This window comes from Lemur catta, chromosome 18 (assembly GCF_020740605.2).
Source record: "Lemur catta isolate mLemCat1 chromosome 18, mLemCat1.pri, whole genome shotgun sequence".
NCBI lineage: Eukaryota > Metazoa > Chordata > Mammalia > Primates > Lemuridae > Lemur > Lemur catta.
This window is the reverse complement of record NC_059145.1, coordinates 39,603,827-39,705,354: the sequence shown is the minus strand read 5'-3', so window position 1 is coordinate 39,705,354 and position 101,528 is coordinate 39,603,827. Positions and strand designations below refer to the sequence as shown.

Sequence of the window (101,528 nt, the reverse complement as noted above, 5' to 3'; positions counted from 1 at the left end):
GAAGTTGGTCACCCTACCAGATGGATGGACAGAGGACTGGATGTGAATAGAGGGAAAGATGGACAAAAAGAGTGGCTGAGACAGTGGACAGAAGAGGAACTGTGGACGGTGGACAAAGGAATAGTTATATACACAGAAGGACAGATGGTTGCATGTGGATGGGTGGACAAATGACTAGATATAGAGGGATGGACAGAGGAGTGGCTGTATAGAGTCATCTGTGGACTGGTGAATGATCCAGTGCCCAACCCAGGTTCCACCAAGCTCTCCACCACGGAGCTTGTCTAAGACTCATTTGTCTTGGGGCCTGTGTTGGCCAGAAAGGCTCTCACATGGATGAATGTCAGTGTAGCTGGTAGAGGCAAGGGAGGGGGCAGGGGCCAGTGAGAGTGGCCAGAGCCTCCTACCTGATATCCGCTCTTTCTGCAAAGGAGGCCAATGTTGCAGCCCTGTGTACTCAGTATTTGCAGAGGTGTGCATTCACCCATACACTCTTTAATTCAACAAGTATTTATTAAACACACTCTGTGATGAAAATATAGCAGTGAACAAAATCAGTAAATAAATAAATATTCCTGCCTTTATGAGAGTGGGCAGCACAGACTTCCTGTGACGGACGGATGTCTCCTCTCTTGGAAGCACCTTTCTTCCCTGTGTGGCTTTGAAGGCTTCATGCCCCTTGGGTTTCCTATGATCTCACTGGTTTCTCATCTTTGCCTCTTTTGTCTCTGTCTATACTCACTCCCTCATAATCTCATCCAGGCTTGTGACTTCAAATGCCACCTACATATCAATCACTCCCAAAGGTGTCTGTCCAGTTGAGACCTTCTTTGAGTGCTAGATTCAATGTCTAGCTGTCGACTAGGCATCTGCACTCTGCCTTCCAGTTATTGGCATCTCATACTCAACTTGTGTCACCCTAGCTCTAGCTCATCCCCTAAACCTGCCCCACCCTACTTCCCTCAGACTGGGTAATAGCAGCTTGGTGCTACTTATTGCTCAAGCCAAACACCTCAGAGCACCCCTAATTTTTTTTCTTTTCTTCTTTTCTTTTTGTGACAAAGGAAAGTCACAAACCCCTAATTTTTTTCACACGTATATCCAACATGCCAAGAAGTTCTGCTGCCTCCATCAGCATTATCTGTCCAGAATGAGATCACTTCGTGACATATCCATGGCTTCCACTGAGTCTAAACCAGCACCACCTCTCCAGGGCAATGTCAGAGCTGCCTCCCAGTCTCCTGCTGCTATCTTTGATACCTTCAGTTTGTTCTCCACACATCAGTCTGTGATGTCAGATCCCTTCATCCCTGCTCAGGACACTGCAGTAGCTCCTCCCCAAGAACGGCCAGAGCCAGCAGGACCCAGGACCCCCATAATTCCCCATTACCCCTCCAACTGCATCTCCTCTGCTAGCCTCCAGCCCTGCTGCTCAGCCTCCTAAAGTTCCTCACACGTTGCACACTCCGTGCATCCTCTAGTTGTTCTCCATGCCTGGAATGCACAGATTTCCACAGGGTTGCACCCTAGCACTCTCAACCTTTCATTTCAGACTGTAACTTGCCCCTCTCTGCCCCTAGTACTAGGGATCATCTTTATCCCCTTACCCAGCTCAGTTTTTTTCCATAGCAGTTACCACCTTCTCATACACTGTTTGGTTTTTTTGTTTTGTTTTGTGGCGTTTTGTTTGTTTGTTTGTTTGTTTTTGAGATAGGGTCTTGCTCTGTTGTCCTGGCTGGAGTGCAGTGGCATCATCATAGCTCACTGGGTAACCTCAAACTCCTGGACTCAAGTGATCCTCCTGCCTCAGGCTCCAGAGTAGCTGGGACTACAGGCATGCACCACTACGCCCAGATAATTTTCTAATTTTTTGTAGAGATGGGGTCTTGCTCCTGCTCAAGCTAGTCTCAAACTCCTGGCCTCAAGCAATTCTCCTCCCTCGGCCTTCCAGAGTGCTAAGATTACAGGCCTGAGTCACCACCATGCCTAGCCTCATATACTTTTTAAAGTAAATGTTAATTATCCTTATATGGCATTGCCTGGCTTTCCCACTAGAAAGAGAGGTCTGTGAGGTGGGAGTCTCTGTTTTGTTCATGAATGTATCCTGAGCACCTCAAACACCAAGTAAGCTCCAGATATACCTGTTGACTGACTGACTAAAAAGAATGCCACATGCTATTAAGTGGTGATTGCCGTGGAGAAAAATAAAATGGGGCAGTGAGAGCCTGAGGCAGGGTGAGAATACCCCAGGTTGAGGTTAGGCCTGGGTCAGGCCCAGAAGGCCCCTCACACCTAGCAGTATCACTGGGCAGCCTGCCCCAGTCCCAGTTCTGTGGGTTCAGGACCTGCATGGGCTGCTGAATGAAGGCCCAAAAGGCATCAGTCATTCAGATCCTTACAGATTGGCCACTGCTCCACTTCTTCGCCTCACCCAATCTCTCATTCCAGTGCACCTATGTGTGGGATGCAAGGCTGGACAAGGCAAGGCCTCTTGGGCAGCCCTAGCATTAATTTAGTTTTCCATTCTCTCCACAAGCACTTACCAAGGGCTGACCTGGACTAGACACTGGAATGTGGCAAGAATGAACATGGCAAGAATTCAACTGATTTATGGAGTTTCTGGTCTCTGGTGGTGCAGGGAGGGGGCAACAGACAATGAAAGAACCAATAACATAATTATGTGCAGATTGACTACAGTGGAGAAAAGGAACCAGGCTGAAGTGCAAAGTACAGTATTTATGTCCAAGGCAGCAGGAAAGATGGACCTAAGAAGGGGACATCTGAGCTAAGATCAACCCAAAGGCATCAGCTGAGCACAAAAAGATGTAGGGGAAGCCATTCCTGGCAGAAATCACAGCAAATGCAAAGGTCCCAAAGAAAGAACAAGTTTGACATTTGGAAGGAATATGAAGAAAGTGCTTGGGTCTAATGGAAGAAATAGCTCAGGGCTCAAGGAAAAGATGCACAGAGTTGAAAGGTATGAGGGAACAGACCAGAGATCTGGAGGGCAAGTCCAGGAATCCTGATGTGTAAACAACAGGAATCCCAAAAGGAGTAAAAGGGACAGCTGAAATAGAGGCACTGACTAGCCAAGTTACAGAAGAAAAATTTCATGACATGAAAAAAAAGATGTATCTAGTGATGGGGACGCTGACCACTTTCCCATGTGGGATGGAAGGGAAAGACTACAGTAAAACTCTTTTTCTTTATTTTTTTTTCCAAACACCAACCTGAACCCGATACGGTAAAACTCTTAAACTTTAAGGAAAAAGAAACCATTATACAAGCTCCTAGATAGATAAAACAAGTTATATACCAAGGAAGAAGGGCCAGCTGGTTTTAAACTCTTCCCTATGACACAAGTACACTATCTGCCCACCTATGCCCAGCCAAGGGACAGTCATCATGCTGGGAGAGGGACAGTAACCAATAATGGAATGAGGAAAAAACAGAATTTCCAAATCACCAAGGGGAAAAATAATAAATGAATAACAGCTTAATTAAAAGAAAGAGAGAGAGAGGGCCAGGTGTGGTGGCTCATGCCGGTAATCCCAGTGCTCTGGGAGGCCAAGGCAGGAGAATAGCTTGAGGCCAGAAGTTGGAGACAAGCCTGGGTAACATAATGAGACCACCCCCCCACCCCACCCCACCCCACTTCCCATCTCTACACACACACACACACACACAAATTTAGCTGGGTGTGGTGGCATGTGCCTGTAGTCCCAGCTACTCAGGAGGCTGAGGTAGGAAGATGACTTGAGCCCAGGAGTTCGAGGTTACAGTGAGCCATGATTGTGCCACTGGGCTCCAGCCCAAGCATCAGAGTAAGACTCTGTCTTTATTGAAAAAAAGAGAGAGAGAGAGAGGCAGAGAGAGAGGGAGGGAGAGAAGAGGAAAATTATAGATTGGCCCTATGAAATTGCTAATATTCAACTATTTTGACCTAGTTTCATATAGGTCAATTGAATAGAAAGGTAAAACTACAAAGTAATAAACAAGGTAATTACAGAATGAGCAAAACCAGACATCTTTATCACAGTAAATAAGGATACCTGAACCCTCTTTAAAGGCCTAGACACTGAGTTAGAAAAACAAAACTCAGCCACAAGCTATTTATAAGATACGTGAGACCACAAGAACAAGAAAGACTAAAGAGTAAGGGAGTGGGCAGAGAGATCAGGCTAGCACAGACAAGAAGAGAGCAGCAGTAGCTAAATGACATGTGAAAAGATAGGATTTAAGGTGATAGGCATCGAGCAAAATAAAAAGGGCCCTTATCTAACAGAGAAAGGGACAATTTATGAAAAAGATGTAAAATATAAAATAATCCTAAGTCCATGTACACCAGAAACAAAAAACTACTATTTAAAAAATCGGAAACTATATCAGACTCCTCTGGGTGCTGAAATTTTTTTTTTTTTTGAGACAGAGTCTCGCTCTGTTGCCCGGACTAGAGTGAGTGCCGTGGCGTCAGCCTGGCTCACAGCAACCTCAAATTCCTGGGCTTAAGCGATCCTGCTGCCTCAGCCTCCCGGGTAGCTGGGACTACAGGCATGCGCCACCATGCCCGGCTAATTTTTTCTCTATATATTTTAGTTGGCCAGATAATTTCTTTCTATTTTTTTTAGTAGAGACAGGGTCTCGCTCTTGCTCAGGCTGGTCTCGAACTCCTGACCTCTAGCGATCCACCCGCCTCGGCCTCCCAGAGTGCTAGGATTACAGGCGTGAACCACCTGGCCCGGCTTACCAATAGTTTTGTAGTAGATTCTACCATCTAGGTTTATGTAAGTACACTCTATAATGTCCACGTGACAATGAAATAGCCTAATGATGCATTTCTCAGAATGAAGTGACACATGACTGCAACTAAGCACTTTTGTTTTTTTGAGCCATCCAATATTTTTAAAGTAAAATTATAATTAGAGGAGTTTGCTTTATGCTGTCAATAGACATGTAAGCCACCACCAACACCCAGCCTGAAAAAAATTTTTTAATTACAAAATAAAAAATCAGGAACTAGACAGAGATGGCACCAACACTGTTATCATTACAGATTGACTTAGAATTCTAGCAAATGTAATAAGATGAGAAAATGACATGTTATGACTATTGCAAGAAAGACATTACACAATCTCTATGGTTAATGCCATGCTTGTAAAATCTAGAAAGCTCAAAGGACTTTCTTGAGTAATAAGATAATAATAAGATAAAATGTTAAGGTAATAAATGCAAAAAAAACCTAAAAAACAATAGCATTTGCTACAAATAAGCCCCTAGAAATAAATAAAAATGAGAAAAATATTTAATTACCAACAAAAATTATAAAATATTAAGAAAAGTATAGGAACTTTACCAGATGGGAAACTTATAAAATCTTATTAAAGGATATGAAACCTACAGAATATTATTAAAGGAGAAGAAAAGAGCAAATGGAAAGACACACCAAATTCATGGTGGGGTGTGTGGCCCAGATCTCAACTCTCAGCTGCATCTCTTTATGAGAAAGGCCCTCAGCAGATACTGAATCTGCCAGCACCTTGATCTTGGACTTCCCAGCCTCCAGAACTTGGGAGGCTGAGGCAGGAGGACTGCTGGAGCCCAGGAGTTTGAAGTTGCAATGAGCTATGATGATGCCACTGCACTCTAGCCCAGGTGACACAGTGAGACCCTGTCTCAAAAATAAAAAAAGAGAAAGAAACGTGTGTACAAAATGATCTAAATGTGTACAGCAAAGACAAACCACCCTGTGTGAACATGTATATATATATTTTTATGATTATATAAGCAAGGAGAAAAATAGGGAACATATATGTTGTAAACATGGGCTGCAGAGAGTGATGGTGATAGAAGGGAAAGGAGAGGAAGCAAAAGAGGAAAAGATAAAAGACTGAGCTAAAGAACAGCAGTTAGGATGGGTTTTTCCTTATGCATCCAATTATAGGTATGTATTTAACTATATTAAGAAAGAGATTCTTTAGGTGATAGATCAAAAAAATCAGGTAAATGATGACCACCTTACCTTAAAACTCAAGACAGGATAGGGAGGGCCATGAGGGGGGCCCTGCGAATGTTCTTCATTTGGGTTGGGCTTTGTTTTGGGTCTGTGACAAATTATTGAGCAGAATGTCTTTGTTTTATGCACTTTTCTGTATTTGTTACATTCCATACTTTAAAAAATTAAATTATACAAAACAAAAACAAAAACAAAAAGAAGGCAAAATTTGCATTTCAAAAATAACACTCCTGCTGTTGATCCAAGGGAGTAATTAAGGCTGGGACTAGGGCCAAGTATTCAGGCCAAGGAGAGGAGAGCAGCAGAGGGATTTTAAAGACCAGTTGATGGGATCTAATAGTGGACTGGTTAGAGGTGCTGGCTGGAGGGAGGTGTAGGAGATGCTGCCAGGACAGGAAGAGTAGTACAACTGGAGAAGGAGTACTGATGTAAAAAAAGAGGATATTTGGGGTAGCTTCAGCACAGCCTAGTGGAAATGTGAAGTCTTCAGTGGGACAGTTGGTTCAGGGAAGTGTCCCAACTGGAGGTATAAACCCAGAGTGAGCAGCATGGTGATAACACCCAAAGCCACACTGTTGCTGATATAATTCCCCAGGAAGGGATGGAAGAGAGCCCAGAGCGGAGCCTTGGGCCACATTTGACTATATACAGTCAGAGCTGGCAACAGAGGTGAGAAGAAAGTCAGAAGGGCTGAATGAGTCCTGAGAAGGCAGTCCTGGAAGCAGAGGGAAGGAGTCTTCTGCTGAGATTTCAGAGAGCCAGCCTGTGCACTCGTTCTGTCAGTGGAAGTCACTGGGGACTGCACAATGGGCTGTGGCAAGAATGGGAGGTGAGGAAGGTGAATGGCAACCACAGGCAAGTTTCAAACTGGGGCAGAGCTAGAGGAGGATGATGGAGGGCAAAGGTGGAGTTTCTGACCCATGGCAAGTCATTGCTGAAGGGAGCAGGGGTACCAGAGGTTAGGGGAGGCCCTAGGACAAGGTGGCAAGCACTGTGAGGGTCCTGGAGATGGAGGATGGAGGGGAGGTGTTGAGTAGAGACCTCACCTCCTGGATGAGGTCCCCAGGCCCTTGGCAGGGATGGGCCGCTGATCCTCAAAGAGGACGTCCAAAGGTGGAGGGGGCAAGAGTTTGATGAGGAGGTCAAGGGGCACTTCTGTGCTCGAGATCATACTTGGGGAGAGACAGGGCGAGTAGTGAGTGGGCAGCTGCTGCTGATCTCCTGCTCCTTTCTGTCCGTCCCAGGTAGGCTCAGGGCCCAGCCTTGGGGGCAGGTAGAGTTATTCTGGGATTGGATATCAATCAGAACCCCCTTCCCTGTCTGTTCCTTAAACCCAGCTGGCTGTGTCCTTGCCCAACCCACCCCCCTTCAGCTTGGAGTCCACCCAGGGCTCCTAGCGTGGGAGAACTGGACAAGCAGCTTGCAGGTGGGAACACAATGTTTCCACCCGGGTAGGGGCGGGACTCAGGTTCCCGATGACCCCCACCCACACCCACAGTCCCGGGAAGTGGGCCACATGGGGAGGGGCTGGCTGCACTCATTCCTAGGGTTTTTTTTATCCAGAACAAAAGGCAGGAAGATTACCAAGAAAAGGATCCCACAGGGTCAGGGTGGAGGCCGTTGGACATGAACACCCTGTCCCCAGCACGTCCAGGCAGGGCAGAGCCCAGAGGGGCCAGCTGAGAAATTTCCATTGTGCTGGAAGGCTGCCCAGTCTCAGCAGGCCCCACCCCCACACTCTTAATATGCCCTTGCCTGCACGTTGTGAACCTGGCCCTTGAATTATTTAGGTCAACAAATTTGTTTTTATTTTGTTTTTTTTTTGTTTTTTTTTTGAGACAGAGTCTCACTCTGTTGCCTGGGCTAGAGTGCCATGGCATCAGCCTAGCTCACAGCAACCTCAAACTCCTGGGCTCAAGCGATCCTTCTGCCTCAGCCTCCCAAGTAGCTGGGACTACAGGCATGCGCCACCATGCCTGGCTAATTTTTTCTATATATATTTTAGTTGTCCATATAATTTCTTTCTATTTTTTTTTTTTTTTAGTAGAGACGGGGTCTCACTCTTGCTCAGGCTGGTCTTGAACTCCTGAGCTCAAACAATCCACCGGCCTTGGCCTCCCAGAGTGCTAGGATTACAGGTGTGAGCCACTGCACCCGGCCTAGGTCATTAAATTTGAAATGTCCTATTTTGAATCAAAACTGTAGTTTGTTATATAGCAAACAAGAAGCAGTACAATTAATCAAAGTATGTGACTAAGCTATCGATAACAGTTTTGCCATCTTAACAATTGCTTGTTTATGCCAGCAGTGAAGAAACCTGGAGAGCCAGTGGCAATGAAATCGAGAAAGGCATTTTTCACAGCTTGTTGAAAATTGAATATTTTTCCTTACAAGAAGTGGTCCAAAGCCTAGAAGAAGTGGTAGTCAGTTGGTGCAAGGTCTGGTGAATACAGTGGATGACAGAGAATTTCCAAGTCCAGCTGTTGTAGTTTGAGCAGTGTTGTTTGTGCAACTTGTGGTTGAGCACTGTCTTGCAAGAGGATTGGCCTGTTTCTAATGACCAATCTCGGCTGCTTAATTGCAAGCATCCTCATCATTTCGTCCAACTGGTTGCAGTACACATATGCTGTAATCGATCGACCAGGTTTCATGAAGCTGTAGTGGATAATACCAGCACTGGACCACCAAACACACACCATTTAGCTTTTTCTGATGAATATTCGGGTTTGGACTGTATTTTGGCACTTCTTCTTTATCCAGCCATTGTGCTGAATGCTTGTGATTGTCAAAAAGAATCCATTTTTCATCACACATAACAATACGGTGTAGAAATGGTTCACCTTTATGTTGTGACAGCAAAGACAGGCAAGCTCTTTAATTCATGTGGTACCTACCCATCTATCCAGCTTCTTTACTTTGCCCATTTGTTTCAAATAGTCCAATATTTCTGGAATAGTAACATCAAACTTGCTGCTAATTTACATGTTAGGTTGAGATGGCTTCGCTTCCACTACAGCTTTCAGCTCATCATTATCCGCCTTGGTCTCAGGTGGCCCATGTGGCTCATTTTCAAGATTAAAATCACCAGAATGGAACTTCTCAAACCATTGACAGTACTGTGAATTCATTAGCCACATTCTTCCCAGAACACTTTGTTGATATTTTGAGCTGTCTGTGCTGCATTGGTTCCATGAAGGAACTCATATTAAAAAATAACACGAATTTTTGACTTATTGATGGTTTCACAAAAATTGCTCTAAAAAAAATTTGAAAGATAATCACACGCCAAAACGTGTGTTTGAAAGACTGAGGATGTATCTTCACAATCATAATAAAAAAAGGACGTGTCAAAGTTAAATGTCAGAGTTATCAACTGTCAAACTTAGTACTTAAGGAAATTGGACATTTCCTGCTTAGTAACCTAATAGTTCCCCTGTGCAAAGGAAACTCTTCTTGGTTTTCAGTTGTGAGGCCGGCTCTGTGTCAGGGAGCCGGGGGTGGGGGGTGGGGGGTTTGCTGTAAGGCGGAGAAGTGAGCACAAGAGCAGAGGCCACACCAGCGACGGGACCCCAGTCACCCTACTGTAGCTGGGTGTTGGCCCAGCCCAGGTAGGCGAAGGCCTTCCGGCAAAAGCTAGGAGCAGCGGGAAGGGACGCCTTCCTATAAGCCCGCCGCCTTCTTAGACTGGAAAGCCTAAAGGCAGGAGTAGGGCACCAACCTGTCCTCCGCTGGCCGGCCTCAGCCGGGAGCTGCCAGCCGAGTGGAACCATCTCAGGTTCTGAGGCAGGGGCTGTGCCCCCACCCAGCTCGGGGTCTGAGGGTTACACGCTTTTCCACCCAGCCACGCCATGGTTGGGAAAGAGCTCTGGGCTCCAGCGCTGCCACGGCTGCAGCTGCCTGCGGAATAGCCCCTCAATCTGGGATCCTTGCCGAGGCTTGGGGCGTCAGCGGGGTCCCTGAGACCGCGCAGCCTCATTTCTCACTCCAGTTAAGGTGCTGGCTGCACGGTCCAGGGAAAGGACGCCAGAAGCCGGAGGCAGCGCGGGGACAGCGCGGCCCCTGCTGGCCGAGGTGGCAAGTTGCAGCGCCGCTGCTCACGTGCTGACTGGGCACTGATGCCTATCTGTTTCAAAGACCTCTTCCCGCCAGCTTCAGGTCTCCCTTCAGTTGCAGGTGCTGAGCTCCCAGCAGACCTGGGAGTGTTTGTACTGTAGGCGTCCCTCATGCCCACGCCAGCAGTTTCAGAATGCAAATGTCCGGTATGACCATGATTGGATGTTATACAGTAAAATGTAGTTTGCTTCTCTGATGGGTCTGGACTTCAGCTCTTCCCCATTTTTACCAGTTTACTAAACAAAAAACAACTGCACACCCCTCAGCCCTTCTTCTGGGGGTTGGAGGGCATAGCCAGAAAGGGGATGCTGGATCCTAGTTTCTCGCAGAGTATACAGTGACTTTTGCCTCTGGGCTCAGTGTAGTTCTGCAGAGGGAGGAAGGAGTGGGTTCATGGACAAGAAGGCTATGGGAATTTGGCTAGTACCTTGTTTCAACTGCCTTCCCCAAGAGCTAAATAGCAAATGTCTGTTCTCCTGCCTATTAGGATAGACTGGTGAAGAGTTGTGCTGGCTTTCCTAGTGTCGGGGGTAGCTCCCAGTCCTCCTCTGGTTTTACACTCTGACCTGGGTAGCCTATGGTGTATAAATGGGCTGGGCACTGCTTAACTTTGTGTATTGAAGAATAAGCCAGACAACTGGTTTTATAGAATAGAAAGAAGTACCCACGGGATCAAGAATTCTGGTTGGGAAGGAAACGTCATACAACAGAGACACCTTCAGAAAAATTTTGATTCTTAGCACTTGTCATCACAGAAGGCAAATGAGGTCAGAAAGGCATCACTGCCAACCTTTCTCATGATGTATAAAGATAACAATTTCTGGCCAGGTGCAGTGGCTCACACCTGTAATCTCAGCACTTTGGGAGGATAAGGTGGGAAGATAGCTTGAGCTCAAGAGTTCAAAACCAGCCCGGGGAACAAAGCAAGACCCCATCTTTACAAAAAAATACAACAATTAGCCGAGCATGGTGGCAAACACCTGTAGTCCCAGCTATTTGGGAGGCTGAGGCAGGAGGATCACCTGAGCCCAGGAGTTCAAGGCTGCAGTGAGCTATGATAAAGCCTGGGTGAAGAGTGAGACCCTGTCTCTTAAAAAAAAAAAAAATGACAATTACAGAGAAGTACCCACCTGGGAGGAGTCCTTCACATCTTAAATCTAGCCTTTCTCCTTTCACAGCTTTCAGGATGTTTCTGCAACCAGAATTACATGATGTAAGGTAGAGCAGTGAGGGAAATCACATGCTTGTCCCTAGACCATGCATTTTATGAAGAGGCGATGACACCCCAGAGAAAGAAAAGCCCCATGACCAAGGACAGCAGATACTGGTTTTAATCATCCTTGAAGTGAGAGACTGGGGCTGCTGAGTCCAGAAATGTGAAGGATGAACTCCATCAGGCCAGAAGGAAAGGTCCAGGAAGCCCCTGGTGGACCTCAGTACCATTTCATTACTGTTGCTAATTCCTGGGGTTTAAACACAGTGTCAGGAATGTCCATGGCTGGTCATAGGGATTTATTCAATGAAAAAATGAACTTAGTCAGACCTAACTTCTGACATTCCAATTCAGAACTTGGTAATATTTATCTGAATTCACAACTGGTTCCTGGTTGACACTCTGCATTTTATTTGCATATCCCAAAACAAACAGGTAACAAATAGTATGTATCACTGGCCATAATCTGTGATGGGACATTTGTCTTTAGAGAGGATGCGTAAAGGAAGCAAAATTTATACTTAACATGATACCTTATTAAATGACCCTAATTTCATTCCATATTGTAAGTAACACTGTTTTAATTCTGTTGTTATAAAATTAAGTGATTCGCTAAGATTACTGAGGATAAAATAAGGTAACTTTGATGGGACAAATTTCTAGCTTCCTGTTAGAACATACTAATGTAGAAAGCAAAGTCCTAGCATGGGCAACATAGTGAGACCCTGTCTCCACAAAAAAAAAAAATCATGCCACTGGCACAATCTCAGCTACTCAGGAGGCTGAGGCAAGAGGATTGCTTGAGCCCAGGAGCTTGAGGCTGCAGTAAGCTATGATCGCATTACTGCACTCCAGCCTGAGCAAGAGAGAGAGATCCTGTCTCTTAAAAAGAAAAAAAAAAATCCTCATGTAATGCTGAGACCATGGATGATATTATCTTGACATTATCCTGTAACATTTTTTTTAAATTTCAGAATATTACGGGGGTACAAATGTTTTGGTTACATAGATTGATTTTGTACAGCTTGAGTCAAAGTTTAAATGTACTCGTCACCCAGTTAGGTGTGATTTCACCTATCCCCTCCTCTGCACTCCCACCTGCTTGATTTCTGTTGAGTTTTACTTCCCCAAGTGTTCATGAGTGCTGATTGGTTAGTTCCAATTTAATAGTGAATACATGTGGTATTTTTTTTTCCATTCTTTTGATACTTCACTGGTCTCCAGTTTCATCCAGGTTGTTACAAAAGGTATTAATTCATTTTTTATGGCTCAGTAGTACTCCATGGTATACATATATCACATTTTATTAATTCACTTATGAATTGATGGGCACTTGGGTCGATTCCCCATCTTTGTGATTATATATTGTGCTGCAATAAAAATTCAAGTGCAAAGTGTCTTTTTTTGGCAAAATGGCTTTTTTTCCTTTGGGTAAATATCCAGTAGTGGGATTGCTGCATCAAATGGTAGGTCTACTTTTAGTTCTTTGAGCAATCTCCATCCTGTTTTCCATACTAGAACTTCTTGAGTCATAGCAATACCACCACCAAAACCAAACCACATTTTTTTTTTTGAGATAGAGTCTCTGTCACCCCGTTTAGAGTGCAGTGGTGTCATCATAGCTCACCGCCACCTCAAACTCCTGGGCTCAAGTGATCCTCCTGCCTCAGCCTCCTGAGTAGCTGGACTATAGGCACACATCACCATGGTCGGCTAATTTTTCTATTTTTTTCTTATAGAGACAGGGTCTCGCTCTTGCTCAGGCTAGTCTCAAACTCCTGACCTCTCGCCTTGGCAGTCTTCCTGCCTCAGCCTCCCAGAGTGCTAGGATTACAGGTGTTAGCCACTGCGTCTGGCCACTTTTGAAAGAAGACCAGTTTGGCTTTGAGAGCATTGTTACCAGTTTCTTGGGCCCTAGGTGGTTATTTCATATGTTCCCACCACTTGGCCCTTTGGTATAGGCAGGTGTCTCTGTCTAAATGAGGGCAAGATAAAATGGAACATAGCTTTACTACAGAATGAGCTTCCTTTGGCCACCTGGAAAGAAATTATAGGTACAATGGGCTGGCACATCATTCTTGCTAGTTCTGGTTATAGCCATGTTACATAGAATGAAATAAGTAATACTGTTAGAAAGGAGATGTTTTCTGCTGGATTTCATTGGTGAGTTCATCTTCTTAGCAAGGGGTATATTGGATACCCTTGCACATCATACCCACAGTTCAAGTACCATGTGGTGGTTAATTTTATGTGTCAACTTTACTGGGCCATGAGAGGCCCCAGATATTTGGTCAAACATTATTCTAGGTGTTTCTGTGAGGATGCTTTTGGATGAGACTAACATTTAAGTTGGTCAACTGAGTAAAGCAGACTTCCCTCCCCAGTGTGGGTGGGCCCCATCCAATCAGTTGAAGGCCTGAATAGAACAAAAAGGCTGACCCTTCCCCAAGTAAAAGAGAATTCTCCTTCCTGACTGCCTTTGATCTGGGACATTGGCTTTTTCCTGCCTTTGGACTCTACCTGAAACATCAACTCCTCCTGGGTCTTGGCCTGCTGGTCTTTGGACAAGAACTACATCAGCTCTCCTGGATCTCAGGTCTTTGGACTTGCACTGGAACTAAACCATCAGCTCTCCTGGGTTGTTAGCTTGTAGATTCACCCTGCAGATCTTGGGACTTGCCTGCCTCCATAACTGTGTGACCCAATTCCTTATAATCTCTTTCTTTACACACACACACACCCTATTGACTGACCGCTTCTCTGGAGAACCCTGACTAGTACATATGCTCAGGTCTCCTCCCTGATTTCCAAGGGCTGATACCCGATTCCCAACAGTGTATCTGCCAGGTTAGTGCTGTGATGGCCTGGAGCCCTGAAACGACAGGGCAAACACATGTCTGCACCAGAAAGTCAGACATGATTTGTCAGCCTTTATTAATCAAGAGTGAAGCTGAATCCTAGAGTTTCCTTTTTAAAAAACCCAACCTTGTTTATGGCAAAAAATGATTTAATTCTCAATGACTTTAATTATATCTTTAAAACTACAGAGCAAGAATCAATCACTTTCCAATTACTTGAGATTAAAATACAAGTGTAAAACAGGTTAAAATAAGATTCACCACAGTGATTTAAAAAATAATTCCAATTGAGAGACATTTCAAACACTATGTGTAGAACTCAGGAACAAAAAGACCTTAAAACATTTTTACCTTTGAGGTAGCACAATAATGCTGAATTAGAGTTCTTTTTATTACAATGAGCTTAAAAAAACAATGAGGAATCTACTCTTTGCACAAGGTGGGCTAAATGGTTTTATGCAAATCCCCCATGAGGTTAGTGAGAGTTTTTGTCCTTTTTTTTTTTTAATGTATAAAGATAGCCCTGCAGTATGTAAAGGAAACCCATGGGACAACTGCTTCCCATAAAATAGACATTAGAATCATTGAGGAACATCAGCAGTCAAGACAGGAGGAACAAGAGGTAATCATAGTGAAAAACCAAAACAACTCGTATCTTGGCAAGATTGGTTTACAAGTGCATGTCAAGAACAAAAATTCCAACATCAGCCAACTGAAAACAAAAGATAAAAGATGACATTCATGGGTCTTTTTCCTTTTTCTCTGTGCAAAATGCTCTTTCACTTTTTCTAAATGAGAGGATTGTTTGTACACTATGACACGACATACAAAGCACTGAGTGCCCAGGGTGCTGTGGGGCACCAGTGGCACCTCTCGCTGACTACTCCACCACTGTGAGCAGAGAATCCAAGCAATCGGAGGATGAACATAACCTTTCCTGGCTGGAGAACCATTTGTTGCCACTTTGCTGTTGAATTCACTCATTAAACTGATCAAAGTAAAGCTCTACTCTGATTTCTGAGAATCTATACCAATTATATATAACACAATTATACATAAAGACCATTGACTAAGAGGACAAAAGCACATGAACACTTCCTTCAGAGAATTCAACCAAGAGAAGAGAAAGGGTGGGATGAGCTGGGGGCCAAAAGGAAGGACAATACTGCAGGTTGGAATTCAAGGCTCTCAGGAATATTCTCTACCATCTAAAATCAACAGCAAAGCCAGAAAAGAGGGCAGGAAGCTCTAACCATAGAAGAGAATAACATAAAACAGTTAAAAAAGGGATCTCTTCCTAACACATGCTCCTTTCCTGTGAGGCTCAACCATCAGTGCAGGGCTTGCCTGATGTGGACAATGTGGACACCACAGCCCTGAGTCAAACTTGGTCTGCCACCTTTGATTCCCCATGCTGCAGAAAAAATTGGAACGCTGTCATGTCCTGGCACTGTGGTAATGGCTATGTCCTATTTCACTCACACTGGTCCCTTTAAAGTCTCCCTTCTTCAATATAAATGCTCCCAGGGACCCTATATGCAGTGAGGGTCTGGATGGACAATCCATGTCAACTAGTAGTTAAAGCAGGAGGTCTTAAACCTGATCAATTCTGTTCTGTAAAACAGCAACCATCAGTGAGTCAGAGGTGTCAAGGAGGGCTCTGCGAAGAGAAAGACTAGACTGGGATGTGTGAGAGGGCGGGATGAGAAGTCCCATCCCTAGCAGCCTGCAGGAGTGACCCTGGCACAGAATTCACAGCCAGCCCTAAATAATGCTGGCATGGGGTTGAGGAGGAGGTATCTGCTTGGTGTTCAAACAAAGTCCTCAGAAGGTCTGGGGCTGGACCTCTGTGTCACTCCTGAAGCCCAATGTACCTTTGCAAGAAACAGGTATGGTTCTTGTCTGTTAAAGTGCAAGAACTGCTTTCTGAATTTATTTGATAATAAAGCAACATCATAGAAAAGAAGAACCTTAAGAAAACAGGGGATCACCACATGGGCTTTACCAGTGCTAGCTGCCTGTTTTGGAGTATTAGTTATAACCTTTCCTAATTCTGAGAGTTACAATGTAGGCTACCTAGGGCAGTCTGAAAAGAGTCCTTTTGCTGTCAGTTCATGGAGCATAAGAGAAAATGGAGGAATTACCAAGATTGTGATGGGTTATCCATTCTGGAAATTTCTCAACCACACCGTCCAAGAGCAGAAAGCCTAGCTTATGTGGACAGTGGAAGGTGACTGTGTGGGCTCCATCACTATCCACAACAGGAATGACTCAAGCCCCAGCACATATCTCTTAGGGATTTATTGAGTTATACAAATAAAAAGAAACAAAAAAGCATATTGGAAAGGGCCTCTTCATTTAATATAAACTTGGCCATGGCACTCAAATTTATTTTTATGCAAATTTCACACTGCTCCTAGTAGCCCTTATAGCATCTGATTCTAAGTCATTCTGAAGGAAAAGAAAATTCATTCTGAAATAGAGATAATTAGGATAATTCACCAGAATTCTACTTGATATAATTAAAAGGTTAAAAAAGTTTTAAATACAAGCCAAATTACCTTCTTCTGGGATTAACAATTGGAACCCCAAATATCCCAACAACTTAACAAGAAAGGCCTTTACAGTAATTCTATGAAATTGTAAATGATGCCAGTTTTTTAAAACAGAGTTGTTGATCTTTAGGATGAATGCCTGAATTGGCTGACAGATGCCATATATACATATGAATATGTCCAAGTAGAATTCCCTAAATAGAGAAATAATTTTCTCTAATTTCAAAAAAACCAGCTTCTCCTTTAGAGTTTAAAAACTGATGGGTTCAACGACAAAACTATGTAACAACTCTGGAGTAGAAGGAAAGGGCTCTCTTTGTAGTATAACCTCTTGCCAGTATACTGCCAATACCAGCTAGGGACAACTGGAAACAAATGGCAGGAGTTGCTCAAGAAAGTATCTGGGTTGGATAAAGTTATGTCAACCTTCCAGACCCTGGTTCCTTCTAAATGGGTAATAGTTCATTCATGCAAACTGCACAGAGGTTAAACAAACCAAAACCTACTAAAGAAATTAAAAAACAAAACCCCCAACCCAGAAAACCTTTCCTGGATCTCTACTACAGGTAAAATGTGCCAAACCCAAAGTTTCTGCTCTAACATGGGTCTCGTCGCTCTTTCAGTCTGCTCTAGGGTGCTGACTTACTGGTCCTGGGTAGGGCCTTTGCCTAAGTATCCTGGGCAGGGCCTTTTCCTAAGCATCACTGTGGGTGTGAAGACAGCTATAATGTGTGCAGCTGTCAGTAGGCAGTACAATGCCACTGGACAACAGACGTCCATCTCACTGCCTCCATTTTTCACTGTAAAACCAAAGGCTGCAATCGTGAACAAATGTAGACTTCCTCAAAGGACAAATGAAGAGACTGAAGGCTACAACATTTCTTCCTTTGAGAAAGACTGGAAGAGGTGTCCACAGTTATATAGATTTCTGCAGACCTTGTGGTAACTTCCAAAAGCAATAGTAGCAGCAAGAGAGGAAAGGAGGATGTTTATACTTTGGACTTTGTATCAGGCACTTAAATTGTTGGAGAGACATGCCATTCTGAACCAAAGATGTAAAAACTGGGTTGGAGTAATCATTACAAGTGGTCTAATAATGGGCTTTCAGAAGCAAAGTGGAGGTGTGGGTCGAACCTCTGCCCATCCTTTAGTGCTGACTTTCAAGTTTTCTAAATGCCCATAACCACAGCAATGGCAGCAGCGGTGGCAACAGCAGGAACGGTTCTGTCGTGTCTGTTTTCTGTGTTCTGTGGCTGACCGGAAGGTTTTGGTGTCACACTGAGTAGGCTCTGGGGTGTGGCACACCTACTGCCCGGGGTCAATTAGATCCATGCTGGAGCCAAACATCTTCACCAGTTGTTCCTCGTAGTGTGAGATGTTCCTCTTCATGATGTCCATGCAGGGCCCCAGAAGCCTCTCAAATGCTTGTACATCCATAACTGCATTGTTAAAAAGAGGTTAGGGAGAGAATGAATTCCCTAAAAATTTAAGTCATTTCCATCATGCAAACCATTTCCTAAATATACCCATTCATGTAGATTAGACTTTGGGACACTGGGCACTTGGAAAAGAGGTGTTTCTATATGAACTCAGTAGGAGTGGGTCATGTAAGTTTGAGACTTCACACAGTCAAGCAGCACCTTATCTCCCTGTTCCCCCACAGGAACATCTGCCTCCATTACTATTCTTTTCCTATGGCCAGAGGGCCTGTATGCCTGTCTTGCTCATAAGCTGTAGTCAGTGCTCAGAAATGTTTGCTAAAAGAATACATTCACCCATCTCTGACTGGTCACATAAATGGTCCAGGCTGAGATGTGAGTTAAGAGCTGATAGAATAAATTAAGGCTTGCTGATGGGAGAAAATAATACTGCAAGTTAGAAAAAAATATTAATGCATAAAGAATTTTTCTTACCTAAGCATTTGACATCTCCAACTGCATAAGCTGAAGCAGCTCTGGGTTTGTTTGTGACCAGTGCAAGCTCTCCAAAGTACTGCCCCTTATGGCAGCGGGCAATCTCGACCTCCTGGTTCCCACCATCCTTGTTTGTTTTAGTCTACAGCAAGTAAAGAACATGACCTGGGTTGACTTCACGATCACAGCTGGGCATGGTCAGGGGCACACTCTTGTATTCCCTTCTCAGAATAATCAACACAACTAACTACTGAGGAATTCACTTTGCAAAAACTCTAATGTACCATGTAAACTCCATAGACTGATTTCAGTGGTCTTGCTTAATTAGAGGAGTTGGCTTTTACCTGGGGCTTCATTTAAGTCCTAACATGTTTTAGGTAATGGCTAAATATCAAGAGGTAATGTGCATATCATTTTCTGTGGAAGATTATATATTCTTCTGGGAGACGCTGACTTTTGAGGCACAGTTGAAAAGACAAGGTCTTTGGCTAATTCTTTCTAAATAATGACAATGCTTCTCTTAGGTAATAAGCCACAACCCTGGGCTACTTCTCTCTGATTTGAGATTGTGCCTTTCTTAGACAACACTTTACAGTGACAAAATTTCTTATTAAGTACTATCTGTACCTTAAGTTAGTGGTTCCCCCTCCCATTTTTTAGAAGAAGACTTAAGTAAATAATTTTTTAAAATAATATACTATATTGTATTTAATATCTACAGTTTCCTAATTTTTTAAAAAACATCCATCTTCTAAACAATAAGTAAAAATTATTTAGAATTTATTAGTAAGAATTAGAATTAGTCTCAATCTCGAAGAACCATTTTATGTTATAGGCAGAAAGAGAATTATTTTTTAAGGTTAATTTTTAAAATAAATAAAACTGCTACACTAGCAGTGGACCTTCGTTCCACACTTCTGCACTGACCTGTTTGTTCTGAAACCTAAGCCAACTTTCTCTTTCCAATTTTTGTAGCATTTTCTGGGACTGCAGACATTCATGCCACTTAGTCCCTTCTCCAGAGTAGCACTTATCACACTGTCACACACTCACCAGCTCCCTTACAATGCAGGTTTTCTTACAATGCAGATTCTGACTCAGTAGATCTGGGGCACAGCCCAAGCCTCTGCATTTCTGGCAGCACCCCTCAATTCCCCAGTGCCATACTGTTGCTGACCCTACACACCTAGCACTCTCTATGCTGTGATCATAGTAGATTTCAATGAATATCTGAGAAATGTATAAACATACACCCAAAACTAGTAAAACAACACAGAAGTTTCAAACTATTACTTCATGTGAAACAAGAGATCTATTTTAATTAACAATCAAGCTATCTTATAGACAGTTATCATATTTTTTTTTCTTTCTCCATATTAGGAAGGAAGGAAGGGATGAAAGAAAGGATGGAGGAGAAAGAAAGAGAGGAAGGGAAATCTGGTGATGATGAATTTACTGGCAAGAACCACTCCTACTTACAGGTTATCAGTTTTCTAGGACACCTCATCCATCAAATGACCATAATAATAATTGTCCTTGGAGGCCTCCTCAGCAGTGCTCTAAAAAGGAAGCTTTCTTCGTATTTACCCCATATGTATTTTTTTATTATATAACTTCCCCACTTTCTATTAAGGTTTTTATCTTTTTCTTATTTACTTGTAGGCCAATATTCCTCATATCATTAATTACATAACAGAGGCAAAGGCAGTAGGAACAAGAAGAAATATACTAAATCTATATCAATGGATATAGATGAGTCTTTGCCAGTTACATATTTCATATAACAATGATGGTCTGGTGCACTAAACACACTTCACATTATTTCAAGTAAATAGTTACTTTCTGTGTATACATCTGGCTCTTTACTGCATAAGTCACACCATCACACATAAACTCACCTTGCTTCTAATCAAAATGCTCACTTCACCGGACTCTATGATGTAAAAGCTGTCAGCCTTTTCACCCTGAAAGAAGAGAGGAAGTCAGGTCAGAGCCATACAAAGTGTTTAAGGGGAATACAGAAATAGGTTGTCTTCTTACTCTTTGAGCTCTGATTTGTATTTATTTTCCAACTCCATAAATGAATCAATAGCTAACAAATTCAGAACAAAACACAAGAATACTGGTCACTGGGGACATCAATCCAACTAATATATCTCCCACCTGTTAACATGGAATATTCAGATTTATCTCCATTAATATACCAGGTTGCCAAATGCACAGAGCATTGCTTTTCTGATTGTGCACACTGGTCTGCTACTAAAACCTCTAACAGGGACCAGTAGCCAAGATTGCTGAGGACAGTGTCAAGGTGACTCCTGTCTACCTCCTGGTATATGGGGTCCAGAGATAATCTTGACCACCAAACACAGCCCTCAACAGGACAGCATAGATCTAGAAGGCTCTGCCTTGGTGAGGGAGGTGCTATAATATTACCCTTATGAGCCTCAGGCTTTTCCTTTGCTTATTTTGATTTTAAACGTGGCTGAAACAGTCATTCAGGTAATTCAACAGATAATTTACTAAGTACTTATTATGTGCCAGGCACTGTTCTAGGCATGTGAGATATATAGATCAGTGGGCAAAACAAATATCCCTGTACTGCCCTTGTAGAACTTACAGTCTGGCAGGGTAAACAAACTACAATCAACATATTCAATCAGTAAATTATAATGTTGACTTGCAAGGTGATGAGTGCTACAGGAGAAGAGTAGAGCAGGGAATATGAATGCTAGGGAAGGGATGGCTACCACATACAACAGTGCTTCACTGAGAAGGTGAGATATGAACAAAGGCTAGAAGAAGGTGCAAATTAGGCAAGCAGGTACAGGAGAAGAGTCTTTTAGGCACACTTCAGTTTCTGACCCCTCACTATTAACTTCTAAAGCAATGACCATCTACACTAGATAATTCAATACTAATCATGTGTTCTCTTATTCCATGTAGGTCTTATGTCTTCAGTGAGAATCTATATTCTCCTAAGTACTCATAAGACTTCATGTCCTTTGACAACCACACAGAGCCCCAAGTGGGTTGGATATTTAGCTCTTTATATTTCAGTCTTTTCTATTGTGGGCATTTTAAAGTTGGAAATTTCCCTATATCCCTCAAGTTTGGGAATATAATTGTTTCAATCTTATCTATAAACTTTGATCCTCAGCATTTGGAGACTCCCATCTTAAGTCTCCTTGGACAGCTGTGCTCTTACTGCTGTGACTCTGCAGCATCATCATACTATTAGCTTCTTTCTGCAGCCTGTTTTTTACTTGTGAGTTGTGCTTGAGGGTAGATGCATTGCCCCACGTTGGTTTAATCTTCTCTCAGCAATGCAAGGTTGCTTTACCATTTAAAAATCAAATTAATCAATGTAATTACCCAAGATAGTTATGAATCACCTTGTTTATAATAGCTAAAAATCAGAAACACTCCAAATGTCTAATAGCAAAGGAAAGGTAAATAGTTTATATTCACACATTAGAATACTATATAGCAATGAAAACCAACACACTATGGCTATAGTAAAAATATGGATGAGCAATTGAAGTAAGACACAAATAAAAGAATACATACACTATATGTAATTCTAATTGTCCTTGGCAATTTTTAAAAACCCCTAAGACTTAGCCATATTGTTTAGTGTTAAAAACTATAAAGAAGGCCAGGCACGGTGGCTCACGTCTGTAATCCTAGCACTCTGGGAGGCCAAGGCGGGTGGATCGTTTGAGCTCAGGAGTTCAAGATCAGCCTGAGCAAGAACGAGACCCCGTCTCTACTAAAAATAGAAAGAAATTAGCCGGACAACTAAAAATATATAGAAAAAATTAGCTGGGCATGGTGATGCATGCCTGTAGTCCCAGCTACTCAGGAGGCTGAGGCAGGAGGATTGCTTGAGCCCAGGAGTTTGAGGTTGCTGTGAGCTAGGCTGACACCACAGCACTCTAGCCTGGGTAACAGAGTGAGACTCTGTCTCAAAAAAAAAAAAAAAAAAAAAAAAAAAAAACTATAAAGAAAAGCAAATACATGACTATCATAAAAGTTAGGATAGGGAGGTAGGAGGGGCTGTGACTGGGAAGGAACTCATAGGAGTGGGGTGATTTTTAGGGTGTGAGAGTTTTTCTCTGAAAATATTAAAGAAAGAAACTTCTGAGTTATGGAATAAAAGAAACTTTATAGGATAAGCTCCAATTTCTCTTCAAAGGGCTTCAGCTAAGTTATTCTATTAACAGCAAATAAAGTTCCTGCTATATCACTTGGAATTCTCAGATTCCTACTTTTTGTTAAGGAAATGGGTATTAAAATGGCTCCTCATTGTGGTTTTTCATTTTCATTTCCTTGATTACTTAATAAACTAAAGCCGATTTATTTTTAACTGATGTTAGAACTATGCTTTGGAAATACAATTATCATTGTGTCATTCTTCCTCTCAAAAGCTTCTGAAAGTACTTCTCAAACTTTCCCATTAAGCATTCTTAATATGAAGGCATTATCAAGTCTTAGAATGATCTAGAGCTGTGGTTCTCAAAACTTACCTAACATTGAAATCACTTGGCAGTCTTGTTGATACCAAAACCAGACAAAGACAAGGAGAGAAAACTACAGATCAATATCCCTCATGAGCAAACACAAAAATCTTTACCAAAATTTTAGCAAGTCAAACCCAGTAACAAATAAAAGGGATAATACACCATGACCAAATAGGATTCATGCTAGGATGTGGGTTTGGTTTAATATTCAAAAATCAATAAAAGTAATTCACCACATTAATAAATTAAAAATGAAAAACCAGGTGAACATCTCAATAATGCACCAAAAGCATTTCAGAAAACTCAACACCTTTTCATGACAAACATTTTCAGCAAACTAGGAATAGAAGGGACCTCTCCCAACCCAATTACAAGTGTTTATTAAAAAAACCTACAGCAAGCCAGGTGCAGTGGTAAGCACCTGCAGTCCTAGCTCCTAAGGAGGCTGAGACAGAGGATCACTTGAGCCCAGGAGTTTGGGGTTGTAGGGCAGTATGATTATACCTGTGAATAGCCACTGCATTTCAACAGTCTGCACAAAATACTGAGACCCCATCTCTAACATAACAAAATTAAACAACCCAAACCTGTAGCTAACATCCTACTTAACAGTTAAAGACTGAATGCTTCCCCCAAGACTGAGAACAAGCTAAGGATGTCAGCTCTCATCATTTCCTATTCAATTTTGTACTGAAGGTCCTAGTCAATGGAATAAGACAAAATATAAAAATATAAAGGTATACAGATTGCCTGTAATTCCAGCACTTTGGGAGGCTGAGGTGGGAGGATCACTTGAGGCCAGGAGTTTGAGACCAGTCTGAGCAACATAGCAAGACCCCATCTCCACAAAAAAGAGAAAAATTAGCTGGGTGTGGTGGCATGCACCTGTTCTCCCAGCTACTTGGAAGTCTGAGGCAGGAGGATTGTCTGAGCCCAGGAGTTTGAGGTTGCAGGGAGCTATGATGACACCACTGCACTCTAGTCCAGGAAACAGAGTGAGATCCTGTCTCCAAAAAAAAAAAAAAAAAGAAAAGAAAAAAAATTCCAAGGAAGCTCCAAAAAAAGCTACTAGAATAAGTGAGTTTAGCAAGATTATAGAATACCACATGCTCGATATACAAATTCAGTCGTATTTCTATATATTAGCAACAAGCAATTGGAAACTGAAAAACAAAACGACTTACAATAGTGTCAAAAATATTAAATATCCGGGGATAAATTTAAGAAAGATGGCCAAGACCTGAACACCACACCTGAAAACTACAAATCATTATAGAGAAATTAAAGAAGACCTAAATAAATGGAGATATGCTCATGAATCAGACTTAACTATTGTTAAGATGTCAATTCTTCCCAAATTGATCTACATATTCAACATAATCTCAATAAAAAAAATCTTAGCAAGCTTTTTTTGGTAAAAATTCAAAAACTGATTCTAAAATTTATACAGAATAGCAAAAACTATGAAAAATAATAAACTTGGAGGGTTTAAATGATCTGATTTCAAGACTTACTATATAAAGCTATTATAATCAAGACAGTGTACTGTTGGCATACAGACAGAGATCAATGCAACAGAAGAGACCAGAAATAGACCCAAACATATATGGCCAATTGATTTTTCAACAATGGTATCAAGGCAACAGGATAGGATAATCTCTTTTACAAATGGTGCTGGCACAACTAGATATCCACATGCAAACCCTAACCTCACACCATATATACAAATTAACTCAAAATGGATCATAGACTAAAAACTATGAAAGTTTAGAACTAAACTGCTCAATACGGTACCCACTAGTCAAAAGGTGGCTGAGCACTTAAAGTGTGGCCAGTATAAATTTAGATGTGCTATTAAATGTATAATACACATTAGATTTTAAAGATTTAGTACAAAAATGTAAAAGATCTCATTAATATAATTTTACATTACTTAAGATATTGAAATAATAATATTATAGATACACTGGGGCTTTAATAAAATAGACAAACTCAAATTTAAAAAGGGCAAAGCCAGGTGTGGTGCCTCACGCTTATAATCCCAGCATTATGGCAAGCTAGGGTAGGATTGCTTGAGGTCAGGAGTTGGAAACCAGCCTGGGAAACATAGTGAGACCCCATTTTAACAAAAAATTTAAAAATCAGCTGGCACAGGTGGCTTGTCCCTGTAGTCCCTGCTACTCAGGAGGCTGAGATAGGAGGATTGCATGAGCCCAGGAGTTCAAGGTTGTAGTGAGCTGTGATCGTGCCACCGTACTCCAGCCTAGGTGATAGACCAAGACCCTGTCTCTAAGAAAAAAAATAAAAATAAAAAAAAAAATAGGCAAAAGATATGCTTAGATATTCCACCAAAGAAAACATACGGATGGCAAGAAACCAGAGGAAAAGATGCTCAACATCATTAGACATTCAGTAAATGCATACTAAAACCAAAATGAGGTAGAGCTTGATAATCCTAGCATGCTGGGAGGCCGAGGTGGGAGAGTTCATTTGAATATTATTTAAAGCACCTCAGGTTTAGAAGCTAGTGTAGCTAGTCAACATCTCCCATTTCTGTAACTCAGGACTACATTTTTACCATACCAGGATACCTGCCCTGAAACACAGCTCACATCACTGCCCTTTGCTCATATTGTTTTCTTGCCTTGAAAGACCTTTCCCTGTCCCCAATTGCTGAAATTGCACTTGTCCTTTAAGCCCTCCTCAAATGGCATATCCTCCATGAAACCATATGTATTACTTCGTTTTCTATGTTCTTACTGTCATTTACATGTTCCTTCAATTATAGTGCTTATCACATCTGGTCCTACTTATCTATCTTAATAAATGTTTACAGAATCAAACCAATTTCTAATTAAAAGAATTATTGCCAGTAAGGGCTCCTAGAAAACAAAGACATTCAGCAATGTCACTTAGAGTAGACATCATATTTTTGTTAGTCTTTTATCTCTTCCAGTGGGAGTGTCTTTCTCCCCTTTAATGGAAAGTTTGATTAATCCTTGTGGTTCGGGTGGGGCCAGCTCCATCCAGAGGACCCAGGCCTGTCCAATCTGAGTCCTTCCTCCTCCTAGTCCCAGCACTGGGTTCAAGGATAGGCATATCATCCAACCTAGACCAACCAGTTATCTTTCCAGTGCTCTTAACAGAACCATAGGCAAAGAAGCTTATGCCAGGAAAAGCCTCTAATACTATTTACATATAATTAAAAATGCAAACACAGTGGACAAAGAAAATTATTACACAGTACTTGTTACAATGATAGGACCTTACATTATCCAAAAATAACATGAGAAAAAGGAACTAAGGAAATACTAGACATCTTACAAATCTGATTAATCACTGAAGACTGAGTATTCCAATTTGTGTTGGATTAGCCAAAAGGATGACTTTGTGTCAAATATAGAGAAAGTAGAGGGTACAACCATCCAACATTCTTCAGGATTTAACAGCAATGGATGAAGCTTACTTATGGTCAAAAGAAAATGACATTTAAAAGAACAAACACTAAAAGCCACGGAAAAGTGAATGGAAGCAAGAGATCTGCGTATGTCAGTGAGATGGACATCAACAGCCTTCAGAGGACTCTGCAGGAAGTATGACCTATTACCTCCCAACATGAGCTCCCAACATGAGCTCTCAACAGTGGAAGGACACAGAAGTTTTATGAGACAAGTGATGTTACTCCTTCAGGTGGTGACTGCCAGGAAAGTAGCTGTGCAAGACCCATGCTCACCTGAGTGATTATGCGGTCTCCATCCTTATAAATCTTTTCTCCTATTACATCGACAATCTTCATTCGTTCTGATACCTGTAACAATGGACATACTGACAAATTATAAGGAAAAGACCTTAACTGAAAGTCACAATATCTATGCAACATAGAACTCGGTTAGAATGGTATGATTTGAAAACCTAATAATAAAATAGTTTCAATAGCTTTTCCCAATCCCCAGAAACACTCTTATTCAAACAGACTTTTTACCTCTAGTGACTTAAGGAGAGGCACAGATTCAATAAATGATTCAAACATCTTCCTCTTTTTTGCATTGTTTTTCACTATGATTCTTCTAAAAGTCACCCGGTCCTACAAGAAATAATATGAAAATACTAGTAAATGCCTGTGTAAAAGAACTCCTATGGTTTAATTAACTGGCCACAGGAAATACTAGAGGACTATGTGAGTTCCTGTGTCAACTGAATGTTTAATGATACTTCAATCTCAGAGTTATCAATGGAAGAAAAAGATCCTGGGGAGCTTCCAAGGGAGCAATGAAGAGGAAACTCCCACAGGCAGCAAGCGCTCAGAGGTAAGCAAACAGCTTTGAAGCTCAAGAAAGAAAAGGAGTGCTACCCACTTTTGTAGACTGAGCCAGACACGTGACCCACATGCTATTGCTTGCTGTCTAGTGCTCAATGGGTGCCACCTATGGGTCATAAATAGAACATAAAACAAAAAACTCCCAATCAAACATTAGTGAGTTGACTGTCACTGTACAATGTCAAAAGAAATGACACCCTACCAAAAAAAGGAGAAAATAAAACAACCAGATGATTCCTGCCCTCAAGGAGATAATAGAGGCTGGGCACAGTGCCTCAAGCCTGTAATCCTAGCAATCTGGGAGGCCAAGGCGGAAAGATTGCTTGAACTCAGGAGTTTCAGATCAGCCTGAGCAAGAACAAGACCCTGTCTCTACTGAAAAAAAAATACAGAAAAAATTAGGTGGGCAACTAAAATAATAGAAAAAATTAGCTGGGCATGGTGGCGAATGCCTGTAGTCCCAGCTACTCGGAAGGCTGAGGCAGGAGGATTGCCTGAGCCCACGAGTTTGAGGTTGCTGTGAACTAGGCTGACACCATGGCACTCTAGCCTGGGCAACAGACCAAGACTCTGTCTTAAAAAAAAAAAAAAAGGAGACAGTAGACAATATATAAGAATAAAAAGCCTACAGTTCAAGACAGTATATGGAATGTGCTAGGTAAAACTGCAAAAGACAAGTTTGAAAGGAATTTTGAGGTGAGAGAGGGAGATCACAATAGGCAGGAATGATCAAAGACAATTTTGTAGTAAAAATATAAATTTGTCTGGGACCTGAAGGATGGGTAGGATTTAAGTTAATAAAGAGATATGGGAGGTTACTCAAGATAGAAGGTAGGAATATAAAAGGTACTTTGACTCCAGCAAGTCATGGATTCTGATCAGGAGACACAAGACCAAAGCTATGGCCAGGCACCTCTCAGATATGTGTACACGTGTGTGGGGAGGGACATGCAGCCAGGAGAATGTTAATTGCTTAATCTTAGGCTCCTGAATGGGTAAGCATTTATTTGTACCTAAGTTAACTGTACTTTCCTTCTATCTCAGGCTGTCAGGAATGAAGATTTCTTTTTTGAAAGTATACTAATGACATATTAAAGGCTGGCAGAATCAAAAACAGCAACAAGGGGGTAAGGGTATATTCAGCTGTAGGTTAGGTATTTTAACATTCTTGATGATGGGGCCAGAGTAGGGTGGAGAAATCACAAAGACAACTGAGTTGAGGTGTCTAAATGGGTTTCACATGCTCATATTCCATTGCCTGAAGAATTCCCAGGCCCTACCCTGTGCCACGTTCATCTGCTTAACAAGAGAAGTCACTCACACTCCTAATGTGAGTGATGGTAAACCCCTACTCTCCTTCCCTCAACTGCTGTACAAATAATGTCTGCTCTCTGGCACTTAGCCAGTTTCTGCCCCATTTTCTTCTCTCTGCTTGAAAAGAGCCATTTAATCTCTGATTGTTCTAATGGGCTGCATTATCTGCCACTGCTTTTTGAAGCCCAAGGTTAAGCATGTATCATTTTAAATGTTATTTTCATACTTTGGAATATTATGCCATTGTCTTTATAATTCAGTTTCTATGTGTTTTCAGGGCCAATCTAGGCCAAGAGTGTTGTGGAAACAGGACAATTAAGATCGAGAAAATAGGAATTATAAAGTTCTCTCCCTTATGTTTGAGTAGGTATTGTCAAAAAAATAATATTTTATAAATCCACCTATAGTGTTACAAAGATTATTACAATAGCAAGCAATAGTTCTAGCTGAAGAGAAAACAACAGGTATCTCTTAAAGTGACTTATTTATTTGGGTTCCAACCCTTTCTATGCATGCTTTCACACTTCCCAGAACTCTCTTTTCATGCTTTGCAAGGTTAGTTACTGTGGTTGTGGAGGGTATAAAAAAAAGCACCAGACACCAACACAGCCTTTGGGGAGCTTCCAATGGACCAATGAAGAGGAAACTCCCACAGGCAGCAAGTGTTCAGAGGCAAGCAAACAGCTATGAAGTTCAAAAGAGAAAAGGAATGCTACCCTCTCCTGTGACTACAGTTCCCTAGGAAATCTTCTATTGATTTTTCATTCAAGCAAGAGAGAGCAGGAGCAGAGACAGAGTGTAGAGGCCATGTGGCAGCTGCCTCCTGTAAAAGCAGGAATGTAGGATCCAACTTGAAAAACCCAGTGACAATACCAGGTCCTCCATGCTTCAGCCTCAGAAGGCATTTCCAAGGCCTTGCAAGGCATAAGTAAGAAGTCAGGCTGGAGAGGACCCTCTGGGAGTTACTTTCCTGGAGGTGGTACTAAAGCTTTGGGTGATTTAGGGTCTGCAAACCAAGTGAATGAAGCAGAAGAGCAAAGGCATCTTAATGGGCCATTGACCTCACTTAAGAAAGCAGAAAGAGGAAGAAAAGACTGCAAAAGACAAGGCTAGGAAGTAAAAAAGGCAAGACAGGGGTCTAAGGAAAGGAAGCCTCAGGAAGGAGGGGTGTTGAGCAGCAACCATGGCCTTGGGGAGCTGGTGCCACCATTCTGTGAGCACCTACCTTGTGACAGGCACTAAGGGAGTTGCTTCTCTTATGGCCATCTACTTATACCCCATATCCCAGCCACAAGGCAGGTAGTTTTACAGTTCAACATATTTTTTTCAATTTCCATTGAGTTATTCAAGAATGTGTTTTTAACGTCCAAGTGTTTGGACATCTCTGTTATTAATTTCTAGTTTCTTTCCATTGTAGTTAGAAAAGACACTCAGTCTGATTTCAATTCTTTTAAATTTAAGTTTTGTTTTATATCCCAGGATATGGTCTATTTTGGTGAATGTTCTGTGAGCTTGAAAGAATGTGTATTCTGTTGTTGTGTGCAGTGTTCTACTTCAGTTAGCTTCTGTTGATTAGTGGCATTAAGTTCTTCTCTATCCTTGCTGCTTTTCTGTCGAGCAGTTCTATCAATTTGTTGAGAGATGGATATTAAAGTCTGCATCATCTGTAATTATGAATTTGTCTATTCCTCCTTTCAGTTTCATCAGTTTTTGCTTTACATATCCTCAAACTGTTGTTTGGTGTATACATATGTAGGGTTGCTATATCTTCTTGGTAGATTGACGCATTATTATGTAATATTCCTCTTTGTCCTTGTAATTTTCTTTGCTCTGAAATCTAATCTGTCTGATATTAATATAATCACACCTGCTTTCTTTTCTTTTTAAATCCTTGCCCCAGTAGGGACAGTCCTGTTTTCTTTTGATTGATATTTGCAAAGTGTATCTATTAGTATTTCTACCCTATACTTTCAACATCATTATATTTGAGTATATAGAGAGCATATAGTTGGGTCATTTAAAAAACTCCATTCTACCAGTCTATCTTTTAATTGGTATATTTAGACCATCTATTAATATATTTATACTAACTATTCATCTACTAAGGCTTAAGTCTATCATTTTATTGTATGTTTTCTGTTATTCCCTCTGTTTTTTGATCCTCTGTTTCACTTTTCCTGCCTCCCTGTGTGTTATTTGAACCCTTTTTAGAATTGTTTGATTTAGAGAGTTTTTGATCTTGAACTCCTGGCCTCAAGCAATCCTCCAGCCTTGGTTTCCCAAAGTGCTAGGATTACAGGCGTGAACCACTGTGCCTGGCCAAATTTAGAGAGCTTTTGAGTACATCTCTTTGTACAGATTTTTTAAGTGGTTTCTCTAGGTATCATATTATACACATGTAACTTAATCACTGTCTACTGGTGTCAACACCTTACTACTTTGAGTGAAGTATAGCACCTTTACTTCCATTTAGGTCCCTTGACCCTCTCCCCTTTATAGTATAATTATCTTAAATAATTCTTCTTTGGCCAGGTGTGGTGGCTCACGCCTGTAATCCTGGCACTCTGGGAGGCTGCGGCAGGAGGATCGCTTGAGGTCAGGAGTTCGAGATCAGCCTGAGCAAGAGAGAGACCCCATCTCTACTAAAAATAGAAAGAAAGTAGCTAGACAACTAGGAGTGGTGGTGAACGCCTGTAGTCCCAGCTACTCAGGAGGCTGAGGCAGGAGGATTGCTTAAGCCCAGGAGTTTGAGGTTGCTGTGAGCTAGGCTGACACCACGGCACTCTCACTTGGGCAACAGAGCGAGACTGTCTTCAAAAAAAAAAAAAAAAAAATTCTTCTACACACATTGAGAATCACATCAGAGATGTCGTTAATTCCATAATTCTTGCTTCAACCATCTAAAATAATTTAGAAAATTCAAGGGAGGGATAGTCTTTGATATTTACCCATATTTACTCTTTCTGTTGTTTTCTTTATTCTTGATGTTCCAGATTTCCTTCTTTTATAATTTTTCTGTTTGAAGAAATTCTGTTAGCCATTCTTTTAGAGTAAGCCTGCTGGTGACAAAGTCTCTTAGTTTTCTTTCATCTGAGAATGTCTTTATTCCATGAAGTATATAAGTGTGGTTGACAGCTCTTTTCTTTCAGCACTTGAAGAATGCTGTGCCACTTTTAGCATCTATAAATAGGCAATTCCCTGCCATTCAAATTGTTGTTCCCTTTTAGGTAATGCATTGCTTCTCTCTAGCTCCTTTCAAGATTATTTCTGTCTTTAGTTTTCTGAAGTTTGATTATGATGTATCTTGGAACAGATTTCTTTGGGTTTAATTAGCTTTTTGAATCTGTAGGTTTATATCTTTCACCAAATTTGGGAATTTTGAGTCATTATTTCTCCAAATAATTTTTTAGCTCCAATTCATTCTCCTGTCCTACAACTCTGATGATATAAATGCTAGATCTTTCATTATTGTCCCACAGGCTCCATTCATTTCATTTCAGTTTATATTCTCTCTGTTCAGATTTAGTAATTTTATTGGTCTATCTTCAAGTTCACTGATTCTTTTCTCCGTCATATTCATTCTGCTACTGAACATATTCAATGAGTTTTTTTTTTTTTCCTAAGAGACAGGATTTTGCTCTGTCACCCACACTGAAATGCAGTGGTGTGATCATAGCTCCCTTTAACCTCAAACTCCTGCGCTCAAGGGGTTCTCTTGCCTCAGCCTCGCAAACTACCTAGCACTACAGGTGCACACCACCACACATGCCTGGGATTTTTTTTTTTTTCTTTTCTCTGTAAAGACAGGGTCTTGCTATGTTGCCAGGCTGGTCTTGAACTTCTGGCTTCAAGTGATCCTCTCACCTCAGTCTCCCAAAGTGCTAAGATTACAGGCATGAGCCACTGTGCCCAGCTTCAGTGAGTTTTTATTTTGGCTATCATATTTTCCAGTTCTAAAGTTTCCATTTGGCTATTCTTTCTATCTTCTATTTCTCTGATGATACCTTTTATTTTAATGTTTTAAGTGTATTCACAATTGCTTGTTGAAGCATCTTTATGATGGTTGCCTTAAAATCTTTGTCAGCTAATTCCAATACTGTGTCATCTTGATATTGGTATCTGTTGATTGTCTTTTCTTATTCAAATTGAGAATTTCCTTGTTCGTGGTATGATAAATGATTTTTGATTATACCTTAGACATTCTGGATATGTTGCAAAATGATTTTTGTAGGCACTCACCCTGTTTAGGTATAGTGAGTATGTACAGGGTGCATGTTCAGCTCCCTTCTGGGCCCCACTGACACTATCCTGGCAGGGAAAACAGGGTGCTAACTAGTAATACCATGTACACCTCATTTTGCCTCTTTGCTGCCGGGTAGGGTTGGAAGTCCAGCTTCCTGCTTAGCCCAATGATACTATGGGGAGGTAGAAGCAGTTTCTCCTTTGGTATTTGGTTAAAGTAGAACGGATATTATCAAAAAAGGTTTTTGGTTCTGCTAGGCTGCTATTTTCCTAGTCCTTTGGCTAGAAAGAGCCAGCTTTTCTTGGGGCTGTTTTTATATGTGCCTATTGGCAGATCTTGGTTGCAGGCTTTTCTAGCACCCCATCTGGGATATATGGAAAGCAATAAGGAAACCCAGGGAACTCACTGTCATGTCCTTCCTCAAATTCCAATATCCCTAGACAGTCTGCCTGCCTTCTTTTTTCTATCTTTCAGGGTCTTCCTGTTTACTTGCTGTATAATGTCCATAGGTTTTTTTTAGTTTTAAGAGAGAAGACTAGTGAGAAATGGTGATATTCCATCTTGCCTGAATCAGTAATTGGCACCAATGTGGCTTTTTTTTTTTTTTTTGACACAGAGTCTTGCTCAGTCACCTGGGCCAGAGTGTAGTGGTGTCATTATAGCTCACTGCAACCTCAAACTCCTAGGCTCAAGCAATTATCCTGCCTTGGCCTCCTGAGTAGCTGGGACTACAGGCACGTACAACTATGCCCAACTAATTTTTCTATTTTTGGTAGAGACAGGGCCTCACTCTTGCTAAGGATGGTCTCAAAATCCTGGCCTCAAGTGATCCTCCCACCTCGGCCTCCCAGAGTGCTATGATTACAGGTGTGAGCCACTGTGCCTGGCCATATTCTTTTCTTTTTTTTTTTGAGACAGAGTCTCACTCTGTTGCCTGGGCTAGAGTGCCGTGGCGTCAGCCTAGCTCACAGCAACCTCAAACACCTGGGCTCAAGCAATCCTACTGCCTCAGCCTCCCGAGTAGCTGGGACTACAGGCATGCACCACCATGCCCGGCTAATTTGTTCTATATATTTTTTCAGTTGTCCATATAATTTCTTTCTATTTTTAGTAGAGACGGGGTCTCACTCTTGCTCAGGCTGGTCTCAAACTCCTGAGCTCAAACAATCCACCCACCTCGGCCTCCCAGAGTGCTAGGATTACAGGTGTGAGCCACCATGTCCAGCCCTGACCATATTCTTAAGCCACTGTATGCCTCATCTTTTAGGAGCACTCTTAATTTAAATTAAGTATGTCATCAATATGTGACAGTAAAGGGCCTTTTCATGGAAATTGGCATAGATCAATGAACAAGTGAATAGCTGAACACAGACAAAAGTTGGTCCTGGGATATCTAGAGATGGAAAACACTGTTGGCAGAGCTTTCAGTGATAACTTGTTTTTCTGGGCTGCTTCTTTTTATCACCTCTCTCTTCACTTGTCTGAGAAAAACACAAACAGAAAATGTAGTAAGCTGTATACTACAGTAAGGGCAGAAGACCGAGCCCTTGTAACTTGGAGTAAATGGTTCACTGACAAATTTTAGGGAAATGGAAAAATACATTTGCACAAGATCTTCCACAATGTCTTTCAGATAACTGGCTATTAAATATATTGTGAAACAAAAGCCCAAAGACAGAGACCCAGAAATAAGTGGAATTCGAACTGTGCCACACAAGGGGAACTGTTTCTCTCACTCACCAGTCCCCAAAGAGAGCCTTCTGAGGTGGTAACGATGGTAGCAGCTCTTGGGGTGTTGTACATCAGAGCTAGTTCTCCAAAACTGCCACGGTTGTCATACTGACCAACACAGCGGGTTTGATTATCTTTTGTTACTAAAATGTCATAGGTTCCCCTGGAAGAATGACAAGAAACAATTTCATTAATTACAACTGATAATTAATATAAGAACTGGCAGGTACATATAAAATGTTGTCATAGGAGATTTCCAACAGAATTTTGCTAGTATATAAAAATGTCCTCAATTTGGGAGGCGAAGGTGGAAGGATCGCTTGAGTTCAGGAGTTCGAGACCTGAGCAACAGAGTGAGACCCCATCTCCTAAAAAATTTTTTTAGCCAGGCATGGTGTTGTGCAGCTGTAGTCCCAGCTACTTGGGATGCTGAGGTGGGAGGATCGCTTGAGCCCAGGAGCTCGAGGCTGCAGTGAGCTATGATTGTACCATTGCGCTCTGGCCCGGGCAATGGAGGGAGACCCTGTGTTTAAAAAAAAAAACAAACAAAAAAAACCAAAGCAACAGATTTTTGTACATTGACTTTCTATGCTATGACCTTGCCTTTCCTTTGTTCTTTCTTTCCCTGCCTCCCTCTCTTTTTCTCATCTTTCCCTTCCTCCCTTCCATTTCTTTGCCTTACTGCATTAAATAGAACCCCCAGTACAATATTGAGTACAAGTAGTGAGTACAGACATCCTTGTCTTATTCTTCATCTTAAGGGGAAAACATTCAGTCTTTCACCATTGAGTACAATATCAGATGTAGATTTTGTTTTTTTGAGACACAGTCTCACACTGTCACCCAGGCTAGCGTGTAGTGGTATGATTATAGCTCACTGTAACCTCGAATTCCTTGGCTCAAGTGATCCTCCTGCCTCAGCCTCCTGAGTAGCTAGAACTACAGGCGTGTGCCACTATATGCAGCTAATTTTTAAAAATTTTTTTGTAGAGATGAGGTCTCACTCTGATGTTGCCCAGGCTAGTCTTGAACTCCTGACCTCAAGTAATCCTACTGCTTTAGCCCTGCAACGTGCTGGGATTACAGGTGTGAACCATTGTACCCAGCCTATAGGTTTTTTATAAATGTCTTTGGTCAAGATGGGGACAGTCCCTTTTCTTGCTCGTTTGCTAAGCATTTTTATTGCAAAAATGCAATAAAAAGCATTTTTATTGCAAAATTCAAATCCCAGCATTTGAATTTTGTCAAATGCTTTTCTGTAGGTATTGAAATGACTGTATGGGTTTTCTTTCATATTCTGTTGAAAATTAGGACATAAATAATTAAAATAAAGCACATAATATACTTTTCTACCTATTGATTGGTAATGATTGCTAAGAAAAAATATTCAGAAATGACAAGCATTTGGAGAAATAGGCACTCAACACATCACTGAGGTAAACAAACTTCAAAGTTTCCACAAGATAATTAAAAACATAGCAAATGCCTTAAAAAGACCCTTTGACACAGCAATTCCATTTCTAGTCATTCCTAAAAAGATAATATAATCAAAGATAGTGCAAAAGATTTAACTGCAGGGATGGTTAACAGGAGTATTTTATTTGCCAAAGGACTGTTTTTATTTATACAGAGTCCTAACCACTTCACAGCAGTAGGAGGAGTGGGAGACGTTCCTTTCTTAATCCAGGGGCCTCCATAATGTTGGTTTGCTGCTGCCAAACATGCAGGAAAGTGGTGTCATGGATTTGGTAAACTAACAACAACGTTTAATCTCTCTCTGCTAGAGAACAAGGTAAGCATCAATCTCTGCTTCCGTAAGAATCCTGAATATAGGATTTCCAAGTGTAACTACTCCAACTTCTATTTCTGAAAGTTTGAAATCAATCGATTAAACAGTAGACAGGCATGTAATCATAGTTTCCACTGTCTGCTCAAATGTCCAATCAAATTTCTTCACTTTTTTTTCAAGGAAGCTGGTTGACTCAGTTTGTTTCACTCCTGCTGCAGTGGCTTTAAACCCACAGTAGTAACCTACAGGATCACACTTGTACACTTGAGGGTCTTGTTCTTCATCTATACCAATTGAAATCATACAACAACCAAGAGGCCTCATTTCAGTATTCTGTGTGTAGACCTGAGAAATGTCAGCAATTACTTCACACAGCATGTCCACAGGAATCTCATAGCCATACTTGTATTTCTAATTAGCTGCCTAATAGTGTGCCCTCTATACCTGGGATCTGCTATCAACTGTCATTCCTGTCATCATACAGCCAGTGTTTTTGGTTATCTTGAATAAGTGAGTCACTGTGCTAGAATCCAATAACTTATCAGGTACTTTCTTCTGTGTGACAATTACTGCAGTCTTTCCCTCTGATAGCAACTGATGTAAGGCCATCCTGGTTAATAGCTTTAAAAGCATATTCGACTTGGTAGAGCCAATCCTCGGGTAAAAAAATGGTAATGTGGCAGTCAAAACCAGCACTGGAACCATAGGACACGTTGGTGCACCCACTACTTCAAGCACAGTATCTGGGCTCCACAGGTCCCACACCAGGTGTACAAGCTCCTCCTGGAAGTTGCAGCAACCATATTTTATTTAAAAAAATTTTTACCTTTTAAAAGACAGGGTCTCACTGTGTCACCCAGAGTAGAGTGCAGTGATGCAAACACTGCAGCCTAGGACTCCTGGCATCAAGCAATCCTCTTGCCTTAGCCTCCTGAATAGCTCTGCTATTTTTTAAATTTTTTGTAGAGATGGAGTCTCACTATGTTTCCCAGGCTGTTCTCCAACTCCTGGTCTCAAGTGACCCTCCTGCCTCAGCCTCCCAAAGTGCTAGGATTACAGGTATGAGCCACATTGCCTGGTCTCAACTCCATTTTTGATTTTTGATTACTGACAGCTTGAAAGCTACCAATAATCAAACATCAAACCCTATCACTCCACTCACCCTTCCTCTTTTGCCCCACACATCTGGGCAAGCTGATAAGAAAGCCTGGGTGTTCCCTCCTTAGATGCTGATGGGGAATTCAAACAACACACATGCTAGCTCATGTGTAACAGTACTCTGATTCAGCCCCACCTTCTAACCACCCTAAAATCACAAGCCAGTCACCTTTCCCCACTGTCTCAAGTCATTTTTGGACCTGCTTGGGATACTTCCCTGCTCTCCCTAAAAGCCTCATTATGTGAGTAATAAACCATTTCATACCCTTTTAAGTGAATATGTAGTATCATCAGTCTTGACATCTGAACCAAATTTTGGGAGAGGAGTCTGACTTCAACAGTAAAGCATGGAAAAAAAAATAACAGAAGGATACCCTAATAGAAATGAGATTATGGCTAAATTGCTTTCTGTCCTGTTTTTAATTTTTTTATATTCTAAATTTCCTATAAAGATCCTCCACTTGTCTGATAAAAATCACTAAGTATCATATATTAAAAGAAAAGCAGAGAATAAAACCAACCATTCAAGTATCAGATATGTGGCATCAATCCTGCTCTTAGGGGAGCTCACCACTCAATAGGGAGGCCAACCTGTACTAGGTCTGGTAGACAAAGCAGAAGTAATAAAGTCATGAGTGGGAAACACGGAATTCAGAGTAAGTATGCTGAAGTGTTTTTAGTCTCTCCTCCAGGTCACACTAGCTACTTAACTTTGGGAGTGATACAAACCATTTCAGGTAGCAGCACTGCAGAGAACCTCTTTTGACCTGTCCCATTTAGGTCCTCCTTTAAATAGTGGGAGAATTTTTTAAAAAATCATTGTTGTTACCACCATATTATGTAATAATTATCTATTTAAGCATTTGTTTCCCCAACTAGACAATGAGCTTTTTGAAGTCAGGAACTATTCCTTTTTACTTGATATGACAGTCTTTCCTATTTGTTAATCACTCCTTTCACTGTACAAAAAATAAGCCCTTTCATTTACACATGTAACAGATCATTCCCTTTATAGATAGGCATTTCAATCTTTAAGTTGTGAACACATGAAGGTGGATGCTAATTTCCAAGACCATAAGTCCCCTTTGGGACCTCTGTTTTGGTGGAGGAGTACACAGCAGGACAAAGGGGAAAGTTGGCTGCTAGAGACAGTGATGTAACTTAAAAAATTATTCTGTCATTACTTACAGAATTTCTAGGTAGGAAGTATTAGCATAAAAGATAAAGATGAAAAGTCTTTTCTTTGAGAAGACATTTATATCATCTTTACTCTTTAAATAAAACGTTACCTTTAATTGTAATAATTTGTCACAGGTATCAAGGGCCCAAAGGTTACCCAGGGAGTTGGAGAGTTTTCTATTCAACAACCTAAATAAGCAAAGGCTCAACAAGAAAGGGGACCAATTGAATCTACTACAGCTACTTGATGGATATTAAAAGAACCTCAAAAATCAGGGGAACATGGCCAGGTGTGGTGGCACACATTTAATCCCAGTACTTTGGGAGGTTGAAGGCGGAGGATCACTTGAGGCCAGGAGTTCAAGACCAGCCTAGGCAACAAAGCAAGGCCCCATCTCCACAAAAAATAAAAAAATTAGCTGGGTGTGGTGGGAGGCACCTATAGCCCTGGCTACTCTGGAGGCTGAGGCAAGAGGATCACCTGAGCCCAGGAGTTCAAAGCTGCAATGATCTATAATTGTACCACTGCATTCCAGTCTGGGCAGCAGAGTGAGAGCAAGACTCTGTCTCTAAAAACAAAATAAAACAAACAAACAAACAAAAAAACCCCCAGAACAATTGGAAAAATCTGAATAAGGTCTGTATATTGGATATAATATTGTATAAATATTAATTTGTGATTTTTATAATTGTTCTGTATATAAGTGAGAGAATGTTCTTACTTTTAGGCAAAGCATACTGAGGTATTCAGAGATAAAGGGTTTTTTTGTGTTGTTTTTTTTTTTTTTGAGACAGGGTCTTGCTCTGTTGCCCTGGCTAGAGTGCAGTGGCATCATTCAAGCTCACTGAAACCTCAAATTCCTGGGTTCAAGTGATCCTCCTGCCTCAGCCTCCCGAGTAGCTGGGACTACAGGCATGCACCACCATGACCAGCTAATGTTTCTATTTTTTGTAGAGATGGGGGTCTCACTCTTGCTCAGGCTGGTCTCAAACTCCTAACTTCAAGCAATCCTCCCACCTCGGCCTCCCAGAGTGCTAGGATTACAGGCATGAGCCACTGTGCCTGGCCCGATTAAGGGGCATTATATCTGCAACTTACTCTCAAACAACTTGATAAGGCAAAGGAGAACATTAAGCTGGGAAACCTGTGATGATGAGAAGTTTTTGTACTATTTGTACCACTTTTCTATAACTCTGAAATTACTTCAAAAGAAAAAATTTTTAAAAATTAATGGAAGATAATTGGTAAAGCAACACCTTAAACTCTGGTAAAGGTGTTCCTGTCAGGACTGAGGGGGATCAGAAGGACCCATCCCAAGCTAAAGAGGATATTAATAGCTCAAGAGGTTAGGACTCAGTAGGGCAAGAAGATCAAACCCAAATATTTCATTTTTCCCAACACGGCTTATACCTGGAACAGAGCCAGAGGGGACTAGGGGATTGGAGGTCAGGACACTGTATTTATGTGTAAAACCAGGCTGGAGTTCAAAGATCCAAACAACAATATAGTGCTATGGCTATTCTTCAGGGAATCAATTTACTTGAACACTGGCAAATAACATCATGTTTATAGAGCACATCTTGTACTCCTTCTCTAACTGTAAAGGAGATTTTCTACTGTAGATGGTGGTTCCTCAAATATGAGTTGTCTTGAGGACTCAGGAAAGCAACAGGTAGAGGGGACAGTCTGTGGACCCTCACAAGGCTTAGAGAAGCTTGTTCACCTGGCTTAGGCCTCTCTGGGCTGAACACAGCATAGGTGAAAGCATCTCCCCTGAATCATGAATCCAATTAAGTACAGCCACAAAATTGCAAAGCTCCATCTCCTCCTACCGTTCTATGACATAAAAGTTGTCTCCATCATCTCCTTGGTCAATGACATGCTCGTCAACTTTGACTATCCTTTCAAACATGGCATCGAGGACTTGAGAAAGCTGTTCCTGCAGGGTATACATAAGGAGAAAAGATTGCTTTTACATTTTCTAAAAAAAGGCAATGACCGTGCTTATGTTAATTTGTCACTATATAACAGAAGTCCTCACACTAGACCGTTCCCACACCAGACTATTCAGAAAGTTACAGGCTATCTGAAACAAATGCTTTCCTGGGACCATTCAGCTTTGTACCTATGTGTACCCCAGCAGACAGCACAACTGCCAAGTGTTCTGAGGCAGTACTGTTTTGAAAAACCTTTTCACAATTTACAAAAAAAAAAAAAAAATACATTATTTAAATCATGGTCCATATTCTCTCAGCCATGCCCACATAATTGTCACCTGCCTTGATGGCTCCAGTATGTCATGTGTAAAGTCATGTGCTGCCATCTTGCTACTTCCTATAGGTGTTGACCTTAACAGGATCATCAAATCTAAAGGGCTGTGATGGCCTTGGAGGTTATCTCATAGAGGTGCACAACTGCCTCTGGCTAGCCAAACACATCATTTAACCTCACTGAGCTTCTGTTCCTTCACATGTAAGAAGGGCTAAATGCAATGGCACATGCCTATAATCGCAGCTACTTGGGAGGTTTGCTTGAGGCCAGGAGTTCTAGACTAGCTTGGGGAACACAGCAAGATCTCATCTCAAAAAAAAATTTTTTTTAAGGGTATAATAAAGTTTCTAGCTCCTTAATTTTTATGACCAAAGAAAAAAAATCGGCCAGGCACGGTGGCTCATGCCTGTAATCCTAGCACTCTGGGAGGCCGAGGCAGTAGGATCGCTTGAGGTCAGGAGTTCGAGACCAGCCTGAGCAAGAGCGAGACCCCCGTCTCTACTAAAAAAATAGAAAGAAATTATCTGGACAACTAAAAACATATATAGAAAAAATTAGCTGGGCATGGTGGTGCATGCCTGTAGTCCCAGCTACTTGGGAGGCTGAGGTAGAAGTATTGCTTAAGCCCAGGAGTTTGAAGTTGTTGTGAGCTAGGCTGACGCCATGGCACTCTAGCCAGGGCAACAGAGCGAGACTCTATCTCAAAAAAAAAAAAATAGAAAAATCTAAGGGAAATATTTATTAAACAACAGGTACTCAATTAATTAGAGCTATTATTAGATAGCTAATATTGTTTTATTTATATATAACACATACAATTACTTACCAACATTACCTGCCATAACCAGAAGATATTAATAATTGTACTGATAAGAAAACAACACTATTAAATTCTAACAAAACAGTGGTCTCAGCCAGGGGCCAGTAACCCCCTATCAGATGGGGAGATCAGCGACTGTTAGGGGGGCAATAAAGAATGCCAGCTTTATCTCAGAAAGAGACTTTCTCTTTGGAGGAATCTAGAGTGAAGACTTGACAAGGGAATAATTTTATTGCTGCACAATTCCATGTGATTCAATATTCTGTCAGAGTGACTGCGTTACTTAACTGAATATCACCAAAAAGCATTTTAGTTCCATGTGTATTCAATACTGTACAAGCTGACAAATACTAAAAGGGATGGCTTGCCACTCACATGCCATCCACAGTCATGTGGAATGTGAGCCTAGTGTTGCCAGAAATCTATCTGAACACTGGCAATAAAATAAAATTTTCACATACAATACAGAACACACACACACAAGTGTACCTGGCCTATGGGGTGACTGTTGGAACCCTCTTGTTCTGAGTAACTTTTCTTCTTCTAGCTTGCACTCTTCAAAAACATGTATCATGAGATATAAAATACGGTAGGGGGAAGGGGAGCATTCTAGGTTGGGGGGACTAAAATAACACCATGACAACCAAATGAAATACATTACCACTTACCCTGGTCTATAAGTTCTCAGAAACTGTCCTCAAGTAACATCATTTTATTATAACATTGATGAGAAAAAACAAGTTAGTTTGTTACAGGTTGTTTTGTTTAAAGTCAGTTTCCAAGCCTATCAACAACATTAAGTGAGGACTTACTATATGTGATTCAGTATTAAAAAACAGAACAAAAAGCTACAGAACTTTACCGGGAAAACTAGAAAAATTTAAATATGGAATGTTTTTAGATGATATTATTACACCAATGTTAAATTTCTTGGGTTTATTAATAATCTTGTGTTAAAATAAGAGAATATCCTTGTTCTTAGAAAATACACCCTCAAGTATTTAGTGGTGAAGAGATATGATATCTTAAACATATTCATAAATGGCTCAGAATAAAAAGCAGTTTTTATATACTTCTTTCTCTTCTCTCTCTCTTCTCTCTGTACACAAACTTACACGCACAAGAAAAAGTAAATGTGGCAAAATGTTAACAACTGATCAGTATAGGCAAAGGATATAAGAAGTGTTCATGGTACTATTCTTTTCAATGTTCTGTAAATTTGAAAACTTAAACATGGTGGCTCATGCCTGTAATCCTAGCACTCTGGGAGGTGGAGGTGGGAGGATCACTTGAGCTCAGTCAGGAGTGTGAGGCCAGCCTGAGCAAGAGTGAGACTCCATCTCTACTAAAAATAGAAAAAATTAGCCGGGCATGGTGGCTTGTCCCTGAGTCCCAGCTACTTGGGAGGCTGAGGCAGGAGGATCACCTGAGCCCAGGAGTTTGAGGCTGCAATGAGCCATGATGATGCCACTGCACTCTAGCTGGGATGACAGAGTGAGACCCTGTCTCAAAAAAAGAAAAAAAGAAAAGAAATTTTAAAATTTGAAACAAATACACTAACCAGATTGGCTAAAATTTAAAAAGACTGACATGTTGGTAAAAATGTGGATAACTGGAAATCTCACACATTATTGGTAGGAATGAAAACTGGTACAACTAGCTGGGTGCGGTGGCTCATGCCTGTCATCCTAGCACTCTGGGAGGTCAAAGTGGGAGGATCACTTAAACTCAGGAGTTGGAGACCAGCCTGAGCAACAGTGACCCTGTCTCTACTAAAAATAGAAAAATTAGCTGGGTTTTGTGGTGCGTGCCTATAGTCCCAGCTACCTGGGGGGCTGAGGCAAGAGGATCGTTTGAGCCCAGGAGTTTGAGGTTGCAATGAGCTATGACGACACCACTGCACTCTACCCAGTGCGACAGAGCAAGACTCTGTCTCAAAAAAAAAAAAAGAAAGAAGAAAGAAAAACAAAAAGAAAAAAGAAAAATGGTACAACCACATTGAAAAAGATCTGATAGATTTTTTGTAAAATCAAACATATACCTATAACTCAGCAATTTTGCCCCAGGTATTTCACCCAAGAAAAATGGGAAAAAACATTCACAAAAAGACTTGTATAAAATAGTCATAGTATTATTCATAATAGTTAAAAACTAGCAGACCAGGTATTTATTAACAGAAAGATGAATAAATTGGTATTTTTGTACAATGAAATACTGCTAAGCAATAAAAGGGAATGAACTAACACCACTGGCAATAAGACATACTGACATCATGAACCCCTTGATGTGATGCTCTGAAAAGGACTCACTATAATTTCTGTAGTAGTCTGGCCAAAAATGTATAACCATATTCCAAAATCACAAAGAAACATCAGACAATATCAAATTGAGGGACATTCTACAGAATAAAGAGTACTCCTCAGTATGAAGATCATGAAAGATAAGGAAGAACTGAAAACTACATAGATCAGAGGAAACTAAGAAATAACAATGTGGGATCATAGCTGCAGTGACCTATGATTGTGCTACTGCACTCAAGCCTGGCTGAAATAGTAAGATCGCATCTTCAAAAATAAATTAAATAAATAATAAAATTTGTCCAAAATAAAATGTAAAAAGAAAAAGGAATGAACTGGTAACATGCAACAACATGGATGAACTTCAAAAACATTGTGCTGAGTGAAAGTAGCCTCACACAAGAGTATATATTGTACAATTTCATTTATATTAATGGGAAATTCTAGAACAGGCAAAACTAATCTATTATAGAATAAATCAAAACAGTAGTTGCCTCTGGAGGGAGAAGGGCGATAATTGATCAGGAAGAAGTATTAGGGGTATATCTTTGGGGTGGTGCGAATGTTCTCTATTTTGGTATGGTTTTGGGTTACTTAAGTGTATTCATTTCTCAAATCTCAGCTAACACACACTTAAAACTTATGCATTTAGTCAGGTGAGGTGGTGCATGCCTGTAGTCTCAGCTGCTCGGAAGGATTAGCTTGAGCCTAGAAGTTCAAAGTCAGCCTGGGCAACACAGGAAGACTCTTTCTCCAAAAAATTTTTTAAAAGACTTACACATTTCACAATATGTATGCTTTACACTGAAAAACTATAAACAAATATTGAACTCTAGTTCATGATATGCATGTCAAAGTATTTAGGGGAAAATATACTGATACCTGAAATTTACTCTGAAAAGCACTCCTAAAGTAAGATGGATTAATGCAGAGGCCAGCAAACTGCTGCCTATTTTTATAAAGAATATTTTACTGGAACACAGCCACACTCTGTTTTTTGTTTTGTTTGTTTTCTTGTTTGAGACAGGATCTCACACTGTTGTCCAGACTGGAGTGCAGTGCGGCATCATCATGGCCCACTGTGACCTCAAACTCCTAGGCTCAAGTGATCCTCCTGCTTCAGCCTTTGAAGTAGCTGGGATAATAGGTATATGGCACCATGTCCACATGTCCAGCTAAATTTTCTTTTTTTTTTTTGTAGCAACAGGATCTTGCTGTGTTGCCCAGACTGGTTTCAAACTTCTGGACTTAAGCAATCCTTTTGCCTTGGCCTCTCAAAGTGCTACGATTACAGGTGTGGAGCCACCATGCGCAGCCATCCTTTCATTGATGTATTATTTATGTCTAGTTTCCTGCTACAAAGGCAGAATTGAGTAGTTGTGTGAGAAATATTTATTATTTGGCTCTTTGGAGAAAAGTTTGCTGACCCCTTTGCTAAGGGATGCATAAATGGTACGTGATACAGCAAGCATAGTAAAATGTTGAAAGGCAATAGATATATACACATCCTGTAAAATTCTTTTGACTTGACTGGGCAAGGTGGCTCACGCCTGTAATCCTAGCACTCTGGATTGCTTGAGGTCAGGAGTTCGAGACTAGCCTGAAAAAGAGTGAGACCTCATCTCTACTAAAAATAAAAAACTTAGCTGAGTATGGTGGCGCATGCCTGTAGTCCCAGCTGCTCTGGAGGCTGAGGCAGAGGATCACTTGAGCTCAGGAGTTCGAGGTTGCTGTGAGCTAGGCTAATGCCACGGCACTCTAGCCCTGGGTGACAGAGCAAGACTGTCTCAAAAAAGATAAAAAAAATTCTTTTGACTTTGCTGTATGTTTGAATATTTTCAGGATAAACTGTCATAATTGAATTTGAAAATTCAGTTATTTTTTAATATTAAAATGATAAAATTATTCTCTATTGCTAAGAAAACTCCAAATATCAGAGCTGACATAGAAACTTCCCTTACAACAACTCTGAAGGTAAAAATTTACAAGAGGCTGCCGGGCCCAGTGGCTCACACATGTTGTCCCAGCTACTTGAGAGGCTGAGACAGGAGGATTGCTTGAGGCCAGGAGTTCGTTCGAGAACAGCCTGGACAACATACCAAGACCCTGGCTGAAAAAAAAATTTACAGGTTTTATTCACAGTAGATAAAAAAGCAAGTCCCCTTTCCATTTACATAGATGGTTCTTCTAGGGAAAACACCTGACACAGACCAGTGTTTCTCACAGGCAGCCTTTCCTTGAGCTCATGGTCCTTGTTTTATTCAGTCTCAGACTAACAAACTCTAAGTAAAGTTAAAGCTATTCCTGTAAACCACACAACTACCAAACAGTAGTTTACAGACACCAGAGTTGGTTGATTCCCTTGACTGACATATCACAAGCTCATGTCTAACCAGCCAAATTCCCAGGGAGGACTGTGGAAATGTCTTTCGGAGACTTTTTTTGGTAGGAGCTGGGTAGGGGAAATCTAATCCCAACCTTTCTGTCTGCACATTCTGGGATTCCTCAATAGGCCTAGCACGTCAGCCACTCATGTGGTTTTAGTGTGCGGGCTTCAAGAGGAGAAACAGGAAATCTGAAGGTTCACTATTGCTATAGACCGAATGTTCATGTCACCTCACAATTTGTACGTTAAAACCTAATTCCCAGTGTGATGGTATCAGGAGGTAAGGCCTTTGGAGGGTTATTAGATCATGAATGGGATTAGTGCCCTTATGAAAGAGACCCCAGAGAGCTCCTTCTCTCCTTCTACCATGTGAGGAAACACAAAGAAGACAGCCACATATGAACCAGGAAGTGGGCCTCTCACCAGACACCAAATCTGCTGGTACATCTTGATCATGGTTCCCAGACTCCAGAACTATGAGAAATTTCCATTGTTTATAAGCCACTCAGTTTATGGTATTTTGATATAGCAGTCCAAACGCACTAGGATACCCACCCTTGATATGCAGCCATTGCTCTCTATTTCCACCATGAAGAGAAGGCCCAGGGTATAGAGCCTATGCCAGGCCTTGCAAACACATACAATTCACAAGAAGTGCTCAACACCTGAGGTCTTCACTGAGAAACAGTCACAAGAGATGTCCCATATCTGAGATGTGGGAAGTAATCACACATTTCCAGTGGTTTAACTGCTACGGATGAAAAGAACTACACACCAGCATCTACTGAGAAATCTATTTCTTTGTAGTGTAAATTCAGTCCCTCCAAACTAAGCCAGGGTCACACAAATGTAAGCATTTCCTTGCAACATGATGAAACTGCATGGTCCTCAAATTACCAGTACTGTCTTGGAGAAAGTGCCAAAATAGTGCAGAAAAATACAGTAGTCTCCCCTTATCTGTAGGGAATATGTTCCAAGATCCTCAGTGGATGCCTGAAACCATGGATAGTACTGAATCCAATTTCTGTCAATCAGAGTACATTTCTGTTCATGTCTTACACTCACAAATATAATGCCTTCTCCGTCTTAACCAAGCACTTATGCACTGTGGCTGTAGTTTTTGCAGTCTGAGATGCGACAGCAAAACTAGCAACGAATTTCTTTTTGCTTCTTTACAATTTCACAGATAGAAGATACATTCTTACTGTAGATCTTTGCAACTTCAGCATATGATTGTTTTCTTTCCTTACTAAGTCAAGAACTTTCACCTTTTCATTTCAAGGAACCATTTTATGGCTTCTCTTTGGAATACCCAAATTATATCACTTCTCTGATGCTCTGGGGCTGTTATTAAGTAAAATAAGGGCTACTTTAACATGATGACTGCTAGATGGCTACTAAGTGACTGGGTGGGTAGTGTAGCGTATATAACAAGGATATGCTGAACAATGTGATGATTCACATCCCAGGTGGGACAGAGCAGGATGGCACAAGATTTGATCACACTGCTCAGAAGAGTATACCATTTAAAACTTATGAGTTATTTCTAGAATTTTCCATTTAATATTTTTGGACTGTGAAAAGGGAAACTGTGGATTATGGGGGGACTATTGCACTAAAAGGCATCGGAAAGATCATGTCTGGGTTAAAATGGCCAACACGAAACATTTGTAAATAAGGTGAATCTAAAGTTTATGCCTCCTACAACTGTGGCTAAGATGCTAAAAACTGTTTAAGTGATAAATAGGAAAAAAGCCAAAAGACCATTATAACAAAAATATTTTTAAAATCAATGTTACCTGATCAAGATTTTTGAAAAGAAGAATATCTTTGCAAGATTCCTGAAGTCTGCATCTCTGTTCATCAGTTTTAGGATGAATCACCTGTCAATCCAAATAAAACCGTGGAGATTTTTAAAAATTCCATTTGAAAAGCACCCACTTAAAAACTGTAATATTTCTTTCTCCACGAAGTGGGAAAAATTAAGAGCATATTTTCTATAATTTTAATTCTACAGAAATATCAAGCTGTACACTGAATGTGGAAGGGCAATGTGATGTAGGGGTCAAGAGCACCAACTCTGGAGTGACCTGCTAGCTCTGTGGCTGGCAGCAAGTCAGCTGTCTCCTGGAAGCCTCAGAGTCTTCATCTGTAAAGTGAAGTGTTATAAATTTGTTCATTCAACAAATATTGAGTACATACTCAGTGCCAGGCAGAATCCTTGCTCTGGGGACACAGGACTGAACACACAGACAAAAACACCTGTCCTCACATTCAATAAATACATGAAATATGGGCCAGGTGTGGTGGCTCACGCCTGTAATCCTAGCACTCTGGGAGGCCAAGGCGGGAGGATAGCTTGAGGTCAGGAGTTCGAGACCAGCCTGAGCAAGAGTGAGACCCTGTTTCTACTAAAAATAGAAAGAAATTAGCAAGACAACTAAAAATATACGCAAAAAATTAGCCGGGCATGGTGGTGCATGCCTATAGTCCCAGCTACTCGGGAGACTGAGGCAGGATTGCTTGAGCCCAGGAGTTTGAGGTTGCTGTGAGCTAGGCTGACGCCACAGCACTCTAGCCCAGGCAACAGAGCAAGACTCTGTCTCAAAATAAAAAAAAAACAAAACATGAAATATGTTAAAGTGTTAAGGCTAAGGAGAAAAAAAAGGTAGGGAAAGGAGGTAAGAAGTGTGAGTGTGCATGTGTGTGTGCATGTGTGGCCAGATGAGGCCTCACTGAGGTGACATTTGTGTAAAGAGCTCAAGGAGGTGAGTACAACCTGAGGGAATGAGTCATATGCATATTTCTGTGGGAAGTGCACCCTAAGCAGAGGGAACAGCAAGTGAAAACAAGACTTTATGGTGCAAGTGTGACTAGTAAGTTTGAAAAATAACCAGGAAGCAGGTGTAGCTGATGCAGAGTGAGGGAGAAAGATCAGGAAACTGGGTTGGGGGAGAGAGGCACAAATCACAGAGGGCACTTATAGGTCACATAAGAAATGGAACTTTCTCTAGGAACATGGGAGCGATTTGAGGGTTCTGACTGAGGAAGGAGAGATCTGACTAACGTTTTTAAAAGATCACACTGGCCACTGAGTAAAAAACAGCCTGGAGGAAAGCAAGAGTAGAAGCCAGGAACCTACAGTGACTATCCCAGTGCCAGATGGTGGTGGTTTGGACCAGGATGGTAGCCATGGAGGTGTTGAGAAGTAGTAGAATTCTGAATATGTTTTGAAGACAGCGCCCATCCAATTTACTGTATGAAAAAAATGAGAGGAATTGAGATTGACCCCAGAGTTTTGAGAATGAGCAACTGGAACAATGGAGCTGCGATAAATTAAGCTGGCGAAGATGAATATTTAAGAAGAAATAATCAGGAGTTCATGTTAAGTCTGAGTTGCCTATTGATATCTAAGTGGAGATGATAAGTAAACAATGGCTATAAAAGCTAGAATTCAAGTATCAACAACTTAGTAGTAGTAGTAGTAGTAGTAGTAGTAGTGGTTTCTATTATGCAAATGAAAGCTGTTATAAGGATTATTAAATAAGTTAATACATGTAGTGTTTCACACAGTATCTTCCATTTACTAGGTGCTCAAAAACTATTATAGAAAATAAATGCTTACTGAACAGAAATAATTATTACCTAATATTGGTATTATATTTGAGACCTATGAAACTCCTTCCTAAGTACTTTTGTCACTCTAAAAAAGGTACATCATTTAATCTGACCAGAAATAACACATGTGAAGTATTTTAGGCCATTCGTGGTGGCTCACACCTGTCATCCTAGCACTCTGGGAAGCTGAGGTGGGAGGATCCCTTGAGGTCAGGAGTTCGAGACCAGCCTCAGCAAGAGTGAGACTCTGTCTCTACTAAAAATAGAAAGAAATTATTTGGGCAACTAAAAATAGAAAAAAAATTAGCCAGGCCTGATGGCACATTCCTGTAGTCCTAGCTACTCCAGAGGATGAGGCAGGAGGATCACTTAAGCCCAGGAGTTTGAGATTGCTGTGAGCTAGGCTGATGCCACGGCACTCTAGCCCAGGTAACAGAGCAAGACTCTGTCTCAAAAAAAACAAAAAAAAAACAAAAACCCCAAAGTATGAGGTATTTTAAATTCCTGATATTAAGTTAGAAAAAAACTGTTTTAAAAGTCATTAAGAATTTTACAATTTCTAGAATGAAAATTTTTTATTATAGTCACATAATGGTAGCTTTTGTTTTTTGAGACAAAGTCTCACTCTGTCACCCTGGGTAGAGTGCCATAGAATCATCATAGCTCACTGCAACCTCAAACTCCTGGGCTCAAGCAACCCTCTTGCTTCAGCCTCCCAGGTAGCTGGGACTACAGGTGCATGCTACAACGCCCGGCTAATTTTTCTATTTTTATTAGAAACTAAGTTTTCTATTTTTAGTAGAGACGGGGTCTCACTCTTGCTCAGGCTGGACTCGAAATTCCTGAGCTCAAGTGATCCTCCCGCCTCCACCTCCCAGAGTGCTAGGATTACAGGCATGAGCCACCACACCCGGTGAATGGTAGCATTTTATTATTAGAATACTTCAGAAATCCCTCATAGGTTACTAATTTTAAGGTATACATGATAGATCAATAGTTTCTTTTATAACATCAATTTTTTAAAATGATAGTTCACATTCACTTTCATAAAAGTAACTTATACTAATTGTACAAAAGTTTAAAAAACTGAGTTGTAAAAAAACAGCACCCAAAAATCAACCATAGTCTTACCACAACCATTGTTAACATCTGGGGTATATTCTTCCATAGATATAATTCTATGTACATACATACAAATAAATAAATAGGTAAATACATTAAATTTTTTTTATTTTACAAAATGCTCTATAAAATGCATCTTATACAAACATACATTCCATGCCATCAAATCCAGTCCTGTATAATCATTTTCAATGGCCACAGATTCTCTTGATTTGAATGTACCATAATTTAGCCCCTGGAAATCCTATATTTGGGGTCATTTAGGTTGTTCCCATTTTTCTATCTATCACAACACTATCACATTACTAAAAGGTTTATAGATGTCAATTTTTATTAATACATCCTCAAGAAGGCTCCAACTGCTCATTACGAATGTTCATTAGTTAACCTTTAGGTTAACTGCTGAGTCAGTTGGTTTGACTATATTTAAGACTTCTGACAGCTACAGCTAGGCTCCCCCTTCTCACCAGTGCTGCTCTCAATCTGTTAGATTAGAAAATGGCATCTTGTTGAGATTTTAATTTGTATTTATTTTAATTATCAGCATGACTAGATTTAGGTGGGTAGAGGAGGGGAGTCAGTGTGAAATACATTCTACCTAATACCTTTACTTTGGTTCTTACCCTTGGATCAGTATCTTCCTCTTCTTCATCAGGGTTGTAGGTCTCAGCACAGACTAAAATCGGAAAGAAAAAACAAAGAGAAAAATTAATTTAACAGATATGTGATTTTAGAGAAAATAAAATAGTAAGTCAACTATTTATTCACTTTTTATTCACCGTTTTCTAAAGTTGCAGTGATCTTTTAAAATTCCTTCTTTAAATTAATAGATACATTAAGTACCTACCAGCGTCAGGCATTCTCAGGTGCTGAAGACCCAGCTCTCTAGAGATTGGTGGTCCCAAATAGGAGAGAGATGATGAAATATACCACCTACTAAATCCTATGGTACTGTAGTGGCTAGAGCAAACAAGGAGGTGTTGTCTGCTGAGTTATGAGGCAGGGGTAAAAAAACCATGAGGTACAATATATGCAGTATAAATACAAAGATATGGAAGTAATTACTAAAAGAATCAATTAACATAGTTCAAAGTCATTATGTGCATGTATAACTTAAAAATAAGAATAAATTTTAAAACAAAACAAATACTATGTGTCAGATTCTGTTCTAGGTATAATATTATATAAACCTAAAGCCAACCTGATTTTCTTTGTAGGTAACTTGTGTTTGTGCCAGTTGCCTATAGGCCTGCTCTTTGTCACTGTAATTCAAAGATTTAAAAAATATTCATTCCAACATTATAATACCAAAATATCAGAAATGATGTAAGTATACATTTGAATAATGCAGCTATAAGAAAGTAAGAAAGAATGAAGAAAGTTTCATGGGCTAATAGAGAGTGAGTTCTAAGGAACAAAAAGCAAAAAAAAAAAAAAAAAAAGGCAAAGTGAAGAAGAGTATATACAGTATACTATGCCTTCCATAAGAAAGGACTTCCATTAGAAAGAAGGAAGGCTACGCCTGTAATCCTAGCACTCTGGGAGGCCGAGGTGGGTGGACTGCTTGAGCTCAGGAGTTCGAGACCAGCCTGAGCAAGAGCGAGACCCCATCTCTACTAAAAATAGAAAGAAATTAGTTGGCCAACTAAAATATATATATAGAAAAAATTAGCCGGGCATGGTGGCGCATGCCTGTAGTTCCAGCTACTCGGGAGGCTGAGGCAGTAGGATCGCTTAAGCCCAGGAGTTTGAGGTAGCTGTGAGCTAGGCTGACGCCACGGCACTCACTCTAGCCCGGGCAACAAAGCGAGACTCTGTCTCAAAAAAAAAAAAAAAGAAAGAAGGAAAGCTAAGAATGGAGGGAAAATAAATATATATATTTTTTACTTGTTAATTTTCCAAAAGGAAACAATTTGAGAACAATAAACCAGAAAGTAAGGAAATTGTTTTCCTAGAGCGTAGGTAGAAACAAGAAGGAAAGGATAGGAAAGGGAATTAAACTTCTCTGAGGAAATTATTATTATTATGACTATTATTATTATTTTTATTTTTTTACTTTTTTTGAGACAGAGTGTCACTTTGTTGCCCTGGCTAGAGTGAGTGCCGTGGCGTCAGCCCAGCTCACAGCAACCTCAAACTCCTGGGCTCAAGCGAGCCTACTGCCTCAGCCTCCCGAGTAGCTGGGACTACAGGCATGTGCCACCATGCCCGGCTAATTTTTTCTCTATATATTTTAGTTGGCCAGATAATTTCTTTCTATTTTTAGTAGAGACGGGGTCTCGCTCTTGCTCAAGCTGGTCTTGAACTCCTGACCTCGAGCGATCCACCTGCCTCGGCCTCCCAGAGTGCTAGGATTACAGGTGAGCCACCGTGCCCGGCCAGAGGAAATTATTTTATATAAAAAGTTTTTTGACATGTAAGCCATGTTAATGTTTCACATTTTTAAAAAATTAAATTAAACTGATAAGGAGGACCCTAAAACCAAATACAAGAAACAAATAAACCTAACCATGTAACAGACTGATAATATAACCACAGGGAACCCTAACCCTAACCCTTTTTAAAATTTTTTTTTGCAGAACATTTCAGGGGTATAAATGCTTTGGTCACATATATTGCCTTTGCACCACCCGAGTCAAAACTACAAGGGTGCCCATCCCCCAGACAGCATGTACCACACCCACCAGGCGTGAATTTATCCATCCCCTCTATCCCCCTCCCACCTGCCAGATTCCCAATGAATGTTACTTCCATGTGTGCACATAAGTGTTGATTGATTAGTACCAATTTAATGGTGAGTATATGTGGTGTTTGTTTCTCCATTCTTGTGATGGAAAGAAGAATTATTCTAAGTAGCTTCTGAACATAGTAAGTGGGGTCTATGTATCCTAACAACTAAAAAGAACTGCTGTTGGTGATCAATAGCTATTCCAAACTCCTCTGTGTGTATTACCGTAGTGAGTACATAAATAAACCTACATTTTTTCACTGGAAAGGGGATACAAATACAGAATGGAGGAAAAAATACAACTGGAAATATCAATACAAATCATGATTTTAAAATCTTACCCTTAGGTGTTAGCGGCAAAGTCAATGAATTATCTAGTGAATAAAAAGAGTTTTGTGTTCACTAACAAAATTTTTTTACCAAGAATGAACTAAAAGCGATCACTGGTTTCTCAGAATGCAGCAAATCTGTTTCCTCTTCACAACACAGGCCATTACAGCTGGAGTAAGTTTTCTTCTAATAAATTCTCAAATATCTGTAATAGCTGTGTGACCAGTGGTGATTTACTGCAAATTTCCACCCTCTCCTCTGTATATTGGAGCTAACAATTTCTCACTGTCAGAAGGATTCAAGTAGGCAAGTGCCAGGCACACAATAAGGATGTGGTAAATGCCAATTCTTTGAACTATTACTATCATTACTACTTTTCCATTTGTTCTGATGTTCAGGAATAATTATTGTTGCCTTGGTTCTGTTCTCTATCTCAGCTCTTTCAACAATTGTCCTTTCTTCAAGGCTGCCCTCCATCACAGATTTTTGACCCTACTCTCATTTGTGTGTTGGCTAAAAGAACCCATACATCTACAACTAGCAGACAAGCTGATACATACCACTCCCAATTTAATTTTCAGTTTCTTGGAGACATTTACCCATTACAGCCCAATTTCCCCTTCCTGACTGATTTTCTGAAATAATAAAGTACCTGAGAATGGTGGCTAAGGCAGGGAAGGGTGAATCCTGTATACAGGACATGCCACGAGCATGAGTCCAGAAAGTAACACTGGGATGTAGGTAATGACTCACTAACTTTCTCCATGCATTCCTCTTTCCTGGAGATGAGGTCAGGGTGCATTTATCTCAGTTCTGCCCTAAAGATTAAGGCAGACATCTACCTCAGTTTGTAGCCATTTTTATTGCCACTTTTTGCATCTTCATAGGTATTTTGGTAGGTGATTGGGGAAGCTGCATCAAGGGCATCTAACCAGACACTATGTTAAAACTGCAAGCTTCTTGGTTCTCTGTGCTCTTGAGTAAGGTCATTATCAGACCAGTTTTCTAACTAGAAATTTGGAATTCATCATGACTTCTTTCACCTCTTATTCAATGAATACATCACATTCTGCTTCAGAAATATTTTTCATACGTGACCTTTGTTCAGTCTATTCCAATTGCTACTCCTTGGTCTAAGACTTCAAAACAACTACTTAATAAATTTTTTAAAAAATCTTTACTTCAGGAGATAGATGGGTACCCAGATATTACACTAAGTTTCTCTACTTTTGTGTACAAAATCTTTCATTTAAAAGGTTAAAAAATATTGAATATGATGAATCTGATCAATATTAAAAAAGGTTTAAGAAAGCCTTTAATGATGAGACTGATATGATTTTACTGATAATGACACTTAATCTTGGGCTAGCCTATTTCTAGGTTTGCTTTTCCTCCAATTTTGGAGGAAAGTCCTTTAGCAATTTAGCTCATTTTTATATTTTTAGACATTAATATAACTCACGTAGAAAATGTTAATTATAATTTTCAAGTCTTAACATACAGAACTGTGATATAAATAAAAGTAGTTATTTTCATTATAGTTATGAATATGTTTCTATTTGTGGAAAAACATTATGCCTCAATTTTCCAAAACTGGTTTTAAATTTTCTTCCGTTTTTTTCTTTTATCTTTTTTTTTCCCCCAGACACCAGGTCTCATTCTGTCACCCAGGCTGGAGTGCAGTGGACCGATCATAGCTCACTGTAACCTACACCTCCTGGACTCAAGCAATCCTCCTGCATCAGCCTCCCAAGTAGCTAGGACTATAGGCACATGCAAATATGCCCAGTTAATTTTTTTTTTTTTAAGAGATGAGGTCTGGCCATGTTGCCCAGGCTGGTCTTGAACTCCTAGCCTCCAGCAATCTTCCCAACTCAGCCTCCCGAAGTGCTGGGATTACAGGCATGAGCCAAAATACCTAGCCCCCTTTTCTATCTTTTTATTTCTTTATTATGGTAAGAACACTTAACATGGGAATTAACTTCATAATAAAATTTTAAGTACACAACACAGTATTGTTAACTAATAAGCACAATGTTGTATAGCAAATCTCTAGAATTTATTCATCCTGTATAACAAAAACTTTATACCCACTGAACAGCAACTCCATGTTTCTTCCTCCTACCAGTTCCTCCCAACTACCATTCTACTCTGTTTCTATGAATTTGACTTTTTAGATACCTCAGTATTTGTCCTTTTATCACTGGCTTACTTAGCATAATGTTCTTTTTCCCCCCCTTTTCCCTTTTGAACTCTTGACTCACCTTCCTTTGCCTTCTTCCTCTGTTCCCACCTAATCTCTCTATTTCCTGGTCCCAAATTACTTTCCTCACTTTCTATGTAAAAACCCATTTTTAAGTGCCTACTTATTGTTGCTGCCCCTATGGTTCTGTGTATCAGGGAGCTTGTCTCAGTGTACAAGTTACCTGGAGAAGGCCCATAGTTTGTGTGATCCTCTATACAGCCTCAAGGACTACACGGTGTCTCATGAGATGCTCAAGACCTATTGAAAACGAAGATTAAAACAGCAGCACAGCCCCTTGTTTAAGGGAATTTATTTTGCTGTAGGTCTCCAGAAGATGTCACTACTCAGTATTGTGATACTACACAAAGTGATGACAAACATTATCCAGCACAATTTCTTCCAAATTTTAACTGGTGCCTCCTTCATCCAGAAATGTGAATCATTAAACTGTACTTGTTTCTGCTGAGAAATCCTCTACTAAATAATAACAATAATAAAATAAAAATAAAATGTACTTGTGAGAGAAAACCCTTTCATTTCTATAAAGAAATGAGCACTGGCCGGATACAGTGGCTCATGCCTGTAATCCTAGCACTCTGGGAGGTGGAAGAATTGTCTGAGGTCAGGAGTTTGAGACCAGCCTGAAAAAGAGTGAGACTCCCATCTCTACTAAAACAAAACAAAACAAAACAAAAAACGCAAAACCACAAAAAACTGTGTTTAAGATTAAAAAATAAAAAAAGAAATGAGCACAGATCCTGGTCACAAGCCTTAGGCCCTGTGCTGCCCTGCCATAACAAAATACCACAGACTCAGTGGTTTAAACAACAGAAATTTGCTTTTTCACAGTTCTGGAGGTTGGAAGTCCAAGATCAAGGTATTGGCACATTTGGTTTCTCCTGAGGCCTCCCTACTTGGCTTGCAGATGGCTGCCTTCTTGCTGTGGCCTCATATAGCCTTTTCTCTGTAAGTATACACTCCTGGTATCTCATCCTCTTCTTCCTTTTTTTTTTTTTTTTTTTTTTTGAGACAGTCTTACTCTGTCACCCTGGGTAGAATGCAGTGGCATCATCATAGCTCACTGCAACCTCAAACTCCTGGGCTCCAGCAATCCTCCTGCCTCAGCCTCCAGAGTAGCTGGGACTACAGGCACAGGCCACCATATCTGGCTAATTTTTTCTATTTTTAGTAGAGATGAGGTCTCACTCTTGCTCAGGCTGGTCTCAAACTCCTGCGTTCAGGTGATCCTTCCACCTTGGGAGTGCTAGGTTTACAGGTGTGAGCCCTGTGCCCTGCCTCTTCCTCTTCTTATAAGGACATTATTCCTATTGGATTAGGGCTCTGCCCTTATGACCTCATTTAACCTTAATTACCTCTTTAAAGGCCCTATCTAGACATACAACCACATTGGGGTTAGGGCTTCAATCTATGAATTTGGGGGGTACACAATTCATAACACTGGGTTTCTAAATTATTTTAAGCAATGCTTAGTAATATTTCAGCTGAAGATAGCTATGGATGGAAAAAATACTGCATACTGTGAAAGGATATAAAGACAAATATCAGTATTTCAGTATATTGTAAGCATGCAGCCTTAAAGGGGCAAGGATGTTTGGTGAAGAGCATCTGCCTTGCAGAAATGAGTGACCAACATGGCACCAGATTCTCACTGGCCTGTTCTGTTGACTGTCACAGTCATCACTAGAGTCAGGATATTCCCTGCCTATATGTGGCAGGATGCAAATACACAAATTTCTGATTAATGTGTTTTGAGGTTTCAATGAATATTTAATAAATGAAAACTGTTTTTTTTTTATGAAGGAGGTTTTGAAATTAATAGAATCACACTAACATTTCAAACTCAAAGACAGTTAACACTAATTTGGGACTATATCAAGAAAGCCATGAACTGTCTTCATTTAGTGGATTTATCGTTTGATGTAAAGGAGCAGTCACCAACTTTTTTGGCACCAGGGACCAGTTTCATGGAAGACAATTCTTCCAAACTCCAGGATTCAGTGGGTGGGCTGGGGTGAGGAAAGGTTTCAGGATGATTCAAGCACATTACATTTATTGTGTACTTTATTTCTATTATCATTATATTGTAATATATAATAAAATTATTATACAACTCACCATAATGCAGAATCAGTGGGAACCCTGAACTTGTTTTGTTTTCCTGCATCTAGACAGTTCCATCTGGCAGTAATGGGAGACAGTGACACCCAAAGTGTGTTGCTTATGTCCAGTCTACTCTGTAATTTTGTTTTGGTTGCTGTCACTGCAGAAAACCCTGCTTCACAAAGGTAGGCTGTTTGAAATGGAGGCAGGCTTTTCAGTGCTTTTGTGGCTATCTCAAGATAGTCTGTCTTGACTTTAATCCAGAATGTATGGAAATTTGAAGTTGTCTCAAACATACTTTTAAGGCCACTGTCATTCGTGATCTCAAGCAGTTGATCTTCTAGCACGCACAAAGTCAATTCACCTGGCTTATTCACAAATGGGTCTTGGATCCATTCCTTCCAAGTTCGGGGTTTTTCTGTGGTTGGGAAGTAATGCTCAAACTCTTTTGAAAGCTGAGATAGGTGATCATGCACCAGCTGGGAGAAAGAAGGCCCTGGCTCAGTCTCTTTCAAAATTTCTGCTTAGGTTTGAAACATGTCAAAAATCCCAATGTTCATTTGTCACCCCCATAATTCCGGTTTGGCTTTGAATGCAGCCACTTTATCTGCCAACTTGAACACAGTTGTCATTTTCCTCTGAACTGACAGATTGAGTTCACTGAGCAGGTTAAATATGTTGCACAAGTAAGCAAGTTTTTCGACCCATTCTGTGGCCCTGAAATATGCTGCCAGTGGTCATTGTTTTTGTAAAATAAATCTCTGGAGTGGCTCTCATAACTCAAAAACTTTGGCCAGTGATCTACCTTTAGAAAGCCATCTCACTTCTGTGTATAAGAGAAGATGTGTGTGCTCTGCATCCATCCTCACAGAGCTGGACAAACAGATGTGAGTTCAGGGCATGCACTTTAATGTGGTTGATAATTTTAATCACATCTTGCAAAATGTTTAGTTCAGGTGACATTTTTCAGCTAGCCAGCATTCCTCCATGGATGACATAGTACGCAGACTCACATTCAGAAGCGACCTCTTTAACCAAGTAGTGAAACCAGAAAGCTGTCCAGTCATGGCGGCCACTCTATCCGTGCATATACCAACACAAAATGACCAATTCAGTTTTCCTGATGTGTAATCACTCAAAGACTTGAATACTTCTGCAGCTGTGGTGTTGGCTGGCAACAAAAATGCACATAACATATCCCATGCACATTCTCCTGAAAAATACATGCCACAAAAATAAGCACTGTCGCCTTGTTGTCAATATCATCAACCTGGATTGTGTACCATAGTGACTCATTAATCCTCTCTAACAATTGTGCCTCATTATCCTCTGCTATTTCATCAATTCCGTCTAGTTATGGTGCTAGCCGAAAGAGGAACCCATGCCACCTTCTGAACTACAGCCTCTCCTAAAAGTTCACGGCAAATGTCCTTAGCAGGACAGGATCAACTCTTCACCAATGGTACAGGGCTTCTTAGCTTTAGCAATGTGGTTAGCCACTAAGAATGATGCTCTCAGTGCAGACGCATTTGATGAAGTGGTAGCTTTCAACAATTGCTTCTGTTCTTCGTGTTCATGTTTTTTCTTTTGAAAAACTCAAGAATTTTAACACAGGGTGCTTGGTCTCCATATGGTGAAGCTTCGTTGGATAGCCGGTTGCCACATATTATACAAAGCACGTTTGGAGAATGTGAATCAACTATTGCAATGAATCCATAACTGAAGTAGGATTCTTGGTATTTTCTTTTAAATGCAGCTTTCATTTTGTTGGCAGTCTTAGAGTCTTCTGCTGTCTCATCATTGGGTCTTTCCCCCTTTTCAAAGAAGCTCTCCAGTGATGTTTGTTTTTCACTCATTTTTGCTAGAGTTAGCTTGTGGGCTTACTAAAACTGTGACTGAGACAAGCGTGCAGTGCAGGAGAGAGGTGCAGATGGAAGTGGTAAATAAAATAATGGGCGTGCCACATGTGGACGAAAATAAGTGTCAGATTCTGACTTAAAGCTGGACCTGGCTGCTCTGCTTGTAGGGGAGGAGGTAAAGTAAGGTTGGAAAAACAGATGGGGGCCGGGCGTGGTGGCTCACGCCTGTAATCCTAGCACTCTGGGAGGCCGAGGCAAGAGGATCGTTTGAGCTCAGGAGTTCAAGACCAGCCTGAGCAAGAGCGAGACCCCGTCTCGCTAAAACAATAGAAAGAAATTAGCTGGACAACTAAAAATATATAGAAAAAATGAGCCGGGCATGGTGGCGCATGCCTGTAGTCCCAGCTACTCGGGAGGCCGAGGCAGTAGGATCACTTGAGCCCAGGAGTTTGAGGTTGCTGTGAGATAGGCTGATGCCATGGCACTCTAGTCCAGGCAACAGAGTGAGACTCTGTCTCAAAAAAAAAAAAAAAAAAGAAAAGAAAAAAAGAAAAAGAGATGGGGAATGGGACTCCTGATGTGACCCAAAAACCTGACTTAAAGCCTGCCACCAGATGCAGCTGTACAATTGAAGTACATCAACTCACTTGCCACTATAAAGCCTGCCACCAGATGCAGCTTGTTACTCACTGATAAGGTTTTGATATGAGTCTGTAAACAATTGATTTTTTATGGTCTCTGTGCAATCAAACATCTCTGCTAATGATAATCTGTATTTGCAGCTGCTCCCCAGCCTCAGCTCCACCTCAGATCATCAGGCATTAGATTTTCATAAGGAGTGTGCAACCTAGAACCCTCCCATGCACAGTTTATAGTATGTTTGCACTCTTATGAGAATCTAATGCCACCGCTGATATGACAGGAGGCAGTGCTTAGGTGGTGATGCTAGCGATAGGGAGTAGCTGTAAATACAGATGAAGCTTCGCTCACCTCCTGCTGTTTACCTCAGTTCCTAACCCATGGGGAGTGGGGGCGCAGGACCACAGATGTAGAGGGACTGTTCTGCTAGAATGTATAACTTGGAAGGCACAGCTTTTCAATTCCAGTGGTTTGCAAGAAAGAGCAGCATCAAGAAGAACAGGCTGGGTGCGGTGGCTCACGCCTGTAATCCTAGCACTCTGGGAGGCCAAGGCGGGAGGATCGCTTGAGGTCAGGAGTTCAAGACCAGCCTGAGCAAGAGTGAGACCCCATCTCTACTGAAAAATAGAAAGAAATTATCTGGACAACTAAAAAGGTATATAGAATAAATTAGCCGGGCATGGTGGTGCATGCCTATAGTCTCAGATACTTGGGAGGCTGAGGCAACAGGATTGCTTAAGCCCGGGAGTTTGAGGTTGCTGTGAGCTAGGCTGACGCCATAGCACTCTAGCCCAGGCAACAGAGTAAGACTCTGTTTCAAAAAAAAAAAAAAAAAAGGAGGAGAACAACATGCCTTTGAAGATATACATACTAGGGTCTGGGCTTGGACCCATCCACTACTCAGCTGTTAAGGGTAAATAATAGAAAGTGAAATTTAAAAAACAGGACTGGGCTCAAAGGAGACACTCAGTTTAGCTGCTACCTCTTCTATAGTGCTTTATGTTCCAGATTATTATTTATTCAGTCGCCCTGAAGTGTTAGAGAAGTCTCTTCTGCAGTCTTTGACATAGTACACATCCTCACACAACTAGTTTTTACCTAGGTCCTTGGGTCACATCAGGAGCCCCATGCCCCATCTCTCCTTCCAACCTTACTTTACCTCCTCCCCTATAAGCAGAGCAGCCAGGTCCAGCTCAACTCCCAAGTCTTTATAATACTCTTCAACTTAGAATGCATCCTTTCTGGTACTAGCCAAATAGTAACCATGTTTTTCAACCTCTAGTGCAATTTTTGCCTCCCTCTAAGTAGTATTTAATTTCTTATGCCTATTGTAATCTCTCCCGATTCCTTCCTTCCCTTCCATCCATCTACCCATCCATACGTACTCATATTGTTCTACATATTCATATTGTTCTAAGTGTTAACTATACACCAATGAACAAAACAGATAAGATTCCCAGCCCTCATGGAACTTATTCTCTAATATAGGCAACTAGTTAATAAATAGGATAAATAAGTTAAGATAGATAAAGCACTAAGGAGCAAATAAATTAAGGGAGGGAGACAGATTGTGTATGCATGTTTTGGGAAAGGCGGGGAGTAAATTTGAGACAGGCCTTACTGAGAAGGTGTCCTTCAAATGAAGGTCTGAAGAATGTGAGTGAGAAAACAACAAAGAGTTTTGGTGAACTATGGAAGCAAAAGTCTTACTAGAATGGGCTCGTGAGAGAATAGAAGAAGAAAAACTAGAAATAGCAAATATGGACAAGTCCTTCAAGGGGTTTTGCTGTAAAGGTATGGAGAGAAAATGGGTGGTGGCTGTAGAGGAAGGAGTGGTCAAAAAAAGTTTTATTTTATTTTTTAAGAAGAGAGAGCCAACAGTATCTTTCTTTGCTGAAAGTGTAATCCAGATACACGGTGGCTCACGCCTGTAATTCTAGCACTCTGGGAGGCCGAGGCAGGCGGATTGTTTGAGCTCAGGAGTTCGAGACCAGCCTGAGCGAGAGTGAGACCCCCGTCTCTACTAAAAAAAATAGAAAGAAATTAGCTGGACAACTAAAAACATATAGAAAAAATTAGCTGGGCACGGTGGTGCATGCCTGTAGTCCCAGCTACTCGGCAGAAGGATTGCTTGAGTCCCGGAGTTTGAGGTTGCTGTGAGCTAGGCTGATGCCACGGCACTCTAGCCAGGGCAAAAGAGCGAGACTCTGTCTCAAAAAAAAAAAAAAAAAAAAAAAAAAAAAAAGTGCTTTTCGGCCGGAGCCGCCATCTTCCAGTAAATCGCCAAAATGACGAACACAAAGGGAAAGAGGAGAGGTACCCGATACATGTTCTCTAGGCCTTTTAGAAAACATGGAGTTGTTCCTTTGGCCACATACATGCGAATCTACAAGAAAGGTGATATTGTAGACATCAAGGGAATGGGTACCGTTCAAAAAGGCATGCCCCACAAGTGTTACCACGGTAAAACTGGAAGAGTCTACAATGTTACCCAGCATGCTGTTGGAATTGTTGTAAACAAACAAGTTAAGGGCAAGATTCTTGCCAAGAGGATTAATGTGCGTATTGAGCACATTAAGCACTCTAAGAGCCGAGATAGCTTCCTGAAACGTGTGAAGGAAAATGATCAGAAAAAGAAGGAAGCCAAAGAGAAAGGTACCTGGGTTCAGCTGAAGCGCCAGCCTGCTCCACCCAGAGAAGCACACTTTGTGAGAACCAATGGAAAGGAGCCCGAGCTGCTGGAACCTATTCCCTATGAATTCATGGCATAATAGGTGTCTCACTTTGAGAAGCAGTGGAGAGGAGCCTGAGGTGCTGGGACTGGATCCATGCATGGCACACTTTGTAAGAAGCATAAGAAAAGGACCTTGAGCCTTGCTGGAACCTATGCCCTGTGAGTTCATGGCATAAGAGACAAACCTAATAAAAGCCGCTAGACTCTAAAAAAAAAAAAAAAAAAAGTATAATCCAGATAAAGGATAAAGATTATGCAGAGTAGAGAAAAACTAATTCCTAGAAGGATGAACAGATGGGATCTAGCATAGGTGGATACTGTGGACTGATAGGCTGGTGAAGGACAGAAGTGGTGGTGGGACTCTATGGAAATTCTCTTCTGTTGCTTCTATTTCCTTGGCTAAATAGAGAACAAAATCATCTGCTGAAAATGGGGGAGGGGTGTTAGAAGTTTTGAGAGAGAAAAGATATGAAACACTTACCTAGGAGAACAGAGAGTGAAAAAAACATGGGAACATAGTATGATTGCTGGTATCAAGAGCTTACTAGAAGTTAATGATCATGAACTGAAATAAGATCAGTTAGCAGGACTATCTATTTTCCTCCAATCAAGTTCCGCTGTATTGGTAAAGGCACAAAGTAAGTAGAGAATTGGGCCCAACCAAAGTGCGGTTAAACCAACCAAGTAAAAAAGGAAAAGTAAATTGAGGGTGTGTGCCAGGGAGTGATTATAATCACTGATCAAGGAATTTAAGAAGTGAGGAATAGCGAAGAGGAGGCAGATCAACGGGTTATCAGGGTTCAAATAGGACAGCAAAGGAGTTCAGAAGACAGCAGGTAGTGGCTGGAGAATGGGATCACTCACTCAGGTGTGAGGACTTGCAATGCTTGTTGTATCAGAGTATGATCATGGGATCGAGTGGCCGAAGGAGGTCAGAGGATTGGAAAATAAGATCCTTGGAGGGGAGGAGGAGGTCAAGGAACAGAAAAGCCAGACACTGGAAGAATCATCTATGTAGAAATAAGAAGCAATGACCTCAGGATTATTAGATGACAAGGGGGAACAGCAGCTGGTAGAATATAATTATATGAAGTTTTAAACTGAGGGTTTTAGGGAGAAGGGACAGAGAATGGTCTTGAAGCAGCCAAGAGAAGCAATAGAAACATTCACCCATTTCCTGTCAGTGTTACAAGGAAGGTAGAAGAGAAAAGAGCCATTGCTTGAGAAGCCTACAGTGAAAGCCCAGCTTCAGCTACAATGGAAAGATGAAGGCTGCACTCAGAGAACCAGTTAAGAATTTAGGGGATTTAGCTAAACAGTAAGAGTTCTAAAGGGTGCAAGGAAATAGAAAAGGTAGTAATTAGGACCTATCCTACCTTTGGGCACATTATCACCTCAACTGTTGCAAGTTACTTAACCTCTGTTTAGTGCTGCCATTTCATCTGTAAAATGGGGATAATCAAGATATGTACCTCAGAGTGTTATTGTGAAGATGATATTCAACAATACAAGGAAGGCACTAGAAAGACCTTAAAATTGTGCACCTAGCATGTAGTCTGCACTTGGAGAAATGTTACCTATTGCTACAGGATATTTTCTCTCCTGCATCATCCTTTTGGATTCTTTGAAAAATCTTTTATTTTAACTTAACATTTCAATGATATGAAAAGATTTTAAATCTTAAAACCATAAAATCTAAGAAGGATAACATCATGTACTTGTCCGAGTCCTCCATGAGGTTCAAGAACTGAGTAACACTAACAGAGGACCACCACACCGTAATTCATAAATTAACACCATCTGTAACCACAGGAGAAGTGTCACGATACCCTCTCTCTCCCAGATCTATCCTATAGATGTTAAGGGATATTTCTAACCTTTCGGGAGGAAAAAAGAAGTACAGGGCAGGGATGAACAGAAATGGAAGATAAAAACTCGTAAGTCTCAAAGTAAACTTAATCCCTACTCTATTTCCTCTCAGGAAATTGATTCTCTCAACATGAGAACAAAATCTTCAATTTCCTTTGAACAGATTTTGGTGTTTGAACATTACCAGAGGCTTTCTGAAAACAAAAATGAGCCAATTTTCTCAAAGAAAAGGATTGAGGGATAGAAAAGAGATTCCTAGTCTTATGAGATAATAGGTCATATGACAATTTAAAATCAAGAAACCTTCCTATGTGATGAGTGCAATGTGCACTGTCTAAGGAAAGGACACGCTTGAAGCTCAGACTCGGGGGCGTGGGGGGGCATGGGCAATATATATAACCTGAACTTTTGTACCCCCATAATGAGCTGAAATAAAAAAAAAAAAAAAAAAAAGAAACCTTGCCAAAAAAAGGGAATGAGAGAATGAGAAACATACCACTTGCCTAGCAATTTGGAAACACATTAACATTCCAACTGTACTACCAAATAAACTCTAGACTTATCAAAAAGTCAAATATTTTAAGAAAAACATTCAGAAAATATATTTACCAGCTCTATGAAAAAAGGGAGGCCTTCTTGGCTTAGGAATAAGCATTTAAAAAAGGAAGAAGATAATGTATATACTTAATAAATATAATTGTTACTGAATGCCTACAATGTGTCAGGCAGAGTTTGAGGTACCAGTCATATATTAAAAATTTTTGTCCGGGCGTGGTGGCTCACGCCTGTAATCCTAGCCCTCTGGGAGGCCGAGGCGGGTGGATCGCTTGAGGTCAGGAGTTCGAGACCAGCCTGAGCGAGACCCCATCTCTACTAAAAATAGAAATAAATTATCTGGCCAACTAAAAATATATATAGAAAAAATTAGCCGGGCATGGTGGCTCATGCCTGTAGTCCCAGCTACTCGGGAGGCTGAGGCAGTAGGATCGCTTAAGCCCAGGAGTTTGAGGTTGCTGTGAGCTAGGCTGACGCCAAGGCACTCACTCTAGCCCAGGCAACAAAGCGAGACTCTGTCTCAAAAAAAAAAAAAAATTTTTTGAGTCAGCTGGTCGCAGTGGTTCAAACTTGTAATCCCAGCACTCTGGGAGGCTGAGGCAGGAGGATCACTTGAGGCCAGGAGTTAGAGATTAGCCTAGGCAAGATACTGAGACCTTCTCTCTACCAAAAATAAAAAAAATTTTAAAAATTAGCTGGCATGTTGGTGTGTGCCTGCAGTGCCAGCTACTCAGGAGGCTGAGGCAAGAGGATCGCTTAAGCCCAGGAGTTTGAGGTTGCAGTGAGCTATGATGATGCCACTGTACTCTAGCCAGGGTGAGACTCTGTCTCAAAAAAAAAAAAAAAAAAAAATTTACAGTTTACTCAAACTTATTTAAAAAATAATCTAGATCTTAACAGATAAAATGGCAAAATATTACCAAACTAGTCTCATACAGGAAAATACGAGTAGATTTCCCATATTTGTAAAGCATTAATTCTTGTTAACCAAAGAAATGCCAAATAAAACTATGTGAGTTACTATTTTACATCTAAAGTCCATATCATTGACATGGTGGTGGAAAAGCGGCCTTTGCAAGGTGCCTTTCTCCCTGCAGCCCGATCTGTAGACTGTTGCTAGAAAACAAGACACAGAAGAAGCCAAGGCAATGCTCAGTCTCTGACATATTGCCACTTCTAGCACCAAAACAGGAAATAATTCAAGTGGCTCAAAGACTTGTATGTGAGAGGCTAATGGCAGCATAATCCAGAATACCAGGAACAGTAGTATAAAAAATCATTTCTAGTCACGTTGAGTTAGTCATGTGTGGAAAAAATAAAATAAAAAGAATAGGAAAAAAATCATTTTTAGAAGCTGTAATTATAAACATGGAAAAATATTAATAACATTAAATGCAAACCACATCAACTATAGCAATATAAAAATATGTGCATATATACTCAGAACTTAAAATGAAAACAGAATGAAAACACCAGAGATAATTTTACTTTTTGCGTAATGTTCTATGATGTTGTCAGCTTATCTTTATATTTAAAAGATCAGTTTATTTTTATTTAACATATTCCTATCTTAAAATAGCATTTCAGCAGTATGTTATGAAAGAGAACACGTACCTGATAGTCGCCTATTAAATCTGCCAGGAACTGGAACTGCAAAACAAAGAAGCACCAACTTTTAGTCATCGTTATGTCACATGACCCCATTTTTATTCTCCCTTTTTGCAAAGATCTTTTTCGACAGAACTAAACCAAGTAGTACATCAGTTCATTTTCTTCCATACTCAACCAGAAATACTTGTTCAATGTGATATTAAGACAATATAGAAAATATCACTTAAAGTAAACTCTTTATAACTTCAATGTACTCAAGGTGGCAATTTTATTTCTGCTCACATTCATGTTCCATCTATTTTGTATCACTCCAAATGAATAAGTCTGCTGAATTTATTGGTAATGTTATGATATAAAGCAGTAAAATTCTCTTCTTTAATATTCTTTAAAGATAATCCCCAGACCTGCTAGATAATAGCATTTACATTTCATTTTAAAATAATTTAGTGAGTATTACACTAAAGTTAAAAATAAATTAACCATTAAGGTGTACTGTCCCCCTTAATTTGGGTGGGTTTTCTCCTGCACATGATCAATACATTAATCAGAAAAATGTACCAATGTTTTTATGTTGGGGAAAAAATATAAATTTTTCTCTTTGTTAATTTTTTTTTACTTTTTACCTATCATACTATGTCTGACGGTTGCCTAAATTCTCACTACTAAACTATATCATCTGCATAAGGTTTTTTTAACCTCCAAAGCTCAATCTAATTTATTTTTTCTTAAAAAATACATGACTTCCCTCTCTCCAAAAAAGAGAAATACGAGGATTAGTGACAAACAAACTGAAGATGGCTCAGAGAGCTAAACAAAACTAATGTGAGAGCTTGGAAACAAAAATAGGCCCAGCAAGTAGGCAAATGTTCATTTATCATAAGACTGTAATCATCTAGAACAAATAGGCAATAATTCAAAAGAAAACCACAGTTATTACTGATAGAAAGTACTTAACAATAGTCTCTCACTATTTCCTCAATCAAAGAATTAGTCAAAATTAATCCACCCACTAGCAAAGCAAGACAATGAATTCAGTTCAACAAATACATGTGGGGTGCTTAGTACATGGCATGCACTGTTTTTGACAATTTGTGAGACATCACTGAGCAAAACAAAGACTCCTGATTTCATGGAGCTTACATTCTAGCTTGAGGAGTATAGGAGAAAGTTTCCTTCGATCACTTGAAACACATGTGCCTGTCACTCAGGTAGACAGATGATATACCAGTTTAAGCTCTCCACTCAGACAGACCTCATGGAATTTCCGTAATGAAAACTGCAATGAACATGACTACACAACCTAAAATTATAAAACATATAATGGGTGCTATCAGGGACTACCTGAAACAAATGGATAGATATCAAGATTACAGAACTATTATAAAATAAGAACAGTATGTTTAAAACAATCAAAAACATAAAAAAAGGAATCAAAAGCATAAAGAAAAGAATGAAATATGACTAAAAATAACCAGGGAGACATGGAAAAAGCAGAATTTTTAGGGAAAAAATGTAGTCATTGAAATAAAAAACTGGGCCAGGCAGGGTGGCTCATGCCTGTAATCCTAGCACTCTGGGAGGCCGAGGCGGGAGGATTGCTTGAGTCAAGAGTTCGAGACCCCTGTCTCTACTAAAATAGAAAAAAATTATCCAGGCATGGTGGCACATGCTTACAGTCCCAGCTACTCAGGAGGCTGAGGCAGGAGGATTGCTTGAGCCCAGGAGTTTGAGGTTGCTGTAACCTAGGCTGACGCCACAGCATTCTAGCCTGGGCAACAGAGCAAGACTATGTCTCAAAAAAAAAATAAATAAAAATTAACATATAAAATTATATTTCTATACACACACACTAATATATATATGAATAAAATGTGTATACACACAGATATATACAATAGAATATCATTCAGTCTTTAAAAAGGAAGGAAATTCTGACACATGCTACAACACAGATGAACCTTGAAGACATTATGTTAAGTGAAATAAGCTAGTCATAAAAAGACTATTATTGCATGATTCCACTTATATGAAGTACCCAGAATAGTCAAATTCATAGAGACACAAAGTAGAATAGTGGTTGCCAGGGACTGTGGGAAGGGGGGAATGGAGAGTTACTGCTTAAAAGGTACAGAATTTCAGTTTTGCAAAATGGAAAGAATTCTGGAGATGGATAGTGATAATGGTTGCAGAACATTGTGAATGTACTTAACACCAATGAATTAAGTACTTAAATACGGTAAAGATGATAAATTTTATGTGACGTGTATCTTACCATAATTAAAATTTTTCTTTAAATATGTAAAGCAAAATGTTAATAATCGATCAATTTAGGAGTTCATTGTTCTTTCAATTTTTCAGTAGGGGTGAATTTTCTTCTAAAAAATATTTTAAAAATCATTCTAAGTGTAGGTCTTCAAATTAAACATGATATAATGTCAATGTTATTCCATTGCTAAATCATGTTTTCATATGGCTAATTCAAGGCAAATTAAATATGGGCACTAGTCTTTAATGTAAATTAAACAAGTTTTTTCTTTTCTTTTTAGAGACAGGGTCTCATTCTTGTCACCCTGGCTGGACTGAGTGGCGCAATCATAGTTCACTGCAGCTTTGAACTCCTAGGCTCATGTGATCTTGCTTGGCCTCCCGAACTACTGGGATTATGGGCGTGAGCCCCCAAGCCCAGCTAACAATTTGTTGAAATTTACTTTATTTCATAACATACTGGGCTAAAATTTAAAAATATAAACTTAAAATCACTATTTCCATATATTGTGCAAAAAAGACAAAATTATTTCTTAAATCCCTAAAGCATTATCAGTTACTGTGAAATAGGTTCAAAAGTTTAAAAAAAAAAATGTGTTGACAATGCAGTGGAAAATATTTACAAATGAAAGACGTCAGGCATTTAGCACGAATGTATAAATAAATGGATGAAAAAGTGAACAAAATGGGTAAAAATATGCTGCCTGACAAACCTGTATTATTTAATTTTTAATTATTATCAATAGTACACATCTTGTAAGTTTTTACAGGGCCAGAATAAATAGCTGCAATTGGAGCAAGATACAATGCCAAAGCACACAGAGGATGCCAATCAATGTCTACAGCAGTCAAAGAGACCATTTTATTCTAATTTCACTACTGTTTAGAGAGCTCACAGGACAGCACATCAGCCTTTATGTGGACCAGACAAAACAGTCAGCTAGCATAACAAGTACAAGAAAATCTTCCATCAAGAAATAATACCTGGCCAGGCGCGGTGGATCACGCCTGTAATCCTAGCCCTCTGGGAGGCCGAGGCGGGTGGATCGCTCGAGGTCAGGAGTTCGAGACCAGCCTGAGCGAGACCCCATCTCTACTAAAAATAGAAATAAATTATCTGGACAAATAAAAGTATATATAGAAAAAATTAGCCGGGCATGGTGGTGCATGCCTGTAGTCCCAGCTACTCGGGAGGCTGAGGCAGCAGGATCGCTTAAGCCCAGGAGTTTGAGGTCGCTGTGAGCTAGGCTGACACCACGGCACTCACTCTAGCCCAGGCAACAAAGTGAGACTCTGTCTCAAAAAAAAAAAAAACAAAATAGTACCTAAAATGCTCTCCTTTTTCTATTATAAACAAATACTGATAGGGATTCAGAAGACTTAATAGGTTACCACCGGACCTGAAAACATATGCCTCATAAACATTAACAAATGAGTTCTCAATGAAAACTAAGTCATCATTCCTGATGAAATGAATTCCTTAAATACTGACACACCCTGAAAATCAAAACATAGTTCTTTGAGCGGACAAAGAATTATATGTGGTGAATAACATTAAGAATATGCTAGACAAATTGAACATTTCCAAAGATCTCTCCTATTTTCAACTCAAACATGTGATGGACAAGCCAATAAAATCCTCACTATATATGCAGCAAGAAATGGCATAAAACCCTGGAAAACATAATCTAAGCAACACTATGACAGGGCAAAGCTCAAGAGGACACACTGAATTGGCTCACAAATAGCAGGTACACTCAAAGCTATGCTCATAGGATGTCAGCAGTGGCTGTGTACAGAGAGGCAGATGATGGGAAATAGGGTATTAATGAAAGCCTTGTGTTTAGGGGAACCAATATATCATAGTACCGTATTGTAAATCTCAAAAGTGGACTATGAAGCAGATATTAGGGTAGGCCCATAAGAGTGGTTAATCACAAAAAGAAGGTTGCCAGGAAGGACTGCCATCAATAGGTGGCAGGGAGGCCAGGGACCCCCATAGGCCAGGGGATGAAAGCACCTCTGGGCAGATGAAATAGCCTGAGGAAAGCCCCAAAGGCAAGAAAGTTTTGGGGGGGGAGTGTAAATGTCTAGGGTAGCTGGAAACACAGGTGAGGGATAGTCAAGGTATCAGGGAGCACTATTTAATAAGTCAGGACAAGCCCAAGAAAAGTACTGGGCAACCCATTTGGGGTTCTGATACCCAATGTGTTAGAGGGCTCATTATTGGCTCAGGATTTAAAAAGAAAAAGAAAGAAACCCACCCACTATGATTTTGTATACACAAATAATTCATTCTGTTTTCTCAACTGGTCAGAAAATGCTGCTATTCCTTCTTCACTCTCTATTTCTGTAGATTCTGGTGCTAGTTAAACTAACTTCATGGTCATCAAAACTTAAAAGCAAAAGCTCCAATGGTGCTTTTGCCTTGCTATGGTGGTTTCTGCTGCAGCATGTGAACGTATGCTAGTAAGGTTCACCTCATTGATCCCTGTCTCCTGTCTAGCATTGTATACCCATCTTCCCACCACCTATAGAAAGACTCTTATCTGACTCTGTTAGGGCCTCTAACTATATATAATTCACCTAGCTACTTCACTCAAACACGTGGCTTCTCAAATGAGCTGTTTGTGGGCTGACCTACATTCTTTTTTTTTTTTTTTTAAAGCTCTTAAAAGCTGGCTTCCAACTATCATTCAAGTAGCTTTCTCTAAAATTACAACTTCCCTCTATATAGTTCTTTTTTTTTTTTTGAGACAGAGTCTTGCTTTGTTGCCCAGGCTAGAGTGAGTGCCATGCTCTAGCATCAGCCTGGCTCACAGCAACCTCAAACTCCTGGGAAGTGATCCTACCTGCCTCAGCCTCCCAAGTAGCTGGGATTACAGGTGCAAGCCACCAGGCCTGGCTAATTGTTTATTTCTATTTTTAGTTGACCGGCTAATTTTTTTTTTTCCTATTTTTAGTAGAGATGGGGTCTCGCTCTTGCTCAGGCTGGTCTCGAACTCCTGACCTCAAGCGATCCTCCCGCCTCGGGCTCCCAGAGTGCTAGGATTACAGGTGTGAGCCAACGCGTCTGGTCTATATTGTTCTTCTATATTAATTCCTTTATCCCTGAATTAAAAAAAAAAAAACAGCTCAATATTGGTTGGTACCTAATACATATTCATTCATTCAACAAAAAGTTACTGAGCACTCCCATAACAGGCACTGTGCTATCCTGCAAGAAAATAAAGATGGTTCAATATGGTCCCTTGCCCACAAAGACCTTTTATGATCTAGCAGAGAAATGAAGAACAACAAAATCATAATAGTGTGGTATATATTACAACACAGCAAGTATAGAGCATTTTGTGCGCACTTATGAGTGTCTAGAGAACATAGGGGCTAAGTATGGTTGGGTTAGAAGGTAAGTAAGCTTATGATTTCAGGAAATGAAAGGAGTATGTTATAGCATGAGTTTGAGCAATGTCGGAAAAGAGCACAGAGGTCAGGGTAGAGAGGTGAGCAAAGGCCAATTGTAAGCCATCCTGTGGCACAGCAATATTCAGAAGAGTTAAACTGGTTGTTCCTCTCTATTTCCAGTCTCCTTCACTGGAGGAAGCGGGGCAGGAACAAATAATCAAAGTACCTGAAAGAGATTCTCAAGGTCAGGCGGCTCACACCTATAATCCTAGCACTTTTAGAGGCCAAGGTGGGAGGATCGCTTGAGGCCAGAAGTTCCAGATCAGCCTAGCCAACAGCAAGACCCCACCTCTACAAAAAAAAATTTTTAAAAACTTAGCCAGGCATGATGGTGCATATCTGTGGTCCCAGCTACACTGGAGGATGAGGCAGGAGGATTGCTTGAGCCTAGAAGTTTGAGGTTGCAGTGAGCTATGATCATGCCACTGCACTCTAGCCCCAGCAAGAACAAGACCCTGTCTCCACCCCCCGCCAAAAAAAGACTGTCTTGGAGGTGACTGCAAAACCAGAAAAGAAAGTCTGGAGAATGGTGACCAAGGCTTAATGGGAGAGGGTGTCATAATTGGAGAGGGCCCTTTATTCTAGTACCAAGGAATAGCATGCAAGTCCTCCAGTGTAAAATACTTATCCTCTTAACCCATTGATTCTCTACCTGCAGGTTCCCTGCTTCCCCACAGTCTTGGACATCTGTAAGACCAGTGGAAAGACAGTGGGAGACTTGGACACTCCAAACAAGGTGGAATTGAGCAGAACCAGTTGGAAATGTTCCCTACGAGTGGATCAGCAGTGGACATAGCACTTTTGTTACAGTATGAACAAACCAGAGCAAAGGGAGTCATTGCAGACTGAATTTTATAAAGATCACTTTGACTGCAGTGGTAGAGGAAGACAGGTTTAGATGTGTGACCTATGAACAAGAGGAAAACAAATGGATTCCAGAGATGAGATAAAACCTACACAGTTCAGTGACAGATTCAATGTCTAAATGTTTACTCTACAAATGTCAATCAGATGAAAGTATATTCCAAAAATTATGAAAGACAAAGTAGTCAACATAGATCTCCTTCAATCTATCAATAAGGATGCTGTCATAGATTCTAAAATTATAAGATGTCAGAGTTACAAAGTATCTATGAAGTCATCTAGTCTGGCCATGGCAAGTAGGCTTCACCTCACCTGGCAACTCTAATCGTAAAGTCACTGGTCTACCTGAGTCATCCTTGACTCCTTCTTCTCTTTCACTATTCACATATACTTCATTAACAATCCCATCTGTTCTCCCTCCCACTTTATCTATTGAATCAGTCTACCTTTCTTCATCTCCACTGTTATCCTAGTCTGAAGTACATCATTTCTTGCTTGGATGACTTGCAGTAGCCTCCAAACTTGTCCTCCCACTGCCAATCTATTCTCCACACAGTCATCAGAGTGATCTTAAAATTTAGGAAGACAATTTGACAGTCTCAGTCAAAATTTTAAATGTGAACTGCCTTGAACTCAGCAATAATTCCACTTCCAGGAATATGTTCTAAATAAAACTCACATATAGGGATATATATACACACACACACAGTGTGGGTATATACATATATGTGTATACACAGTCATCCCTTGGTATTTGGGGGGTGAGGGTTTGTCCCAGGATGCCTACAGATACCAAAATCATACCCAAGTCCCTTATATAAAATGGCACATATTGCTTCTCAGCCTTTTGGCTAAGAGCAAGTGTAAAATGGCATAGAATTTGCATACAACCTATACTCTATCCTCCTGTATATTTTAAATCATCTCTAGGTTATTTGTAATACCTAATACAGTGCTATATATCACTTCATGCCCATGGAATTATTGAAGTAAGCTATGATGGTGCCACTGCACTCTAGCCTGGTGACAGAGCAAGACCCTGTATCAAAAAAATAAAAAATAAAAAGGAAAAGAAGGCCTGGAGTGGTGGCTCACACCTGTAGTCCTAGCACTTTGGGAGGCCTGGCTGGGAGGATCACTTTAAGCCAGGAGTTCGAGATTAGTCTGGGCAACCTAATGAGACCCAACCTGGTCAAAAATTAGCCAGGCAAGGTGGCATGTACCTATAGTCCCAGCTATTCAAGAGACTGAGGCAGGAGGATCATTAGAGCCTAGTGAGCTATGATCAAACGACTGCACTCTAGCCTTGGCAACAGAGTGAGACTGTCTCTTAAAACAAAAACAAACCCCAAACTTCTAGAGCTTATAAATGAATTTAGCAAAGTTGAGGATACAAGATCAACACACAAAAAAATCAAATATGTTTCTACACACCAGCAATGAACAATCTGCAAAGGAAATCAAGAAGACAATTCCATTAAATAGTATCAAAAAGAATGAAATACCTAGTAATAAATTTAACCAAGGAGGTGAGAGATTTGTACACTGAAAACTACAAAACACTGCTGAAAGAAATTAAAGGCCTAAATAAATGAAAGAGAGCCAATGTTCATGGATTGAAAGATTTAATTTTTTATTTACTTATTTATTTATTCATTCATTTATTTAGACAGAGTCTTGCTCTCTTGTCTGGGTTAGAGTGCCATTCATTCATTCATTTATTTAGACAGAGTCTTGCTCTGTTGCCCAGGTTAGAGTGCCATGGCCTCAGCCTAGCACACAGCAACCTCAAAATCCTGGGCTCAAGAGATCCTTCTGCCTCAGCCTCCCAAGTAGCTGGGATTACAGGCGCGTGCCACCATACCCAGCTAATTTTTTCTATTTTTAGTTGCCCAGCTAATTTTTTTTCTATTCTTTAGTAGAGATGGAGGTCTCACTTTTGCTCAGGCTGGTCTCAAACTCCTGACCTCAAGCTAATCCTCCATCCTCGGCCTCCCAGAGTGCTAGGATTACAGGCCTGAGCCATCATGCTGGCCAGATTTAATACTATCAAGATGGTCATATTCCTCAAAGCGATCTACAGACTCAGTGCAATCCCTATCAAAATGTGAATGGCCTTTTCCTTAGAAATGGAAAAACTGATCCTCAAATTCATATGACATTGCCAAGGTTCCAAACAGCTGAAACAATATTAAAAAAGAAAAACAAAGTGGGACTCCAATTACCTAATTTTAAAACTTACTACAAAGCTACAGTAATCTAAACAGTGTGGTACAGGCATCAGGACAGACATATACCAATGGAATAGAATTGAAAGTCTAGAAATACACATCCATAGCCAACTGATATTCAACAACAGTACCAACAGTATTCAATGGAAAGAACAGTCTCTTCAACAAATGGTGCTAGGGCAACTAAATATTTACATGTAAAACACGTATAAAAGAATGTAAAAGAATGAAGTTGAAACCCTACCTGACTCCATAACACAAAAATTAACTCAAAATGAATTGATGACCAAAATATAAAAGCTAAAACTGTTGGAAAAAAACACAGGAATAAATCTTCATCATCTTGGATTTGTTGACCCCAACTCTTAAAACAAAAATGGGCAAAAGACTTGAATAGAAATTTCTGCAAGATATTTGTAATATAAACAAATGACCAAAAAGCACATGAAAAGATGTGCCATACCACTGATCATTTAGGAAATACAAATCAGAACCACAATGAGATATCATTTTATATCCACTAGGATGGCTCTAATCCAAAATGGTAAAAGAAGTGTTGGCAAGGATACAGAGAAATAGGAACCCTTGTACATTGCTGACGGTAATGTAAAATGGTGCAGCTACTGTGGGAGACAGTTTGGTCATTCCTCAAAAGGTATACCATAGGCTGGGCACGGTGGCTCACACCTGTAATCCTAGCACTCTGGGAGGCTGAGACAAGAGGATCGCTTGAGGTCAGGATCAGTACCAGCCTGAGTAAGAGCAAGACCCTATCTCAACCAAAAATAGAAAAAATTAGCTGGGTGTGGTGGCACGTGCTTGTAGTCCCAGCTACTCAGAAGGCTAAAGCCGGAGGATTGCTTGAGCCCAGAAGTTTGAGGTTGTGGTGAGCTGTGATGATATCACTGCACTCTCCCCAGGGTGACAGAGTAAGACTTTGTCTCAAAAAAAAAAAAAGGTATAGAATTAGAATTACCAATATGACCCAGCAATTCCACTCCTAGGTATATACCCAGAGGAATCAAAAACAGGTTCTCAGACACATAATTGTTCAGAAATGTTCATATCAGCAATATTCACAATAGCCAAAAAAGGTGGAAACAACCCAAATGTTCATAAATGGATGAAAAGATAAACAAATTGCAGTATATGCATGCAATGGAATTTTTTTTTTTAAAGAGACAGGGTTTCGGCTCTGTCACCCAGGCTAGAGTGCAGTGGTGCAATCATACTCCACTGTAACCTCGAATTCCTGGGCTCAAGTGATCCTCCTGCCTCAACCTCCTGAGTACCTAGGATTACAGGCAAGCACCATTGTGCCCAGCTAATCATTTTTAAATTTTTTGTAGAGACAAGGTCTCACTATGTTGTTCAGGCTGGTCTCAAACTCCTGGCCTCAACTGAACCTCCTGCCTCAGCTTCCCAAAGTGCTGGGATTACAGGCATGAGCCATCATCCATAGCCAGCAATGAAATATTATTCAGCCATAAAAAGGAATGAAATACTGACACATGCTACTTAGATGAACCTCAAAATTATTATTTAAATAAAAGAAGCCAGACACAAAAGCTCATATACCATGTGATTCCCTTATATGAAATATCAAGAATAGTTAATCCATAGAGACAGGAGGCAGACTGATGATTGCGAGCAGATGGAAGAAGGGGAGAATGAACAGTGATTATTTATTGGATACAGGTTGTTCCTTTGGGGTGACAGGAAAAATCTGCAATTAGAAAGCTGCAGCGGTACACAACATTGTGAATGCACTAAATGCCACTCAATTATATATTTTAAAAAGGTTAATTATATGTTATATGAATTTCACCTCAATTTAAAAAAATAAAATATGATAAGTGAAGTAAGCCAGGCCAAATAGGGAATCTTTCTGGGGTGATGAAATGTTCTAAAATTGTGGTGATGGCTATACAACCCTGTAAATTTACTAAAAATAATTAAATTGTATGAATTTTTTAATATTTATTATATATAGCTGTATTAGGGTTTTCCAGAGAGAGTTTTACGGTATACAAATTATACCTCAATAAAGCTCTTAAAAAAATATTAAAAGCCCTTAGCTATGATTCATGTCACTTTTATTATTATTATTTTTTTTTTGAGACAGAGTCTCGCTCTGTTGCCCAGGATAGAGTGCCGTGGTGTCAGGCTAGCTCACAGCAACCTCAAACTCCTGGGCTTAAGCAATCCTTCTGCCTCAGCCTCCCGAGTAGCTGGGACTACAGGAATGTGCTAATTTTTTTTTCTATATATTTTTAGTTGTCCAGATAATTTCTTTCTATTTTTAGGCTGGTCTTTCTATTGTTCAGGCTGGTCTTGAACTGACCTAAAGCGATCCTCCTGCCTCAGCCTTCCAGAGTGTTAGGATTATAGGTGTGAGCCACCACACTCAGCCCATGTCACTTTTAAGTACAAACAAAATGGGGATGAGATGAAACCAAATAAAGAAAAGCAGAAAATAAGAGCAGAAAAAAATGCAACTTTTTTCATTTGATTTAAATAATTAAAGTGTTTTATTTATTGAGCACCTACTATACGCCAGGCACTAGGTCTAGAGCAGAGGAAAAAACCAAACCATCTGTCCTCATAGAGTTTATAATCTAACTGTGGTGACAGACAATACACAAACATAATGGGGCAAAGATTCAGTAGGTCCTGAGGTATAGTAACAAGAAGAAAATAATTCACTACATCCTTTATTCATTTAGTGTTACAGGCAACTGTGAGCAGAAAAGGCTTTTACCACTTTACTTAAAGCCTTATATTCTATTTAAACTAAAAAAATTAATTCTGAAAATGCTTGGATGTTTTAAACTCTGAGATCTTATCTGTCTTCTATAGACAGCAAAAGCTTGTCTAATCTTGTGTTAGTAACATTGGTCAAACTAGACATAATACTATATACATATTGAAGCAGAAAGAACTAAAGATAAGAGACAAAGACTGTGGTGTAATTCTGACTGGAAAAGAATAGGAGGTGCATTTTCCAGTTTCTGGATCCAAAAGACAAAAGTCCACCTGAGTAGAAATCTGGGCAAGAGAACCTCAGTTCTTTTTTGGGAATAAAAAAGCTAGGCACAATCTCCAGAAAGTTTCATATAATTTAGGTAGCAGCTATGATCCACGTTAAACCTTCTAAATTAAGCCAGCTAAGATAAAGGGGGAAAGTTATTACGAATATTAACAGTTGGCTCAGTACAGTGGCTCACACCTGTAATCCTAACACTTTGGGAGGTTGAGGAGGGAGGATTGCTTGAGGTCAGGAATTTGAGACCAGCCTGAAAAAGAACGAGATCCTGTCCCTACAAAAAACAGAAAAATTACTCAAGCATGGTGAGATCCTGTCTCAAACAAAACAAAACAAAACAAAACAAAAAAAGGAATATAAACAGGTTAACAGGGAAGGATGACTAAGCAGGGTATTCAACTAACTTTACAATCCTTTCTATTTACTCAAAAAGTGAACAGGTTTTTAGCAGTTCAAGTTTAAGAATTGAATCTTGAACTAAATTTGGCCATGATTTTAAATGTTCTGTAATGCCTTGTTCCATCTGTATTTCCAAAAAGTTTCATGAGATGAGTCTGATGTGCACCAGAGCATAAAACTATCTCTATAAATTGATAACATATCATAGAATCAGAGTAGTTCAGAGTTTATTCAGCCTTGAAACTGGGGCAGCTCTCCAGCAATTTATAGCACAGTTCTGTCTATAATAGGAAAAATCTAGACCATTTTTACTTTCTAGTTTCAAGCTTTGTGTTTTATAAATATTTAGTTATGAATTTTAACAGGTTTTTCAGGATATGAAGAAAATGGCTGAAGTTTCATTCACCAATTCTTAAGCCCTTTGATATTCAGAAGGTGCTGGCATGTTTTTGAGAGAGATTAAGGTCAGTTTTAACATATATGACTTAGCTCACACCTGGCAAAGAATGAGTTTAGCTTTATCATTCTTTTAAAAAGAAGTTAACTTTATTATTAATACTTCTTCAACCTGGCCACCTAACTTCCTATACCCTATTCCCATCCAACCATCTAAAATTCTCTTTGTGCCCATAATAGGAACATATTCACAACCCCTCTGCATGTGTACGTCTACTGCTCTCATCCTCATCCTTCCAGACGGTTCCTATATCGCCTCCCTGGGATCCTCTACATTTATGAATGAAAATACTCTAGACACATTAAAACTGGTTCATTGTCTGGCTAGAGAATAGATCATCAACTCCTAGAAGACAGGCATTTTGTCAAACTAATCTCTAAATCCCTAATACCAAGCACATTGCTCAGCACATGACCAATTTAAAGTTTACTCACTGGATGTATAAACTGTCCTACCCAAACTTCAGCCTGCAGGTAGTATCTTAACAGCAGCACAGTATGGAGTCAAACCAATATTCACCTGACCTAAGCCTCTCTCTTTACTGGGCAGACACAAAGCAAGTTTACCCACCCAATGCAAGTTTAAAAGGAGAGCTCCACTATAAACCCAAAGTATTATGAGGCTCCTTCTGATGTCTGTAAACTCAAACATTTACTGTTCAACCAGTTAAGGAGAGGGAGGGAGAGAGAAAGAGAGAGAGAGAAGGTAAAGAGGAAAAAACACTTCACGTTTTAAAAAAAACAAAAACAGGCTCAGTGAGGTAGCTCACATCTGTAATCCCAGCACTTTGGGAGGACAAGGCAGGAGGATCACTTGAGGCCAGGAGTTAAAGAACAGCCTGGGCAACAAATGAGATCCCCTATCTGTATAAAAAATAAGAAAAATTAGTCCGGTGTGGTGGCACACATCTGTAGTCCCAGCTACTTAGGAGGCTGAGACTAGAGGACTGCTTGAGCCCAGGGGTTCGAGGCTATAGTGAGCTATGATTATGCCACTGCACTCCAAGACCCTGTCTCAAAAATAAACAAACAAACAAACAAAAACAATTCAGGTATCTTAACCAAGCAAAAAGATATCTGGGTGCCGGGCATGGAGGCTCATAACTGTAAGCCCAGAACTCTGGAAAGCTGAGGTGGGAGGATTGCTTGAGGCCAAGAATTCGAGACTATCCTGAGCAAGAGTGAGATCCCCATCTCTACAAAAAATTGAAAAATTAACCAGGCGTGGTAACAAGCATATGTAGTCCCAGCTACTCAGGAGGCTGAGGCAGAAGGAGCAATTGTTTGAACGCAGGAGTCTGAGGCTGCAGCGAGCTATGACGACACCATTGCACTCTAACTCAGGAGACAGAGTGAGACCCTGTCTCCAAAAAAAAAAAGATATTTGGTATGCTCTTTACAGCACTAGAGCTATGAGCCCCAAAAGAGAAATGACATAAATTACTCAGAAAATATCTCCTCCATTTAAGATATGTGTTTCTTTTGAAAACAATAGCATTTAGAGTTGCTATGCCATTAAGAAACTAGAAGATTCTTACTCCTCCATGTACATAAATGTTGAAATTTAGAAGAAAAGTCATTTTCCATCCTCAAATGTGTTAATTAATTATCCATCAATATTAACACATTCTACAGCCAAGAGGTACCACCTAACACAGACTCTGGTATCTCAGTTGCCCTCTTCCCTGATGTAAAGGTGTAAAGGGGCAAGTCAGGCTTCTCTATCCTCCTTCACATGCCAGCCACAGGTAGGCACTTCCAACTGCACCCAAAACATCCTTTCCAGCAAAAATCAGGCTGTTAAAAAAACTGAAAGCCAAACATCTAGCCTATCAAATTCTTTGTCCAAATAATATATGCCATATTTTCAAATGACAAAAGCTATACCACTAATTTTTAGTCTAACTGTCTTTTACAATATAAGTTATTCATTCTTATTATTTGATAAGACACTGGAGAACAAAGCAACTATAACAGTCATAGACTTGAAGTCAAAGACATGTTTGCATTCTAGCTTCAGAACTTAAATCTTTCTAAGCCTCAGTATCCTCACAAATTCAACAAAGGTAGTACCACTTACTACAAATGACCAAAGGACAGACTCAACGACCCCATATTTGAAAGTGCTATGACAGTAAAATGTTAGTAATATCATCCTCCTGAGTGGTTGGGACTATAGGAACGCGCCACTGCACCTGGTTAATTTTTGTATATTTTGTAGAGACGGGGTCTCACTATGTGACCCAGACTGATCTTGAACTTAAGTGATCCTCCAGACTCAGATTCCCAAATTGCTAGGATTACAGGTGTAAGCCACCACATCCAGCTGCCAACCATTTTAAATGCACGATCACATATAATCCTCGCAACAACCCTATTTCCATCCTATTTTGAAGCTGACGAGACTGAGACTTAGAGAATTGCACCCAAGGTCACATAGCTAGGAAGTAGTCAAGTCAGGATTTGATTCATCTAAATTAGACAACTGAGGAAAAGTAAAAATGTGATTAAATGTTTGTTTTATATTTTTAAAAATAAATTCCACCATTCCATTATTTAATTATGGATCATCACATCACATCATGTTGCCTGTTTGCTTGCTGGTGCCCCTACCAGATGATAAACTCTTGCAAGGAACACTCTTACCCTCCCCTGTCCCAGTGCTGACCAGAGTGAACATCTGCTGAACTAACACAGGAAGGCAAGGGACGGGCTGAAGGCCACAAAAGAACATTTAGCCACACTAGTGAGTCCACCCATCTCCTATGACACCATACCCTTCCTCCTTCTAGCTAGATGACCAAAATTATCCTTCAGGAGTGACCTCTCACAAACTTAAAGTCCTTGTGGGACTTCATTCCCAACTCTGCCCCCTATTTCCAACTTGGCCATAGGATAAGGTGCATGATCCAAGCTGGGCTAATCACATTGTTTTCACTGCTCCATCACAGTAACTTGTTCCAGAATGGGAACCTGACCCAAGCCAAGCCAGTCCAAACTGGAGACATAAGAATAACTCACTGTTTAGTTTGGATCCGGAACTACTACAGGCACTAGGGAGCCAATGGAGGACTTACCACAAGGGAGTACAAGATACATACATCTTAGAAAGATGATTCTAAAAACAGTATCACCAAGGGAATAAGACACAATGAGAAGACCAGAAATGGGCCTCTTAACAAAGGTCCTGACAAGAAAGAGCTTGAACCAAGACAATGGTAAACAGCAACAGAGAAAAGAGAATCTATTAGGAAACATTTTGGGATTGCTTTTTGTCTCACTAGAAGTATTGTCCTAAAAAGAAAAACCTGTCTCCTTAAATCTCTTGTGTATAGATGACTACAATGAACACTTTATTCATACAGTAAGTACTTACCAAGTGACTAGAAAGCAATAAGAATGAAGTGGTTATGAGCATGGAATCTGAGCCATGCTGCTTGGTTTCAAATCCAGTGTCAACTCACTGGCAGTGTGACCTTGAATAAGTTATTTAAGCTCTGTGTCTCAATTTCCTCTTCTATAAAAACCAGGATAATAATAGTAGCTACCTTATAGGGTTGTTGTTGCTGCACAGAAAAGGAAACCCTTGAAATGGCTGATAAAATAGCAGTTCAGCAGACAAACAAGAGGAGGAAGACAGCATTCCAAGCAGAAGGGAAGGCATATGCAAAGGAGAAGAAACATGAAAAAATGAGCTTGACTCATGACCTTGCCCTCTCCAGACGTACATTCCCATTGTTGGCTAAATGCCAGCTGAAATTCCAACCCCATGAGTTGGACCAGAAATTTAACAGGTCCAGAATAGAACCAATTAACTTGACAGCTCCTATTCCTCTAGGCTCCCCACATCAGGGGCAGTACCATGACCATCTCCCACCAGATAGTTTTAATTATTCCTCATGACCTCCTAAACACATGGACTATAACAGTGGGTCAAGGATAGAATGGTTAATCCAATCTAATCCATGCTTCACAGGCAGATACGAAACACTTCCTGGGACCCTGAGTACAGGACCTACTGTGGAAAGATTAGAGCAAGTAGAAGGGGGTTGGGGATTGAATCAGAGGTGACACAGAACACTGCCTACCCAGGGGCAGAAACTCCAACTCTGGGAACACAAACCACCCAGGCCCAGAAGAATCATTTTCTGCTGTAAGGTAAAGACCAACTTTGCATTAGACTTTCACAGAGCTAGGGAAACACCTCCTCCTACCCATCCCCACTCCCCTCTAGCTACTGCTATTTTGCCAATTCTAATTCTGTATTTTCCAATCAAAGCTCTTACTGATAATTCAACTTCCTAAGAATTTAAAAATAGGCAAGGTCTCTGGTTTTCAGAGATATGAGTTCTAAGATCAATAGAAAAGGTGCTTGATTCAGATTTACTAACTAACCTGATTTGTGATTTCTATTTGATTATTCATATATGATATGTGTCTTGTGTTTTAATTACAAAATATGTCAAATATTGCTCTTAAGAAAATGAATATGGCTTATTTTTTCTAATATTTTTATTTGATTATAGAGTTTAATTTTTTTGGCATCAATTACTGAGGTCATTTTTTCACCCTCTTTGCTCTAATCCAACCAGATAGATCCAACTCAATAGATATTGTGAGTGCCAACTGGTGTTCCATCAATTTAAAATGGTTCTGTGGCCACAGAAGTTTGGGAGACGCTACTACTAGCTGGGGATATGTTAAACAACTTTATAAAGGGGAGGAACATCATGACTTTTGTACCCTACTCAAGTAGTGTGGAGAACTGGTCTGAGACAGGTCAAGGCTGAATGCTGGGAGACCCCCCATTGTAATCCATTTTAACAATACAAATGAATGGTGATTAGGGCCTGAATTGAACCAAGTGAGAGAGTTACTGTTAGGGCTAGCAGGAATGTTATTGAAAACGGAATATTTTTCTTGGATTGAGTTACCACTTCTAAGGTTTGTTTTTCTTTTTTTTTTTTCAGGTCCTTTAAATAGACTCATGTATGATTAGTCCCTTGATGACTGACTGATGTTAATTAAATTCACTGGAAACTGGCCAGGCAGTGGCTCAGGCCTGTAATCCTAGGGCTTTGGTAGGCCAAAGCAGGAAGATCACTTGAGGCTAAGAGTTCAAGACCAGCCTGGGCAACAAAGCGAGACCCCATCTCTACACAAAATAGAAAAATTAGCCACGAGTGGTGCTGCATGCCTGTAGTCCCAGCTACTCAAGAGGCTGAGGCAGGAGGATTCCTTGAGCCCAGGAGTTTGAGGCTGGTGTGAGCTATGATGACAGCACTGCACTTTAGCCCAGACAAGAGAATAAGACTCTGTTTCAAAAAAAAAAAAAGGATAGAATAACATAAGCATCAAATAAGAACAAAAAGAGCAATGGACTTAACCATATCAAATATGGTTAAATCCTTGAATTTATACTATTTTTTTTTTTTTTTTTTTTTTAGAGATACGGTCTTGCTATGTTGCCCAGGCTGGAGTGCAGTGGCTATTCACAGGCACAACCATGAAACACTACAGCCTTGAACTCTTGGGCTCAAGCAATCCTCCCCTTTCAGCCTCCCAAGCAGCTGGGACTACAGGTGCCCACCACCACGCCCAGCTATATTGATACTGTTTTAAAAAATAAAAAAAGGACCCAGGTTGGGTGGCTCATGTCTGTAATTCCAGCTACTCGGGACGCTGAGGAAAGGAGGATCATTTGAGTCCAGGAGTTCAACACCAACCTGGGCAACATATTGAGACCTCCCATCTGTAAAAAAAAAAAAAAAAAAAAAATTAAATAAAAAGATTTCATTGGTCATCTTTGGAAGATACTGGGGAACCAACTTATTCTGAAATCAGGTAAATAAAAGGAAAAACTCAAGCATTTATTCTGCTTTTCCTGAACAAACTATACCAAGAGTAGAAAAAAATTTTCTTCACAGATATATCCAGTTTATACATGAAGGAGTTATGAAAGAATTAGAACAATGGTATTTGCAACTCCAGTGAATTAATGGGTACAGTCTAAGTAATGATCAACATGACCATCAGCATCATAAATGAGAGATCAGTCTTAAATGCCTCCTAATAGAAAAGACATCAATAGCTATGAAATAGATTTTGGGGGGAGGGAGGATACAAACAAGCCTGAATCTGATCAAGTCTATAGAGCAATGGTTCTCAAATATGAGGGTGTATCAGAATCACCTAGATGGCCAGTTAAAACACACATTGCAGGGCCCCATCCTTAGAGTTTCTAATTCAAAAGACCTGGGATAGAGCCAAGACTTTGTAGGTCTAACCAGTTTCCCAGGTGATGCTGATGTTATTGATCGTGGAATCTCACTTTGGAAACCAGTTCGCTAGAACTCACTATCAGTTCAAGGAGAAAATAGGGGGCAAAGAAACTTTGATGTATACATCATGGGGATTTAATCAGCAAACTCCAGATTGTGAAAAATTCAACAAAATAAACAACTTGCTTTCTTCTACAAATAAGCTTCAAAAGAAAAAGAAAGATGAAAAGAGATCCTGCACATTATAAGAGACTTAGCACTCCAACCTGGAGTGAGACCATGTCTCAAAAAATAAAATAAAAAATAAAAGAGACTTAAAAGAAACAGCAACAACCCAGGTTTAGTGTCACATGCCTATAGTCCCAGCTACTCAGGAGGCTGAGGCATGAGGATCACTTGAGCCCAGGAGTTCAAGGCTGTAGTATGCTAAAATCATGCCTGTGGGCCGGGCGCAGTGGCTCACGCCTGTAATCCTAGCACTCTGGGAAGCCAAAGTGGTCAGATCATTTGAGCTCAAGAGTTCGAGACTAGCCTGAGCTAGAGCAAGACCCGGTCTCTACTAAAAATAGAAAGAAATTATATGGACAGCTAAAAATATATATAGAAAAAATTAGCCAGGCATGGTGGCACATGCCTGCAGACCCAGCTACTCGGGAGGCTGAGGCAGGAGGACTGCTTGAGGCCAGGAGTTCAAGACCAGCCTAGGCAACTTAGGGAGACCCCACCTCTATAAAAAAAAGTAAAAAATAAGCCAGGTGGCATGGTGTGCACCTGTAGTCCTAGCTACTTGGGAGGCTGAGGCTAGAGGAGTGCTTATGTCCAAGAGTTCAAGGCTGCAGTGAGCTATGATCATGCCCCTGCACTCCAGCCTGGGCAACAGAGTGAGACCCTATCTCAAAAAAGTAGATAAAAAAGATTAAAATTTCTTTTTTAAATTTTATTTATTTATTTTATATGAAGGAGTGGGGGGCTGTGAGGAGGGGTGCTCAGTTGCCTTGTTTGTTTTTGTTGAGACAGAATCTCACTCTGTCACCCTGAGTAGAGTCCAGTGGTGTCATTGTAGCTCACTGCAACCTTCAACTCCTGGGCTCTAAGCAATCCTTCTGCCTCAGCATACCAGGTAGCTGGGGCTACAGGCGCTCGCTACAACGTCTGGCTAGGTTTTTTTAAATTTCTTTTTGGTAGAAATGGGGTCTCACTCTTGCTCAGAGGCTAGTCTCCTGCACTCAAGCAATCCTCCTGCCTCAGCCTCTCAGAGTCCTAGGATTACAGGCAGGGAGCCACCGTGCCCAGCTGAAGTAAGATAAAACTTTTAAAAAGGGGGTAAAAAAAAAAAATCACATGATCATTTCAACTGATGTTAAATAAAAGAGTTTGTCAAAACCCAATACCTTTTCATGATAAAATGCTCAATAAACTAAAGGGAATTTCCTCAACATGATAAAAAGCATTTATGAAAAACCATATCATATTTAATGGTGAAAGTGTGAAAATTTTTCCCTAGATCAGGAACAAGACAAGGATGCCTGCTTTAGTCATCTCTATTCAACATAGCATTGGAAGTCCTAGACAGAGCAACTAGGCAAGAAAAAGAAATAAAAGGTATCAAAATTAGAAAGAAACAAAACTACATCTATTCACAGATTACATGACCTTATACTTAAAAAATCTTAAAGAATCCACAAATAACTATATAGCTAATAAATAAATTCAGCAAGGTTTCAGGGTATAGGATCAACACAAAACATCAGCTGTATTTCTATACACTGGCAATGAACAATCTGAAGATGAAATTGAGAAAACAATTCCATTCACAACAGAATAGAAAAGAATAAAATACTTAGGAATAAACTTAACCAAAGAGGTGAAAGAACTGTACAGTACCAACTAAAAAACACTGCTGAAAGAAATTAAAGACAAATAAATGAAAAAACACATTCTGTGTTCATGGATTGGAAGACTTAACACTGTTAATATGGCAATACTCCTCAAGTAGTCTACAAATTCAATGTAATCCCCATCATAATCCCAATGGGTTTTTGTTGCAGAAATCAAAAAGCTAGATAGACCTCAAATTCATATGTTATCACAAGAAGTCTAGAAAACCCAAAACAATCTCAAAAAAGAAGAACAAGATAGTGATGATGGTTGTACAACATACTGAATATACTTAATGGCTCTGAATTGTACACTTTGAAATAATAAAAAGTACATTAATGGCTCTGAATTGTACACTTTGAAATAATAAAAAGTACATTTTATGTTGTATATATTCTACCACAATAAAAAAAATTACCACAACTATGTAGAGAAATTTTTAAATGTTTATGCACTTTCTTGTAGAAAAAATAAAGAATAAGAAAAAAATGAAAGGCATTTCAAGCATGAAATGAGATGAATAGTGTGATGACATTAACTCCAGCCCATACTCAAATCCTGATTCCACTACTTGCTAGCTGTATGATCTTGTGTAAACTCTAGGCCTCAATTTCCTCATCTATAAAATAGAACTAATTAAAATTCCTACCTTAAAGGATTGGAAGGATTCAGTGAGATAATGTAAATAAACCAGACCATTGGAACTGGCACAGAATAAAGGCTTAATAAATGTTGGCTGCCCTTACTGCAGAACTGTACTTACGGTTACAATTACATAAAATGTATGCCCGTGATGTAGAGAACTGATCTTTTCCTATTAATAATATTTCCTGATTTAGTTGATGAAATACACTTTGTAAACAAGCAAACTGTACATGTATGATTTGTGTACCTTTTTGCATGTATGTTTTACTTTTTAAAAAAAGTTTAACTGAAAAAGAAAGGTGATTGTACAAACTTTTTAAATGTACCTAATGCCACTGAACTGTAAACTTAAAAATGGTTAAAATGATAAATTTTACATTACATGTATTTTACCATAATAAAAGCAAGGAAGGAAAGAGATCATTTTGGCCGAGCACAGTGGCTCACGCCTGTAATCCTAGCACTCTAGGAGGCCAAGGCGGGAAGATAGCTTGAGCTCAGGAGTTCAAGACCAGTCTGAGCAGGAGTGAGACCCTGTCTCTACTAAAAATAGTAAAAATTAGCTGGGCATGATGGCGCATGCCTGTAGTCCCAGCTACATGGGAGGCTGAGGCAAGAAGGATTGCTTGAACCCAGGAGTTTGAGGTTGCTATGAGCTAGGCTGACGCCATGGCACTCTAGCCTAGGCAACGGAGCAAGACTCTGTATCCAAAAAAAAAAAAAAAGAGATCATTTGATGATAGTGTAGAAAGTGGAGTCCAGAGCAAGCTGAGTAGGACACCTATGGATGCCCAGCTACATCCACCTAAGAAGCAATGAAAGCCAAACCCAAGGAAGGGATAGTGGAAAGAAAATGGGGAGAGCCTGGAGATTAAAACGAGTGTGATAATTGTCCAGGGGTTTTACTAAAACAAAACAAACAAGAGTGTGATACAAACACAATCACACACACACTGAGACTGACACCTGAGTTTCTGGCTTAAGGAATTAGAGAAAACAAAGCAGTCTCACAGGTAAACTAATGACATTGGTTTTAAGGGTTATGAGTTTCAAAAATGACTAGCTGGCAAAATGAACATAAATGGGTGTGTATCTCTGCAGAGAAAGTTATGAACTATAGTTTTAATTTTGAAGGTTCAAGGTGCTAAAAAAATGCTCAGGAATTATTCAGGAACTAAGATGTACATATTTTTTTAAATGCTCAGGAAGAGAGGCGCTCGCTGAAGGAGAAAAGTTAACAAACTAAATTTGGCGCTCGCTGAAGGAGAAAAGTTAACAAACTAAATTCTGGGGGTCATCAACCAGCATTTTAAGGGCAGGGAAGAGGCCGAAGGTAAATGGAGAGCCAGGGGAATGGATGTCAAAATTCTGCTGAGAAACAGATATGAGAACTCAGTAATGTTAGTGTTAAGCAATTTTTTTTTTTTTTTTTTTTTTTTTTTTTTGAGACAGTCTCACTTTGTTGCCCGGGCTAGAGTGAGTGCCGTGGCATCAGCCTAGCTCACAGCAACCTCAGACTCCTGGGCTTAAGCGATCCTACTGCCTCAGCCTCCCGAGTAGCTGGGACTACAGGCATGAGCCACCATGCCCGGCTAATTTTTTTGTATATATATATATTTTTAGTTGGCCAGATAATTTCTTTCTATTTTTAGTAGAGACGGGGTCTCACTCTTGCTCAGGCTGGTCTCGAACTCCTGACCTCGAGCGATCCACCCGCCTCGGCCTCCCAGAGCTAGGATTACAGGCGTGAGCCACCGCGCCCGGCCAGTGTTAAGCAATTCCCAAAAGAATTCTGCTACTACAGTTTGGGCCAATTCCTATATCATGTACCATACACTGTGCAGTAAAAAATGAAAATGGAGGCCAGGCACGGTGGTTCACGCCTGTAATCCCAGCACTATGGGAGGCCAAGGCGGGCGGATTGTTTTGAGCTCAGGAGTTCGAGACCAGCTTGAGCAAGAGCGAGACCCCGTCTCTACTAAAAATAGAAAGAAATGATTTGGATAGCTAAAAATATACATAGAAAAAATTAGCCGGGCATGGTGGCTCATGCCTATAGTCCCAGCTACTCAGGAGGCTGAGGCAGGAAGACCGCTTGAGCCCAGGAGTTTGAGGTTGCTGTGAGCAAGGCTGACGCCACGGCACTCACTCTAGCCCAAGCAACAGAGTGAGACTCTGTCTCAAAAAAAAAAAAGAAAAATGAAAATGGGGAAAAAATCCTAAGGAATCTACCAAATAACTATTAGAACCAATAAATGAGTTTAGAAATGCTACAGGATATGAGATCAGTATAAAAAAATCAACTGTATTTCTATACACTTACAATGAATAATCTAAAAATGAAATTAAGAAAACAATTCAATTTACAATAACATCAAAAAGAACAAATTACTTATGACTAAATTTAACAAAGAAATGCAAAACCTATACTCTGGAAACTACAAAACATTTTTGGAAGAAGTTAAAGAATATCTAAATGAATGAAAAGACATTCATAGGTCGGAACACTTAACATTATTAAGATGGCAATAATTTCCAAATTGATCTATAGATTCAATGCAAACCCTATCAAAATCCCGGTTGGCTTCATTGTAGAAATTGACAAGCTAATCCTAAAAGTAATATAGAAATTCAAGGGCCCAAAATAGCCAAAACAATTCTGAAAAAGAAGTTAGAAAACTCACACTTCTTGGTTCCAAAACCTACTATGAAGCTATAATAATCAAGATAGTGTGATACTAGCAAACGGTCAGACATATAAATAATGAAACAGAACTGAGTCTAAAAAGAGACTCCCACATTTACAGTCAATCAATTTTCAACAAAAACACCAAGACAACTGAGCGAGGAAAGAATAGTCTTTTCAACAGACGGTGCTGGAACAACTGGATATACACATGCAAAAGAATGAAGTACCTCTTATCTTTTTTTTTGTTTTGAGACAGAGTCTCGCTCTGTTGCCCCGGCTAGAGTGAGTACCGTTGGCATCAGCCTAGCTCACAGCAACCTCAAACTCCTGGGCTTAAGCGATCCTACTGCCTCAGCCTCCCGAGTAGCTGGGACTACAGGCATGTGCCACCATGCCCGGCTAATTTTTTCTATATATATTTTTTAGTTGGCCAGATAATTTCTTTTCTATTTTTAGTAGAGACGGGGTCTCGCTCTTGCTGAGGCTGGTCTCGAACTCCTGACCTTGAACAATCCACCCGCCTCGGCCTCCCAGAGTGCTAGGATTACAGGCGTGAGCCACAGCGCCCGGCCAACCTCTTATCTTATATAAAAAAAAAAAACTCAAAATGTACCAAAGATATAAATGTAAGAGCTAAAACTATAAAACTCCTAGAAAAAAATATAGAGCACCAGGTGTGGTGGCCCACTCCTGTAATTCCAGCACTTTGGGAGGCCAAAGTAGGAGGACTACTCAAGGCCGGGAGTTTAAGACCAGCCTGGGCAACATACCAAGACCATGTCTCGACAAAAATTTAAAAATGAAATAAATTTGTTGGGTATGGTGGCGCACACCTGTAACCCAGCCACCTGGAAGGCTGAGGAGGGAGGATCATTTGAGCCCAGGAGTTTGAGGCCACAGTGAGCTATGATCGTGCCACTGCACTCTAGCCAGGGCAACAGAGTGAGACTCCGTTTCTAATAAAAGAAAAAAAAAATTTAAGCAGAGGTACATGCAAAAACAGGAAAAAAAAGAAAAGAAAAAAAATACAGGTGTTAATCTTCACGACCTTGGATTTGGCAATGGTTTCTAAACATGACACAACACAAAAAACACAAACAACAAAAGAAAAAAGATACATTGGGCTTCATCAAAATTAAAAACTTTTGTGCTTGAAAGACATCAAAAAAGTAAAAAGGTAACCCACTGAATTGGAGAAAATATTTCACATATCTGATAGAGGATTTGTATCTAGAATATATTTTTAAAAATTCCTACGACTCAAAAATTAAAAAAAAAAATTAAAAATGGACAAAAAACTAGAATAGACAATGCTCCAAAGAAGATATACAAATGTTCAACACACATGGAAAGTTACTCATTCAACATCAGTAGTCATTAGGGAAATGTAAATCAAAACCACAATGAGGTACTTCACACCACTAGGTTGACTATAATAATAATAAAAATAGTAAGTGTTGACAAGGACATAGAGGAATTAGAACCCCCAATACAATGCTGGTTGGAATGTAAGTGGTTCAGCCACTTTGGAAAAGTTTGTCAATTTCTCAAAAGGTTAAACACATTACCATATGGCCCAGCAATTCTATTCATATACCCAAGAGAAATGAAAACATAGGTCTACACATAAATTTGTGCACACAAATTTTCATAGCAGCATTATTCATAATAGTCAAAAAGTGGAGGCCAGGCATGGTGGCTCACGCCTGTAATACTAGCACTCTGGGAGGCCGAGGCGGGAGGATCACTTGAACTCAGGAGTGCAAAACCAACCTCAACAAGAGTAAGACCCCATCTCTATTAAAAATAGAAAAAATTAGCCGGGTGTGGTGGCGTACGCCTGTAGTCCCAGCTACTCAGGAGGCTGAGGCAGGAGGATCACCTGAGCCCAGAGTTTGAAGTTGTTGTGAGCTAGGCATTCTACCCAGGCAAAAGAGCGAGACTTTGTCTCAAAAAAAAAAAAAAAAAAAAAAAATATATATATATATATATATATATACGTATATATATATAAAATGCTGGGAGATCCACAAATACAAATGTTTTATAATTACAGAAGTGAATCAATTCTGAATGCCAATTTATTGTTCTTATGCAGTTAGAGTAATTTATTAATAAGTATATACTCTAGGCTTTCTCAACAGTTAAATACTCACTATATTTCATACTTTGAAGTATGTGCTATTTGATATCAAAGCTGTTACTATAACAAACTAATAACAGCTAGTAAGTTTTTTGATTCTTTCCAATAGCATACAATTTTATAAGGTGAATTGGTGATTAGTCATAAGGACCTTACTAAGCAAAGTTTCCTTGCTCTATACAGATCTAGCACTACATACTCTATTTCTATAAATAATTTAAGTAGTGTGGACTTATTATCCTAATGTCATTGGATATGCAATGTATTTTTTATTTTCTGTCTTTTTAAAATTGTGGTAAAATATACATAACATAAAATGTACCAATTTAACCTTTTTTTTGCTTTTTGAGACAAGGTCTTACATGCTTTCTTCTGGGAGGCTAGAATGCAATGGCATCAGCACTACTCACTGCAAGCTCAAACTGCTGGGCTCTTGCCTCAGCCTCCTGAGTAGTTGGGACCAGAGGCACCCAACACCTCACCTAAATTTTCTATTTTTTGTAGAGACTAGGGGTCTCGCTATATTGCTCAGGCTGGTCTTGAACTCCTGGCCTCTAGACCAGGGTTGGTGAGAGAAAAAGAAAAAAAAAAAAAAAAGAATTCCTGGCCTCAAGTGATCATCCCACCTCACCCTCCCAAAGTGCCACTCCATCCAGCCCATTTTAAACATTTTTAAGTGTACAATTCAGTGTCATTTAGAACAGCAGTCCCCAGCCTTTTTGGCACTAGGGACCAGGTTTCATGGAAGACAATTTTTCCATGGAGCTCTGTGGTCTGATCCCTTAACGGGCCTTGGACCACTACTGGGGGTTGGGGACTGCAGATTTAGAACATTCACAAAGTTGTAAATCCATCATCACTATCCAACTTGAGAACTTTTTCATTACCTCAAACCGAAGTACTGAACCCATTAAAAAAATAACACCCTATTACTCACTCCTCCCAGCCCCTGGTAATCTCTTGTCTCTTCCTGTCCCTATGAATTTGCCTATTCTAAGTACCTTTCATAAGTGGAATCATATAATATTTGTCCTTTTATATCTGGTTTATTTCATTTAGCATCATGTTTTCAATGTTGTAATGTCATCCATGTTGTAGTATTAGAATTTCATTCCTTTTTAAGAATGAATAATATTCCATTGTATATATACACCATATTTTGTTTATCCATTCATCTATTGATGAACACTTGGTTTGTTTCTACCTTTTAGCTATTGTGAATTATGCTGCAATGAGCATTGGTTGGTATACAAATATCTGTTCCACTCCCTGTTTTCAATTCTTTTGGGTATATATGCCTAGGAATGGAGTTGCTCCACCATATGGTAGTTTTATGTTTAACTTTTTTTTTTTTAAGCAAAGCCCATCACTTGAGAATCTTATGTTTAACTTTTTGAGGAACCACCAAACTGTCTTCAACAGAAGATGGACCATTTTCCATTCCCAAGAGCAATGCACAAGGGTTCCAACTTCTCCACATCCTGGGTATTTTCTGCTTTTATTTTAATAATAGGCATCTTAACAGGTGTGAAGTGATATCTCATTGTATTGCAATGTATTTTTAGTCTATTATTTATAAATAGAAGTCCACTTTCTATTTATTTCTATAATTGTATAGAAATGTGGTATAGCAACTTGAGACATAGAAAATATTTAAGTACCAAAAAAAATCTAGTACAGGGTTACAAAGATTTTAAGTCAACTCAATATCTTGAAAAAGGTATCAAAAATGACAGAGTGAATGAAGACTTAATACTAAAAATCTGTAACTCCAGTTTCATGCACCTGGGATTAATTTCTAAAATACTAATGTTTTGTGTAAATAAAAATTGTTGCAAAGCAGGTTACAGGTTTGTGATTTATAGAGATGACAGTGAAACAAATCTAGAAGTCATTTCTGAAATAAAATTTTTTTTTTTTTTGGGACAGAGTCTCACTCTGTTGCCCAGGCTAGAGTGCTGTGGCTTCAGCTTAGCTCACAGCAACCTCAAACTCCTGGGCTCAAGCAATCCTATTGCCTCAGCCTCCCAAGTAGCTGGGACTACAGGCATGCGCCACCATGCCCGGCTAATTTTTTTCTATATATTTTTAGTTGTTTGGCTAATTTCTTTCTATTTTTTTTAGTAGAGATGGGGTCTCACTCTTGCTCAGGCTGGTCTCGAACTCCTGAGCACAAATGATCCACCCACCTCAGCCTCCCAGAGTGCTAGGATTACAGGCGTGAGCCACCACGCCTGGCCTGAAATAAACCTTTTTTAAAAACACATTTATCCCTGGGAGACAGTTGTCACTGTCCTCATTTTCAAGATAAAAAAATCTGAAATCAAACAGGTTTGACAACTTATCCAAGACCACAAAGCAAAACTGTGGCAAAGATTTGGAAAACAAGCCCAGCTTTCTCCAAAACCCATAACATAACATGCAATAAGTCAAGGGAAACCCAGAAGAACAATTTCTACTTTTTTAGCATGAATAAACTTAGGGACATTGTCCAGCACACTGAAGCTTACAGCCTCCTACAGCAATGACCATTAATTAACTCCTTACCAGCAGTGACTTGAATATGAGGCCAGGCCAGATTCAACTCAGAACTATTTTTTTTTTTCAGTGTAATCTAATAACACTAAAGTTCTAACTTTGTCTCTCAAGTGTTTTCATTGTTTGGTTAAATTTTGACCGTTCAAAAGTAAGATAATTCTAATGTTAAACTGACGAAGTATGTATTGAACCAACCAAGGAAAACGGAATTGCTTCTTGACATCCTTGCTTAGATCAGATATAGAAAATGTTACCTATCTTCTTTCCTGCAACTCACACGTTAAATAGTTTACTCTCACCAAATTTGATTCAACTGTTTAACCTAATTAAAAAAATATATTCCAAGGACCATATTTTAAGAAATGCAAACTCAAAGGCCAGGCTGTTGGCTCCTGCCTTTAATACCAGCACTTTGGGAGGCCGAGGCAAGAGGACCTCTTGAGGTGAGGAGTTCAAGACCAGCCTGGGCTAGGTAGGGAGACGCTGTCTCTACAAAAAATAGAAAAATTAGCCCGGGCGTAGTTGCGCATGCCTGTAGTCCCAGCTTCTCAGGAGGCTGAGGCAGGAGGATCGCCTGAGCCTGGGAAGTGGAGGTTGCAACAAGCTGTGACCGTGCCACTATACTCCAGCCTGCGCCACAAAGTGAAACCCTGTCTCAAAAAAAAAAAAAAAACATACTCAAGTAAGTAAGGGTGAAATGACCTGACTGAGATTTGCTTTAAAAACTCTTCGGTATTTCTCCAAATAAGGTCACAAATAAGAAGGAACAAAAAAAGAGAAAAAAAAATACTTCGACAAACAAAATAAAAGTATAGGTGAAACTTTGTGACAAACACTGACAACTGTTGAATGTGAGTGATGGCATGCATATAGGGATTCATCTCACCTTTTCTTTCTTTTGCCTACGCTGAAAAGATTTTCGCAATAACTTTTCAAAAAAAAAAAGGAATTACTTCCAAAGAAAATTACCGTCCTGGTAATTAAACAAGAGTCACTGGATGTAAATGCTCGTCTTCGGAACCAAACGTGGTGACGGGTCTCAAGCAAAGGCAAAGGATCCCACCGCGGCGCCGACCTGGGCTCCGCGCCTCTCAGGCCTGCGGCACCACGCGGGCAGAAAGCACGCACGTTTCTTTCAAAGCTACACCTGACAAATCGCTCCGTGCGCTCTAGAGCTCACAGAACCGCGGAGCTCAATTCGGAAGTGGCGCACGAGGGGCTCACGCTGGCTGCTCAGGGAAACCCAAGAAACTCCGTTAGAGAGCTCCCTGGTCCCAGCCCAGGGCCGTCGGCTTGGCCCGGACGCGACGCCTGGCTCCCCAGAACCCTTCTCTGGACCTCTAGAGACACCTGCACCACTCCCAGGGTCCCCCACTGCGACCCTCGGCCCCGCCCGCCGCCTACTTTCCAAGTCCGCGTCCTCCTCCGAGTCGCTGTCCTGGTCGGCGACATGGTCCGGGCCGAGCTCTTGCGTGTGGTAGCCCAAAGAAGAGGCGGCGGGCAGGACTGAAGCTTGGGCGCGGGCCTCGCGCAGACGGGTGAAGTAGTCTACCGCGAAGTCGACAAGGTCAGGCGGCTGCTGCCGCAGCACCTCCACCGTGTAGCCCTGCAGCAGCTCCGTGAGCCCCGGCGGGATCTGGATGTGGCTCATGCCGGCGGCGGCCGAGGGGACAGGCGGGTCCAGGCCCCCGGCGGCCACAACCTCCGTGCTCCTTTCGCCGGCCTCTCGCTCGGCGGGCGCGAGGTCTCCTCACGCGCGGCCCTGGTCCGGCCTTCCTCGCGTCGCACTACTCTTTGGCCGGGTCCGCTTTCCAGGCCGCGCAGCCCTAAGCTACTACGGCGGGCCTGTCGCGGCCGCCGCGGGGACCGACGGGCAGGCGAGCTGGACGGGCGGGGCAGGCGCCGGGGTTGTGACGCACGCGGCCGCGGGCGTACGCACCACAGCCGAGCGCCGGCCCCCTGTGCGCGTGCGCCGCTGAGCCGCCCGCTTTTGTGGCCGGCAGCTGTCGAGGTGCCCAGGTGCCCGAGGGCTCCCGCTGCAGCTCCTGTCGGGGAACTCAGGAATCAAGTTATGAATGGTATACCCGCGAGGCAGGCTCATTAGTGCCTCTCGCCTGGCCATGAAGGCCTTTCATTTATTCTTTCAATACTCGCTAAGACCTTGTTTGCCAGCACTTACTGAGCACCAGGGACACAGCCCTGAGATGTGGAACACACGACCATCTCAGTGTGGTTCCGACTGTGGTGAAGGGCATGAGGGCCCACTTTAGGGGGTGACATTCAAGCTGGCCTTGAGGTTTGAGGAGGACCCGACCAGAGGAAGATCTGGGGGAACGCCATCTGAGCACAAAGCACAACAAAAATAAAGGCCTGGTCAAGTCAGGACCACCCTGGCCGCCAGGTGGAATGGTGGAATGACCACAGGACCCTCAGGAGTCTGGCGGGAGGTCTCTGAGATGTGAAATGGGGAAGGCTTTGTGGGAAGTAAGTAGGAGTTTCAGTGAGATAGTAATTTGAGAGTCACAGGCAAAGAAATAAGTTTAGAAGAACTCACTCAACCTAACATGTACAGTGAGAAAAGGGAATAAGGCCTAGAGCAGGAAAGACCTCTGTGCCTATTCTTCCCCTTGAGCATTCTTACCAGGGTCCCCAGGTCTAGGTCTACACACTCTTTTCCCCACACTCCACCCTGGGCCCTGGGACCTGGACCCTGGGTGAGCACTGCTTGATGAAGTTGAGCAGACCACAAGGCACTGTTATCTTTTGCCCCTGGGGAAGAGGCATAGGTGAACTGCAGAGGCCAGGCTATTTACCAGCTTGCTCGCCCCCTTCCACCAGATTGGAAAAGAATAGAAAAAAAAGACCTTCCTGGGATGTACATGCCACAGCCTAGGTGCTGACCAGTAGGCACGGACAGAGTCCTCCTTTTCCTTGCCAGGCCAAGCAAGGAAGTGACTAGCTGTAGGCTTGAGAACCTAAAGGGCATTTGGGATGGTTATGCACCACCTGGTAATTACCCAGTATTAATTAAAATCCTCATAGCACCTCCTATACAGTCTTGGCACATACCCAGGAGTTCAGTGCTGCTGAGAACTAAGCTGCTTGTGTCGCAGGAGCATCTCATTCCCGCTGGTGCAGAGGCCAGCTCAGGCTCTAGACTAGCCAGGCCTGTCATTACAAATAGCAGTGTCTCCCTGGACAAGTTCCTTCACCCCTGAGAAGAGTGGAGCTGTCAATTGTGTGGGGGGAGGGGCTGTGTCAAACTCGATCCCTGCTGGGTCCTTATAGCACACTCTTGGAGAAGGTTTACCAATTAAATAAATGATAAATTTCAGCACAGCAAGCAGAGCCAATGAAACTGCTCTCCTGACCTCTTGGTCTCAGAACTGGGATCCTTTGCTTCAAAGCTGTGCTTCTAATCTCAGTATAAATACCTCACTACGGATAAGCGGTCTGAAGCTGGAGGAGGCAGGGTCTCTCACCTCTTCTCTGCTCTTTGGCAGACTGACCCAAGTTTTCCAGGGGTCAGTCTTTGACAGAGATACCCAGGAAACCTGAGTATGACTCCCACTACACCACCAAACCTGGGGATCTGCTCCTCTTCAAGCAATCCTATAGGCAACCCTTTGGAAAGGCAAATTCACAACTCCATTCCCTAGTTTGCCCACATTGTCAGGTTTTATATATTTTAAAGGAGGACAGGTCCTTGTATAGTTAAGACTCCTACCTCAATTACAAAATCGAGGAGAGAAAGGCTATTCCAGAGCTGACAACAGAGGTGAATATGGGTGGGTTCTCCCATTTGTTCCAAGAAACCCCCACTGGTCAGAAGTAGGTCAGTCTACCCGACTTGTTCTCAGATGCCCCATAGCTCTGCCATCCATCCATCCAGCAAAGAGCATTCAAAAGGCAACCTATGGCCAGGCGCAGTGGCTCACAACTGTAATCCTAGCACTTTGGGAGGCCGAAGTGGGAGGATTGCTTGAGCTCAGGAGTTCGAGACCAATCTAAGCAAGAGCAAGACCCTGTCTTCACTAAAAATAGAAAAATTAGCCCGGTGTGGCAGTGTACACCTGTAGTCCCAGCTACTCAGGAGGCTGAGGCAAGAGGATCGCTTGAGCCCAGGAGGTTGAGGTTGCAGTGAGCTATGATAACACCACTGCACTCTACCCAGGGCAACAGAGTAAAACTCTGTTTCAAAAAAAAAAAGGCAACCTAGGAGTGAGGGACACAGAAAGTGGGAGCCCTGTAGCTGCTCTTCACCTGTCTCTATAAACTAGCCTCAGAGTAAGGACGGACAACCAGCCTCCAGATCCAACCACTCTCTCCCCCAGCATTTGGTCCCCAGAGCAGGGATCCATCTCTGCCCCTTCTGTACAACCCTTCAGTAGTAAGTGAAGCCCCAAGGGCCTTCATGAATATCCACTTGAGTTGGCCAAAGAATAGGGCCCTGTAACAGGAGAGAACACTAGAGCCCTGAGCCCCATGTCTGTCCCTCTTGTCCT

At 40.6% G+C, this 101,528-nt stretch overlaps 2 protein-coding genes and 1 pseudogene across 2 annotated transcripts; 1 reads left to right on the top strand and 2 right to left on the bottom strand.

Annotated features, from left to right (window-relative positions):
- Nucleotides 1-16,102: 16,102 nt before the first annotated feature.
- PRKAR2A (protein kinase cAMP-dependent type II regulatory subunit alpha) lies at nt 16,103-98,954 on the bottom strand. Its single transcript, XM_045530289.1, has 11 exons — nt 98,428-98,954; nt 68,130-68,165; nt 52,059-52,111; nt 48,495-48,578; nt 40,754-40,860; nt 34,804-34,957; nt 27,171-27,272; nt 26,922-26,996; nt 20,564-20,629; nt 18,666-18,807; nt 16,103-18,191 (listed from the first exon to the last, which is right to left on the bottom strand). The coding sequence occupies exons 1-11, from the start codon at nt 98,672-98,674 to the stop codon at nt 18,058-18,060; spliced, it is 1,200 nt and encodes a 399-aa protein (XP_045386245.1). The 5' UTR covers nt 98,675-98,954; the 3' UTR covers nt 16,103-18,057.
- Nucleotides 36,548-37,768, bottom strand: LOC123623612 (annotated as a pseudogene).
- Nucleotides 63,603-64,135, top strand: LOC123623302 (60S ribosomal protein L21). Its single transcript, XM_045530290.1, has one exon. The coding sequence runs from the start codon at nt 63,646-63,648 to the stop codon at nt 64,126-64,128; it is 483 nt and encodes a 160-aa protein (XP_045386246.1). The 5' UTR covers nt 63,603-63,645; the 3' UTR covers nt 64,129-64,135.
- Nucleotides 98,955-101,528: the final 2,574 nt, after the last annotated feature.

Excerpts from the sequence above, each read along its gene's own strand:
- LOC123623302 (XM_045530290.1), top strand. The coding sequence starts at position 63,646 with ATGACGAACACAAAGGGAAAGAGGAGAGGTACCCGATACATGTTCTCT.
- PRKAR2A (XM_045530289.1), bottom strand. The coding sequence starts at position 98,674 with ATGAGCCACATCCAGATCCCGCCGGGGCTCACGGAGCTGCTGCAGGGC. Across the intron at positions 68,166-98,427 it reads GGAGGACGCGGACTTGGAAA|TTCCAGTTCCTGGCAGATTT; the intron begins GTAGGCGGCGGG and ends TTTGTTTTGCAG. Across the intron at positions 40,861-48,494 it reads TTTTCAAAAATCTTGATCAG|GAACAGCTTTCTCAAGTCCT; the intron begins GTAACATTGATT and ends TATACCCTGCAG.